General features: G+C 40.9%; 4 protein-coding genes and 2 non-coding genes across 7 annotated transcripts; all 6 read left to right on the forward strand.

Moving 5' to 3' along the window:
- The first annotated feature begins 2,162 nt into the window (after positions 1–2,162).
- trnas-aga (transfer RNA serine (anticodon AGA)) lies at positions 2,163–2,244 on the forward strand. Its single transcript has one exon. It is a non-coding gene; the product is annotated as a tRNA-Ser (tRNA).
- A 7,948-nt stretch (positions 2,245–10,192) lies between these two features.
- Positions 10,193–32,036, forward strand: cavin2a (caveolae associated protein 2a). The gene is made up of 2 exons (XM_061842407.1): positions 10,193–10,854; positions 28,794–32,036. Exons 1-2 carry the CDS (start codon positions 10,315–10,317, stop codon positions 29,625–29,627), a joined length of 1,374 nt encoding a protein of 457 aa, XP_061698391.1. The 5' UTR covers positions 10,193–10,314; the 3' UTR covers positions 29,628–32,036.
- Positions 32,037–35,028: 2,992 nt separating this feature from the next.
- On the forward strand, positions 35,029–35,110 carry trnas-cga (transfer RNA serine (anticodon CGA)). Its single transcript has one exon. It is a non-coding gene; the product is annotated as a tRNA-Ser (tRNA).
- A 374-nt stretch (positions 35,111–35,484) lies between these two features.
- nabp1a (nucleic acid binding protein 1a) lies at positions 35,485–41,051 on the forward strand. 2 transcript variants are annotated; one of them, XM_061842319.1, is made up of 6 exons: positions 35,485–36,361; positions 37,512–37,650; positions 37,750–37,821; positions 39,471–39,555; positions 39,820–39,889; positions 40,527–41,051. In XM_061842319.1, exons 1-6 carry the CDS (start codon positions 36,268–36,270, stop codon positions 40,730–40,732), a joined length of 666 nt encoding a protein of 221 aa, XP_061698303.1. In that variant the 5' UTR covers positions 35,485–36,267; the 3' UTR covers positions 40,733–41,051. The 2 variants fall into 2 exon arrangements, with proteins under 2 accessions (XP_061698303.1, XP_061698304.1); XM_061842320.1 differs by having other exon boundaries at positions 39,820–39,871.
- A 1,868-nt stretch (positions 41,052–42,919) lies between these two features.
- LOC133512162 (C-X-C chemokine receptor type 2-like) lies at positions 42,920–46,139 on the forward strand. The gene is made up of 2 exons (XM_061841516.1): positions 42,920–43,240; positions 43,860–46,139. The coding sequence occupies exons 1-2, from the start codon at positions 43,237–43,239 to the stop codon at positions 44,927–44,929; spliced, it is 1,074 nt and encodes a 357-aa protein (XP_061697500.1). The 5' UTR covers positions 42,920–43,236; the 3' UTR covers positions 44,930–46,139.
- Positions 46,140–48,352: 2,213 nt separating this feature from the next.
- spegb (striated muscle enriched protein kinase b) lies at positions 48,353–89,564 on the forward strand. Its single transcript, XM_061841479.1, has 41 exons — positions 48,353–48,770; positions 63,371–63,451; positions 63,562–63,619; positions 63,730–65,186; positions 65,274–65,417; positions 66,062–66,244; positions 66,711–66,877; positions 67,029–67,117; positions 67,191–67,366; positions 68,255–68,515; positions 68,705–68,863; positions 69,557–69,749; positions 69,824–70,053; positions 70,191–70,310; positions 70,959–71,063; positions 71,169–71,375; positions 71,457–71,580; positions 73,098–73,270; positions 73,994–74,106; positions 74,199–74,367; positions 74,441–74,537; positions 74,783–74,983; positions 75,130–75,187; positions 75,269–75,346; positions 75,913–76,085; positions 76,165–76,191; positions 76,272–76,424; positions 77,485–77,527; positions 77,633–77,701; positions 77,786–80,468; positions 80,634–80,783; positions 80,872–80,988; positions 81,097–81,264; positions 81,340–81,462; positions 81,928–82,092; positions 82,419–83,214; positions 83,828–84,067; positions 84,292–84,515; positions 86,402–86,477; positions 86,855–87,004; positions 87,711–89,564. The coding sequence occupies exons 1-41, from the start codon at positions 48,353–48,355 to the stop codon at positions 87,940–87,942; spliced, it is 10,650 nt and encodes a 3,549-aa protein (XP_061697463.1). The 3' UTR covers positions 87,943–89,564.
- Positions 89,565–102,737: the final 13,173 nt, after the last annotated feature.

Below are 102,737 nucleotides of genomic sequence, written 5' to 3' on the forward strand. Positions count from 1 at the left end.
TCCTAATAATAAACTACATAGTAGAAATACATGTATAGTTGAAATACTTTATAGAATTAAATAATTTAAGAAATATATTTATTTTTTGCTTAAAATGCATGCTTTAATGGTAGAGTACACTAGAATGGGAATGCATTGCCATATCTGAAGCGACTCGGCCCCCAGCCTTGTAAAGTTTTTTTAATTAACAAAAGTGCAGAACAACTTTAAACAAGCAACTTGCCTTTTTTAGAGCCATGATTAGGAGTTAATACAATAGTCCTCGATAAGAAGAAAAACAACAGTCACTACCGGGACACGTCTCTATACAGAGGGTGCGTTACACAGAATAACCAAAGTGCGCTGGTTGCGCCACACGCGTTTTTTCATTTTCCGTTTTTTGTTTTTTTTTCAGGTGGGGGGGTGTTCAAATTGACAATAAGAAAACGCGTCGTGGGTCGGCCAACTGCTTTTGCCACCAGCATTATGTTATTTCCTGTTTTTTTCGGCGGCATGGGAATTGACAATAACAAATCGTGTTGTGGGTCAGCTGGTCTAGCCAGGCGCAATATGTAGTTTCCGGGTTTTGTCGGGGGTGTTCAAGTACCGATTTTCATTCGAAAATGTGGACGTTTGTTAACCGAGGCTTTACTGTACAGTACTGTCCATTGCACTAGGTTTAAGAGTTTTAGGAGTTAAGAGTTCAAGAGTTTAAAAGTGTTTCAGATTATATAAAGTGTTCATAAAAGTTTGGTACCCCTTTACAGGGCTGTGTTTGCTAGATAGTTGACAGGCGAGACTAAACAATATTCTGAAAACAATATATCCCATGGCAAGTTTCAACTGTAATACATTTATTTAACAAGACAATGAATTGGAACCACGACAAGAGGATAACATGTCAAAATTCTCTGCCTAACATGACAAATTTAATGACGTCATAGATATATTCGTAAATATAGTATAGGTTTAATTAACAAGAATAACATCTGGATACAAGTGACAAGACAAAATAACATTACAAATAACACTTATTCTGTCTCTTTGTCTCTCTCTTTCTCTCTCTCTCTACTTAATGGTATTGGCCAGATTAAATTGGCGTGGCAACACATGGAGTTTGGAATTTGATTGGCCCCAAAAAATATAATAATAAAAATGTAAAAAATCCAACGTCTAATAAAACACAGGTTAAGAAAGAGAATACTGATATACAATTCCAAGGAACGGATATCAAATGGAGTTGAGTGCTTCATATTATGTGGTGGCAAAGGTTAATCTTGTCTGTTTGAAAATGGAGAGGGTAAAGCCCTTACTATTTCTCTTATTCTGAGTTTTGATTGTGTTATTATATATTTTTTTATTATTAACCATAGGCTGGGTCACACGGCCGTGGTATTCAATTTTAAAATGAAAACTGGATAAATTATCGATGACCTGCGAGAGGGAATGTGCTAAATATTGATTGAAATGGTTACTGATGAAGTTCAGAATGAAATATAAACAATGTTTGATGGCATTTCCTTTTTCTATTTCTTACTCTTTACGATAATTAAATATGTACCATATCAAGGGAGTTCAGCAAGATTAGTGCTGTTCTTGAGAAACTAAAATAGGAGGATTGACCAATTTATGAAACCACAATATCATATTTATCCATATTGTATCCTCTACGCAGACCCCGTTTTTTTCCCCAAAGCCAAAGCAAATAACTGGGTTCATGACACACTGGACTTAATGATGAGATAGATTGTAAAAACAATGTTCCTGGGAGGAATATTATTACAAAAACAATCATAATAATATGTAACTATTATTATATTTCTATTATATTATTATTCGTGTTTATTATTATCAGTAGTAGTAGTACTACTATTTTAAGTATACTGTACTTTTAAGTTAAAATTACCCTCTTTTACATGCCCCCAAAGTGTAAAACGGGGCGTTCCCGATGCTAATGAGGATGGGATGTGCAAAAGGGGGCGTTCTCTATGCTAATGAGGGCCGCCTGTCTCCGGCTCGATGTGATTTGAAAAGAAGCTCTGTGAAGTCTCACATCGTTTGACTTACTAATGGTAAAACCTCAAATTTCACATACACATACATATAATGTAGAATTTCCTACACGGCATGGCACCTCGGTTGTAAAGAAATTGTGAGATGTCACGTTGCCTATTTGCCCAATAGTTGTCGTGGCCGAGTGGTTAAGGCGATGGACTAGAAATCCATTGGGGTCTCCCCGCGCAGGTTCGAATCCTGCCGACAACGTATCTTTTCGTCTTCAAAAAACAACACTTCATTACAAAAGTATAGATGACGTGCGTACCACAGCCAGATCGTTTATTTTAGCGTTCTCCTTTTCTGTTGATAATATAAATGAATCACTGTGACTTACTGTAAAGTCATTGTTACAACGCTCTGGAAGTTATATCAGCATGGAATGTCTGTCTTTACCCATGTGTGGGTTTTAATGTTAAAAGGTGCCACCTTCCACCGCAACAGCTCACTGGAGGGATTTTACAACATTCCAAGTATGATGATGTGTGTCAAATACGTTGATTTAAAGTGACAAAATATAAACCGGTTCACTGCATTTACTGCAAAAGTAACATCCGGTTTGCTATTTTTGTCTCGGAAAAAATGTGGTGGTCAGCTCATCGGGTGGTCTGCCAGGAGATGTTCAAAGGACAACATGACCACAGATTTCAGAGCGACAGGCCCAGAGGGACTTAGAAGCTGAAAAAATGTATTCATTTTATAGTGATATGTTCTTTCAGTCACTTATATTTTCGATTTACTAGATTGGTTTGAGATCTAGAAAATTCGATCAATTCTACGGAGCAAGTTTTGGTGGGTTGCATTCTCATTCAACTCACTGACTCATCATATAAAAAATACTGTATGTAGTGTGAGTTTGTGTGGTTTCACACGTTTTAGCATTAAAAAAAAAAGAGCCTGAGGCCAGGGAGGAACAGGAAGGAAATTTCTGGGAATGTCTGAGTATCTATTCTCATCTAACCTCCAGGAATGTTCTACCGATGCTGATACTGGCCAGTTCTCAGTTCTAACACGTCCCCTGATGCCGTGGTATGAGGATAAAGGAAGGCCCCCTGTGAAAATGACCCGTATGAAATCAATACAGTACATTGTGGTGTGTTGAAGTGCTTACTTTATTGCGCTCATTACCCAGATACCAATATCCTCACTCACTATCTCTCCCCTCTGGACTTGTCTGCTCTCTCGCACTTTTTGTCTCCAAAACGTAAAACTTTGGCTGTCTCTCTAATGAGCTGAAGGCATCCTTACAAACACAAGAAACCAACATCAGACTCGCACATCCAGGCAGCAAATCCCAACCTTTCAGTGATGAAATCTGACACTTACCTTAGAGATGCTACATCAAGATAACAATATTTCTTACTGCACGTCTGGACAGGCAGGCAGGTTTTCAAAAGTGCTCAGGGTGTAAATACCACAAAATAGAAATCATTCAAATTAAATAAACTAGACAACCAGTTTAGGGTGTACCCGACCTCTTGCCCAAAGATAGCTGGGATAGGCTTCAAACTCCAACATCAACCAACATTCTTGCTGTCTGGCTTGTTTTAACCTGGAAAAGATTTTTTGGACCTATAATTGTAAGCCATCCAGTTTGGGGGGGAAATATTGCCCCTTTTAGTTTGAGAATTGATTCTTGGAACTTGGGGATAATCGTCACAAAGCAACAAATAACACAGCTATTAAAAAAAAAGGGGGGGGGGGGCTTCCCTCATTGCAAAGTCCTCTATTAGCTTTTATGATTGATTATGACTGAACACACACACACAGCCCCACGCACACATGCGAGATTCACAAGGCCACGCTGTGAAGTGGACATTTGTCCAGATGCACGCTTTGTTGTGAAAAGTGGTCATTTGGAGATCGGAGGCCACCAGGTTTGATTTCATGGATCCATTTTCCCCCCTGCAGGAACTTCTGATTTAGCGACAAAAAGCTGCCGGTGACAGCGTGGGGGACTCAACATCCACCCTGAGCTGATTTAACAAATCAACCGAGTGCAACCATTGTGAGCACCAAAATAAGGGTTCATTTTCAAGAACACGTCTGACTGACCCCCCACCTCACTTTCGTCCACACCTCGTTTCTTGAATCTATTCTATGTTCTTTATCCAACTTGAAGACACTTCTGGCATTTGCCGTAAAAAGTAAATCAAATATTCTTTACAAAGTTTGTCCCAACTCTTTTGTGGAAGTTTCCACCTATTGGATGCGTTTTGCCTGTAGGATGCCTTTTTTTCGGTTTCAATTTAAAGTCTGGAGACTGTTCCTTTTTGTGTGACTCAGTAATGTACATTATTTGTATTTCAATTCTGGGTTACCTTGACTCATTTTTTTTCAACCACTTATTGTACTGTATATTAATACACACTATTGAAAGCTATTCAATGGACTCAAACAACTTAACTTTTATGGATGTATTTTTAAGAAAAAAAAATGAAGGGTTCAGTCTCCAGACTTTAAGTTTAAACTCGACTAAAGGGTGAAAGTAAACAACCAACAAGCGACACACAATTATGCTTAGTTACAGTCCCAAAATATGTGTTTTGTAACCTGTCTGACCCCAGACCCCCCCCCCCAGCATGTTTCAGACATTCCTTTGAATTTGGCTTAGTTGGAACAACGTAATATTACATTTCAGTTTTCCATTCAAAATCTCACCATGATACAGTAAGTACACTATTTAGTGCAATATGTCCTTTTTTAAATGATTCCTCTGTGTTCCTGTGATATTACAGTATTTCTTTCCTTCTCCACTTTGTACTTGACATCCAAGTTACTATCTTTCCATTCACCGTGTTCAGCAGTGTTCTTACTTTAACCTTATTTACAAATGACCTTGCCCATCTGTCAATTTTAAGCAACCAAATGCAGCCCTTAAGCAAAAATGTACCCAGCCCTGTTTTAATTTCAATTTAACTAAATTGTAGTGAGGATAAGAACTTCAGGGGGTAAAAAGGTGGATGGAAGTAATTTATTATGCTCATTTAAAATTAATTCTCTTCAATTTCAGAAAGAGGCCTTGCACTTTCATCTATTTGCCTTTAGAGGGCGCGCAAAAATCATTGGCCATATCAATTCCTGGCCCCTTACTTTCATTCGGGAGAATAATATTTAAGTAATCGTTGAGGGCATAAGCAAGAAATATCCTTTCATTAAAACGGCCAGGAGCCCCTATGCTATGAAAACATGCGAGCATTGGGAATACTGGGAAACCTGATCATACAGGAGAGAGTGGGAAGAACCTATAGAGGAAAGGAGGGGGGACAGTGGGAAGAATGGCAGGATGGGAGCATCATTGCCACCACGCCTTCCCAAGAGAGCTATGATGGTAAGATTCCAGATGTCATTATGGTAACGACAAGAGGTCAGACTTTCATTGTTTTTTAGAAGAGAGTCTATCGGGGGGAGCTGAACGAGAGAGGAGTTACAAACCCTGAAGGTCGACAGGAAGGCAAAGAGCAGACTAGAGAAGAGGCGTAATTCTTCGAGAATCTATAACAGACGTTTTACAAAAGGCATAATAACCGGCAATCGTGTTTTTCTGTCATGTCTTTGGTAAGGATTTAAAAAAAAAAGCATCAATTGAACTCTTTCCTGATGTGTGTTTTCTGAGCCTACATACATATGTGCTAAGAGAACAAAGTCCAATTTTATTTTAAGAAAGTGAATTCAATATTTTGATCAAAGCCAATGAACGGTGAAGCACAAATCATCTGACAAATTCACTTTTTCTTGTTCTCTTAGATGCCACACGACGGCGTAAAAGTCCCGGGAAAAAGGACATGTAGCAATTGGTGTCAGGGAAGTCTTTTAGAGAGATAAATCTTGACTGAGAAACAAACATCTTGGTATGTCAGGAGGAGTGAACGTTAGCCTGGGTTGTTAGAGGAAAAAATGTTTTTGCCAGATTTGCATGTGCATGCTCAGTTCTAGCACCTTTTTCCTAAAATCAAATTGTTGATAAGATTTATTTCGTTTCACCAATATTTTGCAAGAGAAATCCATTCTCATCCATTGTCAGATTGATGCTCCAGATGTTATAACACTACCTCGTGAACTCTCTTCTGCCTCTGAACCCAAGTTCTGCCATATCCCATTTTCTTGCTCCTTTAGCTGTTTGTCCAGCCTTCTTCCTCCGCCCACAAATTCTGCCCAAGAACATTTGTTTGTCTGTCCCCGTGGTTGTTTAGGACTCTGCCACAAAGATGGTGACGTACAGGTTTCCACACCCTGCTCTCACTGGATTAAGACAACATTGAAGGACAAGTATCCCTGTCCTGCTATGTGTGGATTACGGAGCATTACCCAAGACATTCATAATCTTCAAAGTCTCACCCACTGACTGCGGTCTGTCATTTAGTGACCATTGCCCCTGACTATCACTGGCCTGTATTTATCACTACGATGTCAGACACAAAAGTTAAGATGAGCTCCATTGAGTCTTTAGAACCACAGATTTATTTTTCCCTCTTATAGGTGACATATTTGATTGCTCAGTTTAGTTGACACCTGAATGTATTGTATGAAATGCGGCCTCCATGAGTGAAGATGCTTTGTTTGCCTTCCAGGGCTCGCCTTTTCTTTTTCACTGCACTAAGCTCCCCTTTTAAAAGTAGAAGATGCATACCTTATTCAACCACCTAGCACAGCCCTTAGTCTTAACTTCTACTCAACATTTGTTCTTCAGGCCTCTTAAAATTGGTTCCAGGAGGCCGACAAAAAGGGTTCTGTAATTCTTGAATCTTGGGGTATTTGAACAAAAGCATGTGTCAGATATGTTAAGACATTAATAAAATGGTTTATGTAAGTCCCCAAACGCTTGTTCTTTTTGGTGTTCTGGTTAATAAAATGGTTTATGTATGTCCCAAAACCTTGTTCTTTTTGGTATTCTGGATTAAGCCTTTCTTTTGACCTATCTCAGGCACTGTAGCCATCTTTGCATTGCACACTTGTTTTTGTTGAAGGGGGGGGGGGGGTACAACTGTGCGAAACCTCTGCAGTGATGGCAAAAAAAGGGCCAGGATACCCTGTCTGGGCCCAGATGAGCTCATTGTTGGGACAGGGATTTCCACATTTCCATGTCAGAGTGCTCAGTGACACTGAGCTCACAAATGAGAAGAGAGCGGAAAGGGGGGCACAGAACATGTTGTGGAACTTGAACAGAAGCACAAAGGCAGAGAAATGCAGCAACAACAACAAAAAAAGATCCAACATTTATTAGGTATAATAATGGACCAAACTCTTATTGTCAATTTATTCTCACAGAAATAGATAATGCAATCCAACACATTAAACCAATCATTCCAGACAACACAAGACAGACAACATATGATGGCAAATCCCCACTGGGCCACCTTCCTCCACCCAAACACAATGATAAAATTTCCAATTTTCACGTTTGGGGGGTGGTGTACAGACACACAAGGCAGGTGGACTCAAGTGCAGAATGTAGGAAAGGAGAAGCAGGAGTGCCAAGCATGCTCCCCAAAAATATACATCATGAAAAATGCAAATAAAGCTATAGGGAAGCAGGATCAAGAAACTATATTTAATAAAGTCCTTAAACATGCGAGGTATAAAGTGTCAAAACACAAAGAGCAGACCATGGATGACATCGGACAATTAACATAAACAGGCACTAAATACATCCAGGAAAAAAGGTGTACCTGTAAAAGTCTGGAGAGAGCTGATTGGTTCACAGAAGAATAAGGCTGATCAGAAAAAGTAGATATAAAGAGTTAAGAAGAACCGGAAGTCATGGACAGGAAAACGAGACATATGACATCAAACCAAACTAAATCCAATCAAAACAAAATGCCAAACATCAACAAAAAAACGTTTACGAGAAACGTTTCCCATTGTCGTGTCGTCCATTGCTCTAGTGCAGGCACTTCAAATTTGCTGGTTATTGAGGCTTGTGAATGGGTCTGAATATGGCAGACACGCCTACCAATTTTCCAGGTTGTATGGTCGAACTTGCTTCAAGGGCTGAATTTTCTAAAATCCCAGGAAAACAAATGTGTGCTCATAAGGCCTACAAATCCCACTACAGGATATCAACTTCCACTTGGATGAAGATTAAAGGATCTTCAATAGCACTTTTTTTTTTCCACTCAACGGGTTGTTTTCACGTGACGTCACCCGTTGTGTTGCCTCAAACGGCGGCCATTTTTTTTTTTTTTTTTTATCCCTGAGCTCTGTTACTCATAGATAGGCAAGGTGGACGACATTATGTTTCTAACTGCATTTATTGAAGACGCGACCGACAGCACATCAATCCCAGACTGACTTCTAGGCTACCTGGCATAGACACATCATGGGACTCAGGACTGCCTCACAAAGGCGTAGGATTGTGCCCTTGATCTTTTACTCTATGTGACAGAAATTACAAAGGATGAGCACTTACCTGTATGCTAATATGGAAAACGAAAGGCAGTGGAATATTATTTTCTTAAAATAGAGGCCAACTCCATTTATTCCATTTTTTTTTTCAAAAAGTAAAACCTGTATATTAGTTCACCACAAGCAAAGCAAAATGTTTATTATTTGTTTAAAATCTTATGACAATGGCAGAAAGAAAAGAATAAACAAATGCAGTATTTCACGAAATGACTCACAAAAAAGGATCTTAACTGTAATGTTGGGCTCCTGAAAAGAGTATCGATTAAGCTACTAAGGAGTGGGATAGAAGTGGCGTCGGGCAGTCGTCCACAAAGCCAAGTCTCCGTGAAGCACAGAGCTGCAGAACCTCCAAAGTCTTTAGTCGGAAGTGTTAGACGGTGTCCCTGCTTATGCAGCCGGACTTGTGTACTGGATCACGAGGCTTTGATGAGTTCGCAGACTAGTAACTCTGGAAAAAGCTTCAGCGAATTGGCGAGAGTTGTCAAAAAAAAGTCCGAAGTCAGAAGAAGGCTGTCTGATGGTTAGCAAATCCTCTCTTGTGTACTTAAGTCCTGAGTCGCCTGTGAAACACAAAAACACAAAACAGTAACGGAGAGCATTCCGCAGGCTACAACACTGGTACGCGTTAGGTAGAGAGGTTAAATGGCGGCGCGCAGTGGTGTGTGGGTAATTCAGCAAAAAATGTGATGTCAGTGAAAACAACCCATACCGGTACAACTATTCATTTTTGAGTACTCACCGATACTGTGTACCGAAACTACTACTTCTTTTAATACAGCAGAGACCTTCTGACACGGAAGCTCTTTTCAAAGAAGAGAACATTACACAACCGAGTGAAGTTACCGCGGCAATAGTACCCTATTGTTTCGATCCATAATCAGATGATATGCGATCACGGCTAAACTGCCTCCCTGTCCGATCCACTTCCGCAGCGGAGATGAGCCATCGCAGCCCGGCGCCGCAACGAGCCTTCTGTAGGAAGGCCGAGCCAACCGGCTAATAGAAACTAATAGAAACAAACGAGTCCACTTCAGGGCGGTCCTGCCATGCACGTCACTTCCTGCTTCTTCTTTAAAACAAATCCCTCGAGAGGATTTTCATGGCAGGAGTTACAAAAAGCTGTATACGTCAAAATCATGTTTTGTGGTGAAAAAAACGCATGGGTCCATGTCGGCTGCCGTTTTTTCATTAATAACATACTAAAAATCATGCATTTCATGACAGTGGCCCTTTAAGATGCAAACGGTCGCAGTGTAGCACAAAATAATTGTGAGGACTTCATCAATGTCAGATTTTATTTATTTTATTTGCCTTATGCATTTGTTGGTGGTATCGGCAGCTTTCACGATTACCTGACACCTTGAGAGAGAAAAAAAAAGTACTCAGTAGTTGTCCATTCTTAATGAACAACACCGTTGAACACGGAAATTTACAGTACAGTATGAGTAAAGACTTTGCGATGACTTTGACTTATAGAATATGGATGTCAAAGATGAAATAAAGAATTTTGGCACCCCCTTGCTTGGGCCTCGATTAGCAGGAAGTTTCCAAATGGAGTCCAACACTCGCTAAACTGGAGAGGTTAGTCTTTCATGAACGCCACGACATGCAAAGCACACAAGAAGGACACGCGCATGACTCTCTTGAGCTGTCAGCAAGGGCAAGGCCTGCAGGTTACCTTGGTGACGGAGCCCCTCCCTTTGGCTCGTAGGGGGGAGGTGTTCTGAAAGTTCACAACATGTTTGTGCTTGTGTGTGTGAAGGGAGAGCGAGAGAGAGAGCGAGTGGGGCGTGGGTGCCGAGCTAAGTTACAAAGTTCAGTGCGCACGACAGGAGCTACTTGCGTCGGTCTACTGACCATATCCACCTGTGCACCATGGAAGAGCCCCCCCACCCCGACACCAGCAGTGTGGCAGGCAGCACGCACACCGCCCCGGAGAACCCGGAGCTCCTCATCCCGAGCTTCAGCCCTTCGTCAGCCCCGTCCTCCCCTACCCCGACCGGAACCCTGGCCCGGCTGGGTGTGAAGAGTCCCACCAGCCCCTCCTCCACCGCCGCTGCCCCCGGGAGCCCTGTGGACCGCGGCCAGGTGAGCGCCATCACCGTGGTGGCCCTGCTGGACAAGCTGGTCAACATGATGGAGGCGGTGCAGTCAAACCAGCAGCGCATGGAACAGAAGCAGGCCGACCTGGAGGGGGCCGTGCGGCTGGTGCAGGGCGACGTCAGCCGCCTGTCCAAGACGCACGTGGGCACCTCCAACAGCGTGTGCAAGTTGTTGGAGCGCTCGCGCAAAGTCAGCGGTCACCTGAAGGAGGTCAGAGAGCGCCTGGACAAGCAGGCGGTCCAGGTGAAGAAGCTGGAGGCCAACCACAGCCACCTGCTCAAGAGGAACCACTTCAAAGTCCTCATCTTCCAGGTGAGCCTCGGTGGAGTGGGGGTGGTGTTGCATTTTCTGTATTGCGCAAGGGAAATCAAACCAACAAAAACCAGAGTGGCGCCTTGAGGCCTGATTTACCAGTTGATCGAGATACGAGTTGTCACCCAGATGATGTTTTTGCTTTGAGTTGAGAGCAAAAATGTGAGCTACGCGTGTTGTATGGCAACGCAGCCCAGCTCACAACAAGCAGGACTTAAGCAGATAGCGAACCGAGGCTCCAAGCTGGTTTATTGCCACTCCCAGATGAAGTTTACAGTGCTGTCAAAATAAACATTAAACAAATATAATTACACACTGTGTATTCAACCACAACTTTGGCCGAAGAAAGTCCATTTAGCTCAATGCTAACCAACAATGCGACACACCATAGAATGGCTCACAAATGCCATCGGTGGCACGTCATTATTACCCCGTAAGCAACAGGTATTGAACGCAAACACAAACAATATTACCGCGATATACTAAGGAACTGAGACGTCTCCTATGTCTGAATTGTGCCGTTCTCAGGTGGCCAAGGCGTGCACACCAGAAGGAAAAACACAATGTTCATTGAAGTGAAGCCAAACATATAGCAAAACACATGTAAATATATTCAATTTCAAAATGTCATAACTTTTTAAAAATAAATATAGCAGTATAGAGTCCTATTAAAACGAGATTAAATACACAATTTATAAAATCCTTTAGATTGCAATTAAAAAATGACAATGAGGTTGCACAAGTGTGCACACCCGCTTATAACTGGGCATATGTCTGACTTAACCAATCACATCCAAATCATCCACCATTTTAAGTGGTTCTGATTTTGTAGGCTTTTTATATTCATTGTATATGGCAAAGTTATTTTTCCAATTCATCAGAAGTCATTGAAATTTCGGCTGTGCTCGCTGTATGTAACAAAAATGCTTGTAATATATCACTGTTCTTAAAAGGAATTTTGGAGATTGGAAATGATTTTGGTACAGATTTGAGCAAGTAACCTGAAGTAGATGCACATAATTTGCTTTAGTGGACCACATTAAATGATTGAGTGGGCCGCATCGGGCCCGCAGACCCTGAGTTAGACATTGTGAGCAAAAGTATTTTTTTCCCTTCATCCAGTCTGATGGTGTTCATCTTTCCACATTGAAATGCAATTAATCTCTTCCAGCTACCCACCAAAGAACACTATTTTTTGAACATACGTACCGTAGTATTTGTGTAATGGATGCGTGCGTTTAAAGGGTGCACCCTCGTGAGTGATGTTAGGAACTGGAGTCCAGTTGGTTTAGTTGTCTGGAGGAGTCTGCGTCAGATCATTGGGCACGAATAGTGGCCTCAAGCAGTTCCTTGTGAGTGCTCTCATTTTGTATCCGTCTAATTGAATGATTTTTGTGTTCAGTAAAACTGCTAAAATTGCATTGGGGTCTTCGGTTTTCCTTGACACATGTGAGGGTATTACAGTTCTTTAACTGGTCCGTTTGTTTTTTACTTCATTCGCGCATCAGTGTATCTGAAGCTTGGTTGTCTCTCGACTAAACGATGGCTCGTAACTCGGAGAGCTCGTAAATCAAGTTCCAAATCTGCGCAGTAAAGATGAGGATCTCGTCTGAATTTACTCACAAATTTACTAACTCAGAGTGAAATCTGGGTCTGTTAGATTGGACACTTGGTTATATATCTTTTGTGTGAATGGCAAAACGTGGATACACAGGTTACTGGACCCCTTGCTTATCTAAATCAAGTGGGACAGCATTTAATGGTTCTGGCTGTCACAATATATCACTGGTACCGATACAGTCGATAGGAGATACATTATTTCTATAAAGTCATTAAGAATTTTCTGACCAAGTCATTGAAAGGAAATAATTTTAGCACAGCGGGTGGGACTCACTGGAGAAAAAGGCTTCTCATACTGTACAGTAAATACTCCACTTAAATGCCACTTAGACTTTCCTGTTGTTGTGTGTCTTTGTGTTGATATTTTACTCCAGTTGCAGCTCGTTTCGTACTTGCTCAGAGTCTTGCATCTGGCACAGCTGGCATGCAACCGCCACTCAATTTGGTTTGGAGCTGTTAAAAACTTGTCGAGCAGGAACCTGCAGAACTGAGCTGACTAATGAACGCAACAGTCACATTAAACACACTGACGACAGAAACAAAATAAATGTGTGTGAAATGTATACCTTTGTAAAAACCAAAAATATTTGGACAGAGCCCTGCCACGAACAGCGGAAAAAAAAAATCACGATTAATCGAGTTACTCCCAAAATAGTTTAAACAGTAAATATAGCACCAACTATTAACTTGATGTGCAAAAGTTACTGATTAATTTACTAATTAATTATCAAATGAGAGATGGCACATAATGCGCGGAGCAGACTACAAGACAAATTTGCTCTTTTAAGGTTACTACTGCAATAAAGTCTTGTATTGCGATACCACCGCATCCCTTTGTTTTAACGATCGTTGGACTTTATCTTGTCAACACAAATGCGACATGACTACACCTATTAGCGTGGGGATGACAACACGAATGGATCCTGGTTGACTGTATTGTAATAAAAAAAATGGGGGGTGCACAGGACACGAGAGGACTTTGTGTAAAGCTTGGTTGAGGGCGGCCCTAAAAATTTTGATCGTGGAAAGCCGAAATACAAGCACTGGAAAAAGGTACGCGAGTGTCAGCGGAGGGTAAGAAATAGGGTGTGTCTGGGAATGGAGCAATGCGGGATAATGGAGGAGGGCTCCCGGTCTCCGGCTGGATCTGCTTTCACCCCCACAGCTATTCAGAGAGACAGTTGGCTTTCAGACGGCTTCGCCATTTCAACCGCCGTGTGTGGTAACTCGAGACAGGTGCTGAATGAAAGATACGCTCTCAACTTTACCTGCACCAAAAAAATGGCCTCTGAACAGGAAATTATGTCCTTGCAGAACAGACCTTGGAGTCTTGAGAATGGATGATAAAGATGATGTTTTCCTTAAAGGGGACATTTTATAGAAAACTGAGCTTTATACAAATAGTTTAATCTCTGGAGTGCTTGTCCGGCCTCCAGTGTGAAATTAACACACGTCTTTTGCGATTTGCATATTTCTTAAAATGTCTGTTAGCAAGCAGTTCTGAATTTCCGTTACTTTACGTAATAGCGCCCCAAACGGGTTTCGCTACCAATGACATGGCAATTTAGCCAACTGATGCTTTGTCATTTTCAAGCCGGACGTGTTTGCCGATATGTCCACTGCATGCGTAACATGCACAGCCATCATGGTCAGTATTAAAATACAGTAAAAAAAATAATAATAATAATAAAGAGGTTTTGAGGGCGACACGATGGCTCAGCTGGTAAAGCGTTGGCCTCACAGTTCTGAAGTCCCGGGTTCAATCCTGGACCCGCCTGTGTGGAGTTTGCATGTTCTCCCCGTCCCTGCGTGGGTTTCCTCCGGGCACTCCGGTTTCCGCCCACATCCTGAAAACATGCAACATTAATTAGACACTCTAAATTGCCCCTAGGTGTGATTGTGAGTGCAGCTGTTTGTCTCAATATGCCCTGCGATTGGCTGGCAACCAATTCAGGGTGTACGCTGCCTCCTGCCCGTTGACAGCTGGGATAGGCTCCAGGACTCCCCGCGACCTTGTGAGGATCAGGGGCTAAGAAAATGGATGGATGGAAGAGGTTTTGATCTAAATATCACATTTATGGTAGATAAGTTAAATACAAATGAACTGTACTTTTTTAAAAAATACACTGCACTTGGGAAGTAAAAAAAATGTACTGTTGTGAAAATGTAACTTTAATCGTATTTAATTTAGAAATCCTTTCATGTACCACTAGAGAGTGAGCCCACCCTCCATTATCTTTGGGAATCACTGCAGGAGACCAGTAAGGCAGTGTATTCGATGGCTTGGTGCCACCTCTGTGAGGACGACTGGTTAGAGCATCTGCCTCACAGTTCTGAGGACCGGTTTTCAAATCCTCCTGTGTGGCATTTGCATTTTCCCCTCGTCCCTGGGTGGGTTTTCATCCCACATCCCAAAAACATCCATTCAATGGAGACTCTAAGTTGCCCAGAAGTGTGATTGTCAGTGTGATTGCTTGTTTTCAATGTGTGCTGCGATTCGCTGGCAACCAGTTCAGGGGTACCACGCCTCCTGCCCAAAGATAGCTGAGATAGGTTCCAGGACGCCCACAATGCTTCGGAGGACAAGCACCTCAGATAATGGATGGATGGGATATGGTTTGATTGGTAGTGGCTTTGCCTAAGTGTCATTCATTTGCAGTCTGGAGGCGGTAGGATGAACATTTGCTGTTGTCCTGAATTTGACAATAACACCACAAAATGTCGCTAGATTTGTGGCTGGTCACTTGTTTTTTAACTTATTGTTGGAGAAGTTGGAAAATGCAAAGCTATAGCTCCGTCCCTGATTGTCATAACACACGTGCGTGACAAGTAGATGTTAAGTGTGATGTGGATCTTTATTTTTTTAGCATTGTAAATGTAATAAGAAAGATTGGAAAAGTTTGAAATACAAAAATGGCATCATAAAGGAAGTTTCCTTGAAGGTTTCTGACAGATGACAGCACTCAATCATAACATCGTGATGATGTGCATGCATCTTGCACTTTTAAATAAACATCTGAACGAATTTCAATTTTCTCCCCATCCATAAATATGTGAGATTTCATCATGTGCACACAAGTGCATGTCGAGGAAGTGAAGCGGGATTGTGTGTGGGATGGAGGAGTGGCGGGCTGAAGAGGGGGTGGGGGATGGGGGGGGTATTATTGTTGACACAGCCGACGCCACTGAGAGCACTGAGCCATCTTGGTTATCTGGTTGCCCAGGTACCAACGCTCTGTTGTTCGGGTGCGGCAGGTGCCAAGACGGTAATTTGCCACGTTGTTGTGTTTGCTCATGGCCAAGGATCAATTTTATTGAATTCAGGATTGAGCAACTGGGTGCTGCTTTTGAGTGAATCTCGCTTCCTGGCTTTCAGTGTATCGCTGGATTCCACTTGAGTACTGTATAGCAGGCAGCACGGTGGCGCAGCTGGAAAACATTGGCCTCACAGTTCTGAGGACCTGGGTTCAATCCCACACCTTCCTGTGTGGAGTTTGTATGTTCTCCCCGTGCCTGTGTGGGTTTTCTTCGGGCACTTCTGTTTCCTCCCACATCCCAAAAACATGCAACATTAATTGGACACTCTCAATTGCCCCTAGGTGTGATTGTGAGTGTGGCTGTTTGTCTATATGTGCCCTGCGATTGGCTGGCAACCAGTTCAGGATGTCCCCTGCCTCCTGCCCGTTGAGAGCTGGGATTGACTCCCGTGACCCTAGTGAGGATAAGCAGGTAAGGAAATGGATGGATACTGTATAGCAAAGGTAGGCAAACATGTGCTCTGGCCGGGTTTGATTTTTAAAATGGAACAACAAGTCAGGTCATTGGTACAGTAGATAAAGTAAAATTCTGAATATAAAAAAATTGTTACAATCAAGTTATAATAATTCCTTTTAGTTTTTAAATATTTTGCATAGTCAATTTAGTTCTAAGTACATAAGCCATTATTTAATTAACAAGGTAATTGTAGGTCTAAAATTATTTTACTAAAATCTAATATTAATAATAATCAAACAAGATAAGATAAGATAAATGAATATAAAGGGTGTCTGATGGTGTACACTTGCCTGACTATAGTGCGGATAGTGTGGATTCAGTTCAGTGTGAATGTGAGTGGAAATGGTTGTCCGTAACCATATGTCCTCTACGACCAAATGGCAATGAGTTTAGGATGTATTCCACCTTGCCCCCAAAGTCAGCTCGGATAGGATCCACTGTCCCGCGACCCCAACCACAATAAGCGGTGTGAAGAATGGATGAATGGATGCATGGATGAATAGACATGTAATATAAAATCCATCCATGTTCTAAGCTGCTTATCTTCACGAGGGTTGCGGGAGTGCAGGAGCCAGTCACAGCTGTCATCAAGCAGGAGGCCGGGCTACATCCTGAACTAGTCGCCAGCCAATTGCAGGGCACACAAGAAACGCACATATTCACACCTCAGGGCAATTTAGAGTCTCCTATGAATGCATGTTTTTGGGATGTGGGAGGAAACCGGAGTGCACGGGGAGAACATGCAAACTCCACACAGGCGGGGCCGGGATTTGAATCCCGGTATTTTTGTAATTATGTACCCATGTATTAAGTAATATAGTTACATTTCTGAAGTTATTTTGTAATATTCATTTTTAAAAACAAATCAATTAATCAAATAAATTAATGACTATACTATTTACTAAGAGATGTAATCTAAAAAATAATAAATATTGAGTTTTTATCAATAAAGGTGGTAAATTTGTCAAATATTTGTTACTACTCAAATTATTATTGAATTTAATATTCCATTATTAACATTATTAATTCTCATTTCTTCTGTTATTCTTTGTAATATTATAATTAATTAACATTTGTTTGAAATAAATAAAACACTGGCAAATATAAAGCATGTGTATCTTTTATTTTATTAATAATCAACTGATTAACCAAATATTTAATGCGATACATGACTTCAAAAATACATGTACATATGCCCTGGGACTGACTGGCGACCAGTCCGGGGTGTAGTCCGCCTTTCGCCCAAAGTCAGCTGGGATAGGCTCCAGCGCCACGTGACCCCTGATCAGGATAACCAGTGTTGAAAATGGAAAAATGGAAATAACATAAATGCAAATGCTCGGTGGGCTAAATGAAAGAAGGGTGCCGTGCCCGCCCCTGCTGTACAACATCACGTATCTCTACTTTGTCTTATCAATTAGTGGCATACGGCTATTAGGCAGCTACTATCTGATCCAGCACATTTACTAAAAAGGGCATCTCGGTGGGCATAGTACGTCAAATGTGTGTGTGTGTGTGTGTGTGTGTGTGTGTGTCTTTATGTTTGTGTGCTGTGTTTGGTGGCTTGTGTGAGTGTGCAATTGTGCGTGTTACCCAATCACCATGATCCTGATGTTTCGGGTCAAGCATATGAAGTTACAGAGCTGTAAATGAGTGTTGGCAAGCCTTCAGGAGTAGATTTGAGTTAAGAGGGGCGGGGAGTGTAGTTTGTTCACCCCCCCCCCCGACCCCCACCCACCCCTATCGTGCTGCTTAACTTTGATTGCCACCATTTTGACTTGGCAAATTGTTTCCTGGTCTTTTCTGGCTGTTTTGCTGAGACATGTGTCCTGAAGGCACACAAGCTCCACCTTTCTTGTCATGATTATAAAATCTATATACGGAATTTACATGACAGAGAGCCCCCCCTCACCCTTCCCGAGCGATTTCATCGCACAATACTACCTGTACAACATATATTAATGATTCGTTTTCGTCGTCTAGACGGAGAACGTTAACTTAGCCTGCTCTGGAGAACGTTTGCAGAAGTTTCCAGTGATATTAAGTGATGGTTGCTTTCTTTAAAGTGGGACTGTCATCCCTATAAACATTCTAAAATAGATATTGTAATGATAAATACATATGACAGTATTCACTTCAATGTCTATACGAAAAAAAAAGTGAGCGGAGAGCGCGTCATCCGTGCACAAAGTTGCGCAATTGAGTGTCCCTCGACATCCAAGTGGTCGCCATATTAGTCGCGTCCTCTGTCCTTGACGTCATCGTCACTTCCGCCTTTAAAAACGCGCAGTGCCTGCTACTACGGAAGCCGAACAACAGAGATATTCGGATTTTTCCGACGCCCCTTCTGACACCAAAGCTCTTTTCGAAAAGGACAACACCACACAACCGAGTGAAGCTACCGGGGCAATATTACACTATTGTTTCGAGCCCTCAGGGCAATATTACACTATTGTTTCGAGCCATATCCAGATGATATGCGATCACGGCCAAACCGCATCCCCGTCCGATCCACTTCCGCGGTGGAGATGAGCCATCGCGGCTTATGACAAAGCTGAGCAGTGCTGCTTTTAGGGGGGTGTCCGCAGTACTGAGCAACACAGTTGAGCCGGGGCACTCTATGCGTGCACGTGACTGAGTAACGCATTCTCGGCTGGGTTCTTCAGAACCGCCCCCGTCGCAAAGCCCCAACGTGCAGCCTTCGCAGAAGCTGTGACCGCCGAACACGGCACCTCAGCCGGTGTGGCTGATTTTCGGCGCCATGGTGGCATATAATGGAGCCGAGGCGTGCTGCTTTTAGAGCGTTGTTCACAGCCACCGCAGTACGCGATGAACACTATCGAGACGAGGCTGAGTGAGACATTGTTGCACATCGACACATTTCATACGCGGATCTTTTGTTATGTTATGAGAGAGACCGATTACGTGGTCCACCCCAAACTATTATTTTTTTTAGTAGCTGTATACACACCTACCTGTTATTTGGAACCCACGAAGCTCTCGTCCTCTGCACCCGTGCAATCCATTTTTCACAACGAACAGGGTCTCTTTCAAACTTATGAAGGGCAATTCCATTATCCTGAGTGTTCAAGCAATGTCCAGCAATGCAATGAGCCGGCATTTTGGGTAACACGAAGGAACAATGAGCTACCTTCCCGGAGGTAAAACTAATGAAAACAAACGAGTCCACTTGGGGGCGCCAATGTCCTTTACGTCACTTCCTGCTTCTTCTCGAAAACAAATCCCTCGAGAGGATTTTCATGGCGGGAGTTACAAAAAATTTTATACGTCAAAATCATGTTTTGTGGTGAAAAAAACACATGGGACCATATTGGCTGTGGTTTTTCATTAAATATGCCAAAAATCATCCATTTCATGACAGTCGGACTTAAAAAAAATAGTTGTTAGAGATGCCAGAAAAAGTCAGCGTCAAGTCGACCTTTGCATGACAAAGAAACCACCATCAAACCCCCTCCAAAACCAAGATCTCTTTTCTCAATCAGTGTGACACGCTACCAGTACTTTGACAACGTGCATTTTCCGCCATCCAAAAGACAAAATACCCTTGCTGCATTTCTGCCCGAGGAGGCCCTCAAATGGATCGAGAACACTCGTCACCCTGTATGCGCCCGCTGGAGTGGAAACACAGAGGGCCCTACTGTATGTGGAGACAGCCACCGGTGCACTGTTGACTGCGCTCACTCCAAAAATTGACAATGCCCTCTGCTGCTTTACTGCATTACATAACGAGGACTAATGAGGGCCTTAATTACTGCCGCTCTTCCTTTTTTCTCTGCTTTTGTGCCCTGGCGCTGGAGCCTACTCATACTTTAAGTGGACATAAAAAGTATACGCACCCCTGTTCAAATTGTTTTTGCGATATTTAAAAAAATGACACCAAGGCAAATCATTCCAAAACCTTTGCCCAATGTGAACTATAACCTGTACAGCTCAAATAGCTTTGAAATGTGAAATACAAATAAACAACCAAGATGATCCGGGTACACACTGTGTTCAGAATTAACCACACAATCACATTTAAACTCATGTTAAGTCGGAGTCAGTCACACACCTGACACCATTTAAAGTGCATTTGACAGACAGAAAACTATTCAGCTGTTTTCGAAGGCTTTTCCTGACATTATTTTACTTTCCAAGAGAAGCCTACAGGTTTTGTCCATGCTATTTAGAACTGCACATTCAAATGATTAAACAAGATTTTTATAAATGTATGTAATGGACATTTATATTCCTCCATCAATCAAATATCACAACTGTTATTTCTGTGCACGTTGTAGGCTTTTATGGTTTCTGAATATAACATGGCATTTGCTAAGTATTGCACTCAACCACTTGTATCAGTTACCATCCGACAGCCTCCAAGCTCTCTTTTTTGTTGAAAACTCCACAGCAAAACCAAATAATAGGAACGTTGTCGGCGCCAGCGAAACAATGGACCGACGAATGGTTAGCATATCTGCCTCACAGTTCTGAGGACCCGGGTGCCTGTGTAGGTTTTCAACAGGTACGTCGGTTTCCTCCCACATTCCAAAAACAGGCAAAGTCGGTTAATTGAAGACTCTAAATTGTCCACAGGTATGAATGTCAGTGCAAATAATTGTTTGAATATGTGTGCCCTTTGATTGGCTGGCGACCAGTTCAGGGTGTACTACGCCTTTCGCCCAGAGTCACCTGAAATAGGCGCCAGCACACCCGCCACCCTAGCGAGGGTTAGCAATACGTACAACGGATGGATTGTCGGCACTTTTGAGTTTAAAAATTGAACATTGTCGACACCTGGCATTTGAAGAAGTGACTTTTGGCTTTTTTTTGTGAACAGAGTATTATTTCCTGTCTTGTTTAGAATGACAAATGAAGTTTTACAAGGATACAACATGTGAAATGTAATAATCTGGGTGAATAATTCTTAATTTTTCTCCAAATAAAGCGTTTTTTGAAAAGATCTCCTCAAATTCACTCTTTAGCAATGTTGTAATTGGCATACTAAAAACTGGCAACTGTCAAAACTCATCTCCCCAGTGGTACAGCTTTGCTGTGTACTTATTCATGTTGCTACCACACCCATTTTTTTAAACGCTTCATTTTAAGCTCCTTCGACAAGACCAGACTAGAAATACGATTGAGCTGCGTTTGAGGCAATGATTAAATTGTTGCGGGTGGACTTTCTTGTATTGACCACAAATTCATTCTTACAGGAGACCCATATTGCACCCACACGCAATTTAAAATAATTTCCTGGTGTCTTAAGTAAAGGTCTCTGACTTTCTCCGATTATAATACCAAAAGGATGATAAAAAAAAATGCCACAAACTTTAATGACTGTGCTGCCCAGGATGTTGCAACAAGGGACCAGGACCGAAACTAAAGAGAGTGCAGAACACTGATGATATTTTTAATCATGGAATTAGAGATTCAACACCAAGCCACCAAATAACATTTTTTCAATTCATGTCACACATACATGACACGCTAAGTCTTAACACTAACACAGATTAACACCGATTACTTTAAGAGCTATGGCTCGGGGCTCACCTTTCGGCTTTGATGCCATGATAGTGCTTGAAGACAGCAAATGTTTCCCCAACTTTGCTGCTGCAGAAACGTAATTCGGCCAAATTGAACATTTCATCAAAATACAGCATGACTTGCTCACAAAAGAGTGACTTGGATGGTTTTAGGTTTACTTACTGGTACCTATACTTTTTGTATCAGAAAAAAAAAATTGCCTTAAATGATCAAGTTTCGGCGGAACGGGGGATCAGCTGGTAAAGCATTGGCCTCACAGTTCTGAGGACCCGGGTCCGATCCCGGGTCTGCCTGTGTGGAGTTTGCATCTTCTCCCTGTGCCTGTGTGGGTTTTCTCTGGGCATTCCAGTTTCCTCCCACATCCCAAAATCATGCAACATTAATTGGGCACTCTAAATTGCCCCTAGGTATGATTGTGAGTGCGGCTGTTTGTCTCGATGTGCTCTGCGATTGGCTGGCAACCAGATCAGAGTGTACCCCCCTCTGGCCCGTTGACAGCTGGGATAGGCTCCACCACTTCCCGCGACTCTTGTGAGGATAAGCGGCAAAGAAAATGGATGGATGGATGGATGGATGGATGGATGGATGGACGGACGGATGGATGGATAATGGATGATCAAAGTTCGTGTTTGGGTTAGGGTCACATTGGCTTTCTGGAAAATTGGATTGCCATAAATTTAGTTATGCGCTAAATAATAGAAAAGCTGGCAGATGAGACTCAATTACTGACCATGCCACCACATTCAAAACAGATTATTGGCAAAACAGAGAGGTTAGACTTTTGGTATCGGCTGGCTGCAGATCTTGGGGGAACTCTCATGGCAACCTCCCAAAACAAGACTTGCATTACAACTAATGATACACACACGCATGCACACAAAACAATTTCTACTTTTTATCCTGTGATGAAATGGGAGTTGTGTGAGAAAAAGTAAGAAAGTGATCTGAATCCAAATTGCAACGTCACTAAGGAGTGACAACAGTCAGTGCTCACACACACACACACACACACACACACACACACACACACACACACACACACACACACACACACACACACTCACACACACACACACGCACACACACACGCACACACAAACACTATCAAAAAACAAACACATGCGCAAGGAATGGAAAAATATGTCCCCCAGCCAAGCTAAACATGTGCCCACTGCTGGGTTATACTGGGAGGTGTTCTCATGAAATTAAAATAATGACATCTTAAGCATTACAAATAAAGGATATACTGTACAGGTATTGTTCGTTGAAAGACTGACTTACAAATGTCTGTTTACTATTCCATCAATCATTGCCACTTGACCAAATGGGTGCAAACGGGTGTGTTCAGCAGCCTCACCCTGCAGCTCTTTTTCAGTTAGTTGAGTCAAAGTCAAGATGTCCACGAAGTCCGAAAGGCTCAAATGTGCCACATCTGAAATATTTACAACAGTCAAAGTCAACGTTATTGGAAGCAAATCATCAGTGAGATGTTAAATTGGAACACATCACCAGTCAATTTGACCCAGAGCTCAACGAAACTCCTTCACTCACCATTGCAATGGATATTTAGTAATTTTGTACATTATGACTCAATGGACTGTTAATTTACCGTACTGTTGAATTCATTTATGAGGAACAACATAAATTGTCCAGGGTCAATTTGACGCAGTCATTTGAATTATCCAAAAGGTTCAGGACTGAATAAAAATCCTCCAAATATGTGTGGTGTTTCATTGATAACATTCCAGAAATGACCTCAATTATTCAGAAGTGTTAGTAAAAAAAAGTTACACATATGAAGATAAGGGGGTTTAAAAACAAGACGCTAAGTATTCATCCTCTTGTCTTTGGAACTCCCAAGGCAACATACTGTGCATATTTTTCATGTTAAGCCAGTTAAGACTGTAAAGACCCGAGGCCTGAACATGTCAATTACTCTTTTGACACATTTGCAGTTTACAGTTTTCATAACATTGGAGTTATGTTGCAAGTATTAACGCAAAGATTTCATAGTTTCACTTATATGATTAAAAAATATAGACTCTTGAATTCCAACCATAGTGGAACATATACAAAAACAAATGTTAACATCTGTATACATCAGGTCTGTGAAACCACGCTGTCAAAAAATGTACTGTATGTAAGATCCAAAGGAAAGATTTTTATTCTTTTAATTAATTAATTACCGTAATTTCCGTCTTATAAGCCACGACTTTTTTCACACGCTTTGAAACCTGCATCTTATGAGGTGATCCGGCTAATTTCTGCATTTTTTCTAATTGCCGCAAGAGTTACTTGAGCGGAAAAGGTAAGAGTGAGACCAGTGGAATATATGTGTGGAGGAAGTTAATTTTACCAGTATGTTTTTTTTAACCGGCCCTGATAGCGCTGCCCTATCGTTAGCGCTGTGCTAGCGTGTTGCTGCTGTGTTGCTGCTGTGTTACTGCCATGTCTCAGTGATTTTTACCGGTATATTTATATATTTTTATTTTTACCGACCCTCTTAGCGCTGTGCTAGTGTGTTGCTGCTCTGCTACTGCCGCATCTCAGTGATTTTTTTTACCGGTATGTTTTTTTTTAACCGGCCCTGTTAGCGCCGCGCTATCGTGACCACTCCGCTGTGTTTCTGCTGTGTTACTGCCGCATCACAGTGATTTAGGTATGTTTTTTTTAACCGGTTCTGTTAGTGCTGTGCTACCGTGTTGCTATGGTGTAGCTGCCGCTACTGTTTCTTTCTTTTTTTTTTTTTTTTTAACCAGCCCTGTTCGTGCTACCGTGTTGTTGCTATCTTAAGATAAGATAAGGTATTATAACTCAAAACTCTTTCTGTGTACTGTCTTTCTTTGTAAATATCTCGTGTTTCAATGTGGGTTCCAATGTGGGCACTTGCGGCTTATGTATGTACCAAATGGTATTTCCTTTACAAATGGAGCGGGTGAGCCTTATAATTTGTAGGCCGGTAATTATGGTATGTTTTGGGGCATCATTATGCCAAAATAAGTGCAAGTGCATGTATTGTGTTAAAAATGTTTTTTTTTTGTAGTTGCCAATAGTCCCTGGAAAATGTACTAACTGTATTACTTTCTTGGGTACATAGCTGAAAACACACGAATTATTGCACTTTTAGTTTGTAATTTAGCCTCCCCCCCAACACATAGCGGAAAAGTGGGGAAAAAAATCAGCACCTGACACGAGTTTGCATGATTTCCACAAAATTGGGTGGATGATGTCAATCAAAGCAGGACACACAACGGTTTTAAGGATCCACACTTGAAACTCAACACAAGTCAGCTATTTTGGCTGGATCGAGGCCTCGTTCTTGGATTTTAAAGTCAGGAATTCACACCAAATGGAAGCGGGTACCTTCGCATCTCCCTCGTCTGAGTTTATCAATAACTAGTTATCCCTTAGGCAGCTTTTTACACATTCACCCTTTGATGAACATTCTGCACTTTCGGCCTTGTGAGAAATATGCATGCCTCTCTCTCATCCAAACGGCCGTGACATTCTAGACAGGAAAAGGGAAAACAATAACCATTTTGGGTTCTCATTTCCATTCGTTAAAAAAAAAAAAAAGTCAGATAACTTTATGACTTCTAACATTTATCTGTGAACATTCTTATGTAACAGCCGCTACATGCGGTAAACGCGGTGGGAATTTGTGGCGACCTTATCAAAAATATGCTGTCTACAAACAATGCCACTGATTATATACTGATTGAAACGGTACCAATGCTGTCTTTTGAGGCGCAATGAAAGAAAACAGCTAAAAGAGATTGACAGTGAAACAATAACTGGAAACGTCAAGGAATGTCTTTTTTGTTCAGTTTATTTTTTTGTTGATGCATATTACTCGCATTGCATCAACGGTTGAGTTTATGAAGGTTTTACAGGAAATACAGTATCAGATAATTCCATTCCCCTTCCGTCTCTTCCCTTTTCCTTCCAAGTGTCCACTGATGTGCAGCAAGCATGCTGGGAGGACCTTGAAAAGAACTTCCCGGCCTGTGAACGGGATACACTTACATTACATACAGTATGCTGATAAGGCAAATTTTCTCCATCACATGAGTTCAGTTCTGCTTTTCACTGATTGGTTAAAGATATACGAATGGGACAAGCACATTGTTGATGATTTGAAACTGCTAAGTGTCTTAAGAAAAGGGCTCTTTTATTCTTCAGCGTAATTACACAAAGGACAAAGAATCCAACTAAGCCAAATGGCGAAAGAATGCTAGTAACACAGGTAGACTGCAGCTCCACTTACATTCCACCGTAGACATGACGTGGACAAATCTTCCGCCAGCCAAGCTTCCAAATCATGCGCAGAGAAACCAGGTTTTGGCGAATGGTAATTTATACTGTAAATTAGATAAACTGATGAAACAACTGGTCTTACAGCCGCATTCTGTAAAACAGACAATAAAAACTGAAGTCAGCTTTCCAAAGCTCCTCTCGGTAGTGTGTTTTGTTTGGGAGTGCCTTTGCACACCGCACTCTCCTATTCCATTTCAAATCTTGAGTTGCTTCTCAACCTGAAAATCTGGCTTCTTATTTTTTTTTCCCCCTCTCGTGTAATCCATGACATCTAACAGGTGTGTCCTTTTACTGTTTCCTTTTGTAGTTGCATTGCAAGATATGCTATGACTTGTGTCCAACTGCCCATTTGACAGTTTTTTAATTCAATTCTACCAAAGGCACTTTATGATCAAATAAATAGAAGCGCACCCATAATCCCACAATTAATACACATTCAGTCCAAAGGTAAGAAGCACTCGCAAATTCTTTCAATCAGATTCAACTCTGTCCTGTCCTGTCATGCCCCACCACGATCGCTTCAGTTTGAATAGATCAAGTCTTATATAAGGGTTGGCTCATTTGGCTTCGCTTGCTATTCATGCAAATGACACTTCTACAGGACAAATCTTGTTCCTGTAACCTTGCAACAAGTTACATAACGAACGTGGCCGCAATACAACAAACCTGTTGTCGCTTAGTCGCACGTTCATTATCTTTTGTGCTGTTTCATTCCGAATTGACGTACGTTGCTCTTTCTTTATAAAAATGGTCCATGTTCCACATGCTTGGTCATTAACACACAGGCACAAAAGATGCGTGCCTCGCCGTGTCACATTGCATCTCATTGTGAGTGGCTGATAAGTATTTGTTTAGAGGGTAAATTAAAAGGCTAGGCTTCCAGTGAGATACTACCGTAGTAACTAACTGCAGATGAGCAACCTTTGCACAACAATACACTTCAGTTGTGTCTTGGGATATCACTTGAATTTGTTCCATGATCACATTTGTATCTCAAAACACGTACTCTAACTCATCATTCCCTATTGAAATTATTCATCCAGCCAGCCACCCTTTTTGTACCACTTTATTATCACAAGAGTCGTGGGAGTGCTGGAGCCTTTCCCAGCTATCTTCAGAGGAGAGGCAGGGTACACCCTGAACTGGTCGCCATCCAATCGTAGGGTACAGAGAAACATAGTAACCTTCTGCACACACATTCACACCTACGGGCAATTTAGACTCTTCAATCAACAGTAATTTTGGGGTGTGGGAGGAAAATGGAATTGCTGTAGAAAACTCATGCCGACATGGAGAGAACATGAGAACACTCCATACAAGTAGCCCCCGGATTTGAACCCCGGTCCTCAGAACTGTGAGGCAGATGTCCGAACCGGTTCCCCACTATTCTACCAATTGAAATTCAGGAAAATATAATAATCCCTTCCACTGACCCAACAAACACCAGGATTTGTTTTTGTCCATCGTTGTTCTTCTTCTGTGGAGTTGTTTGATTGGCAGTGGGCAAACCACCTTAATGGCGCATTAGCACCACCAACTGAGGAATGTTGTCACTGGATGTTATGAAAACTTCTTCTGCCCTCAGCTGTAGGAGTCTGAAGCACATTTGTAATATCATATTTTTGCTTTTATTGCAAGACAAAAAAAAAAATGCCAAGCGATGGCTCATACCTGTAAATGCTTGAGGCACTCCCTTTAGTGACTTAAAGTGATCAGAAAGATGAAAATAATGCATATAGTAAATATCGGACGATATTCTGATAAGCTAATTGGCTTTAACTTCTACTCAAACTCGTGTGTGTATTTGCTTTACTTTCTTTTGATGTTTACTGTAGCTGTAGAATACAGAATGTGTATGAACCAAGAGTCTCCCAGATCATCTGGTCGGCCCGGTCTTTGAGTATGTGTTAATAACACCCCGTAAAAGGTGCATTGCACATTTTTTTTTTTTTTTTAACCTTTGGTATCCTGTCACCTTAAGCACTCTTAGAATGTCAGGCAGCCGTGCATTCTTGGAAATGCAGTCATTCTCGGATGCATCAGCAACTATTTCTAAATTTGTACTGACTCCTTTCAAGTCATCGCGGTGGTTAATTCTCTCATCTTGTGGTTTTTGAGTCTTGCATGCATGATTACATTGATGGACAGATTGACATGGCGATAGAAGTAACTGAAAGAAAGAGGTGACTGGGTCTTCATTTTATACTTCTTAGCAGAGGAGTGTAGCATACCCAAACATTGTACTCATGTAAGAGTACTGTTACTTTAGAATAATATGACTCGAGTAAAATGAACAGTAGTCATCAAATATTTACTTTAACCACAAGATAGTACTCATTGAAAAAAAAAACTTTACAGAGTAACTTGTGAGTAACTCGATTAGCAGGAACATCAAATAATAATAATAATACATGACAGATGACACTGACCTACCACCGTTTACATTTTTAAATGCCCATAAAACAACAACACATGCATTGAAGCTAACGCTGTTAGCCAATGCAAATCTGGTGTAGCCACACGAATCAATGCAACTCCGGCTATCTTTTCTTTCACATGCTAGTATGTCAGACGGTACATTTCACATAACCACCCTTTATCCAGTTAATTATTCGAAATGTTTTTAAAGGTTTCTCGAGTATTTAGTAATGTTTTTTGTTTTTTGGTCTGTTTCTTAACAGGAGGACAATGAGATACCCTCAAGTGTGTTGGTCAAGGATTCACTAAAGACCCCAAACCCAAGCCAGTATGACGCAGAGTCCACTCAGCCCAACATATCCGTTGCCAGCTCCGTTGACGGTCTTCAGACCATCAGCCTTTCCTCGGACGAGGATCTTCCAGTTGACAGAGCGGCGGGAGAAATACTGGAGTGCGGAGCTGCCGGGGGTAGTTCCCATATGTTTGAGCGAAGGTCTGACAAATTCAAGCGGACCAGTCTGAAGAAAGTCGACAGCCTGAAGAAGGCCTTCTCCCGCCAGAGCATTGAGAAGAAGATGGCGCAGATTACCACCAAGATTGTTCCCCCTGAAAAGCGTGAAAAGATCATAAAGACCCTCAGTCCGACTCACCCCAAGAGCCCTACTGCTAAAAGTTCTACATTCAAAGTGTCTCCCATGACATTCAATGTAAAGAAAGGTCGAGATGGCGAGGCTCCTTTGCAAGAAATGGTCTTGGGGGAAGATGCACATGTGGAGATCTCTCCACTGGAATGCTTACCTGGAGATGTCGCGTTGTGCGAAGAAGCTGCCCACGAGAGTCAACAAATGTTGAGTCAGTCCACCGCGGACGGCATGAAGGCCGAGCTGGCAATCAACGGCGATACATCAATCATCCAGTGTGAAATAAACGGCAATCGTTCTGCTGGTCTTGCCGTCCCCGAGCGTGATGATGACGTTGGCGAGGATAAAGAAGATGAGGAGGAAGACGAAGACGCAGATCAAGAAGCCCATAAAAGTGAAGAGAAGCACTCCCTTACAGCAGCTCCTGAAACAGTTGCTGTAAAGCAAATGTCCTAAACTTTGTTTTCCAATACTCACTCAATAGCGCCTCAAATGTCCCTCTATAGTAAACAGGTTGTCGTAATTATCAAAAAGGCAATCGAGAGAGGTACAGCGACCCCCACTATTTGCAGGAGATAGGGACCTAGCCTTGTTGTGAAAAGCAAAAACGTGAGTAATTAACGTGCTGCCCATAAAATGTTTACAATTGCCCATACTAATACTGTAGTTTTTAATTGTAAATGGGCTACAAACTGCAAACTATGACCCCAAGATGATTTCCTTTAAAAATAAATCAACAAAGTGAACATTAATTGCGCATGTACATGCACATTTATATACTCTCTGTAAGAACCCAGGCTAAAAATAGCTTCTCCTTGAGATACAACAACATTCCTCGGTCAAGATGTACCACTTCACCATACATCAATGGAACAACTGTACCACTTTTCTATTTAGACAGGGCTCAGGGCCATCTTGTGCCATCTTGAGAAATTTCACAAAGAGCGACTAACAGAGGTTACGTTAAAAAGAAACCATGAATTTGTCAATAGCCATCGGAGAATATGAAGCCGAATAACTGATTGTTTGTCTGGTTGTTATATTGTGGTTACAAAGTCATCTCTCAGCTCTAGTTTTGTTCAGCAACTCAAGGTCGCTTCTTAGATTGCTCCCCTTTCACCTCACTTTCATAGTGTCTGTGGATTGCCTATTGCCCACAAACAAAAGTTTACAATCGGAAATATTGAGCAGGTTTAACATTTAAATTTTTTCTACCTTGGCCACCAACTAATCGGTCAGGATAATCTTTGGAGACGTCCGATAACTGGACCTTTGCTGATTTTGATCGGAATCTAGCTCAAAATCGTCTGTTTATCGGTATGTGTGTACCTTGCATTAAAGTGCAAACAGTCCCAAATGCGGCTTCTTGAAAACTGCCATTTACTAGTGCTCACAACCTGGACAGCAGGACATCTCCTAGGCATCCGTCCAAGTATCTCCCTCTCACTGACCTTGTCTGCTTCTCTACTGAAAAACAGCTTCTTTGTTCTGGCCTCCTTTTTTTTCCAATGTGATATCTAGTAAATCTTTGGCAACAAAACTATTGGGGTATTAAGTTTCCAGGGGAGGCAAGCGCAGGAATGATGATCCAGGGGTTGCTTTTCAAGGGTGTTTATACTGTTTTTATAGGATATACGTGTCCAATTTTACACCGTTGGTCTTGAGACTTGAGAGGTGACTCTGTATTGTGAAGTAACGACACATAACCTAGTGCAGCAAATAAATATTTTACACTGCATAACAGGTGAATGTTTGCAATCACATGCTTATTAACTGTGGAAAATAGACCATTGAAAAAAAACAAAGCATATACTGTATGAAATGAGTGATGAATTGGCACTGGGTGGATTCGAATGTTTAGTCATTCGTTTACTTTATCTTTTTACTGACCGCTTCTCCTCTGTTGACATGCAACAGGATACTCCTGCAGCGCTTATAACGTGCACACACTGGTATGAGTAATTGCACTCCTGAAGAAATACGTAGATTCCTGTGATTTTGGGAGATACGACCAATGGTAAAACATGCCTTTTTCACCTCTTTTCTGTGAGGTTCTTTAAAGCGGTGTGCTACATTGTAAACATTTTGTATGACCTTGTATAGTTTACAAAAAATACATATACATACATCCCGCATACCAGTTGTCGTGGTATTGGCAGATGTACTTGGATTTTGCATGAAACAGAAACACCCACACAAAACAGTAATTTAGGAATGGTGTGATTCTTTATATTTTATGTATTTCTGACCGGAAAAACAAATGCCAGAAACCTTTTATTAAGACACCTGGGAACTTTGTTAAACATGTCTCCTTATGTCTCCTTAAGCCTGCATTTCTGTTTCCTCATCTGACATTGGGACAAATATAGATATGAATCATCACATTGTGTTATCTTTTTTTCCAATGTATGTAATTAGTGGTTATGGATAATTTGTGTGTTTTTTTTTTTTAAGACTAATGACTAAACTAAAATGTAACACTTTGCTTTGTACAAGTGGGGCGGTCCAGTGGTTTGAATCTTACAGGAATTATTGTATTATTTCCTTCTCATCCTGGGAAACTGGTGTCATTGCTTTCTGTTTTAGAAAAATGTTTGGATTCATGTCTATTTTGAGCTGTCGTTGGTCTGAAAGTAAGCGTCCCTAATCTCAGTCTCTTTGGCTAGGAATAAAAAAAAACACTTAAGTTAGTAATGTTGCTTTTCTACCTTCACTGTACAGTAGTAAAGAAAGTAAGCAAACTACATCAACCAAAGATGTTTGCCCCACTCAAATAGTGTGTTAACTCCTGTTGCTAACATTGTGTAATTAATTTCCTTTTGAACTTTAGCATTGTATGCCTCAATAAAGAATTTAAACAAGGAACTGGCGTTTGTCATATTTGTTTGCACTCTTTAAGATCAAATCTAGGGTGGTGCTTTTTTTCATACTGCTACGTGATTACCATCTGGGATCACATTAATATTTTGAATGTAGCAATTGATTTAAAACATTCTTTGACACGTTTCACAGCAACTATAGAAACCATTTAATGTCCCGTGAGGTTGGGCAAGGAACTGGCGTTTGTCATATTTGTTTGCACTCTTTAAGATCAAATCTAGGGTGGTGCTTTTTTTCATACTGCTACGTGATTACCATCTGGGATCACATTAATATTTTGAATGTAGCAATTGATTTAAAACATTCTTTGACACGTTTCACAGCAACTATAGAAACCATTTAATGTCCCGTGAGGTTGGGCAAGGCATCACTCAGTTTTACCATTTTGCATATATCCTGATGAAAGTGTGTAGCATAATTCTTGGCCTTCTTGGTTACAAGCCTCATCAAGTACATTTGTAAAGGAAATACCATTTGGTACATACATACGCCGCAGCTGTGTAAAAGCCACAAGTGCCCACATTGAAACCCACATTGAAGCACGAGATATATACAAAGAAAGACGGTACACAGAAAGAGTTTAACACTAGCATGGCACTAGCGCAGCGCTGACGCTAGTGCAAACTTTAGCGCTAAAGCTAACAGGGCCAGTTAAAATAAAACTTACCGTTAACATTAACTTAACATTTCGGGAGTTGGTTGACATAATGATTATCAGAAAGGCCAATAATATTGTGCGTCCAGGAAACCAAACGGAAAAGCAGTAAGGTTTGAAGTTTATGGGTAGAGTTGAAATTATTTTACCATGCTGTAGATGGGAAGAGAAATGAAGTAGGGGTTATTTTAAAAGAATAGAGAGTGACGAATGTCTTGGAGGTGAACAGAGTATTACAGCGAGTGAGCTGAAACTTGAAATTGAGCGTGTTATGTAGTATAATGTGATGAGCAGCAGTGCCCCACAAGTTGGATGTGACCTAGAGATGAAAGAGAAATTCTGGAAGGAGGTAGACGAAGTAGTTCTGAGCATCCCAGACAGAAAGAGAATTGTGATTGGGGCAGATTCCAATGGATATATTGTTGAAAGAAACAAGGGTGATGAAGAAGTAAGGGGCAAGTTTGGCATGTGACAAAGAAACTTGTTGGTAAGAATGGTGGTAGTCTTTACAAAAATGATGGAAATGTCTGTGGTGAATATCTTTTCCAGGAGAAGCAGGTACATAGGGTAACCTCCAAGAGCAGCTGTAGAAGCACGTAAATGAATTACATACAGTATTCTGCTGTAATCTGAAGAATGTTACTAACTGTAAAATAGTGGTAGGGAGAGTGCAGGGAGACAACATAGGATGATGATGTAAAAGATGACTCTGATGGTGGGGAGGAAAATTAAGAAGATGACGGCAGAGCAGAGAACCATGTAGTAGAAGCTGAGAAAGGAAGAGTGTTGTACAGCCTTTTGGAAAGATCTGAGACAGGCTCTCGGTGGACAGGAGGAGCTTCCGGAAGACTGGACCACTCCACCCAAGGTGAATAGAGAGACAGACAGCAGAGTACTTGGTGTGTCTTCGGGCAGGAAAGGGGAGAAGGAGAGTTGGTAGTGGAGCATCAAAGTACAGGAAATCGTATAAGGTTGATGTTAAGCTAAGAAGTGGGACACTGAGAGGACCGAGGGGAGGATAAAGGAATACCATGTAGATATGACGTAGGGCAAAGGTAGAGGTGGCAAAGGCCAAAGAAGTGGGATATTGTGAGATGTATGCTAGATTGGACATTAAGAAGGATAAAGGGATGTACTGTTTACAGGTTGGCCAGACAGAGGGGAAGGATGTCTATGCAGCAGGTTAGGGTGATATAAGATAGAGATGGAAATGTGTTTACTGGTGCTAGTAGTGTCGGATAGAGGGAAAAACTACTTTTTGTAAGAGCATTAAAGAGAAAGGCATTAAAGAGGATGAAAATGGAAAGGCAGTTGCTGTATGTATGACAGAGGAATTTAAGGTGGAGGTGGGACTGCATCAGGGATAAGCCCTAAGCCCCTTCCTGTTTGCAGTGGTGATGGATAGACTGACAGATGAGGTTAGACTGGAATCCCCTTTGACCATGATGTTTTCAGATTATATTGTGATCTGCAGTGAAAGCAGGCAGCAAATGTAGGAACAGTTACAAGGGTGGAGGCATCCACTGGCGAGGAATTAAGTAAAGCAGAATACTGTACATGCATGTGCATTAATGAGAGGGCTAGACGAGGAAGAGTGAGACAACAGGGATAACCCACAACCCCTGGTTTACCAAACCAGTGCTCTAAACCACTGAGCTACAGGGCCTCTAAGAAATAGCAAGGATGGAGGACTTTAAAAACTTGAGTTCAACAGTCCAGAGAGCAATGGTGAGTGTTGTAAGGAAGTGAAGAAATGAATCCCAGCAGTGTTGGAACGGGTGGCAGCAGATGTCAGGTGTGTTCTTTGACAGAAGAGTCAGCTTGGATGAAGACGAGTGGTGGGGCCAGCCATGATCTACGGGTTACAGATCCAGTAGTGGCACTGAAGAGATAACAAGGAGAGCAGGAGGTGGTGTAAATGAAGATGCTGAAGTTCTTTCTATGAGTGAGTAGGTTGGAAAAAATGAGAATTGAGCTCATCAAAGAGACGACCAAGGTTAGATGTTTTTGAGACGATGTTAGAGAGAGCAGACTTCGCTCGGAATTCAGTTCTCCTTTGTGAGACAGTACCTAACGCGTCGTTCTTTGAGGTTAAAACGGCTGGGTACGAGTTGGGTGGGGAGGGGGTGAATTTGTGAGGCGGTGCTTGTCCCCCTCCTGCGTCCAAACACGTCAGCACCTCCCGTACACCCTGACCAATTCACTCTAACCTCGTTTGTTCGCTGAATACTGTCCATACAGTCACATGTAGTGATATATTTTTTCAGGGCACATAACATTATAAAATAATGATTAACCCAATCCATCAAATTTATCGGCATCGTCACGGTGGCCGAGAGGTTAAGGCGTTGGACTCGAAATCCAATGGGGTTTCCCCGCACAGGTTCGAATCCTGTCCGTGACGTGTTGCTTTTTATGTATTTGTGCGAATATTGCCACATTCTAAATGTAGCTTTCGGTTTACGCTAATAATGGACACATCTTTTCGTCTCATAAAAGAAAATGACTAATTTAACGCGGCTTACCGTGTGCGATCAAAGTCTGGTTGAACATTCGAAATTTATTTGGAAAGAACCAACTACATAAATTATGTTCTTCAAATCGCGACGTGTGCTATCAAATTGGCTTTGCGCTGTTAAATTATTTTTGAGTCTTTAACCAAAGCAATATTCGAGCTTTCAATTCGACACAGAGCTTTTGCTTCAAAAAGGTATTTCGAAAATGATCCCCCTCGTGAATGGGGAAAATGGAACTGTCCGAAGTATACATAAATAACCGGCAGCCCTGTGTGACGTAAGTCCCGAGGCATAGTGGAAGCATTGCTCTGTGGCTACTAAAACTTGCTTAGCTGTCCTGCTGCGTATTTTGTACACATTTATTTAGCGATACAAAGACAGTTTATTGGAACTTCTGTCAGCTTTAGCCGAATGCCCGTTTGCAGGGACATACACTTAGGTTAGACACATTATTTTAACAACTGCGCGATAGGACGTTAACAGTTTCACTCTTGAAAAGACAACACAAAGAAAATGCGGTCGATTAGTGTTGAGTAAATTATAAATGATTTTTCTTTTTCATATAGAAGCTTTCAAATTCAATTTCCTGGTACAAACTAAACTGCAACAATTTTTGACCCAGGATTTTCCAGACCTGTTTTTTTTTTTTAATGTTAGGGCTAATTGTAAAATAGTACCAAGCTATTTATGATCGAGTTTTTTTTTTAATATGTTTTCAATGACACCAGCCATGAAAAGAAACTCCTCTAAATTTAAAAGTAGCTAACGAGCAGGCTGTCGTAGCTCGAGAGGGGCTAGGTAGCGCATGAGCTATCACCTTTTTTCCGACTTCGGCAGCTGTTTTTTCCTCCTTTCTTTTCTTCTTCTTGTAACCAACGTGTGTGTGATTTGTGAGTTGACTCTGAAAGGTAAATAATCTTGTACATAAAGGAGCGCTGTGAGTGCTCAGGCGTGGTTATCCAAGCTAATATGCTAGCGGGGCTACTGCTAACATAGCTAGCTAGCCTCCCGTGGTGTTGTGGGTTGGGTGGCATCGACACGGACAATGGCAGTGCCCTCGACCGAAGCGGTGTTCTTGATTAAAGACGTCAAGCCCGGCTTGAAAAACCTCAATATTGTATTCATCGTGTTGGAAATAGGTAAGTGTGGGTCCTCACGGTGGCTCTTCAGTGTCCTTTGCCCGAACCGCATGTGCTCTTAAAGGGACAGACTCGTTTTGCTGTTGTACGACGTGGGTTTAACACGGCATCTTGTTGAAAGGGGTCCTCACGTTACGACGTCAAATTCCACCGCGGTGGCGTGACCAGATTTATTATTTTGTTTATCTATATAACAGTGGTAGAAAAGGAAGCGAACGTAAGTAAAGTAAAAATGACAGTGTTTATATGAAAAACACTTGTTGGCCATAAAGGAAAATCGATTGAATGAAGTTGGCTGCGGCACTTCCACGATCATTGTGAGGATAAGCGGGTTGTTCGATGGATGGATGGAAATCATTAATAGTAGTCGCAATTATGATCACTCTAACCCAATTATAAAATTACTAAGTGAAATTCCAAGTTTTTGATATCAAAATATTATCCCCCCCCCCAAAAAAAAAAAAAAAAACTTACAAGGTTTGGAACCAAAGTGATAGAATTTAATACAGTGGGGAAAGGTGCAACTTTTTAGAACAGCATGAACAGAAACAGAAGTTAAACAATAAATTTTATAAGTTCATTAAATAAAGGATATTGCGTATAATTAAGATTGATCTTGAGATTAGATAAAATCATTTGGAAGATTTAAATTGAGATTATAACGTAAATGTGAAATTTGCATGCAAAATGTAAATCTTTTCTGTAAAAATTCGCATTGTCAGAATATCATAGTTGAGCCAAATATTTGTATGAAAAGCGCTTTTATTTCAAAATGCAGCTGTGCAAATTTGTTAATTGTGTTTCGACCGTATTCAGCAAAGAGCTGATCTCTGGTTAATATTTGTCTTGTAAGCACTTATGCCTGAAATATAACAATGTAATGGAAATCAGTAAACATGTCCGTATCTATAGTTTTTGGTACTGTATGACAACTTATTACGTCACAGTACAACCTAATTAACTGCACATTTTTAACCCCCAAACATAATGACAGTAAATGTTTGTATGGAAAACAACCCCAAGATATAAATATAAACTAGTCAGATCAAAAAATTAAGCACGACCATGACCAAACGTCTTCGTGCAGCCTCATAGCATTGAAACATAGGATGGGACCTTTGTAAAGCGAGCGCTGTTTTTGTTCAACTAGGACGAGTGACCAAGACAAAAGATGGTCATGAAGTGCGATCCTGCAAGGTGGCGGATAAGAGTGGCAGTATCGCCATCTCCGTTTGGGACGAACTGGGCAGTCTCATTCAGCCCGGTGACATCATCAAACTCACCAGAGGGTAAGCAGGGACCCACTCAGGGTAAATCCTGGGGGGAAATTAGCATGTCTAAAAATGCTCTTTTCATGGGATTTTAAAGACATGGCATCTGTGTTTTAGATACGCATCTATATGGAAAGGCTGCCTGACACTTTACACTGGAAGGGGTGGAGATTTGCAGAAGATTGGAGAGTGAGTAACATCAGTAATATACTGTACTGTCCAGGGCTATGTCAGGATGAAAAAATCAGTTATTGTGCATAACTTGATGGATATTGAAATCATGATAGATAAATGCAATTGATTATTAACTATTAATCTCTTAACTTTGTCTTTATTTAACAATCAAAACTCAACCGTTAATACCCGTATTGTCTTTGTGTGTTACTCCGGGCATCTACATAAATACTCACTATGTGAAGGTCAATCTCTCATATCCTAATGCTAATGTTGGCTACCCCGTCAAAGATAGCATAAGATGGCAAGTCTTGTATTTAAATATTCAGTGTGAATTTTTTGTTGTACATTTAGTTTCTCTGGAAACTCCAAGTGGGGTGTCAATAAACAGTTTAACGCTCTCTGGTGGAAAGCAGAAGAACATGCGTCACATTTGCTATACAAGCAACGCAGTGTGCGTTTACGACCCAGGAACTGCCATATACAATATGTACCAGTGCACATTGTTTCTTCTTGAATTATACTGTTTTTATGATAATCAAAAGCTAAAATCACAATAAAATTTGTATTAATTTCCCAGCCCTATTTCAATTTACATACGTGTAAGGGGCACACGCAAAAGAAAAATAACACTATGAATAAAGTCCTCGATGTATTAGGCCTGTTTTTTATTTTAAAGGCCTGTTTTTTTTTTTTTTTTTTTTTTTTACATTAGTCTTAACCTTTCAAGGAAAAAAAAAGCAAGTTTTACTAAAAGCTGTGCCTCCTCTGCCTGCGTGGCGGCCATGTTGAACGCGGAGCCATGATTGATGTATCTATTGTCTATTATACGTATACTCGTAGGGAGAGTTAGCAGCATGACTACTGTGTGAACTCAGGAATACAAACACAAGTCCCTATACTCCGGAACTGTCTTTGGTTTGGAGCTGTGAAGCAACCACATTTCTCAGCTCATGAAAGCGTCTCGCCTATGATGAGTAGTGTGCATGAACAATGTCATCAGAACAATCACACAGGTGTGAATTTAGATAAGTTTCTTTCGGCTTGTTCCGTTAGGGTTTCACCACAGCGTGACATCTCTGATGAACGCTCATATTTGTTTGTCACAGTTTTTACGCCGGAGGCCCTTCCTGACACAACCCCTCTTGGGGAGTGGAGGCCCCAGTGAGATACGAACTCAATGGTCTAACCACTATGCTATGGGGCCTCTCAGGTGTGAATTTAGATCTAATTGTAAAACTTTAGCAATTTTGCTGTACTAGGTGTTTAAAGCCATGAAAAAAAAATACCTACATACAGTAATATGGCTGCATATGGCTTCCGAAAAACGCCCTTCAATATAACATTCAGCTATGTCGAGTGGCTCATGGCCTTATTCATAAGTGCCATTGGTGTTCCCCTGTATATTTACCACTGTATATTTTTTCATATTAACTTGTACTTGAGGCTTACTTAGCCTTTGTTTTTAAGTCCAATTTGTTGTCCTCCAAATATATAAATGGGAACTTAAAACATAAAATTAAATGCACGTCATTGGAAACATTGTCAGGATTGCTTCTGTTTGGGACCCCTCAGACTTTTTTTTTAATAGATAATTTCAAATTTAACTTTTACATCTTTTCTCGAATTTGAATGTGTCAATGATGCATGTTTCTATGTCCCAGATTTTGCATGGTGTATTCGGAAGTGCCCAATTTCAGCGAGGCAAATCCAGAACTGCTGGCTCAGACAAACCAGCAAAACAAATCGGTGAGTGCTCGAGCAATCTCATCCATTTCGTTGTCGAGTGTACACAGTTGTATACACAGTGTTAAAAAAAAAAAAAAAAAAATCACATTCTCTGCTTCTGGGGAACATTCTCCAAAAAATGTAAAAACAAGGCCACAAATGTAAACAGTAATTTGTCGTCCTATAAAGGGGTCCAGTATTCTTGTTAAGGTCGTATGTAGCTAACTTGTGCTTTTGCTCCAGATAATGATTTAAAAGTAAAATTTATTTTGATTATGGTAACAGGGCAAACCTGACCAGAATCAGAGGGGAAACTCTCCACCCAATCAAAATTCAGGTACACCACCTGCACCAGGTAAGGTTAAAAGCATTCTTCTTTTAGTTTCCATGTTGTTTTTACAGCAGTTTAAAAGAGGTACAGTTTTTTTCCTAGATTCAAAATGAATGTGGTTGACATCATACCTGTTGCATGGACAGCCAATCCCTGGCCTCTGATCTCACTTTAAAAAAAAAAAAAAAAAAGACCCACCCTAAAAAAAATTACAATTGAAGGTATTAATAGTTTACACTGTATGTGTTTATCATGACTATAATCCTGAAAACCAATTTCATTTCAAACTCATTTTTCATTACATTTTAAAAAGAAATCTCTTTGATAATTTCATTGAGGGAAAACATGTTTTTCCAGGCTGTCAGGGAATAACAATGTTGTCAGGTTGAGCTTTTTTCACTCAGCTGAACACAAAGTAAAGGCTCTTAGTAATGTTTACTAACAGCCTGGGCTAATCTTGGTTACTCCCTGACATAAAGATATAGAACAGTCAAGATGGACCACTTGAACATACTTCCTTGACATGAATTGCTCCTTTCCTATTACCTGAGGCTTTAGCGTACTTTTCTTACATCTTTGTAAACAATCACGAAAATATGTGGAGAGCATACTCGAAGAGGGAGGGGGAAAAAAGCATCTCACAATTCCTCTCACCAAACAGGTAACGGCTCCATGGCACAGTTTTCCCCCAACAACAGTGGCGGTCCTGCACTGGGCGGGGCCCGTGACTCTGCGTTTGGGAGACCAAATGGCCGCTCACCTGGCAACGGAGCGACGCCATCATCTGCCGCCGGACCCCCGTCTGCTGCGGCCAAATCTTCAGTTAACATTAGCAACGGCAGGGATCCGCGACGTGCCAAAAGATGAAAGGGGGTGGGCTAGGGAGGACATCATTCAACATCAACTTAACTTCAGTTCAACTCAAATGACTGCTGTCAGTCCAGTCACATGTAGAGTAGCTCCGTAATTCTCTACTACAGATGAGAATGCCTCCTTAATTGCTCAGACTGCTGCGGTTTCACTGTTGAATCCTCCAATCTACTCAAGCCCCCTGTAGGAACCCAGTAAATTTTAATATCCCTGTAAAATTCTGGCATATTCTACAGCCTACATGAATGCTTGGTGGACTTCCTTCTCAGGTGAAGAAAAAAATGTCCATAGTCAATAAACTGAAATTATGTGTCAACTGCGCCTCCAATTGACCACCAAACCAAACTTCATCTGGACAGGGCATTGTAAGTCTTCTTTTCCGCCCTTTAAAACATTTTATCTGACTTTCCATGACTGTACCGGTTTTAAAATGGGGCCGTTTCCTGCTTTGCAAAAATGGTTCAAATAAATTTTACAACAGTTGTAATTTTTTTTGTTTGTTATGGACCCCAACCACCCAAAGAAGACATTTGTTTCCCGTTGAAGGCTCCCTCACTGTGTGAACCAACTTAAGCAACGTGTTGCCCCATCCATCATTTCTACATATCCTTTTGTTGCACCAAGCACCTCACATATTGTCTCTTGGCATTGCCCCATTTCTTCTTCAAGGCAGTGTGATGTACTTTTCATTTTAGTGACCTTTTTATGTACTCCCACAGTACATTTAAGACTGGATTTGAACAGAAGGTTAAAGTGCCCAACTAAGTGACAATCTAGCCCACCGATGCACAAACACAGTGAGACTACAGTATTTTTTTTTTTTTTTTTTTTTTTGGTTGATGTATCCATACAGCTATTTTTAACTGAATACAACAAACCAGATTGAGTTTGCGTGTCACTTATTGGTTTATATTATTTTGATGAAAATGATTGTGTTTTTCTGGTCAAAAAATGGGATTTGTCACCTGAGCCATCCAGTGTAGATCCAATATTATGAGAAAGTCAAGGATTGAAAGAGGACAAAATTTCCCCAATTGACTAAATTGCGCAACTCGATTGCTGCTACAGAACTCCAGACATGACAACGGAGCAAATAAAATCGATCCGCAGAAATAGCTAAAATATGTCCACAAATACTAATTTGGAATAGTTTTAATGTTCAGGTGACCAACTTGGACATTTGTGTAAAATGGAGTGCACATTTGCGAGTTGTCCATTTTAAAGTTCCACTCACCTTGCAGCTTCTTTGTGGCCACAGTTTAGCATTTTGTGTGCATTTTTTTTCATCTATTATGGCCATGAATTAAAAAAAAAAAATCCCATACTAAATAAGGGGCTCTTAAGCCCTGCTATATAGTGTTATGAGGCAATTTTTTTACCCAATTTCTCAAAGCACACTTTGTCATTCCAGGAGTTAGTATGGTTAAATGACAGACTGTACTCTCAGTAGCCAAAATGTTAGCCATAAGCAATATCTCATGCAATCTCATCTCTTAAAAAAAAAAAATGCTATAGTGCTGAGTATTGTTCCATTGCTCAGATGAGGTGTCTATTGCTTCAACCGCATGAGTTGAAAGGAAGGAAATATGACATCTGACGCGTGTCAACACAGATGTGTAAGTCATGAGCTGCATGGGAAACTTCCTCAGCATTGATGGTCATCTGGGAATCATGTGCTACTCTTTCAGTTTTACTTTCTTGAGGCTGGGATCCACATGCCCACAGTGTCAGTCAAACAGCTATATAGAAATAAAGAGCTGAATATACCCCCAAACTTTACCTCAATGGTATAGTTCATTGGTTTCCACAGGGGAAATTCAGGTGTTACTTTGTTGATCACAGAGGAAATTCAAGCATTACAGCTCTGGTTGCTTTGGAGTTATAAGGTCACAGTTCCTATGTTGAAAAAGCTGCTGTTCCACCAGTGGCCTGCCTCTTGGTGTCCTCATAACTGGTGGTCAGGTGGGATAGAAGAATAGCTGTACTGCATTGTCTTTTCACATTGGCATAGGAGAGTGCCAGACCTTTATTCCTTCTTACTACACATGCTGTGGATTGCATTTCAGATAAAAGAGCAAAAAATAAGTCCGAGCTTTATTTATTTTTGTATTTTTAGTACTCATAAGAGTGGGCTGATTTACTCCAGGGAAAAAAAAGCATTTTGTTAATGTATATGTAGAGGTGCAAAATGAGTCATCTACACATGGATATGCGTTGGGTTATGATGCGTTTGTTTTAGAAATCGTGCCCATTATTTACATTTAATGAATCTCTAAACTGAATATTTTTCAGTTTGTAAGAATCCTTAAACCATTTGTGAACTCATGGTTTCTTTTTTCATGTTCACATGTCTACATCTTATGACAAAATAGGCAGCTTCCATTGCAAAGGGGAAGTTTTTTTTTTTTACATGGTTGACAACCCAAACCCTCAGATTCGGTGCACTCACAAAACCATTCAGCAAAGCACAGAAAAGACAAGCTGAGGAGCAAAAAGAGAACATGAGTAAGTAACATTTGCTTCATCCTATGTATATGCAGAATACAGTACAATACAATTGTATTTAAAACATGAATCTCTTTACACAAATGGAAAAAGCTGTGAGCAAACCAAAAAAAGTAGTAGCTGTCAAATGGGAGGAGTGTCAAGAAAGGGACAGTTGTTGCTCTTTGTCTTACACTTCAGTGTATCGCCTGTTGCACAGGATCCACCAGAATGCCTGGCAAGTACTCTAATCCTTCAAATTTAGGCAACAGTTTTGCAGTCCGTCACCCTACTTTGATCAAAGTTGCAAACCTTCGATGTACAATTCAACTGAAAGACACCGCTTTATAGATAATTATATTGTGTGGAGTGATGTGGATGCGGTTATATCAGTTTAAAATTTAATTATATGTATTTGTATTTCTGTGAGGACAGCACAATTGAGTCGTGGTTTGCGTGTCTGCCTCACAGTTGGGAGATTCTGAGTTTGAAATGTTTTTGGTGTACCCTACTTCTCTCACAAAAAGTCAGTTCAGGTTAAACAAAAACTAACGTCCATCTATGACCCTAATAAGGAATGTCAGGATAGAAAATAGATGAATGCATGTTTTGTGTGACTTTGTCCTGATCTCACCCTCAGATCAAAGCTCCTCGTTCTTCACAATTGACTTTGGCTCAATATACGATGAACTCAACTTCACATACAACTACACAGAGTTCATCATCAACCCAGATACGCAACCTTGCAGCCCATTTTCCATCCCGGATGCAGCTGCGATTTTCATCACCCTCTTTTACATCGTCATCTTTCTTCTGGCCATACCCGGAAACCTGGTGGTGGGCCTGGTGATCGGTCTCAGCAAGCAGGCACTTCCCCCTTCGGACCTCTACCTCCTGCACCTTGCCATTGCCGATCTTCTGCTGGCTATCACTCTTCCGTTCTGGGCCACCTCTGTCTCCAAGGGATGGATTTTTGGAGATGTTTTGTGCAAAATAATCACCATTATCCAAGAACTCAGCTTCTACTCCAGCATCCTCTTCCTGACATGCATCAGCATGGACCGCTACATGGTCATCGTCCGAGCCATGGAGGCCCGTCGGTCCAACCGGCAGCTGGTTAGCTGGGCCATCTGTGCTGCGGTCTGGGCCGTCGGAGCTCTTCTGTCCTTGCCGGGCCTCCTGTACTCGTCATTCTCCTCCTCTGGTCACATGGTGTGCGCCGAGTACTACGACCCACGCAGTGCGGACGAGTGGCGCCTGGCTACGAGAGTCCTCCGCCACTCCCTTGGTTTCGTCATCCCGCTGACCATCATGATACCCTGCTACGGTGTCACCATCCAGCGCCTCTTTCGCATTCGCGGCGGGTTCCAGAGGCAGCGAGCCATGAGGGTGATTGTGTTCGTGGTGGTGGCGTTCCTGCTCTGCTGGACGCCGTACCACATCGCGGTGATGACAGACACCTTCTTCCGGGCAAAGATAGTGCAGTACCAGTGCCCCGCCCGGATAGCGGTGGATCAGGCCATGCTCGCCACCCACAGCCTGGGCTTGTTGCACAGTTGCGTCAACCCCGTGTTGTATGCTTTTGTGGGAGAGAAGTTCAGGCGGAGGTTGCAACAGCTTATGAGGAAGATGGGCATCCTGGAGCGAACGTCGGTGTCAAGGACGAGCAGGTCTTCGCTCACATCTGAGACCCCGTCTACGTTCATGTGAAGAAGACTAAAGGGACTCTTAATGTCTAATGTCAATGTTAACCCAATGGACCTTTACAAAAATAATTATTTCATGCTAGGTGGGGGGGATATGTGTAATGGAATGGAAGTGCAAAACCTAAGAAATTGTGAAAGATTTCAGGAAACAACATAAAAACACTCCTGAAACACTTATATATTGCAAAAAAGAAATTAACAAATAACAAAACTCTTATATTTCAAGACAAGATAAACTACAAATACGAAACACCAGGAAAGGAGAAGTCGCATTTAACAGACATTCTTAGAAATCCCACTGCGTTTCCTAGAAAAAAAGGGGGAAGAGTAGGCTTCGCAGACGTAATGCGATGTCAATTCTAAATAGCCATTGTATGTACTGTTATATACGGATAATCTGAACACCAAGCCTGTACAGAGGTTTAATGATGTATATACAATATATTGTACTCAATCACATTTCTTAAACCATACAAAAGATAGATTAAGACCTAAGGAAGAAGCAGGAGAGAAGACAGGATGCTTGGAAGAATTAAGGGGAAAGTGTGGATATTTGCAAGGAAGCTGGTGGCTCCATTCACGCTTAAGTCAGGTCACACTTTTTCATCGACAGGCACATCAAACTATATATATATATATATATATATATATATATATTCATACACACACAGACACACACACATTTTCTCACCGCTTATCCCCACAAGGATCGCAGTATAGATAGGCTCCATCTTGCTAGGGACCCTTGTGAGGATTAGTTGTACAGAAAATGGATGGGTGGATAATCCTCGACTGGATGATTTTATCCAAGACTTCCAAAACATTTTACTGCCCCCTCAAGATCAATTGTATTAATTAAACCATGAGTGATGAGCTGACTCCATATTGTATTCTGTCAGTTTCAATTAGACCTCATATAAGAAGAGAAAGAAAACAATCTCAGCAAATAAAGTTGTCATACATGGCTTTTTCTTTGTGTGTGTTTGTGCAGTACAGTGCAGCGTATGAAATGATTTTCAAGATGACTGAAATGTTACTATGACAACGGGATATTTGAAAATAGTCTTGTTAACAAGCAATGCACACTTTAATCACGTAAATGTTCCATTTTACATTGTATTGTATATAAGAATGTATATATGTCCAGCCACCAGTTGTTTATGGCGTATACCTACATTTGAAATTATGACAGATTCTCGTAATAAAAGTTAAATGCCAATTGCTTTGTAAGAAATGTTTTGATTTCTTCTTTAGAAGTAAAATATCCATTTGAAAAATGATTATTCGAACAGTATGCCCATGCAGATTTTTTAAAAAGACAATTTCCTCAATGGGTAGGATGCTTTGTGGACATTTTGCATAATGTTGGTCATCACTGGCAAACTTCTGGTAGGTAGTTATTTATTACTGTAATTATCTTATAATGTTGTTTGCTGAGTCCTGCAGGGTTGGTACTTGGCCCTCTTTTTTTCAATATTTATATGCTGCTACTTGGCAATATATGCAAATACAACAGACCTTTTAACTGTTATACTGATGATAATCATCACCCTCACCATATTTAATATTCACCATCTTATAGTCTTAGTTAAGTGCGTCTTTATTGACTTGTACTTGTACTTGTACTTTCAGTAAATGAGACATATTCTGCATTTGTCAAAATACTCCAAAGATGAAGAATGACTTAAATGTAGCACGGTCACCAAATGGTTAGGATGCCTGTCTCACAGTTCTGAGGTTCTGAGTTTAAAAGTTGGCTCTGAGATTCCTGTAGTTTGCATGCTCCCACCAAAGCACAAGGTGGGTTTTCTCCGGGCTGTGGTTTCTCCCTACATCCCAAAAACATGGATGGCAGGTTAATTGAAGAATCTAAATTGCCCTTAAGTGTGATTGTGAGTGCGAATGGTTGCTTGCCTTACAATTGGCTGGCTACCAGTTTAGGGTGTACGCTGCCACCTGCCCCAAGATAGCAAGTATAGACGTAGGAGTGCCCGGAGGAAACCCACGCAAGCACGGGGAGAACATGCAAACTCCACACAGGGAGGACTGGGATTGAACCAGAGTCCTCAGATCTGTGAATCCAACACTTTCCAGCTGCTCCACTGTGCCACCCAGTTTACATTATTTTATTTTATATCATTTTGAACTACAAGTGTTGTAACAAAACAAATCGAATTTGTATGTTAAGTCACCAATCTATGTACCCTATAATTGTATGGTAACCAGAACAAGATGTACTCCATTTCTTGCCCAAAGATCACATGTGACCCTAAGGAGGAAAACAGTTTCAGGGCTTGTCACCTGATTCTGGGCCCCCATAAAATTATTCTTCATCAGTTATTTGTCAACCTGGATGTGGGTTACTTCTTTTGGGCCCCCTTGTCGGACACCCAGGACCCTGGGACAGGTCCCCCCCCCCCCCCAGTTTGACATCACTGAGCAGTACGGTGTATAATGTACATATAATATATAAGTTATTCATTCACTAACACATTTTCAGAAATAAATAGAAAACTAAAGATTCATTCAGTTGTTTAATTTCACACTTGATTGGTGTACAAGCATTCCAGAAGCTCAACTTCAGTATCTGTTTACAAGCCACTAAAATGTGCAAAATATGTCACCTTTAAGTAAAATGTCATTCAAGTAGCAGTCCTTTTACTTGAGTACCAAGTTACGGTATTTGTACATTTCCAGTTATTTTTTTCTCTCTTTGTTTTGTAACTGTTCTGAACACAGAACCTATGTCATTTGACAACCTCCTTAAATATGATAACCGTCCCGGACCCACCACCCACTCTGCTTTGCCGAGTTCGGGTTGTCGCACCCACCTCACATGTTCCAATGACCCCAGGTTGGCTAAAAATGACAAAGGGGGTGGGACCCGAGCATATGGCAGCTGCCATTGTAAGGCTTGCTGGTCATTTCCCCCGACAAACTGGCAGAGGTGGCGGTGTTGGGTGCGGGGGGGATCATGCATGGGGCGGATTAACTCATGGGAAAAGGGAAGGGGGGGGCACTGTCCAATCTACTGGACACCGGCTTGACACTCACCACCAGAAACCAAGCAAGACTTGCAGGCTATTGGGGAAAAACTCACGGAAGACTTACATTTACTGGGACTGGTGACCGAAAGCTCAGGGCCAAAAAGAAACGGTCGTCACTTTCAAGAGAAAGGAAGTCAACGGAGCTCTTAATGCAACATGATCCAAAGGGTCTCGCACTAAATATACCGCTGTGTCAGAGAGTGGCACTTACTCTTTCTCCTGATTCACCAGGTAACTTTTTTTTTTGTGGTTTACTTCAGCAGCAAAGACATTTGAGAGAGTTTAATGAATAAAAAAATAAAAGATGTAACTATAGATCACTCCAGTTTTTTTAAATTTAGTAAGTGTCTCAGCCATACAATCCCTCTTTTAAAGTCACTATGAAAAAATTAGATGGGAACAAATCCCCAAAGACAGGGCCAGGTGAAACAGTGGATCCCCCAAGCCCCGCCGTCCCACCCAAACGTTCGAAAGTGAGCCCGGAGCGAGTGTTTGCCGAGCCCAGAGGACCCTCTCATCTGAGCCCGACTCCGCCGGTTTTCACGCGCAAAATGCGAAATGCCGCCGTCGGGACGGGTTGTGACATCCGGCTTAAGGTGGCTGTTTCTGGAGACCCCCAGCCTTCCCTGTACTGGTACCACAACGATGAGCTCCTCAACATGGAGAACCAGGAATACGGCGGCCTATGGATTAGGGATTGCAAACCCACTGATGCTGGCCTCTACACCTGCATTGCCAATAACCACCTGGGGGAGGTTAGGAGCAGTGCTGTTCTAGCGGTCTTGGATCTAGGCGAAGGTAACGACACTTCTCTGAAATACCCATCAATTCTCATCCTTATTATTCACAGGTTTGAGGTCTGGGGTTCAAATCCTGGCCCCGCCTATGTGGAGTTTTGCATGTTCTCCCACATCCCAAAAACATGCTTGATAGATTAAGCAAAGAATTGTCCATAAGTGTAAATGTGAGTGTAAATGGTCGTTTGTTTATATGTGCTCTGCGATTGGCTGGCAACCGGTTCAGGGTGTACCCTGCCTCTTGCCAGAAGATAGCGGAGATATGTCCTTGCACTCCTGTGACCCTTGTGAGGATAAGCAGCTCAGAAAATAGATGGCTGGATAATGCATCCTGTTATGAGACTTAGATGTATCCACCCGATTTTGTGTTGATCAGTGAAACTGGTGTGTGGTGCTGATTTTCCCAACCTGGACAAAGTATGATCCATGGAAATTTCCCAAAATCTTCAAACCAAAATGGTCAACTTTCTGTTCGATTTTGGACATTTGTCCTTGAGATTTTTTGTGTGCATCCTGTTATGACAGTCTTGTCCAAAAAGTTTTTGTCTAATTTATTAAAAGTGGTGTTGTCTCCAGCCACTGTGGTTGGACATTCTAAATTGCCCCAAGGTGTGATTGCGAGTGCAAATGTTGTCTGTCTCTCTGTGGCCTGAGATTGGCTGGCTACCAATTCAGGGTGTACCCTACCTCCTGCCCGATGATAGCTGGGATAGGCTCCAGCACTCTTGCGAGACTCGAGGATAAGCGGTTCAGAAAATGGATGGATGGATGGTGTCTGGGGTTATTTTATTTTTTTTAGTAACTCCCCAGGGGAACTTACTGTGTGGTCGAGCTTGAGACCACCAAAATACACGACTATTACTACTACTACAACGACTACGACTACTTTTACCACTGTTACTGCTCCTACTCTTTGTGTTTTTGCTTTTGAGTCTGTTCCTCTTCCATGATTAGTTTTCCCAACTATGGTTTCATTCATGGACACCAGTCCACTTGATTTAAGTTAGGAACGAAATAGCCCTGAATCAGAATCAGAATCAGCTTTATTGGCATATTTGGTGGAAAAACACACAAGTACTTTTTCCCCGGCAGTCAGTGCCGCCCTGGTACAACATTCAGAACAAAGAACAAAAAAGCAACAAGAAGAAAGACCAAGAGACATTTCTGTTTATAGGAACTATTCCTTATAAGAGTCGTGCAAGTACAAGTACTTATGACATTTAGAGCAGTTTGAACAAGATTACCCTCCTGTCTTACAATCATATACACCAGTGGTTCCAAACTGGGTCTCACAAACTGTGGCCTGAAATATGTGCAGCTTGGAAACACATACCTCAGGTCAAAAGTTTCCGACATGGATAAGTAATCAGTGCTTTTGTAAATTATGAATGTGCACCTTGCCTTTGCACATTTTCAGAAAAAAATGTGAAAATGATTCCATTCCGGTTGTCTATTTTTTTGTTGTTGCGGAAATTAAACTTGCATTAGTCACTTTTTTGAAATGTAGTTGCTGAAGTGGTTGAAACATTGCTGAAAATAAAGGTAGGGACCAAATCCCTATAGTTGTTAATTATCTTTGTAGCCATGCAAACAGAGACATGTGCTCAACAATAGTTATATATTTAATCTGATTTAATACACTCTGGTCAAGTTCCTTTCACTTAAACAAGTCTTGATTAATTGGATTGAAATCTTTGAATAAATACTTCCCACGGCTTAATGGATACACACAATACTAATACTTGCCATCTGGATTGTGAAGCGGTCCTTGGAAAAAAAAAAATCTGCCCTGTAAAACCCAGAAAGTTCTAAAAGCCTGAAATACACCAGCACTCAGTCTTTTTCCAATAAAAAGTCTTAGCTGATTGAACTGTTATGCCGCGACGCATCTAGCCAATGCATTTTGCAACGACTCTCTCAGCAGGAAAAGCACATCTCATTTGAAAAGTGAATCTCTTTTCCAAAGTCATGCTGAGCGCTGCAGAACAAGAGCAAAAGTGCCGGAGCCGATATGCGCGGTGCACTTTCATCTGGGCCAAGTCATTTGTCAAAGCAGCGGCTTTGACACCGTCACAAACTGGAATTTAGTGCTACACCTCTCAAAATATTTTGCTGATCAGAGTATGCTCAGGAATGACATAATCAAAGCTCAAAAGACCGTAAGAAATACTTCAGAAATTGATTGTTTTTCCTCAGAGGTACACACTAACCGATTTGAACAAACTTACTTCTAACACTTCCAAATTAATATAAAACTATTTTAGAGCAAAAATTCCTTTCTAAAAAAAAGTTTCTTTCATCTCAGCAAAGTTATGGATGACAACTTTATGACCAAACTATTTCATCCAGGATAATTGGAATGAACGTTAGCAGTATTTTAATAATGTTAGTTAGCAATGATGCACAAAGCCATCAGCGATAGAATAAATTATATAATATATGTCCGCTTATGGTATTTGCAGTTGATCATGCACATACAGAAAGAAAAAAACAACCATTCATACTTGCATTCACATAGTAAAGTCACTCCCATTTTGTAAGTCCTACTCTTTTAGAAATGTGACATCAATTCAATTTGCAGAGCATAGAAACCTTGAGACTGTAGACAAGTAGCCATTCACACCCAAGCGGGTATTGAACACTTTATACCGCAAGCAGGATAGATAAGACAGCTCCAAGTGTGAATAAAAGGAATCTCAGAATCACTTGTTAAGAATTTGAACCTATAAAGCCAACGTAAAGTGTAACTGAAAAAGTGAAATGAACAAAAGTTTCATGAGCTTGTTGATATTTTGCCCAAACGGGAACTGAATTAAATCAATTTCTGCCTGATGAACGTTATCGAGAATACGCTCTGGTGTCAAGTTCATTTTCATTTTTTCAAGTTCAAGAACTTTGACTTTTTTCATCTTTGGAACAGTGAACTTAGTTCCAAATTTTGAATCATGAACTATGAACTGAGCCAGTTCATTTTTGGAATGATGAACTGAACATTGACGTGGTTTGTGTAGATAATGAACTTTCCCAACACTGTGTACAGCTAAGACATAAAATGAGTGCTTAAACAACATCCTGAGTGTCTAAAACAAGCTGCCACCATTGAAATGTAGTTGGTCAATCGGTCTCAAAAGTTCCCCCCACTTTAACCTTCAGCTTGATTCAGTACCCGGCTGATTTGCCATGTGTGTGGTTTACAGCTGTCCCATCACTCAACCACACTGCCTAAACATTTCTTTCTCTCTTTCTCTCCCACCTCCAAAATGTCTCGCTTGGCTGCCTCCGCGTCCACCGACTCTGTAGTTATTTATATAGCGGAATGTGCCAGGCCTAAGATTTTTTTTGGGATGTTCGCAGCCCGGCGTCTCTCCTGTTACATGGGAAGACATCAGCACTAATTTTATCCCGAGCCCAGTACAACTGTTTCTCCCTTCAAATGGTCAGTTTATTCAGTACAATGATACATTCTTTAATGATGCGGGAAGTATTTCCACAACCTGATGAGATATTTTTGGAGACCCACACCAGCTAAACCCCACATTGTCAAGGCTTTGTCTATATTTCGAAGACTTACATTATTTGTCCAGGCTATTTTTATATACCTACTTACGTGTAACTTGAAGAGTCAGAACTATGTGAAGAGAGGAATCACTAGCAAATGTAATAACTGGATCAGCTTACCATCAGAAATATAGGCTGTATGCTGAGACTGACTGCTGATTGATGCTGAGACCGTTCAACTATCACTTGCAAAGCTAATGACCAGATTGTTATCCCGAGTTTATGACGGGAGTTATGTTCAAGAACACCCACGACAGAAAAAAATCTCCAAAATAGAGACCATACATACATTCCATTCTTCATATATACATTTGTGTGTGTATTAAAGCTTTATGCATAATACCGCTACAAAATATGCATGTGGGATGCATGCTATGTTCCCCCTAAGCTGTGCATCTGCGCAATTGCGCACTTGTAGCGCACACTCAGCGCACATGAAAACCGATCCAGCGCAGTGAACCACAGCCTGACTTTTTTTTTTTCAATACAGCAGCACGCGGTCTCAAACAAACCACATGCCACACACTCTACTTCCTTGTTTACCTGACACCGCCCACCTCCTGCTCTTAAAGGAGTACACTCATAATTACAAACACCCCACCCACCACAAGAGTTTTAGTTAGAAACAGTCTGGGCAACGTAGAGCAAAGTCGAGTAAGACATGCTGCTTATCTTTACTCTAGATAATAATGGCAAAAGTAAAAAAAAAAAAAAAAAAAGGAAAAAGTGCTGTTGATTTAATGAATAATAATAATAATAATAATAATAAAGAAAAATTGGTGAAACTGGACGAGATTTTCTCTTTATTGAGTAAAAAAGGTCTGGTCTGAAGCCAATGTAGAAAGTACAGGATGAGATGGTGTATAATGGTAAAATTCCACCTTGGCGTAGCCTGATAGAGGATGAAAGCACAGACAAGTGCAGAAAAAGCTAATTCTGTATTTTTAAAATAGGAGACCTCATAACATTAATCTTAAAACTGTTTGGTAGCATCATTCAGCCTTCAACATGCATTGTAAAGATATTCTGCAAGCAATAATTCAGTTTTACACAAAGAAAAACAGACGGGGATATCATTGTGGGTTAAAAATAAATAAATGAAACAGAGCTGGAAGCGACATTTCAAATTTACAGTTCATAGTTGTCTTTTTTTTTGTCTATTTTTTGTTTGTTGACATTTTCATTGCAAGTTTGCAAAAACACAAATACAATTGTTCTTAAAATTTTCTGATGGTAATGTAAATGCTGTAATCTGAATCTTTTAATGAGGGATGTAACTTCAATGGATAACACCGATCTGACCACAGTGCATACGCCTGATGTTGCTCACAGTGGTCAAAGGGAGCGCTCACGGGCTTAGCGTGTTTGCTCAGACACGTCAAAAATTAGATGGAACGTTGGGTGGATGTACTGTATGTATCTGTATTTGGCTCCAAAATATGGAGCGTGTCCTGGTGAGTGATGTGAGCCTTAGCAAATGAGAGTGCAGCTGGCTGTTGTAAACCAGTCTATGTGTTGAGTCTCTGGGCATCGGTTGTCGCCGTTACAGTTAGTATATGAATGTTCTTGGTACATGTTTACTTTATTACAGTGCACTGGCAGCTATGTTTGTCCTTGACCACATGTGAAAGGATTATACAGTAATTTGTTCTATTATGTCAGGTAGGCTGTTTTAAATTAGGTAACAATAACCCTTGTGAGGATAAGCGCTTTGGAAAATGGATGGATGTTTACCGTAGACCTCAGGAGTGCACACACAGCCACTTGTTTGGTGGTCAAGTACTTACCTTTTTGCTCTGAATCCTGGCTGGGCGGCTGTGGCTCAGTATGTCGAGTTGGTCGCCCAGTGACCAAAGGGTAGCTGGCGAAAATCCCTGCTCCAACTGTCAACATGTCAAAATGTTCTTGGGCAAGGCACTGAACCCTAATTTGCTCCCAGACGGCATGACAGCAGTCACTTATTGGTGTGTGAATGGGTAAATGTGGGAACAAGGTTAATCAAACATCAGCTCATTTTCATTCTCGAGTCACAGATTTGGGGCATGTCATACGGTATGCAGTATGAGCCTTCATATATTGGCAGATATATGCCATTTGTGGCATCGAACTCACTGGGGCCATGGATACCATTTATACAAGACAATGTCACAGCTACTGTACGTGAGAATGGGTGGTGCGTTCAGGGACAGTTTGTAAATGGGAGTGAACGTGTTCTTCGTCGGGTCGTTTGTAACTGCATGGGCAAGCCACAGCCCTGGGCGGAGTTGCCTCTAGCAGAAGCCCCACAACTGTGCTGTATTGACACAAATTGACCCCTCCGTACAGGGCACTTAACCCCGCCTCCTGAAGTGACGTAACGCCACGTGCGCTGACGTGCCAGAGTCAGAGGAAGACCGAGAAGCCACATAATATAATATATTATAACCCAAAGACGAATTCGTCATTGACAGTTTCCTCTTTTCGTGTTACATATCACACTTGTATGCAGAATCTCTATGTGTATCTGTATAGCCGTTTGTGAACCACCGTATGAAGGAAAAGAAGAAGGCGAGGCTTGATTTAGGAGTTGTTTCTCTCGTTTTCTTTGTGTAACGTCACGCGCTCCCCTCAATAATAATTCTTGAATTAGTGCCGAACCTACGTAAGTCCCGACTGAGTACGACAATCACTACTTCTTCCTTCTTTCAGTCTTGGTGTTTTGGTGCACGTCGAAGGCTTTTAGGACTGCTAGTCCGGTTTAGCTTAGCTCACCGCCGAACAGAGACACGTTTGTGCAGTCAGATCATCGCAAAATATCGCTCAACACAGATCAAGTGTGACAATCATTCACACGAAGCTATATTATGCAAGCAAAGAACTGCTAATTCATTTATATGAGACATGTATTGAAAATCAAATATAGGACTTACCTTCTTGCAAACATATCTGTTCCAGTTGATGGATTCAGTTGATGATGCGGTCTTCCACAAAGTTTGATCCATCGAAGACATTTTTCGTACTCGCTCTTCTGTTCCGGTTGATTTTAGATGGATTCAGTTGATGATGCGGTCTTTCACAAAGTTTGATCCATCAAAGACATTTTTTGTACTGGGTCTTCGGTTTTGGAAAGGGTACAAATTGAACTCCACCAACTAGCCTTTCAGGATACGTGTTGTCACTATTATAAAGTCCGTGACTACACCTCTTAACCATATCTATTGTTAAAGAACCCAAATACGCGATAAAATGCCAACAGAAGCTATACTGGAATATCCAGCGTTGCCTGAGAAAACTGCGGGTCCAAAAAAGGGGTGTAGTTTATGCAGATCTCTGGCCTCTGATTGGTCAGTGACGCGGATTGCGCAATTTCTACGGAGGGGTCAATTAGACCAGGCATTTAAGCCTTGAGTTTGTCTCTTGCATGGGCCAGTTTGTTGTGTTTGTGTGTGTTGGACACAGCATCATCGTGTGTGTGAGTACACAAGCGTATTGTAGTGTATTCCCCTCGTTACAGCATTCCTGTGCCACCATAGTCATCAGACCTCTTTTCATGTTTTTGTCCCTGCCTGTACCCTCATATTTTTGTGCCTCTGCCTTCCAAGCTTTGCCTTGTAATTTAGACCTTGTTTCAGGGTTATTGGACTTTGAGTTTTTGCCACGTGTTTTTGTGCTTCCGCCTTTTTGGGCTGCTTAGATGTGTGTGACCTCTGCCTGAATTAAAACCACCCTCACATCATTCCTTGCCTCGGAGTCCTGCATTTGGGCTCTGTCCCTCACTGCGTGCTCGTGACAGTAACATACAGTGGCAGATAATTGTAAAGACTTGCTTGGAAAATATCAGAATACTTACAGCTGTTCAATCACGCTGTGATGACGGAATTTATTTTGTTTTGTAATTCAAGGATAGATAGAGCGGCAATGAATGCAAAGTTATCAATGTCCTTTCACCATGGCTCATATACTGTACTGTGATGCTTGTTTTTGTTTACCCATTGAGGACACAGCTCCTGATTTTATTTTAATTCCATATTTTTAAAAAATCAATACGTTCATGCAACACATTTTTTCTCATGTAGGGTGAAATATTCAGCTAGCTAATATGGGTGGCAACAATGGGAAAATGATTGGTCAGTACTTTGAGGGGAACATCCCAGGACATATATATATATATTTAAAAAAGTTACTATAAACTTGTTCATTTTTACTTTAATTTTTAGTTCCAAATTTTGAATTATTAACTATGAACTGAGCTAGATCATTTTTGGAACAGTGAACTGATCTTTCCTCCTGTTTGCATAGAAAATGAACTTTTCCAACACTGGACATGTCCACCCAATTTTGTTTTAATTGGGAGAAACTGATGTCACAGAAGAATTCTCATCAGTGAGTACTACAGAATGACTTTTGGGGGATACACACACTTGCAAAAATTGTCAAGGTTTCAGCTTTGTTGTGACACCTCAAAACGTGACCAACTCCGATGGACTGGTCCCCACAGTCACTTGCATTCACACCTATGGACAATTTATTCTTCAGTTTCCATGATAACCATGTTTTGGAGATGTGGAAGGCAATCAGAGTACTGTACCTAGAGGAATCCCACACAAAAATGTCCCCACACAGATATGAATGAGGATTTCAATCTTGATCATTTCTCATTCCAACCCTGCGTTTCTTAAAAGTCAGGATATTTGTTTATGTAGTGACACATTGTACTTTGATCTTTTAATAGTCTCTGTGATAGCTCTCTGCTTGGAAATCGTGAAAATGTCAGTGTGGCTCTCAGCCATGATGGCTCTTCTCCAATGTGCTTGGACGCCATCGTCAACATAGCGTATTCCTCTTGGGACGTACGTCTGACTCAACAGGTGGCGTTTTTTTTACACTGTGGAAACCACCCTGCTCGAGATTGACTTAACCCTCCTGGGTTTTTGCAAGATAAATTGACCCAGTTTAAAGTTGATCTGCATTGTAAAATAGTGTTTAAAAAATGGGATGGCCTGGATTACACATACACAAAGACATTAACCTATTCGATAGACTGATACGGCATTGACGCAAAGGGCTAAAGGTGGGCAAAAATGCAATTTTTTTTTTCTCAGAGTAAATGTCTCATGCATCTTATTTTACCAGCAGTTCTGCACACAAATATATATATAGAACAGTTCCCGTGTGTTTTGATAACATTTCTGTGAATTTATTTGATCAAAATGCCACTTGCATCAAAATTTGTTGCAGATGGCTTTTTTTTTTTAGCCTCCCAGAAATGAATCTGTTTTGAGGGGGTGGCCCTTTCTCATGAAAATGAGTTACTGGTCACCCGGGCCACTCTATTGCGAAGCTAGTGGAGAGTACGGCTTTTGTTACCATGACGACTGGGAGAGGAGCTAGGGAATTGAATGAGGCAAGCGCCTTCTTCTTGTGGAGCCAATGTGAAGAAAAAAAAGTGAGCACTATTAAAGACAATAAAAGCATTTTCATCTGTGGACGCAACACTTAATACACTGTATTTCATACATTTCTCAACTACTGTTAGGATCTGTACACGTGGCGCATAAAGTAGATACAGGGTGATGACAATTCGGCAAAATTCTGAATAATCACTCTCAATACAACACTATTTCACAAATAGGGAGTTAACAATAATAATAATAATAACAATAATGTGCTCTTTAGTTTCACACTTCATGAGTGGGCAGGTACTTCTGGAAACCCAACTCTTGTACAATGTATTGGGTTTAGCCTAGGTTGTGAGATGAAGTTACATTACGTCTTCACCAGATGTACATGTACAACCATACCTGCATGCATTTGTAGAAGTCAAATATTTTTTAACCATTTATTTTCAAAGGTAAGATGAGTTTGAAGTTATACTCAAGTGTTTTGCAATGATAGTTTTGGTACATTTACTGTTTTAATCAGTGGTCCTCAAAGCTTTTCTGCCAAGTACCACCTAAAAATATACAGAGATGTCAACATTCCACAATCATGACCAATATTTAAAAAATCAGTAGCATATCACACCTAACTCTGCATCCAAAATACATTTTGTCCCTAACAAGTGGATTTCATTGGATTCCACTCTCAATGTCTGTGTTGTCTTCCCAAGCGTGAAAAATGATGAGACAGTCAGCCAAACTCTTTTTCATGACCCAGGAAAGATGTCGGTCCTTAATAGCTCTTTTTTTTTAACTTCCACATGTTGGCAACGGTCAATTGGAGTGAAACTGGAACATAAAAGTGGATAGAATATGGGAAAATGATGCCATTATGACACATAACAATCGATTACAATCTAAGTTTAGTGGTAACATCTGACCGACATGCCAGACTATTATGGCGTTTGTATTTTACTGGCAATCATCGCCAAATGTAATAGAATGTCACACATATATCACGCAAACACGTGTCCAATGGACGCGCCAAAAGGAATCAAACATACTGAGGGGGTGATAGGTTTTACTGTGCAATGTAAAATCATATTAGGAGCCTCAACTTCAAAAGTGAATGGTTATTGTGGACTATAATCATAAAAATAAACACACAAGCCAACTTACGCTCATTGTTGTTGATTTAATGTCACACCCGAAAATGGCACTGGACTACAGCGGGACAGTAGGAGGAAGCCCAGGTAGTCAGTCGGCACTGCCCCTTTCAATAGTATCAAGTTACCCCAGAAGTCATGTTGTCTGGTAAAAGTTTACAAAAGTATCCGTCATAAAATGCGTCAGCTGGCAGTTTTAATGTGTAACTTGCCATCTGCTAGTGTGCTTAAAAAGTCAGTTGATCGTTTTTTTATTTTCTCTTTTTCTTGATAATATCACCAAGCTGTTCTGTAAATTGAAACATCCGGTGAGGACGCAATTTCGGGGTGTAGACATCATTAGCTCGCTAACTGCAAGCTGGAATGGTAAAGAGGCCTCGTTATGGATGCTAAGCACAGCTAACTCACAACTGAGCAGCCAAGCGAAATTACGTTTCTTTACGATTGAATTGTTCTGGCTAGTCATAATATGTTACTGACATAGATGCAGTGTGAAGCGGCTGGGATGAGAATCAGTACATCCTCAGTCGGAAAAGGGTGGCGTGCCCTCTCCGGGTCGGGGATGAGATCCTTCCCCAAGTGGAGGAGTTCAAGTATCTTGGGGTCTTGTTCACGAGTGAGGGAAAAATGGAGCGGGAGATCGACAAACGGATCGGTGAAGCATCTGCAGTGATGCGGACTTTGTACCTGTCCGTTGTGGTAAAGAGGGAGCTAAGTCGAAAGTCGAAGCTTTCAATTTACCAGTCAGTCTACGTTCCTACCCTCACCTATGGGCATGAGCTGTGGGTCGTGACCGAAAGAACAAGATCCCGGATACAAGCGGCTGAAATGAGTTTCCTACGCTGGGTGTCCGGGCTCTCCCTTAAAAATAGGGTGAGAAGCTTGGTCAGTGTCGAGCAGCTACTCCTCCGCATTGAGAGGAGCCAGATGAGATGGCTGGGGCATCTGATTCGGATGCCTTCTCGACGCCTCCCTGGTGAGTTGTTCCTGGCATGTCCTACTGGAAAGAGACCCTGAGGACGACCCAGGACATGCTGGAGAGACTATGTCTCTCGGTTGGCTTGGGAATGCCTCGGGATCCCACCGGAAGAGCTGGAAGTGGCTGGGGAAAGAGAAGTCTGGGTATCCTTGCTGGAGCTAATTCCCCCACGACCCGACCAGGAAAAGCGGTAGATAATGGATGGATGGATGGATGGATAGATAGATGAACAAAAATATTACTTGTCATAAATAAATCATTTTCCGACAAATTAGGTGAATTTGAACAATTTCCCACAGGACATCTAATGAGCTCTCATGGCACAGTTGCTGTCAATTACTGGTCTATGGCACCAAGATATCCAGGTACGAGCTCTGACAGTGTTCCGGAAAGCAGAAGTGCAAAGAGCACCGTGTAGGTTTCTGGCAGTGCATTTCCCGCCTCTCTCTCTTCCACAAAGCGGCATCGCACCAGCCGAGGAATTAGACGCAGACGAGCGGCAAGGAAAGGGAAAAATCATGAGAAATGTCAACCAATGCTGTGGAGGACAAATCTCAGGAGGGCTGGCTCACTCCCACTGTTCTCCTGCCTGTGGATGTGCGCTGCCTGTAGGGTGGAACGCAGCGGGGGAGGATGCTCACACTGTCGCTGGCCACTGTGTGGACAGGCGGCGGCCGAGGAGGAGGAGGAGGAGCGGTGGTGGTGGTGGGGGGGTGGATAATATGTATTCAGGAGACATTTCCACATACGAAAGGAGGCTTTTCATCAATGCCGCTCATAAACGGATTCTCCCAGCGGAAGAAATGCAGAGGCTCTGAGGTGGAACTTGTTACATAATGAATCAAGTGCCTTCTCTCCATCTCAGCATTTGATTCAGTCAATTTTGTAATTGAGCGAGGTTTTTTTTTTTTAAGATATATTTTTTTTCTCGAACCAGGAAAATACCTGTTGAGAATTTTAGGCTTGTGGTGACAGCCCGGAATCCCCTCTAAAGGTTTGGGGAATTCCTTGTTGCGCTGAGTGTAAGCCAAGACAAAAAAGACCACTGGAGGCTACACCGGGAGTTTCCATGTAAACTGAAATAGTGATCAGGCAAGTGATTTAGAATTACGTTCATTTTACAGCTCTTGTTTTAGATATGTTGATGTATAAATATATATATTGCTATACACACACACACACATATACTAGTGTAACAATTTCTTATGATTTTTGTAGATTTTTTGTGGAAGTTTTAGCAAGTTGTGTTCACCATATGTGCCTCACAATTTTGAAGTTCTGGGTTTAAATTTTGCCCACTGTCTTTATACGTAAATTTTGCATGTTCCCCTCACTCTTGTATGTTTTTTTCCTTCTCCAGGTATTCTGGCTAACTCCCTCACGCTAAAATCATAAATAAAGCAGGTCGTGTTCTCTTTGAAAACTAAGCCTATTGATTATTTACTTTTTGTCAGATTGTAGATTGAGATTATAGAATTCAGGATAATTTAGATTAGAGTTGCTCTGAAATGCACTTGTAGTAGTTATAGAATGTGGAACTTTATTTGGGTCCTTACTCTGTAGGATTTCTTCTAAGTTAAAAAAAAATACTGTTGGCCACCATGTATAGATGTATATACTATGTATACATTGTGGAAGCATCTCAAATAGTTAGGATATTATGGAACACAATTCATTTCAGTATTTTAATTTAAAAAAAAAACTAGATACAGTACAGTGGTGCATTGAGGTACAAGTGAATAGACTCCACCTGAGATTTTTTTTGGAAGCCATTATTTGACCAATTGTTTCACTTCACTTGCGAGCAATTGAATTCTTTATATTCTATTCTATTCTATATATATATATATATATATATATATATATATATATATATATATATATATATATTATATATATATATATATACTCGTTATTTTAATATGTTTTTATAAAGTACAACCATAACAGTGCATTTTTCCTTCTTTAAAAAGCATTACACACTTTTGCTGCTTTTTATATGCAGCTGGAATGGATTAATGGCATTTCCATTTTTTTCATTACGGAAAGATGATTTGAAATGTGTTTAGCGTTACAAGCATTGGTACAGAATAAATTAAATTTGTATCTCAAGACACCACTGGACATCTGAAAGTTATGATTGAATTATTTTCAAGCATAATTTCAACAATAATATGATTCACAGCTAATGGAACCCGCTAATGAAGGTAAATAGAATATCCCAGCTCAATCAAACTAATTTGGAACTTCAATGTTAAGTAGTAATTGGCCTTCTACACTGTCCAGAATAATGGGTGCCGTCCGATCGTATGATTAGTACTTTACTGGGAAAAGTCACGTAGTCAGTAAAGTCAAGTCACCTGGTTTGTCCAGCTGATATGGTAAATAGCTATTGAAAAATACTCCTAGATACTTGAATTCACATCTGGCAGTGTTAGATTTGCTGGAGTGCCTTGATAAATGCATTGACCAAATCATCTCTGACAAATGAGACTGCTGTAACCAGTAATCAATAATTCCACAGTATCCCTCTGTATTCCTCTTCCTCCACTTTTTATTTCACATTCTATATAAATGATTAGAAGTGAGAAATTTGAGAGGGAGTGAAGGTATCTAATGTTTGCAGAAGATGATGAAAATAAGTCTTCACTGAGGTCTAGAGGGAGAAGGTTTTCGACTGGCCACATAAATCTCCACGTTTAAACCCGATAGAGCATGCATTTTGTGAAGATACTGATGGGAGTCATATTTGTTTGTTCCTTTCTTTTCACTTTTGAATATCAGAAGATTTAGTCTGTTATTCCCCCCTCTCAAAAAAATCATTCTGATCTGATAAATTTTGCAAAGAAGTAGACATAAATTCCCAAGAAAAGTTCATCACTTGTCTCAAATTCGTCTTGTTGTCAACTGAAAAACTACAAGACATAAATAAACTGGCCTCCAATACAGGTATCTTTTGGGGAGTCGAGGTTTGTGGTAAATAATGAACAACACAGTTTCTGTCCAATATATTTTACATTTCAAAATATTTTTGTAGTTGAAATAATAGCCCTGGTTCATTATTTAGATTGGATCAATTCTGTGGGTTGTGCATAGTTACTGTATATGATGTAAATACAAAAATTGTATTGTGCTGATTTTGTATTGATATTGTCGTTATATGTGCCAGTGTTCTTTACATTTGCACAGATTAAGGCAATAATGTGCTGTTTTCACTGTTGGTGAAAAAGAAATACCCTTGTTTATATAATCTCACCTACTGTGAAGTGATACCCCACGAGAACTGATCGGGTGCCAATGACTCAGCGATTCTTTCTATTTTAAGGACCACCAGTGACTGCCTTCCCTCTCACCATGAACAAATCAGAAGAAAACATGGTTTGAAAGGAACTGTATTTAAAAACAATTTAAAAAAAATGTTCCTTTCTTTTAACTCAGGCCTGTCGTTTTCACAGATTTGCCAGATCCTGAAAAAGAATGATTTGTTAGCAGTTTTTGCAAAATTTTTGTGTTATCCTCTTTTAATTTTTATGCATTTTAGAATCAGACAGCAGTGACGACGAAGACCAATTTGAGACCAATGACAATAGTGTGGATTATGAGGACCATGCAGTGCACTCAGGTATCCACCTTGTCTCAAACATTCTTGGAAACACTGATCTCTATTACACACATATGAGAGGTCATCAAATCAACAAATCAAATCTTATATTTCCATGTTTTGAAATGTAGTGATGGACAAGCATGCAGATGATGAAACCAGAACACAGAAAGAGGTCACTAAAACAAGGCAAGAAAGATTTATAAATTGAACCATTCACTGTTAACTTTTAAGAGATATTTTGAAATGTTTTACCTGTAATCTACTATCTGCTGATGATAGCACAACTGGTGTTTTAGGAGTCAGTCAAATGATTCTCCAAGGGGTTCTCCATCAGAGGTTCTCCCACCCCAATCCCCAAGACTTGCCAAACGTCCCTCCACCTCTCCAATGGCAAGTCGCTCTGGTTCAACAACACCTCTCAGCTTGCAGAAAAAAGTTGCTGTGCCAGCAGAATATCAAGACACAGTACCCGCAGAGTTTGAAGAAAAGATTAAAATGCCCAAATCCTCAAATAACACCCAGGATTCACGACCACAAACTCCACTGAGCGAGTACTCTCGAAAAGAGTTCACCCCCAAGCCATCCCCAAAACTTACCAGGGCAAGTTCAAAAGTTTTTGAGAAGGTTCGTGACTTGGAAGAAAGAAGGCGAAGCCTGGAATTTACTGAAGGTTCCATATCAGGGAGATCCTGGGCAGGGTTCAATAGAGCGGGTTCCGTCGACTCGGATGATGGAGGTAGTCGTTTGGGTATCTCAAGGGAAAGTTCTAGAGAAGATCTGAGGGAGGCTCTCAAAGAAGACGCAGCCGAACGTAGATTCATGTTCAAACAGAGGGCTGCTTCGCTTGAGGAGAAGCCTCGCTATTCTCAAAAGGTCCAAGACATTGAAAACAAGTTTACTGAGGAGTTACAGCGCATCAAGAAGCTTGTTGGTAAACCCCATTTGAAGAAATCGTTTTCAACAGAACAACTCACTTTGAAGGCGAGACAGCGCCAGCCTTTCAAGAAAATCGAACCTATTCCCCCACAGGTCCTTCAGAAACTCCAGGAAAGGGAAAGATCTCAGTGGGAAAAAGAGCAAAAAGGACTCAATCCAGGACAGAAAACACTTGAGCAGTTGCATTCACAAATCCAAAACAGTACAAGTACTGGTATCACCAACGTAAAAGACACCACAGAGTCAATGCAGCTTTCAGACTTGCCAGGAGTACGATCACCTCGACAGTTGAATCAAGTCAGCCCAGTTATAGAAGTAATTCAGAGGTCATCATCACCAGCATTATTCCATCTACAAATGGAAGACTCACCACGTAATTTGGATATGACTGACCAAAAACCTGAAAGGAGCCTCCAGAGTTCACTTGTACAAAGAGTTTCATCTCCGAATAGCCCTGAATTTCTGATGCAGATACCACGCAATGAGACCTCAGAAAGAAAGACACCAATAGAAATGACAATGAGAAAACTTGAAAAAAACTGGCCTGAAAGTCCAATAGTACAAAAATGTGCAATTCCTGTTCAAGATACTGGCCTTCAAACCCCTCCCAACCCTTCTAGGAAGATACAAGCCAATTTACTAGATGAAAAAATGAAGGTGGACCTCTTGAAACAAGCCCCAAATATAAGAATCCCTACGATTGTTGTGGAAAGTGAGGCTGTTCCTGTGGTAACAAATGAAACTCAACCGGCCAAAAGGCAACTGCAGAAGACCAAAGTCAAGCACCGTCGCCCACGACCAATGTCTCATGAAATGGGTGTGATACTGCTTCATCCTTTTCCAGTCTACATTGTTCCACTTGAAGTTACTATTAGACTTATGTTTACCCTCTATGACACTACAGATTCTTCAGATGATTCCTATGTTTCTGCCGAAGAGGACCCAATGGAAGCGCCCGTGTTTGAGGTTCCCCTTCAAGATACGGTCGCCAAATGTGGCTCAGATGTGCTACTGAAATGTAACATTTCTGGCAATCCTATTCCTGAAGGTATCACACAATACTTTGTACAGTAACACTGTCCTTGAAGGGAACTCGCCCCCAAACTTGAAACCATTCCTAGTTCTCTGGCAATGACATTCGTTGTTCAAAAACACAAGTACAAAAGGATAAATAATTACAGCACACTTAACATCCACTTGTCACACTAGTTTTGGAGTGAATTTGCTACTTTGATGTCAAGCTAGAGCATTGGAACGAACACACAAACTAAACAGTTTCCAACCTATCATTACAAAATGGATGAGCAATACATTTTGGACGCTAATCTATGCTAATAGTGCACCTGTGCTTACCAGAACAGTCACATTACGATAGATTCAATGCACTGAGAATGAAATGATGTGGATGAATGAGAATGTTCACAGGCATCGCTCTGGTTTTCTTTTGGCTTTGATATGATCGGGCTTCCATTTAGTCTGGCCATAGCCTGACAAAATTATATTTAAAGGCGGGTGTAGTGGCAGTCGACTCCATTGAAGCGCCATAATTCAGAACAGTTTGCTTCAGGACACATTTTTCAGAATGAGACAAAGTAAAACTAATGTACACTTTCCATCATATGTCACCTTTTGTTAATGGACATTGCCCAAAATTTAAGATGTTTAACTTGCCTGATTATAATTGTGTTGAAGTAACCTGGACAAAAGAAAACTTGGAAGTCACCAGCTTTTCGAATTATGTCATCAAAGTGGAAGGCGAAAGACATAGTCTACTCATAAAAGCTGTTCAAAAGCACGACGGTGGAAACTACAGTGTAACAGCTGTCAACCAGGAAGGCAAACTGACCAGTAATGCCACACTCGTAATTAAAGAAGGTATGTCCTGTTTACACATGAACAGAATTTTGAGCATTGTTATTTTTCTGAATTTCATAAATTCCATTCAATCTTACATACTTTTTGTATATTGAAAAATATAAAAAATGTTATAGTTTATTTTCATTAATTAGACAATGACTATGTCCAAATGTGTTTTTCCTTGCATCCTCTCTTGCTCTATTATTTCCTTCATCCAGTTGTATGTCAAATATATTCCATTTCACCAACGACACTTATAGTTACCATAGCAACAAAGCGCAAACCTGAATCGCTAAATTGCTCACTCAGGCGTCGTTGCTTGTCTCGGTGAATATCTGTTATTGTTTGCATTCGACATTTAACAATGGAGTTAATGTCAAGGGGTTCTTAGAATAATGATAATGTGTATTTATAAAAACAACAACAATAAAAGACAGAAAAGACTTTACCTATCATCAGATTTCATTAATGTGCAATTTGGTAGAACCCATTCAGGAGCCTAAGGGTATCCTGGGTGTTCCGATGGATATCAGCAGTCCCATCACATCAGACGAGGAATACCTCAGCCCCCTGGAGGAAGCCACGGATTTTAGTTCACAACAGCTGATGAGGACACCTGACACCATATTCAAGAAAACTCCTGCATTCCTGGTGAGACCTGAGTAGAGATTTTGGAATATTGTCTGTTCAGTATTCATTAAGTTTGTGTTCATCTGAGGCATGGGAATTTTGCAAGTGTGTCTGTTCCTATTTATAGGGATTCTGTACCTACATTGAGTTGTGATTTTTCCTTGACAAACAGGTAACAATGACTGACCAGGCTGTTGTTGAAGGACAGGAAGTCACCATGTCTGTACGAATAACTGGTCAACCAAAACCTTTGCTGTATTGGTAGGTTCTGTCAACCATGTACGCTGTCGTTCCAGAGCTTGAATTGATATGCAGTTCTGTTTTACTCTTGTAGGTTGAGAGACAGAATTACAGTTAAAAGTGGCCCCCGCCATATTGTGCGAGAGACGGATAACGAAACTTTTGAAATGACCATTAAGTCGGCGCTGAAGTCAGATGCTGGGATTTACACATGTAAAATCATTAATGAGTTTGGAACAAAACAGTGTGAAGGGAAGCTGGAGGTAAAAGGTAATGTTACAAAAATGCACTAGTGCCCCTCACAATTAGCACTCTCTGGTCACTGCTCCTCTCCTGTTCTATCCTATCCTCTCCTCTCCTATCGTATCCTATCCTATCCTATCCTATCCTATTTTCTAATTGTCATGTCCCTCATCTGTCACGTCAGAGTCTTTCCAGATTAGCACCAAACCCACCTGTGACACAGTCTGGGTTACTGATTCTGTCCTATCCTATGCCATACTTGTTGCCCCTCCTCACATCCCTTCCTCAAAAGAATTACCACTGCCTTTCCAGATTGGCTTTGCGTAGCCACTTCCACCAAAACAATCATTCTCACAGTTTCTGTCCAGTCTCGTCCTATCCTATTTGCTACTCATCATATCGCTTCTTCACATAGTATAGCAGTGCCTTCACGGTATAACCACTTCCAGCCCACATCAGTAAGACTGCTTGACTAAGTGGTGCTGTCCTCGCTTGTGTCTTATCCTCTTCACCTTTCATGGAATCATTTCTTCACAGGGTGTAGCACTGCCTTGCATGATTGGCACATCGGTATTCCTACTACAGAGCGGTTGCATTGTCTGGCTGACCGTACATATCTTGTCCTGTCCTATTTTCCACTTCTCGCACAGTATAGAACTCCCTTCCTTGATTGGAACTGCATTGCCACTCCTACTTGCTGGTAACATTGTCTGACTCACTGCTCCTGTCCAGACTTGTTCTATTTGCCGATTGTCGCGTCCCTTCCTCAAAGGGACTATGACTGCCTTCCCAGTCCACAGAGTGATAAAATCTTCAATGAGAAACTTTTTTTTTCTGCTACTGTTGTTTTTTTTTTTCATTTTTGCCCTTGTTGTCTGAAATATTTATGGATGACTCTTTTTTATTTACACCCAGCACCACCAGTTGAGCCAAGCTTGGCTGTCATCCGCCCGGTGAAAGACATCACAGCAAACGCAGGCGAGAGTGTGTTATTTGAGTGTCACGTCATTGGGCCGCAAGACACAGATGTAGACTGGCTGGCAGATGGGAAACTGATCCAGCCTGCATTGCTTAACTGCAAAATGCACTTTGATGGAAGAAAATGTCGCCTCCTGCTTGATTCAGTCCATGAGGATGATAGTGGCACGTACACCTGCAAAGTGAGCACAGCTAAAGGTATGCATATTAAATCAGACATGTGTTTTTTTTTTCAAACATTTTTAAAAAGTTCCCAAGTGTTTCAATAAATTGTCTGTCAAGAGTTATAGGACACTGCATTTTTTATAAAGATCTTGGAATTCATGACATACTTATTATCAAAGGAAAACCTGAGTTACACTTGATACTTTCTTTTATGCACCCCAGAGGAAATTACTTCATGTGGAAAATTAAGAGTGATTCCCTCAATTGAACCTCTATTTACTCGCAAACTGGATGTTCTGGAAGTCATCGAGGGCCGCAATGCTCGATTTGACTGCAAAGTCAGCGGGACCCCACCTCCAAAGGTCATCTGGACTCACTTTGGTAAGGTTTCCAAAAAATGTTTGCAGACTTGTCATTGGTCTCAATTTAGGTTTCATTTTAGATCAAAGACATTTGATGTATAGCAGAGTGTTTCCCAACCAAGGCACATATTTTACTCTTGAAAAATCTGAAAGCAGAACACCAAACAAAAAGTACTGTATAAATGCTTGGATCACGATCATCTTACTTTCATCATCTCATCATCAAAGGCGTGCCGGAGCTTATCCCAATTATCTTTGGGTGAGATATGGGGTAGACCCCATCTACCCTGACTGCTCGACCGTCAATTGGAAGGCACATATTAATTCACACTCATATTCACGCTGAAGGGCAATTTAAAGTCTTAAACCAACTTAGCACGAATGTTTTTCGTGATGTGGGAGAAAACCACAGCACCCAGAGAAAACCCACGCATGCGTGGGGAGAACATGCAAACTTCACAGAGGTAGGCCCGGCATTTAAAACTCGGTCCTCACACCTGTGAAGCAGACGTGCTAACCAGTTGTCTGACATGCTGCCCATTTCTGGAAAAAATAGATAATTATTTGGAGTAAAAAATAACAATAGTTTTTTTGGACCAATTAAATGAAATCGGATTGGATTTTGGTTTTCAATGGCGCACAATGACCTGTCATGGCACACTTGTAGCACTGTAGTTGGCAATTAGGGTTATAACAGAATGCTGTTTTTCAGCAGATCACCCACTCATCGAAAGTGAGGACATTCGCATTCTTCGGGAGAATGGCCGTCACTCCCTCATTATCTCTCACGTGACCAATGACGATGAAGGTTTCTATACTGTGACAGCGACCAACAGTCACGGCGAGGCTGAATGTTCTGCTGAACTCTACATACAAGAGCCACGGCCAGCCATCTCCTCACAGATGTAGGCTTATAATCAAACAATTTTAATGGATGTTGTGACATTAGCTTCATTTATAACATTCGTTTTTGATCCAGGGCTAAACTGGAGAAGATGCCATCCATTCCAGAAGAGCCTGAGGTCCCTGAGAATGAAGTTGAGCGTTTCACAATGCCCGACTTCATCAAGCCCCTTTATGATCTGGATGTCATCGAGGGAAAGGAGGCTGTTCTCAAATGTAAAGTGGCCGGATTGCCATATCCCACCATTGCCTGGTTTCACAATGGCAAAAGAATTGAAAGTACAGAGGACAGAAAGATGACACAATGTAAGTGTTTAGCAAAAAACTAAAAGACACAACGTTAGGCAACGTTTACACTATGCTCCCGGTGAGATGTGAGGATTCTGCTCGACACCAGCATTATACCGTCTCACCCTTGCACTGTTTTTTCCCCATTCAATTAGTTCGCGATGTCCACAGTTTGGTCATCCGCTCAGTGAGTCATGTCCATGGGGGTGTCTATAAGAGTGTCATCTCTAACAAAATAGGCAAGGCCACTTGCTACTCTCATCTCTATGTCACAGGTAAGTCTCTCTTCTTCTTCTTTTTTTTTTTTTATATATATAAATGTATTTCCAATTATAGATGCGGGGTTCTCAAGATTTTGGGGTTCAATGAACTGTTTCTTGGGTGAATGTTTTAACCATTTCACACTCCTAATATCCATAAACATAACTATGATGTGTAACTCTAAATACCATATTTGTGAGGGAAAACAAGTTACTGTATAATGTGACAGCAACAATATCACATTTTTTCAATAAGAGAAGTTGTTATCCTTACAAGAGCATAACATTTTCTTGGGAGTTATAAAAGGTTGTCATTTTACATGATTACCGGTTGTTTTCCAAATAAAAAGTTAAAGTATTTTGACATTAAAGTCACAGTTTAATAAGGTTCTTGAACAAGTGAATTTTAAACAGTCTATAACATTTGCTGAAATAGTGCACCTTTTATTTGATATCATAATTGGCTAAAAGATATGGTAGGGATGGATAATTAGGTTGATAGTAATTGGTTGAATATTAAATGCACACTATTTTTTAAAAATGATACACAATAAGAATTTGCCATGGATGGATGTGGACATGGCTTAATGGTCAGTGGTGTGTAACGTGTGTAATGCCAATTTCATTTAATGAGATTGATGTCCACAATTATATCATTTTCAGATATCCTGCCTGATCCTCCAGATGGGACTCCAGTCATAAAGTCTATCACCGGTAAAGTGATAACCCTGAGCTGGAAGAAACCAAGGAGACTAGACCCTTCCACTGGTAAGCAAAAAACATTTTTCCAGATAGAAAATGACACATTCCTGAAAAGACATTATTTTGTGCCATCATTGTACAGCGTACATTTCAGTTGTTCTTTTCACTTAGAACCAAACTCCTTGATGTACGCTATCCAGCAACAAGCCCTTGGGTCCATCCAGTGGACAATTATTGCATCGGGTCTGAAGGAGACCACCTACACCATTAGTACATTGTCCAAAGGTGTGCGCTATTCATTCAGGGTCTTAACCATGGCCTCCAAGGCCTTGAGCAAACCCTCACCTGCCACAGACCCAGTGCAACTGCTAGACCGAGGTAGAGCTTTTGTCACTTGAAAGCATCCAGTCTTCCTGTGACAACTGCTTCAACAAAAGAACTCTATGCTTTGGTTTAAAGGTCCCTATCTTCAAGAAGCTCCGGTGATCATAGATAAACCCGAAATTGTTTATGTGATGGAAAACCAGTCGGTAACCATCACCATGACCATCAATCATGTCAACGCTGTCGGCATCTGGAAAAGGTACTGTCAGAGGTTGTTTCTTCTTAAGACATCCACTCATCCATTTTCTGAGCCACTTTTCATCACAAGGGTCACGGGAGTGCTGGAGTCTACCCAGGAGCACACCCTGAACTGGTTGCCAGGCAAGCACAGGGCACACATAAACAAACAACCATTGACACTCACATTCACACCTACAGTCAATTTAGACAATTAAGCTATCATGCGTGTTTTTGCAATGTGGGAGGAAACTCGAGTACCCGGAGAAAACCCACAGGCACAGGGAGAACATCCAAACTCCACGCGGGTGAAGCCGCGATTTAAACTCCGGTCCTCAGAACGGTGTGGCAGATGCTCTAACCAGTCATTCACCTTGACACCACTTCTCAAGACAATATGTAAAAATAAACAAATAAATACATTCTAATAAAGTTACATTTTATTTTGTTTTAAATAAATTGTGAGGGTAAGTGGCTTGGAAAATAGATGGATATCTATGAATCAGTATGTATTGACCGGTGAACACATTTGCTTCACTGATCAGAGGACACGGCTTTGACTCTCACCTCACCTGTGTGGAGTGTGCATGTTCTCCCTGTGGCTGTGTGGGTTTCTTCTGGGTATGACGGTTTCCTCCCACGTTCCAAAAACACGCATAGTCGGTTAATTGGAAACTCTAAATCACCCTTAGGCGTCAGTGTGAATGATTGACTATATATGTATCTTGCAATTGGTTTGCGATCAGAGCTTCTTTTAATCTGAGGGGTGGTCCCTCTACGATATCTGCAAGGCTGACTCCAGCTCTTGTTACCATGGCAACCAGGGTAGATGGTGGTAGGTTTTGAACAAGGCAAGGATATTCTATTTGTTGAAGCTGAAGCCAGTGTGGAAAAATTCAACGTAATGACAACAGAAGTGTTTTCGCTGGTGGATGCAGCACTTCACACACAATTACATGCAGCAAATGCATCGCCAAATACAACCCCACTACAAATGCTAAGCTGTGTAGCTAATGGAACTCAAGGCATCATTGCATACCTTTTGATAATAGAATGACAGTGTTTCACACAGTGTAGCTTAAAAATAGCCAGTCCTCACTCAGCCTCGCGGCTAAATCATGGTCTGAGGAACTCTGTTTGGGGGGCGGATTCTGTAAATTAGCCAAATACGTTTTCACAGGGTGTTAATATCTCCTGTCGGGCTGCATGGTGGCTATGACGTTGACTGCCTCAATTCTTTGGTTTGATGTTTGAAATCTTAGCTCCCTTCCACATTTCTAATGACATTCAGGTTTGGTTGATTGAAGACTCTAGATTGCCAATACTGTATAAATGTGAGCATGAGTGTCCCCTCCGTGTGTACTCTGCACTAATTGGCCATCCAACCACGACCCAAACGAGGATAAGTGCTATTAAAAAATTGATGACTGGATAGATATCCCCTGTAAAATTTCTGTGTAGATTCTCAATGACAGTCCACCATTGTCAAACCTATGGTACAGCATTATTTGTGGTATGTGATACAAACTACATCTTCAGGAGGGGAGCGGTTTTGGACAATAAGCGAGGCGTGTATGAAATGACAATGCCCGATGACGATCAGCACACGTTGAAGCTGATGAAAGTGAAGAGCGCCGACATTGGAGAGTTGATGTTTGTTGCGTCCAACAAGCACGGGAGCGACAGCTGCACGTTCAATGTGGAAATGGCAGGTAAGCTGCACTATATATTTTGCTTGTCTTGAATAGACTTCATATGCAACACATGGAGCGAGGCCTAAAAACGACATCTTGACCTGCCAACAGCTCACACTTTTTTCTACCTGAGCTTTGGGTTTGATCCGTTTGCTTATTTCATCGCCCCCTTAAAACGGGCAGAGTACCTGCCTATAAATTTCTGAATGAATACAATTTCACTTCAATAGAGTGAGAACCCCACAATTAGTGGGGAATAAGGAGCAGGCCAGACAGTGGATAGTGAAAATCCACAGATAATTGACAGCAATCATAATTAACCACCAATAAGCATTTGTAGTGTTGATTACTCACCAAAAACGAAAAATGAAAAAAATGATAAAAAATGTGAATCTGTGGGGTGCTGTACTCCCAAAATTTCAGGTGTGAATTGTACAGTGTAGGTGATGATAATAAAATGTGGTGTTATACTCTGTCGTGGTTCAAGTCACCCTTATTTGTGCAGGAAGATTGCGTACAGTTTCTACTCAGAAATGGTGTGAATGTGAATAGTTGTCTATTTTTAACATTCGCTGAGATTGCAGCGTTGAGCAATCATCCTGTTGGCTGAAGTCATCTGGGATAGGTACCAGATCTTGAGTGATTGTAAGGTAGAGAGGAGACAACAGTTATCCACCTCGTGGAAGTTTGCACTCTACTTAGTGCCTTTGTAACACATTCCTAATCTCACTCTATCCAAAGCTCCCCCAACATTTGAGACTATAATGGAGGATATTGATGTTTGCACTGGGGAGACTCCTCGGTTTGCTGTGGTTGTAGAAGGGCGTCCGATTCCCGACATACTCTGGTTCAAGGTTTGTAGTTTGCAGTCCTTTAGACGACATGAAATCTGGCCTATCTTAAACGGAATTGCTCAAACTTATCTCATCTCCTCTGCTTGTTTCAGAGTGATATTTTACTGTCCGAGGGCAGCCATTATACATTTGTGTATGACGATAATGAATGTTCCTTGGTGGTCCTTAATGCTTGCCCAGAGGATTCAGGGGTGTACACCTGCACTGCGAGGAACCTGGCAGGCTCCGTGTCCTGTAAAGCCGAACTCACTGTTCATGAAGGTGCCCTATTTGAGCTTTTATTTTTAGTCAATCGTTAAATTGAAACAGTTAATGATCTAATCGTCTAATGCAGCTTTAAGTAAAGAGGAGGCCGCGGAAGACGAGGCGACCATTTTGAGGAAAATGCGACGACTGACTGACCATTACGACGTTCACAAGGAAATTAGAAGGTAAATTGTGATTACAGGGCATAGAATACAGAGGTGGGTGTAAGCCACATACTGTCTGTGCAAGTCATAAGCAAGTCCCAAATCTTAACCTTCATGTTTCAAGAAAATACCAAAAAAAAAAAAAACAAGCTAGTCCAGTCAAGTCATACACTTGGGCGAAGCAACACATAATTTAAGTCATACAATACAGCTCCAGTGACTTTCCTCCATATTAATAGTCAATGTCAAAACTTTGTTTACCTCAGGGGCACGTTTTCCTACGTGAAACGCGTGACCAAGAGGGTAGACAAAACGGATTATGCGGCCAAGTTTATCTCCACACGGGCCAAGAAGAAAACCTCAGCTCTACGAGAACTGAGCTTGCTCTCCAAGATGGACCATGAGCGAGTTGTCTTCTTCCATGATGCCTTTGAGAAAAAGAATGCGGTTATCATCATCACTGAACTGTATCCACATAAATTCTGGTTGTCAATACTTAATAGGTTGAGGGGATGCTGCTGTATGAATTACTGATTTTCACATTTTGACTTTCTAACTGGACACATTGGCATTGCCAAATGCACAGATTATTTTCTTGAACCCGTATATTAAGATGCCACGAGGAGATTCTTGACAGATTTACACGGAAATCTACACTCATGGAGTCTGATGTAAGTTTCGCATTTTAGTTTTATGACATTAAAATTAGTTATTCTGTTTAAGATTTAACACTTGCATTCATTGTACCCCAGGTACGTTCGTGTATCAGGCAATTGCTGGAGGGTGTGGATTATCTTCACCATGTTAATATTATGCACCTTGATATCAAGGTAGATATTCCCGTGTCCTGTACCATTTTTATTACGTTCTTTTATCAGCCTACTTTTTAAATTTTGTTTGTATTCCAAGCATATTCATTGTCTGCCATTTATCGCATGTAAACCGGCAGTCATGATTTGCTGAACACAAAGGTGTCCGATATAGTCTCAAGAACTGACAAATTCACAGTATTAAAGAAAGTCATGAGAAGTGATCCCCATTTAATTTGTTGTTACACGTCTGCCTTGCAGGTCTGAGAAAACGGTTTGAATCTTGACTCTGGCCTTCCTTTTGTAGATTTTACCATTTTCTTCTTTACTGTGGGTATTCTGGCTTCCTTCCACATCCCAAAGACATGCATGTTATCTTAAATGTCGGTGTGTATGTATGCTTAAATGTTTGTTTGTCAACATGTGCCCTTCCATGCTGTACCTTGCCTCTCACCTCAAGTCACCTGGGAAAGGTTCCACTTTTCCTGTGACACTAATAAGGATAAGCACTATAGAAATGAGATAGATGAATGGATTTGGTCTTTAAAAAAACATGTATATGATTTGATTTTTTATGTATTTTTCAGCCTGACAACATCCTTATGGCAGACGCACACGGTGATCAGGTCCGTATTTGTGACTTTGGCAATGCGGTGGAGATCACCCCAGATGAGGCTCAGTATTGCAAATATGGCACACCAGAATTTGTTGCCCCAGAAATTGTGAACCAGACCCCTGTGTCAAAAGCCACTGATATCTGGTATGCGCCTTCACAATTTGTAATGTGTTCCATTTTTCTGCAAACCTGTCAAGCTCACACTTGTCATCGGTTTCCTTAGGCCAGTTGGAGTTCTTGCATACCTGTGGTGAGTTACAAGCATTTTCAAATGTTCAGACTTTGGATGAAAAATGATCCTGTTACTCGATCTAAATATTTTGTCATCAGTTTGACAGGAGTTTCTCCATTTGCTGGTGAAAATGACCGGAGCTCAGTCCTGAACATCAGGAACTACAATGTGGCCTTTGAGGAAACCATGTTTGCTAATCTTTCTAGAGAAGCTAAGGGTTTCATCATTAAACTGCTTGTAGTAGACAGACTGTGAGTAACACTTTTTCAAGTCCTTGGGCATCATTGGGCATATTTCACTTATCATGCGTATGCACCAATTTTGCACAAATCTTTGGTTTACCAATCTGTTCGTGATTGTTTTTATCCATACCCTACGAACAAATTTAGAACATCCCGAGTCCATGAATATGCAAAAATAATGAAGGATCAGCTATTGGAAAAAACTCAAACACACATCGTTCCCCTTATATGCACAGCTTATTGGAATTACAGTAATTTTTGAAAAATTAACTGTAACAACAATTATTTAAACTAGGAATCTGCCAATATCCTAAATAAAAATCTCTTTTACAATTATCCTCATTCCATTCAAGAGCTTGCAGAGTATCTGCATTATGTGTGCCCCACAAAGCAGTCGCCTGCGTACAATAAGATGTTGTCACTCAATAAACAGAAAATACAATCAGGCCTCTAGTTTTCACAAAATCTATTTTATTTGTTTCTGCGGATGTGCAAATATAATGTAAATTGGTGGGAAAATAATCACTTTTCACACAGACAGTGGCCTTGGCGTCATTGCTTGTGAGGTAATTCCGATTGGCATATTCAGTAACTCCTATCTTATGTTGCTTCTAATGCTAATTTTGTGAATTTTATTAACTACAAATGCCCCTCTGTAGTGCTATAGTTATTCCTTATTACTATATATTTTAACAGTGTATGCAGTGATTGGTCAGTCTGTGCTCTTGAATTAAAAGTTATAAAAATTTGTGAGGCATCTCTTGTGACTTATAAACCTCTGCGCATTGACTGAGATATTTTAAACAGATTCCCTTTCATAGAGAAATAGGGTCGCAGTTTATGCAAACTAGAGCTCACGGGCACAAGCAAGCAAGTTGTTAATATACGCAAGGTGCTGCAAAGAATATTGGCGGGCTTGCACGTGTCATGAGTCTGACAGTGACTTTGCGTATATGCTCAACTTGTGAACAAACATTTCTATACATTTATTAGGGAACGACCCTGTAATCTTTTAGAAATAAGACCACTTTGGAATGTATACATACAGTAAATATTTTTTTTCTTTTAGGAGACCTGATACTCAAGAATGTCTGAGACATCCCTGGTTCAAGGTACATTATGGCCAGTTGTTTTTACATTTAAATTTTTTGTCTACCACTATTTTCAGCTCTAATTTCCATTAGAATTGCCCTAAGAAAATATACTTTGTCATACAGACTCTTAGTAAGGGTGCAACTATCAACACTGAGGCACTGAAAAAGTTTGTATCGCGAAGAAAATGGCAGGTAATGAAGAATTGTTTGTCATGACAATAGTCTAGCATATGTCAAGAAAATTTAAAAATATTTGTTTGCTTGCTCTTTTTTTAGCGTTCAATAATCAGCTACAAATCCAAAATGGTCATGAGGTCCATTCCTGAGTTGCTGAATGATTCTTCTAGTCACATCTCCATTGCAGTTCCAAGACACCATAAAGACATTTCGCCTTTACCTTCATCTTCCTCTGATTCAGATGAAGACATTGAAGAACTTCCCTTCATTCCCATGCCACTCAACATGGAATTCTCTGGATTGAGGATGTCACTTGATGACATGCAGACCAATGAGAAGGAGTCCGGGAAACAGAATGGAACAAGTAAACATTCGGCATCTGCTGTTCAAGAAACAATCAAACACGATGCAATAGAAATGAGCAAAGAAAGACTTGAATTAAAAGGTAAAAGTCGGCAACAAGAAAGAACGATTCACAATGATACAATTGGTTCATCAGATGAAGAATTACCTTCCGAGTTGCCTCAAAAAGCACTGAAAAGAAAGCCTCTACAAAGGGGTTCCAGCATGGAGTCAGATAAACCTGAGGTTGTGAGACGAAAAGGAGAGCTGAGACGTGGAGGTTCAGCCGACAGTGCTTTGCTATTGCGGATCACACCAGAGGAAGGAGTTGCAGAAGGAAACCAAGATGGTGGAAGAAAGGTTCTGAAGAAAGCTGCCTCGATGGAACTACCAAACCGGAGCACCAGTCCAGGAACTGCCAAGATGAGCCAAGAAGATTATGCTCTGAAACTAGAGTTGATGAGGCAACGATTGCTTCGCGGAGGTTCCGTGGACAAAAAGATGAGTGGATTAAGAGGTCCGCTCTTAGAGACATTAGGAATAGGTGATGAAAAAGCTGGGATTTCCTCTGACTGCTATTCTCGTACCACACGGCTAGGACCTGCTTCGCTAACAAGAGCAGCATCCAGTGACTCACCCAGAGACGATGTTTCCAAACAGAAGGTTGTGAGCAAAAGTGCTTCCTTCAGTCAAGGTGATTCAGAACCAATAGCTTTACACCGACGGTCAGGAGCTCCTCTTGAGATTCCTTTGGCACAGGTGGAAGAGCGACGACTCAAGGAAGCTATATCTATGTCAGCTCTCACCGACCAAACAAAGCTAGACTTCCACCCAGAGACTTCCCAAGAGCCTTTACCGAAACCGCCAATGCCAGAGTATGTGCTGCAGGACAGTCCCATTAAAACTGAAAGTAAGGAATCATTAAGGGAGAAAGAGTTAAGACCCAATGAAACTATGAGGGAAAAGAAAGACGGGGTGGTTACAGGTAGTAATATTGATGAGAGGTCAAGCACAAGCGACTTCTCGGAGAAAGACTTGAGCATACTTGAGGAAGTATTAGATGAATCAGAGGTTGTGGAGCACATTCTTCCTTCACCATCTGTTGCTGTCCGAACCTCTGAAATCCAGAAAAATGAGGAGGAAGAAGTAGAGACAGGGGAAAAAAATGAAAAAGAAGAGCTAAACAAAGAAGTTAAAGAAAGAATGGACGCTGTATATAAAGAAAATGCACCTGAAGAAACGTTAGATGAAAAAGGAATAACGCCTGTTAAATCATCAGCGAGTATTACCTCAAGCTCAGTTATTGTGACACCAATGCACGTATACTCTGACACACCAAGACAAGTTCCCCCTGATTTAACACGCTCATCCTCTGCACAGGTTCTTCTTCCCGATGGAAGGACTTCAGCATATGCTACTATTATGCAGACAATCATTGTCCCTTCCCTTCAGCCTGTCAGTAGCACCTCTCTTGGCCTGTCTAGCCCAAATGATGTCCTCAAAACTGTGTCAGCTCCTGCATTAACCGATGCATTTGTAACTGCTTCATCGCTACCCAAACCACACTTTGTGTCAACTACTGAGCATCCGGCTGTATACTCTCGAGTAGCGTCATCAGAAACCATTGCCAAAGACCCTAGCCCGCCAAGGATGAGCACAGAGTCCTCACAACAATTTGTAGGAGTGGACCTAGAAGACATTTCCTCTGAAGAAGTTTTCGAGGCTCGCTTCAAAAAATGTGACTCTTCTCTCACAAGAACTTTTAAATTGTTGTCTCGATCAAAGAATGAGGACAAATCAAACATACCGTCTTCAGAGTCAACAGAGTCAGGTGAGGTGGTTTACAGACCTGGTCCACTGGGTGCCCCACTGGAATTGGGACAGAGGAAACTTGTGGAAAAGTCAAAGTCAGTCCAAGATCTTCGTGAAGCTAAAAAAGACCAAAGTTTTATGAGGAGGCTATCCCTGCGATTGAAGAGAAATCCTTCAACGGAACGGAAAGAGGAAGTGACCAATGAAGAAGATTCAGTGCCTTCAAGACGTAGGTTATCTTGGACTCTGGGAAGAAAAGGATCGCAAGATAAGAAGGAAGTGGAGATGATACGCATGGATGGTGTAGCTGATAACTCTGCTGCAAAAGAGGAAATAGATCTGAAAAAGTCCAATGAATCTCCAGTCTTGATGATGCGCAGAAAGATTGAATCAACAGTGGCTGGCATCTCCACCAGAATTCGCAGCTACTCCGAAGAAAGGAGAGCATCAGAAGAGAAGGCGCCAAAGAGGACGCCGATTTTCTCCATGGTTCGTCGGGCCACATCAGAAAACCGTGGTATAAAAGTTACAAATGTACCCCAGAACCAGCTAGCATCTCAAGCTAGCAATGGAGCCCTATCTGAGTCATTGGACTCAATGTCCAGCTTAAAGTCAGACACATCAAAAGGTATGAGGCACTATCATCTTCATTAGAAAGTATGGGGCGTTCTCGGTTTTTGACCATCCTAGCATACGCTCTTTCATTGCATTACTCCATTGTAACCGAGGACACCCTGTACAAAACATTGTTCCACGGTGGTACATTTATATTAATTTCATGTTTAATGAATAGGGGCCGAAGGGGAACAAAGATCTCGCTGGGATCGATGGGGTCTGACCCGAGGGAGACGATCCAAGACCGTATCACAACCTGATATACCCACAGCTATTTTCAAAGATACAAGTTCCCAACCGTCACAGCAATACACGAGACTGCCATCTGGTACATTCATAATGCAATTATGCTTTATTTTATTAAATCGGCAATACTTATCTATTTTGGTTTTATACGTTGAATCCCGATCATGCAGATTTTCCTCCAGTTTTCCACATTAAATTAAGGGATCACATCCTCCTTGAGGGGGATCCAGTGACGCTCAGTTGTCTGCCTGCAGGAACCCCTCACCCACACATCACCTGGATGAAAGGTATGACTCAACTATGAACACTCAAAAGTATTCAAAGGCATGTGGTTTAGCGATCAAAACCAAAATTCTAGTGTAGCTGTATGCAGCTTGGGACATATTTTCCTTCAGATAAGAAACCCTTGGAGATAGACTCAAGGATGAACATGATAGCCTGCCCCGATGGCCGACAGCTTCTGATGATCATGCAAACCACGAAAAAGGATGCAGGAGTCTATGAATGTGTTGCGACGAGCCCCCTGGCTTCTGTTTCCAGCTCTTGCACAATTTCCCTTGCACGTAAGACCTCCTCAGTCATTATGCATGCTTCAGCAAATTGTCAATCTCCAAAATGAATTAAGTTGATGTCAAAAGGTCTGCCCAATCGACCTGGAACACCCGAGATCCCTCAGAAGTACAACAACACAGCTTTGGTGCTGTGGAGACCCTCAGACACCACTGCACCCTGCACATATTCTCTGGAGAGGAAGACTGAGGGTTAGTATAAAAATGCTTTCAATTAGTTTTCTTCAGTTTATCTAATCTCATTTGAAAAGAATGAATAGCTTTTTCTAAATAAGAATCACGTCTTTTAGATCAGCTACATGTGTAAATGCACAAATATGAAGATGCAAAATAGTAAGAACCAGTCTTTCGGTATTATCACACAAACAGGCTTCTGATAAAAAACATAAAAATGGTATGAATCATATAAATAGATATGAGGAACCAAATAGTTCAAAGATGCAATAATCTGATGTGATTCATACTTGAAAGCAGAGTTGTCAAAAGTTAAAAACTGTATGTTACTCATTAAGCTTTCAGTATCATGATGAACATTTCAATTATCATCTCAGTCTTATCACATAGAAATCAACAGACATCATTGACATCAATAACAAAGAGATAGTATAATATTGTTTGACAGCAACATGGGTTTATTTATCTTTTTTTGCCTAACAGGAGAGACCAACTGGTTGATGGTGGCGACAGGAGTGGCAGACTGTTACTACAATGTTGTTGATTTACCAGCAGGGGGCGCCTTCAGGTTTAGGGTGGCTTGCGTTAACAAGGCTGGCCAAGGCCCGTACAGCAACCTCTCTGAAGTTGTTCACCTGGGTGTTTCAGGTATAGGCAAAATTAATTCACTATGTTGAGAAGTATGCGTTGGGATCATTTACATTCAATTTTTATTCATCTATGTTCCTATACATGCAGATTGCGCTGTGAAGGTGTGATGTCAGTTACTTGCAGTTTTACAATATAGACTTGGTCTCCTGTATTGCCCCAGTTGTTTCCCACTCAGGTCCCAAAATTACAGGTTTCATTACCCTGAACAACAGGGGGTTGGAGCTCGGTCATTGAAACTAGTCGAGCAGCTCCTTAGTCCATATTTTGACTAATATATTCTTTCACACAAAGGAAAGAAAGGTAAATCCCTCCTTTTTCCTTAGATCCAGCTGAGTCCAGTGCACAAGTGGTGGTCAAGACTGCCCCCGCCCCAGGTCCTTCAGCACCTGTGCTGATGATGTCGTCGATGCACATCCCACCAATGAAACCGGCTCCAAGTAAACCTCTGATGCAGACTACCGTTCCACTTACCCCTTCTTCAACTAATCCATCACCATCACCAAAATCCCCCTTTCCTAAAGACATCCAGTCCATGGGACAAATTGAAATGAAACAGAGACCATCAGTTAGTGTGTCCCCTTTTGAACCAGCACCAGCTCAGATCAACACAACAGTCCAAAATACAGCGAGCAAAGCAAAGTCCGTTCTCAGTATCAGTGTCGCAAAACCTCAACCCAAGACAACACCTCCCCCCGTCGTCCCACCCAAACCCCAGACCCCCGTAAAGGTAATCATTACCAGCAAAGCTCCATCTACTGTACCTCCACCTGCCCCCGTCATTGGGAATCCCATCTCTTCAGTGCCGATGTATGCGACAACTGCCAGTGGTCTTATTACACCATCTTCTCAACCGCTCGTCTCACCAACAATCACCACTCCCTCAATCTCTGGTGTAAAAGTCTCCCCACCAGTGGTGGTGTTGCAGAGCTTAACACCGGTGCTGCAAGGCGGGGACAATCGTGCAACCCCGTCAGGGCGGGTGACCCCGTCGGGACGGGTCACCCCATCAGGACGGGTTACACCCTCCGGACGAAGAACACCTCTCGCCAAACCTGGAGAAGGATATCTCCGCCAGGGAGTTCCTCAGAAACCCTATACATTCATGGATGAGAAGGCCAGGTGCAAACAAGTTCTATTCATCCATTTCTCTAGCCTATCCCAGCTGACTTTGGTGACTAGTCTGGGATGTACCCAAGCAATCCCACAACACCTACAGACAAGCGCCCACTTACACTCCCATTAACATCTACGGACAATTTAGTCTTCCCTTCAACCCATGTGACTTTTGGTGACAGACGCGTTATACAGCCCGAACTGGTCTCCAGCCAATCACAAGCTACATATAGACATTACTCACACCTATGATCAGTTTAGTATCTTCAATGAACTTAGTTTGACGTTTGTTAAGAGAAGCATGCTAAACCCACGACAAATTCACAGTAAATCGCAGGGAACATGGAGTCAGACAATCACTCACGCCTGTTGAAAATATTGACATCCTCATTAGGATTGCAGTTGGAATTACCCAATTTAACTTTCGGCAAGAAGTGGTATTTGTTGACAATCAATCGCAGTCCACACAAAGACAAAAAAATAATAATTCTTGTCCAGGCAGTGTTTATCTCACAGTTTATGGTTCTTGCTTTGAATTACAGCAATACTCTTTGAAACTTTAAAGACAATTGGGGATTTGTAATCTCCTATTGCATTATGATAATTTTTCATCATATAGGGGGCGCTTTGGTGTGATCCGGGAGTGCCGTGAAAACGCCACGGGAAACCTATTCATGGCCAAAATCATCCCATATGAAGCAGACACCAAGCAAGCTGTGCTGCAGGAGTACGACATCCTCAAGTCTCTTCATCATGACAGGATTATGGCGCTGCACGAGGCTTACGTCACGCCACGCTACCTGGTGCTTATCTCAGAGTACTGCAGTGGAAAGGAGATGCTCCGAAGTCTTGTAGAAAGGTGACAATACCGCAACCAACTACTGCTAATTAAAGGCCTCTTGGAATTGCTTTGTTTTTTATTATCATTCAGAAGCGAATCTATTCTGTTGTTTTGAGTTGTTTTGCTGATTTGCCCTGGAAAAGGGAGCGCGGAGGGCCCATTTATCGCTGCACGCAGACTTATTATTATTGTTTAACTATCTGAGATATGTACAGTGTGTGTCTATTTATGTCGATATTTAGGTTTCGTTACTCAGAGGAGGACGTGGTGAGCTACATTGTGCAGATTCTCCAGGGGTTGGATTACCTCCACACTAGAAGAATTCTCCACTTGGACATCAAACCCGACAACATCATGGTCACGCACATGAATGTCATCAAGATCATTGACTTTGGGAGTGCTCAGAATTTCAACCCACTTTTCCTCAAGCAGTTCAGCCCACCTGTTGGAACCCTGGAGTGCATGTGTAAGACCACGTCCCGTAGAGAATTCATATTCAAAACTGCTTAAGCTATCACTGTAAAATATTGGTTACGTCCACTTCAGCTGTACTATATTTAACATGAAAATGTTCATAGCTCTATAGGAGGGGTCAGGAACCTATGGCTCGCGAGCCATATCTGGCTCTTTTGATGGTTGCATTGGGCTCGCAAAGACCTCATAACAATATACTGTACACTTCATTTCTGTCGCAGAGGCAACGCAAATGTGGTGGTGACAGTTTGTCCTAGTAGGGTAATCAAGAATGTCAAGAATGAGCAGAGGAATTCACCTTGGTCGAAAGAAAAGGTTGTGCTCTGTGTCTAAATTATAATGACAAAATTACAACAATTAAACACTCAAATATAAAGCGCCACTTTGACACGCGCCATACTGCGTTTGCATCAAAATATCCTGTGGGGGGGAGCAGGAAGAAAGCATCTCAAGAGCTACTTTCCAGAGTCCAAGTTAGTAAGCAGCAAATCCGTGTTTGGACCCAGCAAGGTGAATGGAATTTAGATAGCTTTGCTTTTAGCAATTGTAAGAAATGGAAAGCTATCCACACATGTGGAGTATGGCAAAGAATTCGTACGTAATGTTGCCAATAAACATTTTGACAACTTCGCATGACGACAAGATAATCAAACAAAGCAAAGACATGCCTTTGTCAGCAAGAACTGTTCTCCATTGTACCATCATGATGGCAAATCAAATTGAAAAAGTTCATGATTAGGGGATGTAAGTCTCAATGCCTGCATGAAGATTAATCTAATGACATATGAAAGACTATAAAGCCATCAGCAAAACCATGCAGTACCAGAAGTTGCATGAATGGTAAGAAGTATTTTTGTCATCATTGGTTAACAACAGCATAACATTGTTATTTAAATAATTCAGAGACTTATTGTACTCTAGAAGTATTGATCGTACACCTGTATTTAGTTTTTAAAATACTGTATGGCTGTTTTCAAATTACATCTTAGAATATTTGGCTTTTATGCCTCTCTCAGTTGAAAAGGTTTGCGCCCCCTGCTCTTTCGTCTTCCATCCATCCCTTTTCAATCTTGATTACTGTTAGTCAGTATTCCACCATCAAGCCTCATAGATATTTCTTTTAAGGATGTTCCCCAGGCTCTAAATTTAGTTCAAGTCAGGTAATAATGGTGGCTTCGCCATTAATTTTTCTTCTTTTTTTCCAACCAATTCAACCTCTCATTTTCGATATCAAGTTTTCCTCTTGATGATCGTAGGCGCGTTGGAGCCAGTATTTAGATTGGTCCCTAGCTAATGACAGGGTTTAATGGTCTAAGAGGGGGTTTCCTGAGCTTTATTGTACCAAGCCACATATTTTACATGAGAAAACATTCACATTATAGCACTAAACAAAAATGTCCCAAGCAATTAATTGATGTTGAAAAGCTTCACTTTCAATAAAAATATAACAAATTTGGGTGTGGTAACACTTTTGTCCAGTAGTCTATATACCTATCTATGTCACTGGCATAGCTACATGAACAAAGACTATGACATTATTGGGAGTAAATGAGCGAAATGGGGAAATAACTGGATTAGACAATGATGTGTTTTTGCACAGTGGTTGGTATTCACTGGCCTAACTGGCAAAAAGTGAAAAAAATGAGTGGAGAGGTTATTGGAGCTGCAATTGGAATGGCAACGTTTTTCCCCCCTGTAGTTGTTATGGTGAATTATCCTCTTTCTTTTTTATTCAGCTAGAGTATGAGAACATTGCATCCTGATATAAACTCTTATCAAGTCTTATGGGAAGTTAACTGTTGTGCAAAGACTACACTCCATGAGTCGTAATATTTATGTGAAGAATGAAATCCTGTTTTCTATGTCATCTCCCGGCAGCACCAGAGATGTTGAAAGGGGATGTGGTGGGGACCCCAGCTGACATCTGGAGCGTGGGTGTGATCACTTTCATTATGTAAGTATTGCATTCGCAGCTTCAAGCTAACACACTCTTTGAATATTGTCGCCAGCGTTTTTTGTTTTGACAAAGGGTGGATAAGAATGCCCTTGAATTAGATTAAACTTCGCATACAATAATCACAATAATTGATATCAGTGATCTGAACAGTCAGGAGAACATACATGCTGAATGCAAAAACCTCCCAGAAACCAGTTATTGTAATTTAAATCCCACATGCATTATAATTTGGAACACAATGTTGTTCATGACTGTTTGCTACATGAAGTGATCTTTAATCCTGTATACATCAAAACGAATAAGGTTCTCTGACAAAGAGAAGTTTGAAGATCTTACGATATTTTGTGACTGGGGGAATCTTCTCCACTGCTCAGGCTGAGTGGCAGGTCGCCTTTCATGGAAAATGATCCCCAGCAGACTGAGATGAGGATCCATGCTGCAAAGTTTGACCTCTCCAAACTCTATCAAAACGTGTCCCAAAGTGCCTCACTATTCATCAAAAAGATTCTCTGTAGCTACCCTTGGTAAGTTGAACCAGAGAGATTCATTGTTATTCAGTTTCAGGCCGCAGTCCCCAATCATTGGGCCATAGACCCATGTTAGGTCGTATTAAGAGATGGAACACAAAGCATTTAATTGATCATCAGTCTGAAAGACGTTTTATTTTTAAATTCAGCTGCATCCAGATGACAAATGTCAAATTGCTCATCTCAGTCATGATCATAAAGATGAGTAAAAAATGAAACATCTTTGGGCCGCTTCTTCAGAAAAGGGATGAAGGCCAAATAATGAAAAAGAAGAAATGAGAGAAAGCATTTTAGAGAATCAGGACTCCCACTTAAAATACAAGTTCACCGGTGATTGGCTCTAGTGATTGTTACGGACTGCGCCTTAAAAACTGTTTTGGCTCATGGAGACCACAGACAAGAAACTGATTAGGCAGAATATCCAGACATTGCCTCCCAAAAAGCACTGCATTCCTTGCCTCCATTTCCAATATTTCATCTTTGTGAATTGGGATTTTCAGTCATTTATGCCGGCAAAAACAAAATTACAGATTAGAATGGACATGAGTATCATAACACACTTCAGGTGATTGTGATCCATTACCCCCTATTAAATTATTGTTTTACATAAAACCAGTCGGTTGCACAAAACTTGTTGGGGACTATTGCTTCAAAGGCCAGAGTGTACGTTACCCCATTTTGCATCACTTGGCTTTCTCAACAGGGCCCGACCTTCAATCAAGGACTGCTTCAATAATTCCTGGCTTCAAAACGCTTACCTGATGCGTCTTCGTCGACAGACTCTTACCTTTACCACCACCCGTCTCAAGGAATACTTGACTGAGCAGCAGCACCGACGAGAGACAGTGGCAACTCAGCATAAAGTTCTCCTTCGATCCTATCAGAGCTCTCCACAAACCCCTACCAGTCCCGTCCCACCGGCTCTTGCAACATGAACATGAGTTCTTGAAACTGAAAAAGAACGTAAGGAGTATCTGCGGTGTTGAACATTGAGCTGCTCGGTCAAGTCAAGTCTTCGGGTCTTAGTTGTTGAACTTGGTTGACAAACACACAAAAACCACACCAAGCAACACTTTGCCTGAATTCTATTATTTTTTTGGTTTGTTACCTAGCTTAATATGACGTGACATGACGGTACCTCAATGTTTGTAACTTTGAATGCGTATTCAGTTAAATTTTGTAACTTGAAATAATCTCATGAAATTTACATGCTGTAAACATTGCTTTATTTTAAGGTGAAGTAATGTGATACAGACACAGAGAGTCCTTCATCTTTTTTTTTTAAGTCCGTCTTTATGCTACTAGTAACAGTGATTTAAAATATTGGCACTGTTTTGAAGACTTTTTTAAAAAATGCATTGGAGGATGTGCCACAAGGGCTATTTAGACTCATGACAAAAGGGAAGAAATAAGTATTTGAATACCAGGAGGTGTATTTATTTTTTAAAAATGGCAAAAAATAGTAACAATTTGCTCTGTGGGATATTCATTTCAGTAGTGGGTGTGTAGGAAAAAAAAAAAAACAGTTGGGTGGTTTCCAACGCAGATTGTTTGCTTCTTCTGCCCGCTTCATTGATCACATTTGGTTCTCATAGCCAAATAATCACACTCACCTTTGAGTTCAGCAATCCAATGCTGGACTGCAAAATTTAAAACCTACATTTATGTGCTAAATGCAGAGAGATTGAATACATGTATAAATTTGTCCTGTCTACAATTTACAGCCGAATGTACAACCAAAAACTGAGGATTTTTCACCTGGATCATAAACATGCTGCTTCAACACGACAAAAAAAAATGAGTGTGATTCCAAAAATTGGTGGGCAGAATGGTAAGTGATAAGCTCATGAACCTGACACTTCTGGTTCTGAGTCTCTTTCCGTTCAGATTCCTCACACATTTCAAAAACATGCATTTTAAGATACAATTGGTGACTCCAAATTGTCCACAGGTGTGAATGATTGTCTGTTACGTGCCTTGCGATTGAGCTGTCCGGTGTGTACCCCACTTGCCACCCAAAATCTGATGGGTCACCTTCAGCTCCCACGGCGCCTTAGTGGGAATAAGTGCCATAGAAAATGAATGGCTGGATGTGATTCTTTATTTGTTTCTACATATGGTAATGCTTTGCTTGGTAAACCCAGCCCCTTTTCTACAGTTCTTAGTCATTTCTCAAATCCTTGTGTGGACAAGAACTACTGGAGGATTGTTTTTAATCCAAACAACAAAACATGCAAGTTCAGCAAGCGAATGTAATTTTGAGTTACACCCTCTATACCTTTATAATGTACTGATTGAATTATATCGTGCATTATCAGACAGCAGAACTGAACTAATGATGACACATTTTTTTTAATGAAATGTGACTTTTTTGTGAACAGTGTGTTGCGGTGCCGCACGATTGATCTTCGACAGTTGCTAAAATGAATACTTTTCAGTCCTGATGACGACTATGAGTGCGACTTCTCTGTTTGTTGTTCACATTTGTTTATTTATTTAGTGACCGTTGATTTCAGCTTCTGCTTTTTATTTTTTTCTGACTTGTTTTGGCATGGAAAAGGGCATGATAGAAGGCTATGCAATAAAGAAATTATGACAAGATTACAATTTGATCATAATAATAGACTACATAAATGACAAAGAAAATGTCAATATTGAAATATGAGAAATATTGGCGTTTTTTTTCCCTCTACAAATCACAACAAAAGCTCTCGTCAAATAGCCTTACTTTGCATACCTTTTCATTTTGAGCCCCCCACTCGAAAGTCATCATTAATTGCTTTTTCCTTCATGGGAGTGCCACTTTATCACCAAGTCACTAAATCCCACTTTTTGGATTTAAAGTGTAGATGTGCATGTACCACGGATTCAGCCAACCAAGCTCCCAAATCATGAGAGGAAAGAGTTTGCAAATTGGCAAAATTCAACCACAGAAGTATTTACAGAAGTAGGCCATTAACAAAATAAGAACTTGGTTGCTTGAGTGGGAACTCCAGAGACCCAACTATTTTTATTCAAGCGACCTAAAAGGACTTTTTCCAGATTATATCCACTTTAAATGAACATATGTCAGTATTCTCACCTTTGTCACACCCCTGGAAAAAAAACAGTCCTGTGGTTACATGGTTTTTCAGCAATTTACATTTAAACTCAAAATTTACGCAATTCCTATAACAATTAACAAAACTATTAGCTCTCCCAGGGATTCTCAGGGGTATTTTCCAGGACTGGGCTGTCTTGTAGCATGTTTTCAATCTTCAAACCGCAAGCATCATCTTCCCCGTTTTCCAACGAAGGACACAGGATGATCAGAGATATTTATTTCTCCTCCACATTGAGAAGTAAGGGTCAGTCATTTCAAATTCACAGTATGATGCCTGGAGAGTGGATAAAAACAAAGAAGGCAAGGTTGAAACTTGATGACATTTGTACAGTAAGTAATTTAAATGTAAAAATACAAATCTGAGTCACTGACAATGTAGTGGTACACAAGCCTGCCTTTGGTACGGGCAGCGTGGAATCGATTCACCCTCAGTGATGGTGTCGATATCTGCCCAGTGACTGACTGGCGACCACTTCAGGGTGTAGTGCGCCTTTCGCTGGAAACTACCTGGGATAGGTTACTGAGTCTAAACAATCCTGAAACCGCAGATGTTTCTTGGTTTCGCACCACTCCAACATCACAAAGCTAATGACTATAAAAGACCCACTTCCCTTATTTTTACCCTTTGACATCTATTGTTCTGTGGTTTGTACAACACAAACTGAACTGTGAAATATTTTGGGTGACATTTGTGAGAAAATAAACCTCATACCATTTGCTTATCCTGGTCCCAAAAGGAGATCTTTCAGGAGGGCAGTGATGTGGTTTTGGTTGAAGGAAACGGAGCAAAGTTGGAGTGTAGGATCGACGCTTTCCTCGATCTTTTCATTTAGTGGTACAAGGACAGAAAAAAACTCAAGGATGGCCCAAGTAATGAAATGTTTTTGAAGACATATTTTGTAGCTCTGGTGGTTCGTGACGGCATCCTTTTTCTATTTGGGGAAATACACTGAACATCAAGTATCCATTTGGGTTAGGTATCAGGATCTGCTTGTATTCTATTCGAAGGTATTAGTATTGGAAGATAAACCCTCCTGCCAATTTTTTGCATCTTCACATATGGTCCTCTTTCTGTTCCTAAAACCAGTCCAGGTTTATCTCATTCGATGGTTATATTAATCTTCTTTTTCTTTTCCTTTCAGCTTGCCACACTGTGTCATCTTTTTCCATCTAAGCCTATTTCGTGCATCTTCCTCTCTAACACCCGCTGTCCTCATGTCCTCCCTCACAACATCCATCAACCTTTTCTTTGGTTTTCGTCTCGCTGTTTTGCCAGGCAGCTCCATCCTCACCACCCTTCTACCAATACGGTCACTCTCTCGCCTCTGGACATCTCCAAACCATCAAAGTCTGCTCTCTCGAACCTTGTCTCCAAAACATTCAAGTTTGACTGTCCCTCTAATGACCTCATTTCTAATTCTATCCATTAGTGTCCTGTGTCAGACCATTATGTATGCAGCAGGAAATGTTTTTCATTTTTTGTGAATGTTTTCTATTGGGATAATACTGACACACTGTAATCATCTTGGGCAGAGTAAGTGTAATATGGAAATGTTATTTTTTCATCCTGGCCTCACAAACCTTTAAACCTTTAAACTTAGCTGTCTATGCGGAGGCCCACCAGAAGGTGACAGCATCGTATATTTTACCACAGCATGGATTCTTTTGACCGCAAAGGTCTTAAATGGAGAGCATGGCTGCCATCCAGGGAGGGGCTCAGGAATAAGGAATGGACACAATGTCTTGTACCCTTCTTTAATTTCACGTTGCTACAGCCATATGCATTTCAAGCCATTCAGCTCATCTGCACAAATTATGCACGTCATATTTTAATTATAGCACGCTGTTCTAAATATGCATGCATCATGAAAGGTCTGCATGCTGACACCCTGAATAAACAACATAAACTTCTTTCATACTGGTTACTACTTTCCTATTAGCATGGGCTTGGATGCCATTTTGTGGCATTTAGGGCTTTGCAGAAAGAGCACAAAATATATGAATAAGTGAGGGTTAGAGACATAGATATAAAAAGTGAATAGCAAATATAGAACAGCAAATAGCGAGTTTCACTATTGTTGTATTACACTTCAGTTTGATTTCAAGGTACTATACATTAATGGGGAAAGCATCTGGTTTGACCTGAGTCCAGCTTGGCCAAATGATCTGGCCATTCCATGGGTGCTGTAGGGGTGCGAAGCAGGTTGTCAGATTGTAACAGCATATCAGGTATCACAGTGGCAGAAAATCAGCAGTGGGAGGACTCCTTCTTGCCGGGTCTGGATATTAATAGGAACAGTGTGGCACGGAAGGATGCCTTGACGGAGGCCCTTCCAGATAAGACCCCCTTTCAACTAAGTAGGCTAAAACATGGCGATGCGGCGTGAGATTGTTGCTGCACCTCAGAAATGTGTAATGTGATTATCAGTTCCACGGCTTCTTGGATCGAAACCAAGATCCGACCAGCTGTGCATCATGTGGCCGCTGAACAATTGTGCCACTCAGGTGTTTTATAATGTGACACAGCGAGTTCACAGGACAAGTTATGCTAGCCACTGTCCTTTGACTGAAGGCCTTTAGAGGGGAGTTTTCTTTTTACATGCAACCCTGACCTTACTGTAGATGCAATGCTGTATCATCAGATGAGGCCTCAAAAAAAGACAAAATTGCTGAACAATGAGGGTTCTCAATTCAGGAAGGTACCAACCGACCTATGATATTCCAAGGGCTACAAATGCTGCATAACTAGCTAACATGTACAGCGGTTTTAGAATGCTGTCATGCAGCAAGCTCAGTTATTGCTTTAGTTGATGAACGAACGAATGCCATTTATTGTCTTTATAGAACTGAACCACATTTGTCATCTGATTGTTCAATGAACTTAAGGGTTTTTTCATGCAAATTTTACTCTAATTATGACTTTACTCTGCATTACGTTACATTGCCGTCATTTAAATAAAATTACATCATAAAATAGGCCTTTGTATACAGTATTGAATTCTTTGACACCACAACACACATAGATCACACAATACAAACAACTACGACAAGTATAAACATGTCTTTCCATAGGTGACTACAGTATCTCATCATACTTTATTCAACTGAATTGGCGCCATTGCTCAACATTACATGGGAGCTGGATTTTATCAATAGCCCATTTTCCACAGGATCTGGGCTGGGAAAATTGGTAGGGGAAGAGACACGGCAAGTAGAAAAGAGCACAGGATGGGATTGGACAGGATAGGAATGAACTGGAAAAGTCAGCAAGGTGGTGCTACATCCTGCTAGAAAGGAACACGGTGAGTATCAAATAGGTACAGGACAGGATTGGTGAGCAAGGCAGTGTTGGATACCCTGTGAAGAAAAGATTTCAAACCTGTAGCATATAAAAGAAGAAGGAAAACAACAGGACAATAAAGGAATAGTGAGCCAGGCAGTGGTGCATCCTGTGATGAAGGGTGCAACAACTAGCAAATAGAATGTAAGAGAACAGGACAATATCAGTGAGATGTGAAGTGTGACTACCTGTGAAGATGGGCAGCTGTTGAAAAATGGGATTGACTGTAACAGGACAGGAGTAGTGATTCGGGAAGTGTTACACCCTATGAGAAAGGTTTCTGGCAAGTAGCAAACAGGACAGAATAGGACAGGACTAGATTAGTGAGTTGTGCAGTGTGCACTCTGTAAAGATAGATGTCAAGTTGGAAATCGGACCTGATGACATAGGAAAGGCGCAGGGAGTCAGGCAGGGCTACAACCCATGTGAAAGGGACTCCATGATTGTAAGATAGGACATATCAGGATGGGACATGTCATGACAGGACTGGACAGGATGCAGGCATGTGTCATGCTAATGAATTAAGGTGATTTATCCATGAACTGTCTGGTGTCCCATTTTTATTGTCAGTTTTTGCACATGTGTTACATAAATACAAATTGAAAAAGAAGTAAGTGAGTAATGGTTCGTTCAATGTTGACTTGTACTCACATCCCTGTTGTATTGACTGGGGTAAGATGGGGAATAGAGAGTGCGTGCCTCATCTTTTAACGCTGCAACTCTGACAGGCTATTTTAAACACTGATGTGTGTAACGTTAGACGAGGTAATGCGCTGGGCAGCGTGATGTTTTTTACACTACAAGATTCACCTGCCTACTTTCTTCACACGTGTTTGCACACAAATTTTAGACTTGGGACCATAGAAGTATGCCCCAATGAGCATACCCGAGCTATGATGACACCAGTCCCGTGACCTCTTCCAATTTCAGCATCAGCTAATGCAGTCACTAGTACAAAGCCTCTGGGAATAAGAAAGGAGGTCATATTTGTCTCAGGTACAAAAACTAGGTCAAATTGAATGTGTATTTAAAAACATGTACATTTACATTTTGAGGTCATGAATACAATTAAAATTTCGCAAAAAAAAAAAAAAAAAATATATATATATATATATATATATATATATATATATATATATATTGTGTTTTTGTGTTGTGTTTGCTAACCAATGGATGAATTATTTTGCATGCATGTCAATGATTATGAATTCAAAGTGACATTACTATGCTGTAGATTTATACAACATATTTTGCAATGCCTAAAAAATGAATGTGTTGAATTCAAATTTTTCAAGTATATAACCCTGCAGTTTTCCCAATTTTATTTTCTCGTGTTTGAATTATTCTATTACTTGTCATTGCAACATGGCCATTCTTATCCTTCCTGTACATGTCACAGTTTTGTTGTTGTTTTATTATAATTTTGATTCTGTTGCTAAATTGACAAATTTTAAAGTTTAAAACTCTCCTCACAAAACTGCGGTTTTTAGTACACATATTACAGATTGTTAGATTTTCCAATATTGACAGTAATGTATTTTATGGTTAAACCCACAGCAGATCACTAGTTTAAAAATTGCCAATAAAATTTTCCAGTTTTCAAAATTAAAAAGAGCTCTTGATTTATTTGTTTGTTTCTTCAATGTTCTAAAAACACGTCAAATTGGTCAATTTTAACATTAAATTTTGTTTAAAATCAAAGTTCACGATTCTAAAAAAAAAAAAAACTTTTTATGGTCAAATATGCAGCATGTCAAATACCTAGATTAGCATTAAATTTTAAAACTGCACAATTTAAAAAAAAACCCATTACATTTTCCAATAGTTCACTTTTTATGGTTGATTCCAACCTTACCCAAAACGCTCACAAATTTCTTGTAATCATTATAATTATTTTTGTTTTTTATTGCACACATTATACAGTCTTATATTTTGCAGCATTTTCAACTTTAATTTCATCCATTTCAATTTTTGCATCGGTTACACATAGCGGTTCAAAATGCCCCGTGGACAGGACATAGGAGGAGAGTTTGATACATTTTCACAAAGGGAGCTGACAGGTGTGCGATGCCCCATGCTGGCACGACACATTTATTTTCATCTGAGTGGCAGGCTAATATATTAGCTGACAGCTTTGACTTCACTTCTTGGCACAGCTAATTGCTAAGATAGTTTTCTTCTTTGGAAACATCCACTCTCATCATCCTGACACCAGCAGATGGGGTGTATCCAATTTCATTTGTTTATATGTTATACAAAATATGTACGTACTAGATAGTTACTTCTAAGCTAACGAGTACTCATAACTCCAAGTATTCATACCCATTACTCCGAAACTCCTCAATAAAATCAAGTAAAAGCTCATCAAATACAGTTAAAGTTGTGTTTGGGACTTGATCCACACAATGTTGAAAAATTCAAGGGTTGAGAATACTTTTGCAAGGTGCCGTAATTGCGCAAAAGCTCAGTGTCAAAGTCCTCCTTTACTGCTCTATTGGAAGTATAGATGTTTCTGAATACACAAATTAATAACAAACAGTCCAAATCCAATAACATTGCTGCCCCTCGGAAAACTGATGTACGGTGTTAAAAACAAACAAAACAAAACAAAAAATGACAACACTGAATTTTAATAACATGACGAGCTAACTATTTTTGGTGCTGAAACGTAGCCCTAAACTTATGCAATGGCTTCTAACTTTTTACTGCGGATCTAAAATAGAAGTCACGGAATACACAACATCGGCTGGGGTGAAGCATCAGTTGGTCACTATAACGACTCACATGGCAGCCATTAAACAAAAGGGAGCTTGTTATGGCATTTAACATAGCCACATTTGTAATGTTGCCGTTAATGATACAGCAAAACGCGTGTGCTCATGGAAATACAGTTAAGAACTAGGAACTACGAAAATGAAATATGTGTATTTTGAAAGCTGAATTCCTCTTGGAAGAGTTTTGACATTATTATGGAATGTATTCAATAATACACATCAGCCAAGTTCATCCACAACATACGCACTGGAACATGGATTCAGTGACAAGTCCTGATGGATTGAATAATGACAGATATTTGTGACATTGTCCATCTTCTGGTCGACAGCACGTTTCAAGAAAAAGAAAACTGGACATACTCTACAGGATAATGCTGTTAGGTCACCTGCCAGTTACATTACTGAGCTGGATTGATACTGAATTGTGAAATGGAAAATTTCATATTTGATGTTTTATCCAGGAACTGTTTTTAGTGTGTTTTTGTACCTTAAATTGTGAGTCACAACAATTGGTTTCATTAAAATACACAAGAAGTTCCTCCAAAAATTTCTGCTTAAGAAAAACAGCAACGGGTAGAGTATAATGGGTTATTATGGATGATGATTTCCATGTACAAAGGTAAAAGAATCCAGCTTTGAGACCCCCTCTTAGTTGGACTTTGGAGAGGCTGTGTGTCTCCTCAGCAAATTGTTAGACCTCTTTACAAAGATAATAAACTGAGCAAGCAGCTTTTTCTTATCAGCCAAACTCAGGGCACACAACAGCCATTTATAATCACATTCCCACCTGCAGGCAATTTAGAATCTCCAATTAATCTACCCTGTACCCTGTTTTTGAGGTGTGGCTGCCCAGAGAAAACCCATGCGGCTTCGGGAAAACATGCAAACTCAACAGAGGGGGGGCTAGGATTTGAACCTTGGTCATCAAAACTGTGGGGCAGACTTTCTAATCAGTCACCACTGTGCTGCCCATGAGAAATTCAATTAAACATTTAATAGATTTAGTTCTATGAAGACATTCCTGGCCATGTTGTTGTATAATAATTTGATACATGGTAGCATTATTAGGGAACATCATTTGTAGTTATCAAATGACCATGATATTCTCCGTTGTCACCTTCACATTTATGTATTATTTTTTCTTTTATAAAGATTTGAGATTTCAGGAGTAACTTGTCGCTTCTTTCCAAGCCCCAAAATAAACAGCTCAGCCTCTGGGAAAAGGGGGGTGGAGTCCAGAGCTAAGTTTTTGGTTGTGACATGCTTTCAAGTCAACGTGTGTGCTGCTCCTCTTTCTCAGGGGAGCTGTTGTCTCACGCCCCCTACCCGCCATCTCTGCAGATGTTCTCTGCTCATGGACATGTCGGTTCATTTGGACTTTTGATTCTGTGTGATCCCGAGTTAGAGCCAGGGCATCCATGGTATTGTGCACAGACTGAACTGCACTGGAAAAAGGAAAGGCTTTGTGATGTATTTGGAAGAAACTGAGCAGAGTGCAGCCTCTGGAGAAGGGACACTGCTGAATGACACTGTGCTTTCAGAGCAAAGCCATGTTGCCAAGTTAACAGAAAATAATGGAAATGCTGAATTTGATGGTAATGTCCTCGTAGAAGGTTCTGAACTGCTGGTTGCCAGTCGAGACGTTAGCCCTTCCAAACTTTGCATGGGACATTGTAAAGACTATGAAGGTAAGGGAAACTCCGAGCAATCTCGCCGATATTCAGAATTTGGCAGCATTCTGGAATGCGTCACAATCCCTGATAAGACTTTGAGGTTAAGCCAACCATTAGAAGGATGGCACTGGAGACCTTCCAGGACCTTTGAGCCATGTGTTAATCATAGTTCAGCTCACAATGGTAGTCCCTGTTACAATGAAAATCAGCAACAAATATTTCAACAGCCTGAACCCATCCATCATTCATTTGAGCATATGGATTTAGCGGTTGAGAAATCGGACGTGAACTCTGAGCACGGTGAAACCTCCAGCTGTACATCTAAATACATAGAGCAGCTGGAGTTATCACAACTGTACAACCCCTCTGGTATGCAGTACGAGTGCCTTGAATGTGAGCCAGAAACATCGAATAAAGACTGTGAGAAACACGAGACGTCTGGTTTGGTACCCGACGCTTCTGAATCAGCGAATGAATCAGACTGTGATACAGAACTTAGCGAGTACGACGACATCCAAAATCGAAGCATGGCAGCAGACAACAATGAAGAGAGAGGGTATTTTTCAAATAGTAGCCAGGAAAGGGGCAGCGATGATGAGCTTTGCGCTGTCTCAGAAGATGTTAACTGCTTGCATCAAAAAGGACTTATGCAAGTTTACTTTGATGAAAATGAGGGATGTAGCAGGGCCACCGATCACTTGAACACACGTGGACATGAAGACTTAAATGAAACAAATCAGACGTCAGAGCAGAACGACTCGGAGAAAACCTTTGTAGGGTTCTTCATGGAAGACGACTCCTCAGATGGCTCTTCTGAGAGTAAGTCATTCAAGACTTGTGCCGATGAATCCGAAAACAGCTTGGATTCATTAGGATCTGAATCTGAAAAAGAGACTCAGGAATATTCAAGTGATGAGCAGACCCAGTGGGAATCATTTGACGATGATGAAGAGCAATGGAACATCACAGAGCGTGTTCACGATGAAAAGAAAACATCAAACTTTGTCCTTGAAGATTACTTTGATTTGTTTGACAGAGGTGACTATTATGGTCCTACTTTTACCCAACCACAACATTACATCTCTTGCTTTGATGGAGGAGACATCCATGATTCTCTGTGTCGTGACCAACAAAAGACCAAAAAACAACAACAAAATGCATATTATGTCCCAGAAATTAACCCAGAAATGACTGACAAATGTTTTTACTCCTTAGAAAAAGATCTTGAAGGTATTTATGGTTGTGAGTCCAATCTGAGAAGTGAGTTAGAGACTCAACATGAAAATTGTAAAGCAGAACAACAACTTGATGGTGATGGTCATGAGGAGCCTAATGTAAACAGTCCCAAAACCTGTAATGTTACAGAATTAATGAACCTTGTCAAGGGTGATGCAACTGATGATATTTTGAGAGTGACTACTGAGAACAAAAAGCCTAGCAAAGAAACTCCTAACATGTTTCACTCCCAAGAAGCTATGTTCCGTGCCTGTTCCGAGCAGGATTCATATTTGTCACTTCGGGAATGTGAATGTGAGACTCTTGAATTGATTGAGGAATACTACACTTCTCAAATTAAAAGCCTTCAGGGGACATCAAAACAATCTTTGAATGGATTAGTTGTCCTGAATAATCAGAGGATCGGTCCAAGAGTGTCATTATGGAGTGAAAATCATTCAATTTCATCCCAGAGCCAGACTGAGTTTCAACAAGCTCAAGCGTATGCCGCCTTCCCTGAAGAAAGTCAAATCGATAAAGTGAACGAATATTGCTTGGCAACAGGAGAAAGGCCGAACTCAAACAATGATTCCAGTTCAACTGAAATCTTGAAACAAGTACAAGCAGATATCATTCACAGCGTCGTCTCAGAGTACGACAAGACTGACGAAGGGGACGCTCTCATGCAGAACAGAAGGACCGACGATGTGGAGGATGAGAACTGTGATAGGGACGCTGATGAACTTTGTGACTGCGAGTACTGCGTCCCGCCAAATACACAGGTAAAACGCAGCTCTCTGTGTAGATTCTTAGTCATCCAGGTCAAAGTAATTGAGGCAGCAGGAGTTCCCATGAGTGGTTCAACAACCAAGAATTATCTTTATTTACTGTTTGCAGATGAATAGCACTGATGAATGGTTATCCAAATAAAAAAAAAAAAAAAGATCAAATTGACCTCTTCACTGTCCGTTTTTTCACCAATAAGAGAACTGTGCAGTATAACTCTATAACAACTGTATAAAGAGCTCACATTACGTGAGACTTGGGAAATTGTGGAGTATCTGTTTCAATCTGCCTTCAAAGCACTTCACTCTAGCAGGCAGTTGACCTGTTGACCAATTTGTTTTCAGAATGACGATGTTAGGATGGGACAAAGTAGAGTGCCGTGTATGTTCTGTCATCACAGCACCAGCTGGAGCAGCTTCCAAACGCCATCATTAAAACAACAAGCATGCCTCGCACACAGTCATTGATATTGAACACCATGTCCTATTTCACACTTGGATACATTTTGACAAAGAAATTGAGGTGGGCTTTGGTCTTTTTCTTTCTTTTTTTTTTCCCAGGTACCAGCGAAATCACTGCTACCACAACTAAAATCCCATGATACAGGGAAGATCTGTGTGGTCATAGACTTGGATGAAACCTTAGTACACAGCTCTTTCACGGTAAGTTGAGAGTGAGGAGCTTTTCTGTACACTGTATACCAGGGGTCTCAAACTGATGGTCCGCGGGTCATTTGCGGCTCATCAGATGACATTTTGTGGTCCCCACAAAATGAAAATGAAAGTTTAATGTTAGTGCGGCCCTCGAGTTTTGTATGAATATCACCAAGCTGACGAACCTACCAATCACGATGGGGTATATGGATGTCGGGGGCGATATCGACTAGGCTTGACGCAAGCAGAGAAAGTGATGAGTGAAAGTTACACCAGCGTTGCCACAAATAATTTATTAGTAGTTTTACAAATACCTTGTTCACCCCAGTGTCGTTATCTTATATTTTGTTCAGAAATTAAAAAAAACACAGTTTGAAATGATTGGATTTTCAAAAATTTCCATTTATTTTGTGCACACGTGCAGACTCCAATATTATTCTTATTCCCACAGTAATGAAATGTAATAAACAAGACAGATACAAATGCAGTCTGTATAAATAAACAGTAGTCACTACATAACCTTTAAGCAGCTTTTCTGAAACAATTCAGGGATTCATTTTATTGCTTCTGAAAGCAAAGGGGTTTTGTGTCTTTTGTCAGAATAATGTAATAGAATCTGAAGAACATAAAGACCATCTGGGGCTAGAGGCTGTCCTTAAAAGATGTCACTGGTTATTGGCACGAGCCACATGAAAACAGAAGTCCTTAGACGCAATATTTACAATAAGCGAAGAGCAGCGCTCACTGAAAATATTTATCAAGGCTATTAACGTGCAGAAAACACCAAAAACAACACTAATACATAAAATACATAAAATGCCATCGAAGTAACTCAATACAAGTATATTGCATTGTCACTTTATTTCCGATTCATGTGTTTATGTCACCTACTTGGTGTCATTTCATTGGTTTATGTACTTTAGGGGATCCAAGAGCTACACTACAAAAATTAACCCAAGAGCACCATCTGGGGAGTGAAAAATCTAAACTGACTTGGGGTGAATGGTGGACTACACTCTGAAGTGTTTGTCAGTCAGTCAGCAGGGCACACAAAGATACAGACAAGCATTCAAACTCACATTCACACTGAGCCGACGTTGTTTGCACTAAAGTCGGGCAAAAGGTACCACTACACCATCAGTTAAAAACACTTCATAACTTACCCAATTGACTCAAAAATCGGTGCATGTCTATCATTTAAAAAAAAAAGTGTCAAGGACCAATTCCTTTAGATTAAATGGAAAAAGCCATTTTGCCGGGAAACAGCATTTTTTTGGGGCGATTTCTAGTGTTGGTACTTTGACAAACTCACCAGGGAGTATGCTCGAATGAACATAGAATACAAGCAAGTGTCATAGGCAGATTGGAGATGCAACATTGCAGAAATGTTTTGGCTGAACTGCATTCTTTTGAAAACATTCTCCACAATAATGGGGGTCCAATGGCCTGTTCATTGATGATGAACAAAAAACGAAAGAAGCCATGATCATGATTGTGCTAAACAGATTCAGTTCTGGTTTCTTTCATTTTGCTGGCTTTTAACTTAACAAGAGCCGTGTTTTTCATGTTTAATCATGTACATTTTTTTTTTAACAGCCCGTGAACAACGCTGATTTCATTACGCCGGTGGACATTGATGGAACAGTTCACCAGGTGGGTTCGTCAAACACTCAAAAACATTCTTGGGGATGCAGAAACATGTTCATCAACATTAGAAGAGAACTATATACAGAGATTTTGTTGGCCGGTCAATGGCAATAAGAACAGCTATAGATTTTTTTTTTCTCTCTTGGTATTTACAAGGGATAGTAGACTTATAATAAAATAATCTTCAGACATTTTCATTTTTTTTCTTTTTTTAATGTTTAATCCCCAATAACTAGTGAGCAATAGACAGAGCAGACCAAATAAAGGTTAAAATGGTATAAACAACACTGGAACACAATATAATACTATAACTATATACAGTAAGAGTTCATTCTTGACAGTACTGTCCCTGTACTGTATTAATATCTCAAGATGCTCACGTTACAGGCATCAAATTTGACATTTCTGTGCTTTTTTCCCCCCTCTGACTGCCCATTCAGGTTTATGTATCAAAGAGACCCCACGTGGATGAATTCCTCAGGCGAATGGGAGAGATGTTTGAATGTGTTTTATTCACCGCAAGCCTCTCAAAGGTTAGT

Source organism: Syngnathoides biaculeatus, chromosome 14 (genome assembly GCF_019802595.1).
Source record: "Syngnathoides biaculeatus isolate LvHL_M chromosome 14, ASM1980259v1, whole genome shotgun sequence".
In the NCBI taxonomy this organism is placed as follows: domain Eukaryota; kingdom Metazoa; phylum Chordata; class Actinopteri; order Syngnathiformes; family Syngnathidae; genus Syngnathoides; species Syngnathoides biaculeatus.

Coding starts and splice junctions, on each gene's coding strand:
- cavin2a (XM_061842407.1), top strand. CDS start 10,315: ATGGAAGAGCCCCCCCACCCCGACACCAGCAGTGTGGCAGGCAGCACG. Junction 10,855..28,793: donor TCAAAGTCCTCATCTTCCAG/GTGAGCCTCGGT, acceptor GTTTCTTAACAG/GAGGACAATGAGATACCCTC.
- nabp1a (XM_061842319.1), top strand. CDS start 36,268: ATGGCAGTGCCCTCGACCGAAGCGGTGTTCTTGATTAAAGACGTCAAG. Junction 37,822..39,470: donor GATTTGCAGAAGATTGGAGA/GTGAGTAACATC, acceptor TCTATGTCCCAG/ATTTTGCATGGTGTATTCGG. Junction 39,890..40,526: donor AGGTACACCACCTGCACCAG/GTAAGGTTAAAA, acceptor CTCACCAAACAG/GTAACGGCTCCATGGCACAG.
- spegb (XM_061841479.1), top strand. CDS start 48,353: ATGAAAAAATTAGATGGGAACAAATCCCCAAAGACAGGGCCAGGTGAA. Junction 74,368..74,440: donor CGAACTCACTGTTCATGAAG/GTGCCCTATTTG, acceptor CGTCTAATGCAG/CTTTAAGTAAAGAGGAGGCC. Junction 76,086..76,164: donor TCAAAAGCCACTGATATCTG/GTATGCGCCTTC, acceptor CGGTTTCCTTAG/GCCAGTTGGAGTTCTTGCAT.